General features: G+C 36.0%; 1 protein-coding gene across 1 annotated transcript; it reads right to left on the reverse strand.

The window, feature by feature from the left end:
* Positions 1 to 42066: 42066 nt before the first annotated feature.
* GABRA1 (gamma-aminobutyric acid type A receptor subunit alpha1) lies at positions 42067 to 97990 on the reverse strand. Its single transcript, XM_028106635.2, has 10 exons — positions 97772 to 97990; positions 95373 to 95461; positions 91904 to 92016; positions 78047 to 78114; positions 70778 to 70998; positions 68444 to 68526; positions 61323 to 61466; positions 52893 to 53045; positions 48893 to 49095; positions 42067 to 42378 (listed from the first exon to the last, which is right to left on the reverse strand). The coding sequence occupies exons 2-10, from the start codon at positions 95444 to 95446 to the stop codon at positions 42067 to 42069; spliced, it is 1371 nt and encodes a 456-aa protein (XP_027962436.1). The 5' UTR covers positions 95447 to 95461; positions 97772 to 97990.
* Positions 97991 to 144179: the final 46189 nt, after the last annotated feature.

The raw sequence follows: 144179 nt of genomic DNA on the forward strand, positions 1-144179 counted from the left end.
TATTTGCATGATTAGCTTTTCCCCTCCAATTAAATCAAGAGATTTCACTGCTTATTTGCTTTGTTCACCTGGCCCAGGTTTTCTGATATTCTGAGCCTCAAAGTACCGTTTGTTTTTTTTTTTTTTTTTACAAACCCATTCCTGACTTTGCACAGGTACAATTGATGGTTATTTCCCATATGTTCAATAAATGCTTTCACTCTATTATACTGCATTTCCCTGGATACAAAATCCCAGACTCTGTTACAGATGCTGTAGTTGTATTCCATTTAAACCTCCCTACAACCCACACGTTAGTATTGTGGTTTTAGCACTCTCATTTTCCCAAGGAGGAAATGAAGCGCATCTCCTCATTTCCAATGGGCAATAAGTACTATAGATAGGATTTTACACCAGATGGACTGAGTCCGGAACTGACGCTCTTGTCCACACCGCATGCACTATCTACTCAACAGTATGTTATAAAAATACATATGTACAGATATAACATAGAAGATAAATCAAAACATATTGTAAGAATGATTCTTCCCCCTACCACATCCATCCATCCAAAGTATCTCCAAATCCTCTAGATATTTACCATCAGAGTCTCTAAATCTGTAATCCTTTGTGACCAAAATATCCTTTCTCACCTTGACCATCTCTTGCAATATGCCTCTGGTATTATTTCAGTCTTGGTCTCAGATGATCTATTATCCACACAGCAACAAGAAGGGGTCTTTTAAAATGTAAATTATTACCCTAACTTCAAAATTGCTGATGGCTTTCCACTGCTCCTTGTGTAAGATCTGACTCTGTTTCCTTTTCCAGCACCACCCTATGCCACATTAACACTCACGCATTATTGCCTGGAGTACTGGCCTCCTCTCTTTTCCTCAAAAATTCCAAGATTCCTGCCTTGTCCCCATCCTCTAATTTACTGCTGTTCTGTTAGCCTAAAACATGATCATGTTCAAATTGACCTACTCCTCCAACTCAGTCATATTCAAATCCACAAATGATCTCTTTTTCATCTTTCGGATCTCAACTTAGATACTAGCTCTTCAAAGATTCCTTCATTGTTTTTCCATATCAAACTGTGCACAGTTCCTCAAAAAAACCTATTAAACCAGCCGGCATTTGGGAGGCATCCCTGTACTCAACAGGCGGCAGGTACACACGGACCTAACATAGGGGTCACTTCCTCGCCCCTACCTCCCTTACCCACAACCCCCCCACTCCCCTCCCCCACCCCCCACCCCTCCCACCACCTAGAGCTCAGCGCCAACTCGAGACTTCTTTCTAGGATAGCGTTTTCCCAAACCCCATTTCTGTCTTCTCCTAGCTGGCTCTGCAATTGTGTTGGTAACCTTGGGAATTTCCTGGATGAAATCTAAAATCGACTTCTGAACAGAGGGCAGAGAGAGACCAGAGAAAGAGGGAGACCACTCTGAATTAGTAGATAGCAAGTTTAACAAGCAAGGAAACTTACATATGAGGTTTGCCTCGGGCGGCCACAACGCAGGTAAATCTCCACACTGGCTGGCCAGGATCTTAGTTTATATAGAGGCCTTAATGAGCTTTAATTATGTATCCATTCCAGATGATCTCAACAACGCATTACTCTTTCAAAGTTACATCCTTGAAATAGCTTCAGCTGTGGGAATGGTGGGCAGAAGTACCCTCCCAGGACTGGGTGTGGGGAGGCTCCAGTGGCCTGGGTCCAGCTCCAAGGTCAAATGAAAGTCACATCCTCTTCATCACCTCCTCCAACACAATAGCACTCCTGGGCATTTATCCCAGAAAAATGAAAACTGATGTCTACTCAAAATCTTGTACAAGATTGTCTTAGCAGTTTTATGTAATAGTAAAAACCTGGAAATAACACAAATGCCTTCAATAGGTCAATATTTAAACAGACTGTGGTACATCCATTACTTGGAATACAACTCAGCAAGAAAAAAAAAAACAAATTATTTCACTTGTGCTGAGTGAAAAAAAGACAATCTCAAGAGGTCAAATACTCTGATTTCATTTATATAATATTCTCAAAATTCCAAAATTCTATAGAAGAAAACAGAGCTATGACCATAGTTTAGGAATAGTGGAGTGGAGGGGTTGTGTGTAACAGTGAAAGGATAATAGCAGGGAGATCTTTGTGGAACTGAATACTTCTATATCTTGATTGTGTGTGGTGGTGATTACACAAATTACACGTGTGATAATACAACAGGGAACTATATACACACATTGTAGTTATCTCAAATTCCTGGTTCTAATATTGTACTATTTATTAGGGAAAACAGGGGATAGTCACACAGGACCTCCCTGTGCTGTTTGTCAACTTTCCATGTATCTGTACTTATTTCAAAATAAAAAGTTAAAAAAAGAATTAAAGGGAGCATCTGGGTGTCTCAGTGAGTTGAGTGTCTGACTCTTGATTTCATCTCAGGTCATGATCTCAGGGTTATGAGATCAAGCCCCGTGCCTGGCTCTGTGCTGGACGTCTAGCTTCACACTCAGCAGGGAGTCTGCTTGAGATTCTCTCTCTCCCTCTCCCACCTCTGCCCCTCCCCCACCCCACTTGCACGCACACTCTCTTATCTCTAAAATAAATAAATGAGCCTTAAAAAAAGAATTAAGGTACAGGTATTAGATGAAAAATGCTTAAATATTTACAATGTAAATTGACAACATTTGGGCCTATAGGGCATGCTACTATGACTTATGTAATCCTTACGACTAAGACATCCAATGAGGGTTTAACAGCCTTGTTAAATTCAAAGTTAGTATCACAAGACACATTGTAAGTTATTGAGGACTGTGTAATGGTTACTAGGTAGCAAAAAATATTGGGGTGATAAAAAGATGAAAAGGACAAATTATCAGACAAGAAAAAAGTGTAATTAAAATCTAGTGTAACAGAAAGTAGTTTAATTAACACTAACTTATCTACTGTGTTTTTTAGCTTCAAGTAAATTTCCAGTGATATGGAGGAAATCTTTTAATACACCATTTTTTCAGTTCAGTAACTCTTCCATCTGCACTTAAATTTATTATAAACTTTTAACCAAACATCCCCCGGACATTTGAAACTTGGGTTTCTCAGTACATGATATTCAATAATCACCCAATCTTTAAATGTGTAGTCATTTACTCATTCAAGACATCATTAGTTACTCCAAACAAAATTTAATGTTCCTACAAAGCATCAGGAACAAAACTGTAAATAAGAAAGACTGGCCTCTGCCATCAAGGGGCTCATGGTCTAGTAGGGGAAGACAGAGAGATAAAAAGGCTATTCCAATGATGGGGAAATACAGGGTATCCCTGAAGCACATAGAAAGTCATTTGACAAAGGTTGGCAGTAGGAGGGGAAAGGAAGAGATAAGTGGGCTGATATAGAAAGATTAAGCTCTCCATATGGAGAAAGTGTTTCAGGCATAATGGCGGGGAACATCTCCATCAATGGGGACTTATTGGAGTCTTACAAAGCGGGAGTGATATCTGGTTGGTTTGGAGTTTAGAACAGATAGTATCCATGGAGCTTTACCTGGAGAAGATAAGGTCAGCATTATGGAGTGGAGTCAGAAGGCTGTGGTCGTAATCCAGCCTAGAAAGGACTATAGCAGTGAGAATGGAATGAATTACTTGATTTTGTGAGAAGTTAGACAAGAATCAAAGACATTATGAATGTTTAGATATGATTGAAGAGGCTTAAAATGTTTCAAAGATGAGGTCCAGGATGTTCAATGATGATGTGTTATGGCATCTGTTATGCTCACTGGTTCAATAGTCAAACAAGATTATTCACGGAAAAAGAAGAAGGTAACATTAATCATATTTGAAACAAACAAGTTAATAATTGTGTGTGTGAGTGTCCATGTACACACTCATATACATGGAGAAAGAAAGAGAGAATTTTGTTGTTAACTCGATAGCATATAGTTGGAAAATATGAAGCACAAATATGAGGGCTGTTGGAAGGTCTACAGAAGCCTGAGTTTTCTGTCTGAGAAAGTTCACTGACTATAGGCATGTGCACTCTGGACACAGAACAGGCTGGAATCGCTAGAAAGTTACTGTCCCAGGAGTTACCCTAAACCAGTGAGGGACAGAGTTGGTGGAAAAATCAATCAGCTCCTACATTCTTCAGTGGGATAATTCTAATATATGCTCTGCACAGGTTTACAGAGCCTCATTTCCCCCTGTTTTCATCGTCTGTCTTTGGATCATATCTCAAATAAATTGCTTGCAACTAAATCCTTGCACTAGGTTCTGTTTCCTTCCTACTGTAACTTTGTGTATACATTGCCTGATATTTTCTGTCAATTTTAAAACAACAGATTTTCTTGGACAAGAAAAATAAACAGATACATGTAGATAGGAAGCCAAAGTTAGGATAACTTACTAGGTTTCTTATTTTAGAAGTGTCCTGATCTGCTGTGTAGTGAAAGTGCAGCATCTTTAAAAAGCAATATTTCTTTTGGTAGAGAATATTTGGTAGGTTCTATTTTGTGATTCAATTTGTTCTATAGGAGCTTTTATAATTCTAAATTTTTAACACAACATATATTTTTGAGTGTCTTCATGGGTTTGTTCATAAACTGAGGGAACAGTGATGAAGTAAAGGGTAGAGTTGTGGTACTCATGGTAAAGAGCATAAGGTACAAAGCCAGGTAGACTTAAGACTCATCTATAAGTTAGACACTTAAAAATGTATAATTTAATTAGAGTAAATGTCTAATAGAAAAACATTTCTATCCTCTAAGAAGAGACGGAGGCATTTGTTTCTTAGTTTTTCCTTCCATTTTAAAGATTATAACAACAGGTATGCCCATAATGGGATTAATAGAACTGTGTGAGTTCTATGTTCCAGGGGCCTGTAACGAACTTCATACTCACAAGAGCTGACCTCCTTGCTGAGGCTTATAATTCACCTTGTTCTGTAGGAACGTTAATTTCCACTACCCATTTTATTTATTCCCTTTATCCCAAGCTTCTAAGATATGTCAGAAGCAATACTCTTTCAAAACAGTCCTTTATTTTTCTGGCCAATTTCAAGGTCCTTTCTGTTGATTTCCCTGTAGACCATCTTCTGATCCCAGTTCATCTTGGGTCTGTTATTATTTCCTCACTCAGGTGTGCCCACACCTGTTTTCCATCCTCACTGGGCCTCACTCAACGTGGGCTCCAGAGCAGGCTGTGCCAAGCTTAGGAATTTGTCTTGCCATTTACATGGAAATTGAGAGTAGTACTACCCTATATGCTTTGATAATACAGTATGAATGGGTTTCTGTTTTCTGTTTTTGTTTGAAATCTCTTCTTATGGATCTGTCTATACCTGAAAAACAGATTTTAATTTAATTAGCTGCCATTATCCTATGAACCTGAAAACCCACTCTTAGGAATTTTGAAACTTAGCTTAACGAACCTAAAGATTTGTTCATGATCAACCCGGGATATTAAAGAACGAGACAATTTCACTGGGGAAAAAAAAACAAAACAAAATCAGATACCTCTTAGCATCAAAAATGAAAGCAATAGCAACAAGCTAATATTTCCAATTTCTTTTTATGTTTCCTCATTTGATTATTAGAATGGGAAAAAATGACGTGGTAGGAGAGGTCTGGGCAAAAAAAAAAATCTTTGTGAACATTTTTGAATAATAAATAATGCCATTTAATGAAAGCCAGATTTCTCCCTTTCCTAGCTGTGTAATCTGGGCAAATTACTGAACTTTCTGTTTTAGTTACATCAAAAGTTATTTAGAAATAAATTAGATAAGCTATAGCAAATTCTTCGAACAGTCCCAGTTATTGTTGTATAATATGAACATCAGAAATCAATTATTAAATTATACTTGAGTAAGAATTTGAGTAAGTTGTTCCCTGCTTACTCACTTGGCTTCTCAGGTCCCTACCATTTCTTTTGTCTGTGATTCTTCCAGCACCATCTTTAAGTGCTTCAGAAAAATAGACTCAGTTATTGAGCCAATATTCTTGAAGAGGCCTTTTGCATGGATCAACAGAACCAAAGTAGTGTGTAGACTCTAAGATGTATATATTAAAAAAAAAAACAACAAAACCAAAACAATAACAACAAAAACCCACAAAGCACTTTGCTGTTACATGGAGAGGGAAAGCACAGAAAATGCATGTGTTCTGGTTTTTAAAGTTCACTATGTTTTATAGCACTGTGAAAATGACTAGTTTCTGAGGCTTGCCAAGTTAAACCCAGCTGGGCCAAATATTGCTGGAGCTCCTCCTAATGGAGGTAACTGGATGAAGGTCAAAGTGAGTAATTAGTAAAAACTCATCATTCTTCCTATTTGCATTTAGTGGAATGGTTCAGAACAAGACCAACATTTCTTTTGTAATATTAGAGAAAACAATGCCAGTTCGAATGATGAGAAAACTGTCTAGTTATTCCTCTGGATATAGAAACACAATTGCTTTTAATAGGGAGCTGATTGAATGTCATCTTAAGATAATCACAGTAAAAAAAATAAAAAGGAAAATCATGGTATTTTTCTCAACTAAGTCATCCCATAGCAATTCATGCATAAAATATTCCTTTTCAAAGTTAAAAAAATCAGTATTCAGAAAGCACATACATTCAATTTAAACCTAAAAGACTGTCCTGCTAAATTTGATGTGGAACTCATAATAAAATTTCAGAAACTCTTGTCTTACTGCAGGTCAAATGCAGCGTGCATGTTTCCACTCACTAACTCTGTAGAGGGACATGCACAGTCTTAATTTAATAAGATGATGAACTATTTCTCTTCTAGATTAGTATCAGGGATGTTATTTACAATTAATAAAATGGCATATCTAGACTTCCAAATTTATGGATGATGATTATTTATCCCCCTAATTTATTCAGATGCTTTTGTGTTTCTCCTTTTGAAAAAGAAAGTCATCTTTCTTTTTAGAAATACTTTCTAAACAAATTGCTTTGGGGAAATAAAAAGAAGGGTTACCTACAATACTATGAAATATTCTTTAATGGCAGTTCCTGTCAGATGAGAGCAAAAAGACATTAAAAAAAATAGTGACAAACATTTAGTTTATACCTGATGGAAAAATAAGCATTTTATTCAAAATATGCTAATAACTATTTTCTTTTTTATGTACAGGAAAAAAATGTTAGTATCAGTGCAGAAATCAAAAGGACCACTATCATTTAGGAACCAGGACTTTATCTGGGAAGTTCTATTGAACATTGTACAATGCTAATGCTTACATTTAGCTATACTTTACCTTGGAAAGGACTTATCTGATTGTTCTAATTGAGAATAAGGTTTGTTTCTTAAGTACAAAACATTCACCCATACAAAAGTGGAGGTAATCAATTTTCTCTTTCACTAAGAACTATATCAATAATTCTTGATTCTGGATCTAAGATAGGCCAAATTATTGATACCAAATTTTTAAATATCTACTTGTTAATTTGAAAGAGAGATCTCCGTGAACAAAATGTCAGTGAATGTATCTTTGTATGTTCCCTTTTCAAGTGGAAGATAAATATTAATTAGATACTAACAGTATAGCAACCAATAAATATTTTGACTATTGTTGATTGAATAAATATCAATGCTAAATATCAGGTTTAGGGGTCATTTAAATTATATTTTTTAAACTTTTTTTAAGATTTCATTTATTTATTTGACACAGAGAGAGAGAGAGCACAAGCAGGGAGAGAGGCAGGCAGAGAGGGAGAAGCAGACTCCCCACTGAGCGGAGAGCCCAACGTGGGGATCCTGGGACCCAAAGATCATGACCTGAGCTGAAGGCAGACACTTAACCGACTGAGCCACCCAGGAGCCCCATAAATTTTAGAATTATAAGGTAACTGTTCCTTTAGAGCAGGGACCATTTCTTGCTATTCTGTGTATGGTTGGTGTCTGACACACATGTACCTGACACACAGTGTGATACATGATGTGACACAATATGATAGTCCTGATTCAGCAGATTTTTGAAAAGGCCCAACATACAATAGACACTCAAGAATTTTTTTTATTGAATTCAAAATGTGCAAAAGACAAGTTTATGAGGTTATAGATTGGCTTAGAGAATAATTATACCTGAAAATTTCATTTTCATTGTAAGTAATTCATCTTATTTTCCCCCACTAAATTTCAGCCAAATTTCTATTGTATTTAATTTTTTGAAGAGCCTTAAAAGATAGAAGAAATCAACTGTAGGCATCTCATTGCTGAAATCAACAAATGGTACATTCAGCTGACTGATCATACCATTCTAAATGGGCTTACTGGCTTCTTGAACAGAAATCCAGTTCTCGAAAAGGCTCAGCAACAAAGCCAAGGAATGTCTTTAATTTTCCCATTAGCTAAAACCAATGCCTGCAAGTCCTAAATCTAAACTTTTAATAATAAGAAAAACAAAACATTTAAAATGAATGACTAATTTAATATTAAAACTATTAATGGTCCAATTGTGCCTTAGAAAATTACATGATTAGTTTGCTCATTTGATCTGGTTAGGTGTGGTTTAACAAACAGAAAGTATTTTCTTTGGACATATATCTGTGAAATTCTGTTTGATCATGACATACTTTCAGAGCCTGCTGTTACCAGGAAGCCATGTAAAACAATATAGTAACAGATGATTCTTATTGGGCATTATCAATTATGCTCTCTTCTAAAGTATTTTAGAAGTAGTAGTCCTTTAATTTTTACCTACGACCTTATATGGCATATATTTTACAATTGAATTCTTTATAGATGGAGAAACTGATGCATAGGGAAGCAAGAAAAGTTTTCCAGAGTAATACAGTTAATAAGCGGTAGTTAATAAATAGTAGAGTTGAGAATATGAACACTGGCAGTCTGGCTTCAGAATATTCATAGTTAAGCTCTTTCAGTTGTAGAACAGGAAGTTGAGGTAGGATAGACATGAATTCTTGTCCTTGTAATCTCGGACCAGTCTTTTAAATGAGTTCATCAGCTTCAAAATGGAGATACTGTGCATTTCTTATGCATAATGTAGTATTTGAGAGCATAGATTCTGGAGCTAGATTGGTGTTGATGCCAAATTCTGCTACTTACCAGCTCTATCATTTGAGCAAGTTATGCAGCATCTGTATGCATTGGTTTTCCCATAAATATTATGGGGAAAATAATATACATACATAGATATTTTGAGGGTTAAATTAGTCTCTCCTTTCTCTCGCTTAGAAGAAAGTCTGGCAATATAAGTGCTTTAAAAGTGCTTGTTAAATATAAGAAAATGTAGGAATGAAATTAATTTAAATAAATGGCTATAAAGCATCAAGTAGAAACTAATTAGAAAGTAGGAACTGTTATCTTCGATAATCTAATAATATCTCTCATGCCCGATCAATCTTATACTTGGATTCTTGTGCTTTATGCTAAACTACTTTTAGTGACTATAAAATTTCCATTTTGTTCTCAACGCCTGACCTCATTTCTTGCTTCCATATCTGAACAACCTTCCCCTCTCTTTCCCTCATTCCTTACTGCTCTTTAATATCATCATAATTGTAGTCATTATCATTGTCAATTACTTAGCTTTTAACCCTCACTTTCTCTGGGAAGACTTCTTTAGCTCATTTTAGCTAACACAGTAGCCCTCACTCCATGTTTTCTCAGCTCTCTATACTGACCCTGTTAGAACACTTACCTACAGTCTGTACCATAATTATCTGTTTGCTGGCCTGTCGCTTCTCCTCAATAAAGCGTATCTTACAAAAATGTCCCATCCCTGGCACACCTATCACAATTTCTGACACGTAGCACTTTTTTCTGTATGTATATTGAATAAATGGCGTATTTCTTTTTTGGGTCTACTGAGAACAAGCTCTAGATCAGTGGCCTTTAAAAAGATGGTCTGTGGAAATATTTTCTCAGCCAGTGAAAAAAGTAAATAAGAAAATGTGGTCAGTTTTCATAAAGATAAATGTAATTATTATTTTTTTAATTTCTGAGATATGCTTTTCTTATTCTAATGATAAAAATTATTTCTTTTGGGCACCTAGGTGCACCACCTGGGTGGGGTGCCTTCGGTTAAGCAACTGACTCTTGGTTCTGGCTCAGGTCATGATCTCAGGGTCATGACATCGAGCCCTGCGTCAGACTCTGCACTCAGCACGGAGTCTTCTTGAGACTGTCTCCCTCTCCCTCTGCCCCTCTCTCTCTCTTTCTAAATGCACTCTCTCTCTTTCTAAAAAATAAATATTTTAGAAAAATATTTCTTTAATTAAATGAAAGCAATAATAAATGAATTAGTTTATATTTTCTTAGAAAACTAAAAAGCTGGCAACTTCTATTACTGAGATCTCTCTTTTTTTAAATTTAACTATACATGAGATCCAAAATTCTGGTGGAAAGGAAATGAGGCATAGAAATAAGGACATAAGTAGATGATGTAGAAAAGTAAGAGTAAAGAGGCTTTTAAAAAGGATAATGATATATGGTATCATTTTTTAATAATATTGCTTAGAATTAGTGATTTTTTTTGTGACAGCCATGCATGTTAAGCTATTTATTGTAACCAAAGTGAATATTCTATTTGTTGTACCTGTCCCCAAACCAAGGTTCATAGACTGGAAGTCATAGTGCATTTCAGTGACGTATTTGACAGGGTTCTAAGAAATGTTATTGGACCAGGTATAGAAATATATCATAGCTAATAATGGAGAGGGGTGGAATCAGTCTAAAAGTGATGATATATGTCAATGTCAAGTCAGAATGTTATGGCATTTTCTTTGGCTTTCGCACATTCAAAATTTTATTAATGACTTGGATGAGGACACTGATAGCTTGCCTATCTAATTTCGAGGCGACAGATACTGTAAAGAAACAAAGATGATTAATTAATTACAGTATCAGATATAAAGAAGTCCTTGAGAGGTTGAAATAATTTTAAGAAGAAAAATATTAAGTGACAATACAAATGTATGTTTGCTTGCCATAAGGAAATTCACAAGAACAAGTTAGTTACCCACTGAAATAAAGGTAGAAAAGGTGTAGGAATTTTAATTCAATACTAGCCATAATAGAAAGTACCTAAAAAATAATTGTGATCTCCTCTGTAATAATAAATGAAAGGATAGAGTCAACATAAGGAAGAAAACAATTCTTTGCTTTGGGTACTGGATCTTACATTCCAAGATGGTTTCATAAAGGCAATGTATCCATAGATGGGCTAGCAAATATTGAAGAGAATTAACCTGAAAAAAGAGACAATTTAGAAGAATTTTGTCTATATCTTCAAATATTTATTTGATACAACTTTTTCATTCTGGGGAGTGTGTGTGTGTGTGTGTGTGTGTGTGTGTGTGTGTGTGTGTAGAAAGGTATCTTTGAAGGAAAATATTTTTCATTTATTTGTAAAAATATTGTAGATTATATAACATCAAAGTAAATGATTATAGAGACAGTCTATTACAAACAGAGGAAAGTAATAATGAAGTCATTTTCCTACAGTTGAAGGTCAGGAAAAAAATCATGTTTTATTTCCTCCCAGGAGACTGTTGAAAAAATGCAATTACTGTTCAAACTTATTTGAATATTGTGAGCTGCAAAATATACATCCATTTAATAAAATTGCATTTGATTTTTGCAGATAAGTAACGTCATAAGTGAAGGTGTGAGCCATATTTAGAGGACAATAAGTCAGATTTGAATACCTTTGATACATTTCTGTTTCTGAAAATGCATTTTAATCATAATAACTAAGGAGAGCAAACAATAGGGAGCTGAGAAAGTGACTTTATAAAGTATGTTTGCATTTGGTTAGTGTTGACCACAAATTCAGTCAGAGGACTAAAGGGGAAGGGATGGCATCTAAAACTTGTATGTCACTCCAGATGCTTTTTTTTTTTTAACCCCAAATACTGCTTTTCCATCTTGTTCCTACTTATTATAATAGGCCCATGGGACAAAATGAGTATACTGGTTAATCTGGAACTACTGTAGAAGGGGAATACTCTTTAACTTGAATAAATGGACTTTCTTTCTCTATTTTTTTTACTACTTTTCTTTCATTATGGATGTCTCACTTCACTGGTACAGCCTACAGGTAATGTGTCACCATGATGAATGCCACCCGCTTCTATCAGATAGTGCTAGTGAAATGAAGGCTCTATTACGAGCTGTAGTTCACTTCTGATTTTAACACAGATTGGTTGAGTGACCTTGAATAAATTGGGTCATGTCAGCATATTGGAGCTTTTTGGCTGCATCCTTGTCCATCTCATATATAATGAATATATTACATATGGTAGCCTTTCAGTATGAATAATCCAAGTTATCACTAAAATAATAACAATATTTCACTATTTTATAACTAGCATTGCTAATTTCCTAACTTCATCTCAATAGCTAGCTTCTTTATCAAGATTATAGGAATGCTTCTCTTTCTATCTATAATGTTATATATCTTCATTTAAACATTTTTTAAAATGTATTTTTCTTTATTAAGGTATAACAGACAAATAATATTGTAGGATTGTAGAATACAGTGTGATGATGTGACATATAGATACATATGTACACATGCACTGGGAGGGGTTTCCCTATTGAGTTAATTAACTCACCCATTGTCTCACATATTTACATTTTTCATTTTTTTAATGAAAACATTGAGTTCTACTCTCTTAGCATATTTCAATCATACAATATAGTGTTATGCTATATATCTTTTATTGTCTTTGGTAGAGTTGTTTGGGATGCTCAGCTTGGAATTTAGTTCTGAACATGATTGCACCAGTAACTTGTTGTTCAGATATTACAGTTGCTCAAAATACTTAAGCAAAAATATTTTAGCTAGATATTCTTTTCCTAAAAAGAATAGGTTATTTACTTTTTCTGTAGATAAAAAATTTTAAATGTAAACAAGTATATAGAGTAAACTAAGTTTCCCACCTCACTGCCATTAATTCTTCCTTCTAGAGAAATTTTTGCCATTAATTAATCTACAGTATCTCTATAAGTGTGTGTGTACATTTCTTTATTAATCTCAATGTTATTCAACTCGACTTGTTTTTACACAACTTACTATCACTTAAAAATAAATCTTTGAGATTGTCGCACATCAAGATCATGTAGATATACTTTATTTTCTTAATGATGATATATTCTTTAATTGTAATAATGTATCATAATTTATTTACTCAATTCCGTATTGGTGGACTTCAGAGTTTTACAATATTTTGTGATTAGAAACTATGCTGCAAAGAATATTCTTGTATATATGTGTGTATATGTATGTATATAAATCACTTAATGTTTTAAAGTATATATATACACATTAATTATATGAAATTTTAAACTGAAATTCTTAGAATCAATAAACCTGCAAAATGAAGAGGTTGAGAATGCTATACTGTAAACATTTATTTTGGCCAATATATGTGTTGTCATTCCATGAAATTCATGTTAAGAATAAAAATATTGCAATATTAAATATATTTAGGCCTAATTGTACTATGTCCATTAGCTATTTATAAGACAGCTGAAAAAAAAAGTATTCCACTTCTTGCCTATTTTCCCATGTCTTTGATCTTTCACTAAGTAAGAGATAAGCATTGATCAGTAGCACTGATTATATCTATACCTTTATATTAAAAATGTATTTGATGAGATATGTGCATATCATCGATATCCTTTACAGGTACCCAATTTTAGTGGTTGTATTAGAAGATAACCCTGAAGATTAATGATATTTAAATTATACTCTGCTACTTTTTCCTTTGAACAATTCAAAAGACAAGCCAATTGGAAGTTAAACAGCAATTTCTACTTCATTAAATTTTTATAAAAAGTACATGTGATTTAACATAAATTGCTGATAGGATACGTTTTAACATTACGTCTTTGCATTGGAAGTGCAATTACTGCAGAAAATATTTTTCTTGTCATATTGATTTAACACTGTATTCTCCCATGCCCCCTTTTTTTCACTTGACACTAAACATGGTTTATTTTAGATTATGTGATAACAATTCCTAGAATGGTTTACATATGTGATAACAATTCCTGAATGGTTTACTTATTCTGCATTTGGAAATCTTTAAAATGGTTATTTTTCAATGTTTCTATTCGAGGCTCAAAAATGTGAATGATCCTTTTTTGGTTAAGATTATTCCTTAGTGTGGGTGGATCTGAGTAAACGTGGGCATGGTTAAGTGTAATTAGATTTAGTTACCAAGGAGAATGTGTAAAAACAAACAAATAAATGACCAGAAATACATTTAGGACTTCAAATATGAAATGGATATCATGCAAATGTTGGTAGTATGTCACCTATTCTTCATGCACACAGGTTATGGTATCAATGTGCATAAAGAATTTCCATCAGCTGTCTTAAAGTGGTACAGAGACCATGCCAATATTGAAGGTTGTAATTTATTTTATTTTCACCATTGTCTTTTGGAAGACATTTTTCTGTACTGCCTTAATGCAGTTAATTAGTTACTTATACATTTTGAAAAAAATATGAAATACATTACAAATATTATTGTACTATTACACAAATAATTCAATATTTGCATGGCAATTTTATGTGTCTTTTGTAAAGTGTGACTTTAAGTTTTATTTATTCCTAACCCTTCACCCACTTTATTCTTAAGCCTCTAGTTGAAAGCCACCACACAGGGAGGACATCATATGGATTTAGGAATTAATCTTAATTTTATTAAAGATAATAACCATAATAATAGCTCAATATTTATTACATAAACATTATGCACCAAGAACAGTGCTAAGTGGTTTTATGAATTACAACAACACAAAAGATATGGTAAGCTTATTCTTACAATTTTTCACTGAGGGAACTTTGAGCTATCAGGATTAAGTAAATTAAAAAAGATCTTGCCATTAATAAATGGCAGAGCCAGGCTTAAGCTCCAGTCTGTCTAGAGACTTGAATGGTTATAAATAGAAGAAACGTATCAGGAGTATGATGGAGCTTTTGTTTACAACAAATTATGAGAATGTGAGTATAGAAGGACCCAGAGAGCCTCAACAGCATTAGTCACAGTTTCATTCTTAAGCTACAAGGGGTTTTTGTCTTTTAAGATGCCAAATATGACATGACAGTATTTTGAATAGAAATTTCTCAGTCTAGAATAAGTAAGATTGGACACAAAATAAATTAGATGTGTAATTATATTTAATGATTTTTAATTATTTTGAATTCTTTATTAAAGAAAATTAGAGATCAAGTAAAATGTATAGCATGATGCTTTCCATCTAGCATGAGTGCGGAATAAGAGATGTATGAAATGTGATCCCACCATTTTGTTCCTGCTCTGTTGACCCAGACCTTTTCAGTCTCAGTTCATTAGGGAATAATTAAGCCAAACTATACCAATACTAATGGATTTTTACCAAAAGGTGTTTTCTGATATTAATGCAATTAAGCAAATGTAATTCTATGATCAATAGTATGAATAGGACAGTTTAAGCATAATTGACAAGAGGAACAGTTATTTTCTGACACATTTTACAATAAAGATTCACTTAATTTAGTGAATTTTTGTTTGATTCTTGCTAACTGTAGTTCCTGTGGTTTTGTTTCTTTTCAGTTCTTTGTATCATATATTCCAAAAACGAAGTTGATAGGGCAATAGTATGATAAGAAAACAAACCACAGAGAAGTCAAGTTGAAGTCACGTTTTGTCAGTAAGAATCAATTCTTGTACCAATTTTAGGCAATAAAACTTTTACCAAATAATTTTAGAAACTCTAAGTTTTAGTCCCTGTTGATTGTTTATACAAAGTTAATTTTTACTGTGTCAGTTAGTGTAACTTCTAAATGGTATTGAAATTTTCTCATCTACGTCAAATTTTAACTTCCAGCTACTCTTTATTTTATTCTAGGTTGATGTTCTTATGTAGTTATATGGCTTATGAACTGAATAAAAGATTTATGATTTGTATTTTATTTCTTAGCTAATTTACAAAATTTTGAGCAAATTGTCTCTATTTCAGTATTGAACTATGATTCAAGATGGATAGATATTATCACAGTGATAGTTTTGTGATATGTTTCTGACGACTTTGAATTCTGTACTTGACATTTCCATGCTATTTTCTTTTCTTTTTTTTTAAGATTTTATTTGTTTATTTATTTGACAGAGAGAAAAAGAGAGAGCGTGCACAAGCAGGCAGAGGGAGAGGGAGAAGTCCCTGCTAAGCAGAGAGCCTGCTGTTGGACTTGATCCCAGGGCCAGGTGTCCTCCATGCTATTTTCAAAATGAAAAGCAAATGAATGATGAGATCAAAATGCCTTCATAGTAAACAATGTCCTTATGACCAAATTAGTGTAGGTAGAAAGATCAACACCTGGCTTTACTGGAAAAATGCATGCCAAAATGTTCAAAGTGACTCACCTCGTCTGAATGGTGCGAGTATAGGTAATTTTACTTTCTTCCTTTTCATAATCTGCTTGCTATATTTCTGTAATAAACATGTATTACTTTTTCAAATGAGGAAAAGAAATGAAGCAAAAAGCAAGTAATCAAGCAGAGACAAATGATACATGGGCTTAGAAAATCTTTCTGGGTGTTGTAGAAATGGCAGTCAATACATCACAATTGCAGAGGCAGACTCACGTTTTGAAGGAATCAGTAGCTACAGTACACAAAGTCCCCCAAAATAGACCATTCCGGAGGCTGTGAGCCCATTTAAGGAAGCTATCAGGGTATTGCAGGTGAGGAATGATGACTCCTGGAACTGAACAGGCATGGGGATGTTGAAAAGTTAGCAGACCAACGAACTGCTAGAACAGTTGAAAGACAACCCAGCAGAAATAAGAAATAGGAAATGTCCAAATGGCATGGGTTTCAACCTGAAGCTCTCAGTTGTCTTTCAATGTCAAAAATAAACAAATAAAAACAAACAAAAAATACAAAGAAATAAATGCTCATGTGTCAAAAATTCTGTAGCAAAATTCTTAGTGTCTCCAGATTTCTGATTTTGTATTGGAACAATCAAATTTCTCTAGAGAAAAGTTTTCCAATATGCTACTTTGGGTGGGCGGGATGTGGGAGTTGAATTATAATTTCATATTTATCACTCTAAACTACATTCTTAGAAGGGTGTTATGACCTATTATTTATTTGAAAAGGTACTTAAGGATCAGGAAGAGAAGTGCTGCGGAAAAAGTGCTGACTCTGGAACAAGAAATCCTGGGTTCCATCCTGGTCCTATTCACTATTTGTGTGGTTGTGAAATGTTGGACCATGATTGTGCTGTAAATCGCAAAAGTGAAGGAGGGCAAATGGTTCCAGATTGACTTTAGTTTTAAATTTCTGTGTTTCCTTCCTTCTTCACATTTTAGTAAATGTGCCAAAATCAAAAACTTGAGCGCCAATTACATACTCAGCAACAAACAAAAGATGAAATGATATAAAATAACATTTATTTAGTAACTGCTGTTATATACTAGTTTTCTACATGTCTCAGTCTGTGTGGGGTGCTGTAACAAAATACCATAGATAGGATGGTTTAACCCACAGGTATTTATTTCTCACGGTTCTGGAGGCTGGGAAGTCTAGGATCAGGGTGCCAGCATGGTGGGGGTCTGGACGAAGACCTTATTCCTGTCTTTTAGCTGGTAGCCCTTTCTCTGTGTCCTCCTGTGGTGGAGAGAGAGAGAGAGAGAGAAACAATGGCCCTGCTTGCATGATGTCATCTAAACCTAATTATCTCCCAAAGGCCTCACCTCCAAATACTATCACATTGGGGGTTAAGGCTTTAACATATAAATTTTGGGAGGATGCAAACATTCGGTTCATTACACTCTGTGCTGTACATGTATTATGCTGTACAGTGTGATTGATTACATGTTGTAGCTACTCAGAAAAATAAGTTAAATCTGTATCTTTTACATTAGGGTTATCTATAATATGCTGTTTTATTTTCTTTAACAACTGGCTAATTTCAGGGACTGGAATGTTCCTAGATGTTGAGTATGCCATCAAATCTAATTCTTACCTTAAGCTTTGTGCTTTTCTGAGATTCCCAGATAAATTTTTAACAGTAAAATTTTCCAAAAGTAATATATGTTTTATTAGAACATAAAGCTCAAAAATAATAAATATCACCTTCAATGCCACCACCCAGGGGATAAAAACCAACACTGTAATTAATTTTGTGTTAAAAAATAAGGAAAATGAAATCCTAGTAGCTAAAAAGCATTTACTCTCTTTATATTTTAGGAAATATCCACAAACATTTTTTCTTTAATTTTTTTTATTGTCATGTTAATCACCATACATTACATCATTAGTTTTTGATGTAGTGTTCCATGATTCATTGTTTGTGCATAACACCCAGTACTCCACGCAGAACGTGCCCTCTTTAATACCCATCACCAGGCTAATCCATCCCCCCACCCTCCTCTCCTCTAGAACCCTCAGTTTCTTTTTCAGAGTCCATCGTCTCTCATGGTTCGTCTCCCCCTCTGATTTACCCCCCCTCATTCTTCCCCTCCTGCTATCTTCTTCTTTTTTTTTTCTTAACATATATTGCATTATCTGTTTCAGAGGTACAGATCTGTGATTCAACAGTCTTGCACAATTCACAGAGCTCGCCATAGCACATACCCTCCCCAATGTCTATCACCCAGCCACCTCATCTCTCTCACACCCCCACCACTCCAGCGACCCTCAGTTTGTCTCCTGAGATTAAGAATTCCTCATATCAGTGAGGTCATATGATACATGTCTTTCTCTGATTGACTTATTTCACTCAGCATAACACCCTCCAGTTCCATCCACGTTGTTGCAAATGGCAAGATCTCATTCCTTTTGATGGCTGCATGATATTCCATTGTGTATCTTCTTTATCCATTCATCTGTCGATGGACATCTTGTCTCTTTCCACAGTTTGGCTATTGTGGACATTGCTGCTATAAACATTGGGGTGCATGTACCCCTTCCGATCCCTACATTTGTATCTTTGTGGTAAATATCCAGTAGTGCAATTGCTGGATCATATGGTAGCTCTATTTTCAACTTTTTGAGGAGCCTCCATACTGTTTTCCAGAGTGGTTGCACCAGCCTGCATTCCCACTAGCAGTGTAGGAGTGTTCCCCTTTCTCTGCATCCCTGCCAACATCTGTCGTTTCCTGACTTGTTAATTTTAGCCATTCTGACTGGTGTGAAGTGGTATCTCATTGAGGTTTTGATTTGGATTTCCCTGATGCCGAGTGATGTTGAGCACTTTTTCATGTGTCTGTTGGCCATTTGGATGTCTTCTTTGGAAAGATGTCTGTTCATGTCTTCTGCCCATCCATTTACAATTGCACCCAAAAGCATAAGATACCTAGGAATAAATCTAACCAAAGAGGCAAAGGATCTGTACTCAGAAAACTATAAAATACTCATGAAAGAAATTGAAGAAGACACAAAGAAATAGAAAAACGTTCCATGCTCATGGATTGGAAGAACAAATATTGTGAAGATGTCCATGCTACCTAGAGCAATCTACACATTCAATTCAATCCCCATCAGAATACCATCCACTTTTTTCAAAGAAATGTAACAAATAATCCTAAAATTTGTATGGAACCAGAAGAGACCCCGAAGAGCCAGAGGGATGTTAAAAAAGAAAAGCAAAGCTGGCGGCATCCCAATTCCGGACTTTCAGCTCTATTACAAAGCTGTCATCATCAAGACAGTATGGTACTGGCACAAAAACAGACACCTAGATCAATGGAACAGAATAGAGCCCAGAAATGGACCCTCAACTCTATGGTCAACTCATCTTTGACAAAGCAGGAAAGAATGTCCAATGGAAAAAAGACAGTCTCTTCAACAAATGGTGTTGACAAAATTGGACAGCCACATGCAGAAGAATGAAACTGGACCATTTCCTTACACCACACACAAAAATAGACTCCAAATGGTTGAAAGACCTAAACGTGAGACAGGAGTCCATCAAAATCCTAAAGGAGAACACAGGCAACAACCTCTTTGACCTCAGCCGCAGCAACTTCTTCCTAGAAACATCGCCAAAGGCAAGGGAAGCCAGGGCAAAAATGAACTCTTGGGATTTCATCAAGATAAAAAGCTTTTGCACAGCAAAAGAAACAGTCCACAAAACCAAAAGACCACCGACAGAATGGGAGAAAATATTTGCAAATGACATATCAGATAAAGGGCTAGTATCCAAAATCTATAAAGAACTTATCAGACTCAACACCCAAAGAACAAATAATCCACAAACATGTTTTTTTTTATTTTAAATCTATTTAGCAAATATTTGTTCTTGTTTCTCACTGCATCTATTGTTTATTTTAGTGATGGATTTAATGCTCTAAATATCAGCTTCATGAGAGTCTGTACGAGGAAGACCTTTTGTTACAAACTAATATTTTATTAGTTTCATTGCATTCTTTCTCTTTCCTTCCTTCTCTCTCCCTCTGTCTCTCTGTCTCTCTGTCTCTCTCTCTCTCTCTCTCCCTTTCTCTCTCTTTCACAAAAAGCAATTTTTAATTTAATTTTATTAATTCTCAGATCATTCAGTCCACCAACTCAATTTTCCTCTAAGGGAAATGTTGAAATTACATACTTTTATCCACTGATTTCTGGAAAATGTTCAGAAATAACTTTTGATATAATTAAAAATGCTCTTTCAAAAAATATTATAACCAATAATGGAATCTGGAGCACTAGGATAAAAAGTTAATGATTCTCTGAGCAATGCATAAAATCAACAGTTAAACTCATAAAAAAAAGCAACTTACTTCCAGATGCTTGAGTCTAGGCTCCCCATCTTTAAACCTGACTAGAGTATAAAGGAATTAAGCAAAATAAAAAAGTTTTCAAAAAATAATGAAGGCAAAATCTTAGTAAAAGAAATTATATTAGATACAATGAAAAAATGAAACATTTTATATTAATATTTAGTAATGTAAATTCAATTTTAGTATCCATATCTGGTAAAACTACAAGGGTATGTATACATGGATGAAAATGTGTATGAAAATGTAAATGTGAAATATGTTTGAAAGCTATGCTGATAATAAGTCTCATTAGTTTAGAGGAGGGACTATAAATATAATTGCTGCTGGGGCTTGCTGATACAATGAGCAAATCAACTAGCTCCAGTGTAAGAAAACTGTAAAGTTTATATGCCTATCCTTTATTTTCTTACTTTTTATAAAGACATGAAGAATTATGATTTTAAGATAAAACTCCAGTATCTTGAACCATTCAAATAGAGTAATATAAACATCTGTGACTCAACACATGGTTTACAAAATGTGACATTATCCAATTTGCTTCAAATATTTTTCAAAGAAAAAAGCAAAAATAAATGTTGAAAGAATTAAAATTCCCTGTGTAAACTTCTAAGATCAAACCAGGCATTGTTCTAAGATTTTACATATATTACATATATTAACTGATCTGCTGCTAACATTTTTATGAAGTGGCTCTACTCATTATCCTCACTTTACAAATAAGGAATCAAAAGTTTATGATAATTAGATAAGATGATTTGAACCAAGGCCATCTGACTACAAGTGTCATTGTACAGGTAGCTCCCTAGAGTCAGCATACTCCAAATCTACCTGAGATTGTCCACAGCTGTTGTATCAATTGACACTCCCACATCCCAAGTATGAGATTTCATGATTCACCACATCCTTGTCCACAGCTGGTATTTTCAGACATTTTAATTTTTGCAAATTTGATTATAGCGTATTATTGCATTTCCCTAAATCCTGATAAAGTTGAACATCTTTTCATGTGTGTATTAGCTGTATAATGTTTCCCTAGATTTTTCATTATCACATTTTAATAAGCTATATTAAGGTATAGCTTAAAAACAACGAAAGTGTGTAGTTTCAACAAATTAGGAAATAATTTGCCTGTTTAATCTCAATGAAGCTCATTTTCTATCAGTCTCTCACTTTCTTGGACCCAGGCAAATACTAACCTGTTTTCTGTCACTCTCAATTAGATTTTTCTTTTCTAGAATTTCACATAAATGAAATCATGCAGTGCCCAGTCTCTTCTGTCCGTCTTCCTTCACTCAGCATATTTTTGGCTTTTATTCATGATGCTATGTATGTTAGTACTTTGTTCCATTTATTTGTAAATAATGCTCTATGGAATAAACATATTACAAACTATTTATCCACTCATTTGTTGATGGACATTTGGGTTGTTTCCCTCTCTGTTTTTATTATTATGAATAAAGTTTCTATAAATGTCATGTACAAATCTTCACATGGACCTGTTTCATTTCTCTTGGGCAAATACCTGGGTGGGCAATTGCTAGATCACATGACGAGTCCACATCCTTCAATATTTTTAATTTTAGCCGCTTTGGTGGGTGTGTAGGGGTTAGTATTTGTTGTGGTTTGATTATTTTTAAGATTTTATTTATTTATTTATTTAGAGCATGCACGAGCAGGGGGAGGGGCAGAGGGAGAGAATCTCAAGCAGACTCCCTGCTGAGAGCCTAAGCCAATGCGGGGCTGGATCTTTCAACCCTGAGATCATGACCTGTGCGGAAATCAAGAGCCGCACACTTAACTGACTGAGCCACCCAGCTGCCCCTGTTGTGTGTGTGGGTTTTTTTTTTTTTAAGATTTTATTTATTTATTTGACACAGAGAGAGACACAGTGAGAGGGAAAACAAGCAGAGGGGAGTGGGAGAGGGAGAAGCAGGCTTCTCGCTCAGCAGAAAGCCCGATGTGGGGCTCGATCCCAGGACACTGGGATCATGACCTGAGCCGAAGGCAGATGCTTAATGACTGAGCCACTCAGGCAACCCGCCTGTTGTGGTTTTAATATGAATTTCCCTGATGATTAATGATGTTGAGCATCATTTCGTGTCCATGAGACCACCATGCTCCCCCACTTAACACCACCCTTGCTGAAACATTAGGATATTGTACCTAGACAGAAAGCTGGGATGATCACAGCTCTCACCTCAGTTGTTTCCCTTTTCTCTGTGATCATGGTCTTTCTTGTCTATCTTTTAATGTCTGAATACTGTGGATTTTTGTGTTATTCCAGTTTTCTAATTGTTTGCAATGAGAAGTTACATTTGATCTTAGTTATTCCATTATAGCCAGAAGCTGACAAAATAAATTTAAAAAATTATTTTTAAACAATTAGGAGTTAATTGAACTTAGTTTTGCTAATGAAAGTATATTTAATTAAACTATATAGAGTTTAGGAGTTTGTTATTTCATTATTTATATTGTTTACTTTCCTTCTGGATTCTGGATTACATTGATTAATAACTACTTTAGTAAAGTTAATTTGTAAACTCACACATTCTTTATAAGTCTGAACATGTCTTTATTTTTTCTCTCACTTTAAAATGATAATTTAGGTGCACACTAAATTCTAGTTTGTCAGTATTTTTTTTCCAGCACTTTGAAGATAATAGTAGTTGTCTGTCTTATGTTTATTTCTTCTGGTATCTTATGTGTCCTATCTTTTTCTTACATTTTAACCATTTTGTTATTCTCAATATTCAGTAGACTGAAAGTAGAGAGTAGAATGGTAGCTTTTAATAATATATATTATAACATATAGCTCAACAATAAAAAAAGATAGAGAGACTAATAGGGGAAGAAAAGGAAAGGTTTACTGCCAGGTTGATCAATGAGATTCTTTTAAATTTGAAGAGTTCATTTGAATTGCAATGGTGTGCTGAAACTGCCCTTACAATCACATTCCCTTAATCAAGAGTAAGCTTCAGTTGTGAGAATAGATCATTTTTTTCCCCCTTTGAGGTCAACCTGTTACAGATGGAACAGCATGGCCCTGTGTTTATACCGAAATGGGTTTTCGAGCTGTGCGGGAGCAGAGGTGGTAATACATGGCATGATTACATTTAATTTATATTTCAATTCTGACTCTCTTGAGCCCTGGCTCTGCTTTCTCATTTTCTTCTTTTTGTGACAGTGGTGCATAGGGTGATGACTACAGATTTTCATCAGTAACTCCCAAATCTCTACTGGAGTCAGTATGCTATAGCAACTTTCTCTCCAGAATGTTTTCCTTTTGTTTTGCTTTGGAACTTTGGTGATTTTCTTTTTCCCTTGCTCATCTCTCTCTTTTCGAGAAACGTAAAATTATTTGCAATTTGGGCCATTCTACTAACTTAACAAGTAAAGTTATTTAATTAATTAATATCAGATTATATCAAAACATTAACATCTGTATCTTCTGATTAATTGCTGTCAAATTCCATGTGCAGAGTCAATTATTTCTGTTTTCTCAGAAATGGGTAGGGGTGCCTGGGTGTCTCAGTTAAGTGCTCTCGCACTCTCTCAAAAAGAAAAAAAAAGGAAAGGAAAAAGAAAAAGAAATGGGTTAAGAACATTCCTGTGTGTGTTAGAGTTATGAAAGAGAGAGAAGCTGAAATTTGAGCTTTTTAAAAGCCACTACTATTAACAAACCTAAAGTTTTAGAATATTTATCACAATTATTCCCACGTGTTCTCTTACTAAGGTTTTCTACTGTCTTGCATTTTAAGCAACACTGTTTTTTCCTACATGATCCTTTTTCTTCTCAGATGAAGATTCTCATTCAAATAGAATGATTATATTCTCCCTATGAACAAGTGTGCACTTACAATTAGGCAACAAACTATAAAATTGTGGAATTAAAAATAATTATTGTAAATGATGTGAAAAATGAAGAACAAGTTAGGAAAAATGTAGATATTGTAATGCATAGAATGTATACAAATGCCAAAATTTAAAGCTCCTCCTAAGCCAGAGGATTCTGCATTTAAGTCATATCAACAGATATTTGCTGAGCTCCTGCTTTGTTCCTGGAAATATGCTAGCTGCTATGATACATATAGTATCTCTTGCCCTTTTCATTCTACAGGATTAATGTCTCTTGAACCAATTTTCTTCTCTCTGCACCTCCTACTTTTCCTTTGTACAAATCTCCATCCATCCTTATATACCTCTACGCCTGCAGCCCCCAGGATGATCCACCCCTAATCCACTCTTCCTTATGTGTTTCCTTGAATACAGGCCTGCTCATATTATTCTCCTGTATTAACTCTCCAGTGTCACTCCATTGCTCTCAGTTTAGCATCCACATTTCCCATAATGATATAGTAGGCGTCTCTTGGGTCTGTTGCCTTTTATTCCTTTTATTCTAGCTCCTTTTGTTAGCACAGCACGTTCCATGCATATTTGTTTTGAAAGAAACTACTCTCCCATTTCATGGTATTCTGTTAGAACTGCCAACTACAGGATCTCTTTAAGGAGTGAGTACATGACACAAGCTAGACCAATCACAGTCTTCCAAGAACTGAATCCACATTGTGCCCAATATGACCCAAAGTGGTTGGAGTTAAGTTAATGCAGTGAATGTGCCTTAAAGAAAATGTCATGAATTCCTGCAACTGAGTTCCCTGGGAATTTTCTAATTCCTGTATTTCTTGGGATCTGGCTACATAGCTCCTCTAATAACTATGTGATTTAACCAGTTCAGTAAGTTCCTTTATTTTCTAAAAAGTTATCCACAGTTGGTTTTGATTACTTTCAAGAACAGTTATTAACAGACCCCTTCATTGACCTTCAACCCCATCTCTTGCAATGCTCCACCTTACATCTGAGACTTAACTGAATTCTCTGTCCTTCATTAATTCACTAGCCTGTTTTTCCCATCCTTCTCACAAAGTGCCCTAGTTGTTTTTCATCTGGCTCTAGATATTTACTCCCCATGCCCCCCTTTTTCGTGGAAACTCTATTCCTCTTATCTGTACTTCTCTAATTCCTACATATCCTCTAGAATTCAGCCTGCATTTTCTCCAGGAAGACTTCTTTTATATCCCAGATGCTTTTACTTTATGCTCCTATAACCCATTTATTACACCTTTCAGTTGTTGCTTATCTGCTGTGAGAGATGGAGTTCCATAAGTGGAGAATCTGTGTCTATCTTCTTCGTATTTTATTCATGGTGCCTAGGTCAGTGCCTAGTACATAAAAGCAAATTAGCAAATATTTGTTGAATAATGAGTGAATGAATGAACATAAGAAAATCTTATTTAACTCTATAAGACATTGTATAATCATGCTTCCCATTGAATATAATCAAGGTCCAGGCAAAGAGTTTTCTGGCTATTAAAAAAAAAGAGAAAGAGTTGAGATCAAAAGAGAGAGAGATCTGTGCTAGGTCAGGTTACCCGGGAAGGATGCAGGAAAGACATGGGGAAAACATTTTGGCCCTAGCATTGCAACCTGTGTGTTCGAATGATGCATGTGAAATCAGCTTTTTGTAAGGTAGCATTTCAGCGTCACGTAGATCTGTTGACAAGTAAGTTTTATCTCACATGTCAGTCTGGTTTTTAGTGGGATAATGAGGATTCATCCAGTCTTGCTTGGCATGAATGAGTATGGTGATTGACTAGCAATATCTGCCTTGGAAGAGGAATGAGAAAGTTTGAACAGGAGTGATAGGTATTTTCCATTCATATGCTGGTATAATCCATTATCCTCTAGTTGCCTTTTGATTTAAATGGTTCCAGGAATTTCCCAGGGAGATGTAGGAAATGTCAGTTTGAGAAATCTACTGAGGGTTCATATAAAATTATAGAAACATAAAATTGTTAAGATGTCTCAAACATATCTACTGACATCACAAATTTGGAAGTCCATGGCTAGAGAGAAGAAGGCTTGCCCATAAATACCCACCAACTGATTAGCCAGAAACTTATTTTTTCTATTTTTGGTTTGGAGTTTTCGGGTTACATAATCGAATTTAAGAGTTTGTTTGTTATCAAAGACTCTGAATTAACAAAAGTCCATTAGTTGTGATGACTTCCCCAATTTACTTTAGTCCTCTGTTTTTAAATAAGAAAGATATAGTTAACAATTGGATCACACTATACTATATATGCAGTTATTAGCCAATACTTGTCACATGGTAAGAAATTAAGTGCTATCAGATAATTCTATTGTCACATTTTAGTTCAAACATAACATTCAAATGACTCAACTTCCAAATTCCTTGAAGAAACTTTCTGTCCATTTTCAAGCCTTGATAAAATTAGCTGTTTAAGGGAGTAGGGTCCCATGTGATAAAGGGCTACCCATTCCATTGCAACTTCTTTATGTGACCTTTTCCTCTATTTCATACAGTACAGGGATGAAGACAGTCTGAAAATTGTGGGCAGGATGTGGATCATGGAAGAAAGTGGGGAGGAGAACTGGGGAACAGAGAGAAGTCTAGAGAAGGAGGAAACATGGAAGAGAAACCAAAGTATCACGCATGATATTTTAAGCAAGGTTTTCTCTAATTCCATCTCTTTTGTAATCTGGTGTCTATTTTCAAGGTTAAGTTTTCCTTTTCTCTGTACAAATTTTATGAATTATTATATTTTATTTACACAAGCAGAGGTGGTGACAGCAGCAGGCATGGCTTTGGAACTCTGCCCAACACTCTTAACTGGCAGTTATTACCATTAATAAAATAATGACTGATAAGCAGAGCTAGCAAACACAGTCTTCTTTATAGGCTAGGCACTGAGCTAACCTCTTCTTCACATTATCTCAGTTAATCACACAACTCTATGAGAAGAATTGTCCTATCTTATGGATAAGGAAATTGGGGTTTGCCCAAAGTCACAAAAGTTACAACAAAGTACAAAAACACAAAAGGAGTGTTGGATGATTGAATAACTAATATGTATTAGTTATTAATATATTATAATTCCTGAAAAATTCTATGTGCTAGGCATTGTACTTAGTTTTTCCTTGCATTACCTCTTTCGATTTTTCTAGTCAATCTGGTAGCTAAATCATATTATTCTCACTCTATATCAGGAAAACAAGACCTAGAGGAGATATGGAATTTATCCTTGTTCACATAGATAGTGCCAGAGGAAATCTGAATTTGATCTTTCTAGAGTGGAATCTATACTCATAAGTACTGCACTTTATTAGACCCCTTCTAATAAGGGAATGGAAATAAGTCAAACATCAAGACAAGTGATTTTAGAACATGGTCTTACAATGCAACCTTCCATTATTGGTCCCCTATTTAAAAATAAAATAGCTTAAACAGCCTGCTTTCTCATCATTCTCACAACACACTTCAGATATTCCTGAATTGGCACCTTTGTCTTGTGTTCTCCCTCTTGTGATGCTGCCTACTTTTGGTCTATTTATGCAGACACTATCCATTTGGGGTGGCTGAAGTCACATTCTTCCCTAATTTTCTGAACTCCAGCTGATACACTCATCTCTAAACTCACAGTGCATTTTGTCCCTTCATTCTTTTTCTTGTGGTTTTAGTGAAATTCTGCTGAGGTTAGGAGCACAGTCCTTGGAGTCAATCAGGGCTGAGGTTGTGGGCAATTCAGCAGCACAGTAGCTTTGCTTCGGGATATGCTGACCCTCCACTGTGGCTCACTTGGGCAGTAAGTCTCAGGATCCAGGGACAGACAGATACAGCCAGAGGCTGTGAGCACTGGGCAAGTCATGTGGAGCCTGGGTTGCAAGGGAAGAGAATAAGGAGAATAAGGAAGGGAAAACCTGCTCTTCAATGGGAGGAATAAAACTTAGAAATCGATCTAAAACAAAAGTTCCACCATAGAGGTTGGAGAAGACTTTGGAGTGGTTGAGATATACCCTGTAAGACAAATATTCCCAGGAAGGTTATGTTTTTGTCCAGGGAATTGACCAAATACATGCAAGAGATAATTCTCTCCAGGGCAGGGAAAGGTTAAGATCACACATCCTGGGATGCCTGGGTGGCTCAGTCAGTTAAGCGTCTGCCTTTGGTTCAGGTCATAATCCCAGTGTCCTGGGATCAAGTCCCACATGGGGCTCCTTGCTCAGCGGAGAGCTTGCTTCTCCCTCTGTCTGCCACTCCCCCTGCTGTGCTTTCTCTCTCTTTCCCTCTCTAACAAATAAATAAATAAATAAAATCTTTAAAAAAAATCACACATACTATCTGTCATAGTTATAGAAATCTTTGACCTTGTGGTTATCTCTGCCCCTTTCTGCTTCTGATAAACAAGCTTTATTTGCTGTTATAGTTTTGTTTTGTTTTTCTTAGGTTTGCATTTATTTTTTATTCTTATGGATATAAAAAAGAGGATATTTGACCTCTCCTTAAAAGCAAGTCCTCTTTGTTCCTGAGGATATTTGTATCAAATGAAGAAGAGCCAAATGGAACAGGTGGGAAGGAAATACTCAGTATTTCTCCTGTGTTATACAAGGGTGTCCTGATCTTCAGGCCACCTGCATCCGTTAGCAGTCCTGATGAAAGAGCACAGGGCCTGGCAGTCTGTGGAAGGTTTGCTCCCTGGTGCTGTCTGGACTGCCGTGGGCTGCTACCAGCCTTATGGTCTCCAGACAATCTGTCATTTCTGCTTTGTCCCAATAACCTTTGGCGACAACAAAAGCAAACAGGTACCCGAAAGCCAACGATGCCAATATAGTGAATTTGCCCCTTCTTTACTTTAAAAAATGCAGGTGTCATTGGTACCACAAGAAGCCATTAACTGTTGAGAAGGTTCATTTAGAATCAAGATCACCTGTGGGCTTGTTATAATTCTAGACCAAAAAACCATGTGGCCACCATCTTTGTTATGCCTTTTGCCCTCTTTTTACCAGGCTCTGCAAATAGGAGGAAATATGTGGGGAGATGGTAACTATGTATGTATATTCGGATGTGTGTGTGTGTCTGTATCTTTTTCTTTTTCTATTTATATATGTATATATAGAGAGATGCAAAGAGATACACACATTACATAACATACACATACATACATAGTTATTATTTTCCCAAATATAGGAAAGAGAGAAAGAGTTAAATACCCAGATTTATGAAGAAGGTACTGCATTAGAGAGTCTGACGGTTCAGTTTCCACTGAGATGTGCACAATGTTATAGACTAGGGGCCTCCAAATGCCTACAAAGTTGAGAATGATAATATTAATGAATGAAACCAGACAGGTGTGCTGGGTGGTGGCGAGAGCATACAAGAGGGCGGGGGGATTATGAAGAACTGGGAGTTCCATGCCTGATCTGGAAGGGGAAGCAGACACTCGCCTTTAGTTGCCTTGCAGGATGCAGCTTTATTGTTGGCAGATTTTCATATCTCAATAAAACTGGAAAAATATATATGCAAAATTTTTTAGATTCTTAAAAATAATTGTGGATGTCTAATTCTCCTATCCCAACCTCACCCTCATCTATTACTCATTATTCAAATGGCCCTTTCTCATTTACTATTGACAATCTTTCTTTACATGTCTAAGTTTACAACACATTCCAACTTGTGCCTACTATTTTTCATATTTCCATTCTTTCCATACATTACCTGATCAATAAAAAATTAATAAAACTCAAATATCACTACATATCCAAGCAGAAGACATACTGTTTAAATCTGTAAATAATTTAAAGACCTACTAATCTCTTGGCTGGGTTTTCTAACTTCTCTTTCCTTTGGGAGAAATATGCTTTATTTTCTTTATTTCCTTTTTGTCTTTTTTTCTTTCCCTAAAATTTAAGTGGTATGTGATAATGACTTTTTTTTCCCAAAGCAATTCTTATCTATTTTCAAATCAACTCTACATGTTTCCCCATGCCCGCCTCCCCAGCTCTCTTATGAAAACAGGTATGGGTATAATATTGGTAGCGTTGAAAGGACCTGAATTTTTAATTCAGACAAGACTAATCACTAGCATTTGATTAACTGCCATAGAGTCTCAAAAACTTAAAATTAATTCCAGCCTCTTATTTATAGTCTACAATACCTGCTAAGATCTGGTCCCCACATACCTGGCCACCATCTCCTACAGCTCCTATCCATAACACTTCAGCATGTGTACTTTGTTTATCCTTTAGAATTTTTATTAGCTTATCTCAGCCATATAGCCTTCTGTCTGGCTGGGGTAGATTATCAATTTCTGGCTTTTCCTTGTCATTCATGTCTCAGAACATGTTGACTTCCCACAAAGATCAACCATAGGCGTTATCTATAGTGGTTTATGTTCTTCATTGTACTTACTATCTTAATGATTTCACTTTAAAAAAATTTTTTTTTAATTTTATTTGAGAGAGAAAGAGAGAGCACGCAAGACTGAGAGAGAGAGCATGATTTGGGGGGAGAGGCAGAGAGAGGGAGAAGCAGAATCCTGCTGGGCAGGGAGCCTGATGTGGGGCTCAATCCCAGGACACTGGGATCATGACCTGAGCCGAAGGCAGACACAACCAACAGAGCCACCCAGTTGCCCCAATGATTTAACTTTTAAGAGCTACTTTATTGAGGTATGATTGATATACAAAAAGCTGTACATATTTAATATATACAACTTGATGAGTGTGGGGATAAGTATATCCCTGTTAAATCATCCTCACACTCAATGCCATAAGCAATTTCATTATTCTGTGTGTAAATATTGTTAGGGTTTTTATGGTAAAGGAGAAAGGAAGGTTAGTGTTAGTTACATAAAACTTAACTATTTGCAAGGCTGTTTCAAATGCTTACCAAGATTATCCCCATTTTCTAAAAGAAAAAAAAAACATTATTTTTTTCGTGGCTATTCTGCCCTCTGCTCTGGTAAACTGACTTTTCATGAGGAAAATTGTACAGTAGTTTGTACTGATTAGTGTAATATTTATATTCATATAAGTACAGTTTGAGGAATTATTTTCTTGCTAAAGGTATTGCTAACATTGTAACTCTTACTTTTGACAGAATGTATAAAAGAATCATAAACTTCTATATGACTTGACAAGGAAGTGAAGTTCAAATAAATAATCCCATAGCAGCCTGGCAAGCTTTAGGAGATAAGACCCGTGTTTTGCCTGGAAACCCTTCTATGTGCTTTCAGTGGGTCAGTAAGAGAATTTAGTAATAGCCTAATGCCATCTATTAGAAAATAACGCCTACTGAGACATCATATTATTTTTTAAGCCATCAAAATAATTTCCAGATATCCATGATTGCTAAATATAATTTGGGCCACTATTTGCCTATGAAGTTTGTTGTGAATATATGAAATTTGTTGACACTTACAATAGAAGGATCTTCTCTAGCTTCTTCTCCCTAAACCAATGCCTATAATAGTTATCTTAAGTAACATTGATACTACAATTGTTTAGATAGGAACAGGCAAATAGGGCATCTTAGAAATAGCATTGACTGGGAAGTTGAAATCACATTTTAGACACCATCTCTACCACAAACTGTGCAGACTGGGTAATTCATGTCTTTGTGCTTTTTTAGTAACCTCACCTATGAAATGAGGCTATTGGCCAAATGTAGCTTTCAAGTTTCACGTCCTGCATTTTCATTTTTTTTTAATGATTTTTATTTATTTGTCAGAGAGAGCACAAGCAGGGGGAGCAGCAGAGGGAGAGGGAGAAGCAGGCTCCCTACTGAGCAAGGAGCCCGATACGGGACTCGATTCCAGGACTTTGGGGTCATGACCTGAGCCAAAGGCAGACGCTTAACGACTAAGCCACCCAGGCGTCCCCTGCATTTTCATTCTTAAACTAAGAGGATCTGATTCCTAGTATTTAAAAATAACCCATTCAGGTTTATATATAATACTTCGTTTTTTTTTTCTTACAAGTTAATGTTACTTCTGTATGTTGGCATTTTTATTCAGTACCATCCATGATGGAGGACTTTAGTAAATGAAGGCTTTTTGGATGATGACTAAAATGATAAAAATGAGGAGGAGAATGAGAATGTTAGTTTGGTCAAAAGATACTATCTTCCTCCCAGTGAGACACAGGTTTACAGAGAAAACAATGCTTTTATTTCTGTTGCACCTTTGTTAGGTTTTTAAATTTATTGTAAATAACACTTGCGTGCTTTTGGATTTATGAGTATTAATTATTTGGTTTCAAATGTTGGCTATGGAAGAGCTACTATATATCATTAAATAGATTATTATACCATTATATATTACTGTGATAAAATCTTAGAAATAGACCATGGATTATAGTCAACAGTTGTCAATACTTCAAGACGCAGATCCTTGGGTAATTGATAATAGGTAAATTTCTTAAATTAGAAGCTTTAACTCTTCCTTGCTTTGATATAAGGAAGGTCTATATCTGTTTGCTATCTAGATTACTGACACATGAGGAGGAGCTCAATGACAAATGAAAATACTGTTGCTTAGAGAAAACACCTCTTCTTCTAGGTCTAGGAAAATCCACCAATGTTCCTATATTAGTTTCCTAGGGCAACTCTAACTAATTTCCACAAACTTGATGGCTTAAAACAACAGAAATTTATTTTCTCAAAGTTTTGGAGACCAAAAGTAAGAGATTAAGGTGTCAGCAGAGCCACACTCCCTCGGAGGGCTTTAGGGAAAGAATCCTTTGTCTCCTCAAACTTCTGGTGGCTTCGAGAGTTCCCAGTGGCTGCATCATCCTGCTGTCTGCCTCTGTCCTCACATGGCCTTCTTTTCTGTATATGCTTTATCTTCTGTCTGTGGCAAAGCCCTCTCCCCATGCTTTTCTTATAATGATTTAAAAAGACTTGTCACTGAATCTAGGACCAGATAATCTAGAATGACCTCATCTTGAGATCTTTTAACTTAATTATGTCTGCAAAGACTCTTTTTCCAAATAAGGTCATATTCACAGTTTCCAGAGTTTAGGACATCGACATATCTTTTTGGAGGTCATCGTTCAACCCGTTACACTTCCCCTTATATATGTTCATATAAAATCCTCCTTATTCGTCCTGGAATCAAGCCCCGCATCAGGCTTCCTGCTCAGTGAGGATTCTGGCTCTCCCTCTCTTTCTTCCCCCTCCCCCGACTCATGCTTGCTCTCTCTCAAATAAGTAAATAAAATTAAAAAAAAAAAGCCTCTTTATTCTATTACTCTGTGTGCCATGTATGTGTTCTTAAAGCAGATCTGTTCCTAGGGGAACACCAGTGTCTAGCACAGTTCCTGTCACATATCGACTTACATATCTGCTTAATGAATACCCATAGCCTTCAACATCTTGATTGGATTAAACATTCTTTTGGTATCATTTCAGTTAAATATCTCTCTTCTCTGTAAAGGATAAGAACTAAAGATTAAGATAGTGCAATGGAAAGTCCAATATAGAAGAATAAGTTTATATTTTTATTTCTTATGAAAATTTAAAAAAAATGTGTACTATAATCTTGAATCTACCATTAGCAGGGAGCTTATCCATTATGGCTTGCATAATTTTTTTATTTATAGAATAAAGGAATTAATTTAGATTACCTTATAAATCCATTTAAACTCATAAAAAGTGACCTAGTTCTGATCCTGTTCCTATTTCTGGTTTGGCATTTTATAGCTCCAAACCAATTGGTGAGTTCTATAATCTTTCCAAGGCTTCGTTTTCTCATCTGTAAAATGAGAATTGTCATCAGTGCATCACAGAGATATGAGAATTAAATGAAATAGTATATGAAAATAATATAGTGTAATCCCTGACACTAAGAAAGCAATACGTTATTGGGAACAATTCATCAGTGATTATTATTTCTGTTATATCATACAATGGCTTATTTTCCTATGGGAGTTTTGTCTAGGATCCACGGAATACACAGATGTGATTGAACATCAAGATTTAACTTTATCCTGGGCATGGGTCATAACTGGTTGAAGAGAAAAAGTCTCTTTTCTTTGGACCACATAGCATTTTAATCTTACCTTTGAATAATCCCTCACTCAAGAAATTGTTTTTGAATAAAAAATGTTCCCGAGAGAACTTCTTTACTGGTACTACCTAAGGCTTGGATTTAAAAAGCAGTTTTGGTATATTATTTCTGTCTTCTATTTTTGCCGTGGCCATGAAGGGAAGAAGCAGAACTTAATGTGGACAACTGACCTCCAAATATGTGGATTCAATCTCCCCACGTCAACTCATCAACTCCTAATGGTAATCAGTGCAGAAATAGGACTGCTGAAGAACAGAGAATCACATTATTGTAAAACCAAATTTACATGTTTAACCTTTCAGTATCTGAATAACTTTGTTAAAGAGAAGTGCTCAACAGTATTTTGAAGAGACCCTTTATGGCACCCCTCACCCTGAGCTAATTGTGATGCTGGAAATTCTAATTCTATTCAACAATGTCATTTCATAACCTTCAATGTGGGGAATACCTAGGCAGTGTTTCATTGTGTGCACATTTGCCACACTCTAAAACTAGATCATTCTAAGCATAGATTGTACTTCATCTTTCAAGATCATACACATTTATAATAATTATAATGTCCACAGACATTTTTCTGCTCTTAAATCATTTGAAAACTGCAGCTCATGGGCCAGTGGAGAGAGGTGCCAACAGCAGGAGCAAATGTTACTGAATGACCTACAAACAGCTGTACTAGAATGTAGAGAGCAGAATAGACTCTCATTTGTAATGTCTGAAATTGAGTTTTCTCTTTAAAGGACAAAGCAATTTAATTTTCAGAAATATTCAAATTTTATTATGTCAGAAAAAAAAACCTCTGTTTTAACAGGTTCATTAAATTTTATTTCTTCATTTTATTTGTACTCACTTTTCCATTTGTGGGTGGGATTTATAATAGTTACCAGTTTTACACTGAATGAGACAAACTCTCTAAGATTTAATTCAATAAAATTTTGAATTCCTTGTCATTTACAGTAAAATGTATATACCTTCCCTATTAAAGCCATGCTTTGTTGTTTAAATCCTCAGTCTTACCTCCTTCCTCAACCCTTGCATTGTTACTTTAGTTTCTGAAATAAAAGCAATGAACCCATAAAAACATAGGCCGTGGGTAATGTGGATACCACATGCAAATAATAAAATAATAGTTCAAATTTGCTTTTGAGCTCCCCTAGTGACTGTATCGCCTCTGCTATTTTTTTGTAAAGACTTTATTCATTTGAGAGAGAGAGCACAGGATCAGGTAGAGGGTCAGAGGGAGGAGAAGCAGGCTCCCCACCGAGCAGGGAGAGCCTGACACAGGGCTTGACACAAGGACCCCAGGATCGTGACCTGAGCTGAAGGTAGACGCTTAACGGACTGAGCCCCTCAGGCACCCCTCACTTTAGCTATTCTTATTTCTGAATCTAGATTTTCCCTTTAGATTTACTTTTTTAATGATTTCTATGTTTTTATTGAGATCCTCTATTTAATGTATCATTGTCACAATACTTTTATTACTTGAACATAGCTTTTTGATTCTTCAGACACTGATTATACCGCTTTGAAGTCAGCCTGCTCTGCATGCCTTATTTTCCTCATCTTTCTGTTAAATTTCCATTTCTGGTTCTTTTGGTCTTTTCTTTGCTCTACCTGGGATTGTAACTTCTAGTTACCGTCAGTATTATTAGTCTTCCTATTCATTTGCTTATAAGATTACTACTGTTTCTAACAATATCCATGGGTATGGAACTTCTGTATGCTTTGCCCTAAATTAAGGACCACTTCAGATGGGAAGGTGTTTGTTAACACAGCCTGTCTTTCTCTGGTAGCATTATTGCAAAAATGTAGATAAAGAGATCATGAGTGTAAATCCAGGTTCAAACATGGCATGTAAATATTCTTACAAAAGTTTCAGCCCTGTTTAATTTTTGTTTTAAATAAATACTCCTTTGTTGTGGGGCTTTGGTTGATTTCTAGAGTCCTGAATTATTGTTTTAGAAAACCTGTCAAGTTTCATTTTGTCTTGGGAAAGTAGATTTGCTCAGGTCTTTACTTTCCCATTCTAGGAATATTCACATTAATTATTATTATTATTCCTGTTTCCTGCATAAATAAGGCTCAGCAGGAACTGCCCAGTGGGCCATGTCAGTATTTAAAGTGAGATCTCTAACTTCAGTGGCTTTTTATGCTATGATGGAGATGGATACCAAAGTGTCCATTATGAGCCACCCTATTCACCTCTAGCATACTTCACATGATCTTTCCTTTTGATATGAAATGACTACTTGTGTTGTTCATAATATTTTATAAGATTATTAGTTTTTCAAACAAGAAAATAGGGTGCTAAGAGACTGGACTAATACACCATTAGTCAAGGAAATCCAGTGTAAATTGTTTTTAAAAAAATGAATTTTGAAAGTATCAGCTTTATAATGAAGGCAATATTACTTACACAGTGTTTTAGGCAAATCAACAGACCTATATAAATTTCTCTTTTATAACTATACTGCTTATGGTAAGAATCAAAGAAAGTAATATCCATAATTATACTTTGATGGACTATTAATGAAGAAATCATACTTTCCATAATAAAACGTGCTACATGTTACAGTTAGAGAAATACAGGTAAGTTACCAACCCAAACCAAAGAACCTTAATATTTTACAGTCCCATGCAGATATCAACTTCTCTTTAGACCACAAATGTTTTGTTGAAAAATAATGTGACTTTAGAAAATGTGGGTAATCAGCATTGTTTCAAATACAGTTTTGAAGTTCGCTCACTATTAATAAGAAAGAACACCTTCCCTTTCTCTGTGAAGTAATTCTTGTACCATAGTATAGTTGCTCAATTAATATTATCAAATTAATGTATGAATCTGTATTGATTTTCTGAAAAACAGAGGTCATTAATCAGTTGAATTAGCCAAATTCAACTGGCTCATATATTATGTTTGACAAATACAGTGGTTTCAAAATTGTGGAGTTAAAAAGAATTTCAGTATTTTTTTTTGTTACATTGGGATATTTGCAGCAATACACAGTCCCCTTCTCTACCTGGTACAAAATGGCTGTGGCTGAGGCTAAGGAGACTGGGCATGTGGCCTGTTTCTCACAGGCCCAAGCGCTTGCTCTGGTGTCATATTAGGTCTACTCCACACACATGTTAGTTCCCTGACAAAAGAGTTTGTGACTCTCTGAGTTAAGTGTTAATATGTTACTATCACCTTTCAATGAAAGGCCTGTCCCTCATCATCATCAGCCATCCCCAACAACAGAATGCCTAATATTGAGTCATCTTTTAAAAACTCATAAAATTGCCCAAGCATTAAATGCCCTATACCTTGTACATTTATGGGTAGATGTGCATTTTGTTTAAAATGTTATAACTTTAGGTTCACTTGGATTCTCTATGAATTACGAACTCTCCAAGGTCATCCTGTCATCTCCACTTCTCTCATCTTAGTACCTACCACAGTAGCTGAAGGGTTTGAAGAGAGGTCTCATGTGTTAGATGGTGGTTAAATGGCTCACAACGCATAGGGCTGGCCTTATATCCCCCAGCCATTGACAAATGGTCCAGGACCACTTCAATTCTTCTTACAGTTCAAGTTTTAGCTTGGGCATGATTAGTTCCTACAGATACAACTATGTAACTTATGAAGAGTGCCAAGTTAGCCCTGCTATTTGTCTCTTAGCACCCTCTACTTTTCTCACAGTATTTATATTATCTTTGCTTGATTCTCTGTCTTCCTTTCCTAATTGCAATTTCCTTAAGGAAAAAAGCCATGAAATATTTATGTCTACACCCCTATCATGGAGCACAATACTTAATACAGGATAGAGACTCAGCAAATGTTAGCAGAATTTAGCATAATTAAATTAACATTTGGAGTTTGACTGAAATGTGACTATAATGTAATCAAGTCAGATGTTTGTTCTTGTTGGTCACCAGAGTTGGAGAGATTTTAGAAAACTCCAACAGAAGGACTTAACAAACAGGTATAATGAAATTCAAACAGATGGTCAGCAATTATGCCAGGTCCATTCTGATTTTGATTTCTTAGCTAATTATTATGGTGGGCCCTGACATGGATGTATTTTGATAGCCAAAATTACCATCGTTCATTACATTCATTTTTGTGAGAGCCAAGGAATCAGTGAATGTGGATTCAGCTAGTTTACGTGAGCAGTTTTATTTGGATTGAATAAGCAATTTGGTTGGAGGATTTTAAAATTATTAATTTTGCTAAATCATGAATCATTTTTTTGATAGATTATTTGTAGAGACAGAATTTATTTTGATTTTGCCTGGCCACCATCTAACACAGAAAGATTTTGCCTCACATAGTCTTGTCTGTGGAAACCCGGTACAGTTTTATCCCTGTCATTGAAATCATTTTTCTATTGTCTTTCAAGTGATTATAAGTATTTTGTACTTTAATCTGACTTTGTGGTCATAGAAACACTGAGGAAAAGAACAGTCCCAGGGGAGATTTTCAAATGACAATGCTCAGACTCCTCCCTCAAAACAATTAAACCAGAGTCTCTGTGCAGTAGTTCAGAAAACAGATTGGCTGTATTGACAATAGATACTCTACTATCATTTCAGCATTTTGATTCCGTTCTATTTATGTTTTATGAATTTTGAGTTGAAGTGCTACTGGTTGCACCAGAGATCGGGCATTTAATAATTCCTCTTTTCAAATGATTCATTTAAAAATCATAGTTTAGGGTCATATTATTGACACGTCTTCAAAACTCTTCTCTGTACCCTAGATTCTTGCTAGCACTTGGCACTTTAAGGTGCTCGCACGCGAAAATGTTTAAAACAGGTCAGTAGTAAGTCCTATGGATAATAGGAAAAGAGAGTCAAACATTCCATTTGGTTATTGAATAATATTAGCTTTATTATTATAATAGAATACAGTATGACATAAAATTAAGAACTTTTGCTAAACTGTGTAAAGCAATACATGCATCTACCATAAACAACCTCGATTCATGTTAGGTTTTATTGCCACTTCATTGCACTAAGGTGCAAAAAACATTCAGTGTCATCTTTTAAAAAATGTTCCTGGGGGTAAACAGGAACTGTCCTCTATAAGAGTGTATCTTTATTTTCAAGGAAGACTTAACTAGTATTACATGGTTTAGCAAAGCACTGTAGAAAAGCTACATAGAATAATTTGTCTTTGATAAATTGTGCAATCAATTTATACAATAGAATACTATTCACACATACTAACAAACTAAGAAATGATAGAAATGCAATCATTGCATAGCAGAAAGCAGACTAGTAAGAAATATTCACATCTAATGAGCAAAATACAGACCAAATGTTAGCCATGAGGAGTCTGGAAGATAAAATGCTCTTAATAAACACATTGGGTTAACGCCGAAAAATAACAGATATAAACAGCAACACGGAGATTAGAGCCATATTTCATTTTATTTTTTATACATGATATCTACACATGATACCAGAGGATGAAATGTCCTTGGTTCAGTCTTTATTGGCATAGCTCGTTGAATTTAGGCAGGACCAAATCAAACAATAAAGCACATTTAAAAAGAAAACCAGAGTTTGTTTAGGAAAACACAAACTGTGTTTTTTCCTACATCATTGGATAGCAGCTTTTTGAAAGAAACATTGCTCAAAACTTGGGTACGGATCCCAATGGACTTATTTGGCAATTATGCTGATAGGTCTATGTTGTAGTATTCTAAATGTGGTTAGACTATGACCTGTGGATTCTGGATGCTAAATTTAAACATCTCTGAAATTCTATCAGACAAAAGGAGACTTCAAAAATACCTTCTGCATAAATATTCATCTCTAAAACATCTGGGAAGTAATGAAACAGACCAGAATTTTTATAGGGAGTATTAATGGACCTCTTGTAGTTAAAGCCCTTACATAGTATACCTACAAATATATTGCTACAGTATAAATGAAATGTAATAATGTTACTCAATAAAAGCTATTTCCTGTACATTCTTTCATGTGTTTTTATATTTAATGCTACATATGGTATAACACTTATTGAGATAGTTGGTATCAGCAATTATAGCAATAATATACAGTTGATTTTCTAGCTCCAACTAATGATTTTCCATTTTCTTTGTATTTTACAAGAGCCTCAAATAGGGAAATCTGGCATGACTTGAGCAGAGAGCAAGTGATTTACTACTGTACACCGGACGATAGTTTGAAATTATAAGCTTTCTCTATATAAGCAGAATTTATACCCGTCTATTTTAAATTCCATCTGATTCCCACAGGCTGTTCTGTTTTTAATGCAGGCTCTAAGGTATTTCCATAGCACTTTACAACATTCTAACAGCTAAGAGCGGTGAGTCCTACACAATATTTTAAGAACACAACTTTAAAAAAGTAAAAAATGTACAATCTCATGCCGTATATTTACATACATAATTTCTATATTCTATATTTGCTTACTAGTCATAAATTTCAATCTAAAGCTTTTAATGTACTGTTATATAAAATAATACATTCAACAATTCTAGAGCTTGCAAAATATGTTTGCCCCTCTAAAAACATCTTTTCATAATGAGAATCAAATGATTATTGGACCCATGTGCTATCTGGATATAGACAGGGTGGCAAAGGGAATATTTTTTAATTGTTTTTTTTTTTTTTTTTAGTATTTAGTTTTTATTGAGTGTATGTCTCTGTTAAAATGATTCCTCATTGAATCTAGTGATAAAAGCTCAGATGATGGTGAAGTAACCTATTTAAAGCATTTCTCTCTTTTGGATTAAATGTGCTTAACGGTAAGGAACTGCACGTTTGCCTATGCAATTTCCATGAATTTTAAAATATCCTTTAACAACAGAATAATGCATTAGCCATTTTTAAACGGAGAAAAAATTGGGGATCTTTAGCTTTGGAAACAAAGCGTTAAAGCTATACATCAGTTTAAAAAACAAAACAAAATGTAAAGTACACTGCAGTCTGTGCAATAAAGACATAGATTTTTAAAATTTCTTTCAATAAACATTTATAATTTATTCCTTGAAACACCTCCACATAAAAATATTTTTGACATATACAGTATCTTTTTTTTAGAATATTTGGAAATATATATCTACAAATGACCTGGGAGTTATAGAGTTAAAAGTTTTATTTTCCTTCTACTTTTCTTCATAGCCTGGACCTACTCCCCCAACCTTTCCTCTCTTTCATTCTGTCTCCTTCTGTCGTGACTTTTCTCTCTTGCTTCCTCTCTCAGAATCCTGTCTCTCAGCTGTATGCTCTGCTTTGCTCTGGACTGCTGGACAGGGGTCTGTTGTTCTTGTATGAATTATGGAATAAGGAAACCTTCAAATTCTTTAAGACAGAGGCAATAAAGCAGGTAGAAATCACTGCGTTGAGAACAGAAAGCAATTCCCAGTGCGGAGGACTGAACAACAGAATGTGAATGAAAGGACCTATTGATGTGGGGTGGGGGCTTTTAGCTGAGGCTCTCTGTTTAAATATGTAGCCCAATAGACCAAGTTAAAGATTCCAAATAGCAGCGGGAAAGCTATTCTTGACAGTCGGTCAATTTTGCTGACACTGTTAAAGGTTTTCTTGGGTTCTGGTGGTTTTGTTTCCGGCTTGACTTCTTTTGGTTCTATGGTTGCACTTTTAGCAATCGTGGCTAAGCCGGGGTCACCCCTGGCCAAATTGGGGGTGTAGCTGGTTGCTGTTGGTGCATAAGTATTGTTTTTCTTAATGAGAGGATCCTTCACTTTCTTTGGCTATAGAAGGAAAGAGTAAAAGCATTTTGTTCAGTAAACTGTGGGAAGGAAGTTTATAAGTTGTTGAGCAAAGTGAACTTTACTTTGGAACCCAAACCTATGCTTTGTTTAAAACGTGAGAAATGTAATGTATGACTATATTATTGAGACAAAAGAAAAATGCAGACACAAATGCCCAGTTATAAAATTGACAAATTTGGGCATCTACTGTACAGCACAGTGTTTACAGCTAATAATACATATCCTAGACGTGAGTGTTGCCAAGACTAGGTCTTAAACATTCTCACCACAAAAAAAGAAATGGTAACTTTGTGACAGGATGCAGATGACAACTGATGCTATGGCAGTAATCGCTTCACAACATATAAATGTATCATATGAACCACACTGTATGCCTCAAACTTACACAATGTCATGTGTCACGTATCTCAATAAAGCTGGAAAAAAAATGCACAGTATTTTCCAGGCTTTCCAATCAGGAGGTGGAGTGATGTGATGCCAGTTTAGGAGCCTATCCTCAAGAAGCTTTATAGCCTCAGCCTTTACCCTCTAGAAACATATTACTGCCTCATGAAGAAGCCTGGACTAGAAAACTGGGTGACCAGAGATCATGTGCAGTAGAGAGGGCCCGCCAGTTATCAGGCCCCAGACGAATGAGAGGCCATCGTGGATTCTCTCCCCCCTGGTGGAGTCTTTCATGTACTGCAACCATGTTACTGAGCCCACGGTCTACTAACCTTAAGTACCACCAGGTTGTTCCCAGCCCCAAGTGCCTGGTGGTTACTTTAAGGCACTAAGTTTTGGAGTGGTTTGTTTTGCAGCAGTAAGATGCTGAGCCAATTATTATTTGCTCCTTCTCCCTATGTTGCAAGTGGGCAAATGATAAAGCAGAGTTATTCAGGGTATCCTGAAGTCAATTCTTATTCAGTGTCAGCTGCTTGTCCATGCTATCTGTGCAATGAGTCTCAACCCGCAGCATTTCTTGGGGTTTCTGTCATATAGAAATTTCTAAAAACTGAAGTGGATCATTGTTTACAGCTATGTGGTCTGATTCAGTTGCCACTAGCCACTTACGACTACTGAGTACTTGAAATGTGGCTAGTGTGTAAGTATAAAATATGTATAGGATTCTGAAGGTCTACTATAAAAAAAAGAAAAAAGAATGCAATATCTCTTTAATAGTGTTTTTTATTGTTTACACATTGTAAATATAATATTTTTGATATATTGGTTAAATCATATTATTAAGTCACTAATTCAACATCTGAAACTAACACCATACTGTATGTTAACTAACTAGAAATTAAATAAAAAGTCAAAAAAGAAAAAAAAATTAGTTTCACTGGTTTGTACTTTTTAAATAAGGCTATTAGAAAATTTTAAATTATATATATGGCTCACATTTGTGTCTCATGTATTTCTGCTGGACAGCATTAATGTAGAAGAGTAGTTCTCATTCTTTTGTGCTCATTAAATCACTAGTTAAAAAATTTTAAAGGGCAAATATCTTGGGCACAATCCATATTTTGAATCAAAATTCCTCAGGAGCAGAGTCTGGTTACTGATACTGCAAAAGGGTATGCAGAGAATACTGATGAGCAGCTAAACCTGACCAACCAGACTCAATGCTCTCTGAATAATTTGTATTTTTATTATTGAATCAGAATAAAATCTTACTACCAGAAGACCTGCTGCTTTTCACAAGGCACGCTAGTCAGGTATTTTAACAGGTTAATTTCTTTATCCAGCCCTGTAACCTATCTGCTACTTTTTCCTCCCCTCTCCGAATCCTTAAGAATTACATTAAGACAATGACAAAGAGCTCAGAATTTTTTCTTTCTAGTATTACATCATTAAAAATAAGGCCACTTACTCCAAGTGTACTCCTATTTTATAGTGAATACAGATTTGGTTAAGCTTTATGAAGAGTGACAGAAATTTCCATAATTATTTGTACAAAAATAAAACAAGTAACAGTGATTCTTTCAATGTCAAAATGACTACAGGTCAAAAATAGATATGGTTTAGTAAGTTATGCAGGGAAAGACTAACACCATATATATGATTTCACTTATATATGGAATCTAAAAAACAAAACAAATGAATAAACAAACACAAAGCAGAAACAGACCATAAATACAGAGAACAAATTGTTGGTTGCCAGAGCGGAGGACAAGGGGGTGGATGGGCAAAATGGGTAAAGGGCAGTGGGAAATACTGGCTTCTAGTTATGGAGTGAGTACATCATGGGAATAAAAGGCACAGCATCGGGAATATAGTCAATGGTATCATAACAGCATTGGATTGTGACCCTTGGTAGCTACATTTGTGGTGAGCATAGCATTAATGCATAGAGTTGTGGAATCACTAGGTTGTACATCTGAAACTAATGTAACATTTTGTATCATCTATACTAGAATAAAAAAGGAGATATGGTTGATTATTTCAACACCGTTAAATAGCCAGCCCAAATTTGTATTAGTTCATTTCTTAAAAAATAAGAGTTCTAACATTGCAGAATACATGAAAAAGCATGCATGTCCTTTAGATAAAATGTATATGTACTCGGGCGCCTGTTTGTTAAGAGTTCAGGAACTGCTGGGGTGCCTGGGTGACAGTCGTTAAGCGTCTGCCTTCGGCTCAGGTCATGATCCCAGGGTCCTGGGATCAAGCCCTGCATCGGGCTCCCTGCTCCGCGGGAAGCCTGCTTCTCCCTCTCCCTCTCCTGCTCCCCCTGCTTGTGTTCCCTCTCTCGCTGTGTCTCTCTCTATCAAATAAATAAAATCTTTAAAAAAAAAAAAAGTATATGTACTCTATTGTGGAAGAGAGGCAATGGGTTCCAATCTAATCAAAAGTTGTTGAGTGAAAGACACCCTGTTAGATAAACTGAAACGAGTAACCTGCAGCAGGAATAATTCTTGGAGAAGAGTTTATATTTTTGATAGATTTCATTTCTCCCAGTGCCAAATTATAATACTCCAGTACTAAGTTTCTCAAGTTAAGTGATTTTATTTGCAACATCATGTTGAATAAAATATTGAGACATATCTGGTTGGCTTATCAGGAAAGAATACTTAATAATCTTTTTTTTTTAATTTTCAAGAATGTTGAGCTCCCTACATTCTTTAAGAAATTGGTATTTCTTTTTTTATTAACATATAATGTATTATTTGTTCCAGGGGTACAGGTCTGTGATTCATCAGTCTTACTCAATTCATAGAGCTCACCATAGCACATACCCTCCCCAATGTCCATCACCCAGCCTCCCCATCCCTCCCACCCCCACCACTCCAGCAACCCTCGGTTTGTTTCCTGAGATTAAGAGTCTCTTATGGTTTGTCTCCCTCTCTGGTTTTGTCTTGTTTCATTTTTCCCTCCCTTCCCTTATGATCCTCTGTTCTGTTTCTCAAATTCCTCAAATCAGTAAGATCATATGATAGTTGTCTTTGTCTGATTGACTTATTTTGCTTAGTATAATACCTTCAAGTTCCATCCACATCATTGCAAATGGCAAGATTTTGTGTTTTTTGATGGGGCTGCATAATATTCCATTGTGTATATATATATGTGTGTGTGTGTGTGTGTGTGTGTGTGTGTGTGTGTGTGTGTGTGTGTATATATATATATATATATATATATATATATATATATATACCACATTTTCTTTATCCATTCATCTGTTGATAGACATCTAGGCTCTTTCCATAGTTGATTATTGTGGACTTTGCTGCTATAAACATTGGGGTGCACGTGCCCCTTCAGATCACTACATTTGTATCTTTGGGGTAAATACCCAGGAGTGCAATTGCTGGGTCATACAGCAGCTCTATTTTCAAATTTTTGAGGAACCTCCATACTGTTTTCCAGAGTGGCTGCACCAGCTTGCATTCCCACCAACAGTGTAGGAGGGTTCCCCTTTCTCCACATCCCCGCCAACATCTGTCGTTTCCTGACTTGTTAATTTTAGCCATTCTGACTGGTGTGAGGTGGTATCTCATTGAGGTTTTGATTTGTAAGAAACTGATATTTCTTTTAGCAATTTACCATATGAAAATGGATCTTAAGCAGGCTCCTGAATGCTCAGTTGATAATGCGATGACTTAGAGAACTTTTCTTTTTATTTTCAAGTTATACCATGTTAGAGATTGAAAATTTAATTCTCCTGAAAACACTCACCTGGTCATAGAAAATATATTTTATTAATTCTCTCTAAATGTCAAAATGAGACCTGGAGTGCTCACACTCCCTGTAAAAAGCCAATCAAACTGGCAAAGCCCTAGGGAAGATTTTTACAGAGGCATAGATAATTTACAGAAAATATTATCTTTCTCATTTGGATGATGGCTATAGATGAATTACTGATATATGTATATATTTATATAGATAAGATACGACTCTATATCTATATTTGTATACTGAATAACATGGACTGTAGATTGATAGAGATCAGAGTATTTCCAAATACAGGGTCAGACAGAGATAAATAACTGAACTTTGAGCTCAACCAATGCCTCAACACAAATTCTATGTTTTCTGGACCAAGTTCAACTAACAAGTCATTAACAACTGATACTGATGAGACAGAATCAGAAAGACACTGGCCTCTTGCAACAAAGAGAGTATTCAGATAGAAAAGCAATTGTTCCCAATGTTGGCATATCACTTTTCAGTTGTATATCACCCACGTTTACAGATCATTAATTCTGAAGCCCTTTAGCAGACTATTTTAGTGATTCTAAGATACAAATTTAAAAATGTTCACATCTATGACTCTGGGTTATGTCTTATACTTGGTAGTGTCTTATGATTAACTATTCCCCATGTTTGGCTCTCTCTTCTTTGGGATGCTCTTCTGTTCTAGGACAAATGGAGACCATCAATGTCTAAAGTAAGTATCTGACAATCACTCTGTCCTCACTCTTTTACTCCTCCTTACTCCTCTCTCCAACCGGTAAATGCAATCCCTTTGTCTTGTCCCTTCTCTCTCCTGAACCTGAGCCAAGGTCCTTGGTTTGCAAATTCAGATTTTTTTTTTTTTTATACTTGGCAAGCACGTTTCAAGGCAAGTGAATTTTGAGGGCCTGGTTAGGGTTCTGTTGGCTGCCATAGTGCATTCTATACAGACCTTCTTTTGCTTTCACTTGTGTAGGAGATCACTGGGGTGTTCAGCTGACTCATCTGTGCCTGAGAGGTAAATCTAAAAGAGCTTTTACTTGGCAAAATCTTTTCTTTCCTACTTATGCATATATTAATAGCTCATCTTATAATCAGTAACACTTTAAATTAGTTTATTTTTTTTTTAAAGATTTTTATTTATTTATTTTGACAGAAAGAGAGAGACACAGAGAGAGAAGAAACACAAGCAGGGGGAGTGGGAGAGGGAGAAGCAGACTTCCCGCGGAGCAGGGAGCCCGATGCGGGGCTCGATTCCAGGACCCCGAGACCATGACCTGAGCCAAAGGCAGACGCTTAACAACCGAGCCACCCAGGCGCCCCTTAAATTAGTCTAAATAAGGTAGATGTTTCCACCACAAAGCATTTTCCTTTCTAGTACATCCATGGAGCTATGAGGGAAACACCATTAAGTAAATTTCTTTACAATAGACTCTTTCATATTCTTGAGTATCCCGTGACTCTGTGATATAATATGCAGCATTATTCAAGTGTATTCAACCACAGAACTTTATTCTTAGAGACTATCTCATGATACTAGTACTCGGAGGAATAGACTTTTGGGAAAAAGCTGCTATAGAGTGATTCCTCCTAGATTATTTCTAGACACCCTACAATCTCTGTGTCTCTGACTTCGACTTCTTTCCACCATTCCAAGGCTCGCTTGCATTTTGACATATTTTTCCTTCAAGCCATACAAGTAGAAATATCCTCGCCTCATGTGCTTTAAAATACGCTCTAAAATAGGTTCTAATTTAGGAAAACGGTAATGAGCTTGACTTGATAATTTTCTACAATGAAGGATTTTTCTGTGATTTGTGTATGATCCTTAAAGCAAACCTAATTTGGAAAGGAAATATATTTCCTGTCCTTTACTTCACTGAAAATTGGAGATAATACATTTTGTAAACTAAATTCAGTCGAGGCATTAGAGTTAATGGTATTTATGACCAAAGTGATTAGGCTCAGAAAACAACCAAAAGACTGTGATTTTTAAGTCCAAATTATAAATGGCATAAATTTATTTGCTCCTAATGTCAAGTTGATTAAAACTGTTCTCAAATCAATAGAGACCACAGGAAAGCATATTTGAGTAGAAATGTTTACCTTTGTCCCTCTTTTATCTCCTTCACTCTACTTTGCACATCGGCTCACTTAAACAACCTCTCTCTTTAGCACTACCAAAATTACCACAGCAGACAGTCACTTATGATACAAGAAACAGAGAATCCTCATTACTGTGTCTGCATTCTTCATCCATTCCCCAAAGTCCAAAAATGCCATCTCACAGGTTTAATAAGACATACCAGTGACAGATCATGGGGGATACTGAAGTACTTACCTTTTCTGGAACCACACTTTTGCCATCCCATGCATAACCTCTCTTGGTGAAATAATTGACCGTGGCAAACTCGATCAGAGCTGAGAACACAAAGGCGTAGCACACTGCAATGAACCAATCCATAGCAGTGGCGTAAGCCACCTTAGGAAGAGAATTTCTGGCACTGATGCTCAAAGTTGTCATAGTGAGCACAGTTGTTACTCCTGTAAAGGAAGAAATTAAGTGAATCTGTAGGTTCACACTACAAAATTTGATCACTGGAGGTCAGCCTACTAGGGCAAAGGGAAACCAGTAGGACCACAGATACATTGTGTTTTTTAGTTCATCCCGCTTTGGTTTGGGATGGATGAGTTTTAATTTAACCCCTATTGTAGTTGGCAGTTCACAGTGCGGCAGTATTGAGGGGGATCTCTTGGAGGGATAAACTGCTCTGCTATTGGGAAGCTGTTAATAACAGCATGAATTGCTTTAATTGGGTGCCTTGAACAAGGTGTCCTGGGCAGGAAAGGAAGTAATACTGTCTCACTGTCCCCAACTTTTTGAAACAGAAAGCAATGATCTTCGTTGTCTCTGATCCACAAGAAACTGCTGGATCCTCAGCCCTGTTTAATATTCTATCTGCATATCCTAAATGTATAAACCAAGAAGTCAACAGCTTCTTGTTAATCACTGATAGATAATTGAATTATTTTAGGATAATATTTTGTTACATTACTTTTAATTAATTAATTTATTTTAGGGTAATATTTTGTTACAAACTTATTTTAATTATTATTTTAGGGTAATATTAATTATTTATTTTAGGGTAATATTTTGTTACAAACTCTTCTACTTTTAAACTATCTTTCCCTCCTAATTCTGATACAGCTCCTTTTTTGAAGAAACTCCTGAAATGTGTTGCATGTCACTTGCTTGAGGGCACACGGCACAGAAGTGACAAAACAAACATTTGAGCACAAGCTTGCCTGATTTAGATGTCCACAATCTTTCCCTTTCTCTGTTAATGCTGCCTCATCTGCCCTTGGTTTGCACATCCATCCTTAGTGATTAAAGTTACCAATATTCAAAGCGGTTTTCAAGTCAGTTGTTTTTAGCTTATTTAGATAATTAGTATACGTAATGCAGTATGATCTAATATTATAAGATACATTTTAAGCCATTTGAAAGGGCATTAAAAAATTCACAGTAACCCAGCAGGCTGCACGGTATGGAAAAACTTCAAACCTTTTTCCGTGACTGGTCCCAGACTCACCACTTACTAGCTCAATGGCCGCATAGGCAAATTCACTTCTAGGGACCTCAGTCTCCATATCTGTAAGAGGGGTGATTTAGATTTCATTCTCTCAATTATATATCATTGCTGAAATTCTAAGAGAAATTTCTGCAGTAATTCACAAGATTATTTGAGGATTAAATGTAACAATATGTAAAACGTTTTAAAGATGATAAATTATTGCTATGGAAGATATTGTCATCCGATGTGTTTAAAACTCATATCCATGATTACCCCTTTTGATTAACTTTTAGAGAATCAGCAGTATCACACAGCTGGTAGGTGGTTAATTTTTCATAGCTGCTTTAAAACATCCAATATTCCCTAGTTTTCCATGAATTTTAAGGTAGATGATCTTTGTAACTATGTTAGGAAGTGATAAGAGTAAGAAGAAACACAGAGACTTTTATTGAATCATATTTTTGATACACGGTCACAGATAAAAAAAGGGAATAGACTTACTTTAAACTTTGGAGATGTTACAGAAAGTTCTGGGGCATTATCTGTATTATGTAACCAACAAACGCTTTAAGAAATAGTGGCTGGTAAACAGCTCTTAAATTTACATATCAATATTAACTTGAGCAAAGAGCAAGGTAATTAAGTGTCGGTATTTGAGGAACAGAACAACCCAGTTTCAAGTCCCAGCTCTTTAATTGCTGAATGACCTTGGGAAAATTGTCTCACAATTCTGAACTTCTGTTGGTTTTCTTAAAAAAAAATATTTCTTTGCAAATTAATAAGTCTAACTCAGAGGGCTATTATGAGTATTAAATAAACTACTGTAATAAAGTGTTCAGCATTGAACAAAGTTAATGGCTATTATTACTGACAACTTCAGTCCTTGTTAATAAACCTCTGCTATAGTGAATTCCATTTTTTTCTCAAATTTTGGTTCATGTAGGCAACTGTCAGAAGTAATTTGGGAATGTGTGTTCTTAAACCAAATGCATCCATAAATTAAGAAGGGCATAAGGAGAGGTGTGTGTGTGTGTGTGTGTGTGTGTGTGTGTGTGTGTGTGTGTGTGTGGTCTTACAATTCCTGCTAGAGGGACAGGGAAAAGAACAAAAATGGATTGAGCATATATCGAGTTCCAAGAATTCAACCTGACAATTGACATATTTTTATTCTTCTCAATCTTTTAAACAGCACTATTTTACTTTAATTGCATTCTCATTTTATAGGCAACTAAATCTTAAAAAAAAAATGAAGATTGAACCTAAAACTTTGATCTATCTGGCAACAAAATTACATGATCACATTGCCTCTAAATGACAGAGAACAGGCACCAGCAAGAAGATGACCTTTGATGACATAAAAGAGGCTTCAGCTATGTTGCATTCTTGATGCCTTATAATAAACTGTTACAAAGTACTTTTTTTTTTCTTTTTCCTTTGTGTATTTTTTCTTTAAATAGCTGTGACCCTCTCAGGCATCTCACCCAGCAGGGAGGAATGTTCGAGTTGAGACTAAAAACAATAGAAACATGTGTTCTAAATAAATGTTAAAAGGCTAAAGGTCTTGGGAAATTGTATTTGTGATTGTACTGAACTTAAAACATTGAAATATATAACTTGATACACGGAAATACTTGCCACAATTGAGTTTACAGATATGTAGTTATGTTCACCAAAAGGGCATAAGTTGGCTGAGATATCAGATTGTTGAAAATGTTAAGACTAAGGTTTTTGACTTATAAAACATTCCAAAATGCTTTAGAGAATTTTCAAACGGGAAGGGTAGGATTTATTAGGGTAAGAAGGGGGAAGAGTGAGCATTTAAAAAAATCTTTTTCACCTAGTACTATTATTCATTCTACAAAAATAAACATAAAACATAAAATATGTTCTCTATTCTATTTTTCTGAAATTCCAGTGAATATACATCTATAAATAAGCATCTTGACAAGAGTTCAATCTTCAGTTCTAGTAAGTGGCTTCAACACTAGTTAATATTAACAAATGGTAATAAAAGAAGTTTGAAATGAACTACTCTTGTGCTCTGCGGCTGGAATCATTCTGGATCTTTTTTTTTTTAAAGATTTTATTTATTTATTCATGAGAGACGAGAGAGAGAGAGAGAGAGAGAGAGAGAGAGGCAGAGGGAGAAGCAGGCTCCCAAGGAGCAGGGAGCCCAATGCAGGACTTGATCCCAGGGTCCTGGGATCATGACCTGAGCTGAAGGCAGATGCTTAACCATTTGAGCCACCCAGGCACCCTCATTCTGGATCTTAATATACCTGTGTTTCTAGGCTACTGTCAGAGCAAAGATTTGGTGGTTTCCAACCTGGAAGCACTTTGCTAAGTTCAGAAGAAAAAACTCTTTTCTGGGCACTTGTAGCAAAGTCTTGCTTTTTTCCTGAGATAACTGATTTTCCATACCTTGCCTATTCTTGAAGAATGATACCATAGGGATCTCTGCACATGAATAATCTTTAGTTTAGATTATAAGCCTCTTAAGGCTTTTTATTCCATAGTAAAGAGTATTAAACATAGCATGTGCCTAGTTGATATTCACATGCATCTATTTACATACATTAAAACAGCTTGCAATTTAAAGAGTTTTTTAAAATCACACCATAATGAGAATGGTAATTCTTTGAACCTTTCTATTGTGCTAACTTCAGATTTTAATGTACAGTTATTTTTTCATTCCATTCGCAACATCATCAGGATGATATAACTTGCTCCCCAGACCCTTGCCTGCATGTCCTGATTGGCACTTACCAAAGACAGTCCTCGCTGGTACAGACTCTCTGTTGAGCCAGAACGAGACTTGGGAGAGAATGACTGTCATTATGCATGGCAGGTATGTTTGAATAACAAAATAGCCAATCTTTCTCTTCAGGTGGAAATGAGTGGTCATAACAACATATTCTCCTAGAGGGTGAAACAGACAGTAAGGTGAGCAATTTGACCTTGAAAAGAAGTTATCTCTGGATTTTTCCATCAGTAGCAAAAACCTAGACTTAAGACATATCCTGTCTCCATGTGACATCTGGTTCCTGAAGAGAAAATGTTTATCCAGGAAAGAAAAAAGACGTTGTAAAAACACCAGAATGGGTTTGAGTATGAAATTGAGGTGCCAGAGATCTCATGGATATTGCTACCTCCTTATCCTGGTATATCACACATTTAAGAGACATAGATGAGCAACTATTTACAGATTGGCTTTAATGACCCTGAAGGCAATATGCGAGATCCTGACAACACATACCAATGGATTAGAACAGACCAAATCCCCAGTTTACCATTGCGGAGGACATTTAGGCTGTCTAATGAAGGAGCTTTGGTGTCCAAGTTAGGGGAATTCCAGCTCTAACACCAGCGCTTCCTTTCAGCAGCTCTGTGATCCTGGGTAAGTCATTTAGCTTAGCCTGATCTTTGGAATGAGGAGAGTGGGATGGAATCCAGGGATTTTCAAAATTTATTTTGAGGAATACCTTCACCAGAATCACCTGGGAAGGTTTTGAAACATTCAATTCTTCAGGTCCCACCTAGATACACAAACTATTCTTTAAGGGAGGCCAAGGAAAATCCACTTCAATATAGATTTTTCCTAGCCTGGGCTAGGAAACAGTGGACTAGCTGGGCACACTTCATGGTCTTTGTATACATCAAAGTCTGATTTCATCTAGAGATCCAAAGTGATTGACATGCAACCCAAATTATAGGAGGTTTTTTTTTAAATTGATGTTATATTTTCTCAATTATAAATCTTAAAATTTTAGCTTTATCCATTCTGAATATATACTGAGCTATCTGTGGGTGGGTAGGAGAGAAATAGGTGTGTTCTTACTAAGAAAACATCACTTTCTTTGGTATTCATGTTGCTCCAGCTTTGTCCTTCCCTTCAACTCCAAATTTTGCCCTATGCAATCTGTGGATTTATATCTCAGCCAATGGCCATCTTCCTTCAGCCCTATAATGTGGCTAAAACTGTTCATGATCTCTTAATATCCCAATCTTCATCTTTCTGCAAAGTAATCATAGAGGTTCCTGGTATAGTTCTGCTTTCAGCTTCCCCCCCTCCCTTTTTTTTTGTCTCTATCCAGGAATTGCCTTTCTCACCTCTGCCCCCGCATCATTTGTACCTAGAGGGCTGCCAAATCTACAGCTCTAAGGGATATATATTACTTTAAAATCAACCTGTATGCCCAAATACCTACTGGACATCTCAGAGATACTGATTTTTCATTGACATCATCAACTAAATGTGTTCAAAAACTGACATTAGTTAACCTTTCCCATAAAAAAATATAATGACCAATGTATAGTTGTGCTGCTTTTTCCCTTAGAGTCCATCTCTAAATTCATGGTACTCTCTCATCTGTCTGCTCACTCAGACTAAAATCCTAGAATCCAACCTTGGATGTTAAGTAGGGCTTCTGAGAGAGAGAGAAAGGAATCAGTTGATCACAATTTTAATTTCTCCTGTGCAGTATCTCTTAGTCTATCTCTTATCTCATGGTCACTGCTCTTAACTCTTTTGTAGATCTGTTAACTGCCTTGTTTATCTCCAGTCACTTCCTCACTCCAGTTTTCCCTAAATTTTGATGTCAGAGTAATCTTTTTAAAGTGTACATAAAATCTTAAGATACCTTAATGGATTCCCATTATCTACATTAAGGTTTCTCAACCTCAGCACTATTGACATTTCAGACCAGATAGTTGTTTGTTGTGGGGGCTGTCCTATATGTTTTTTGGATTTTTCACTTGACCTATACCCACTAGATGCCACTAGTAAACACTTCGCCCTCCCCCAGTGTGACAATCAACAATGTCTCCAGTATCATCTACTGACAAGCAAACTTCTCCATTACCTGGATTTAAGACTCTCCGTGTCACAGCTCTAATATGCTTTTCAGTATCGTGTCTCATGTCTTACCACACATTTTCACATCTCAGTATCTTGATACAAAATTCTCTACTTGACACCTATTATTGCTGAATATTTTGTTCATCTATAGGTTGGGCTCAGTCCATAGCAGAATAGGAAGAAATGCACTACAGAGGAAAGTTTATTAGGTTTGGATTTGGGTTCAAAACTTAGATATGCTATTTTCTTCCTGGATAGACTTGGGTAACTCGCTTACAGTCTCTGATTCTCAGTTTCCTGATCTATAAAAAAGTGAGAAGTATGTTGTGGGGAGAATAAAGAATAAGGGCTCTGATTAAGATCATGCTATGTAAGAGTTTTAAAATAAATTTTAGTTCCTTTCTCCACTTTCTCCTCTTTTCCCTCCAATCAGAATTCATAAAAATATTGGTAAAATAAATGCATTTACTCTTTATAGGAGAAAATCATACACACACACACAAGTATGCTTTCACTGCTAATTGTTAATAATGATAACAATTGCCATTGACTGATCACTAGGAAGTAACTTCAAATTTATTTATAGCTTCTGTTTACATTTATAATAAAATCTCATACTTTTTATTTTAGCTAACTTATATGCTTATATCCCTCTCATTAAACTGAAAGTTAATTGGAAAGAGGGACAGTTCTTTGAATATAGAAGGTTTTACATATTTTAAGTATTCAACATCTGTGTATGGTGAAAAGGAGGCACTAAGGTTTAAGGGCACTCACTCAAATTAACATCCATGAGACTCTTTCTTTGGGAGGGGAAATACAACATTTACTAATTTCTTTTCAGTTTCTGTGATACTTTGGGTGATGACTCCAAGGTCATCTGAAAGAAAGGAGTGATTCAAACTTGAGAAAAAGGCAGAAAACCAATTTTCCCAGGACTCCTAAAATGTAGTCTTGTGTGGACATGGCCATGTTACATTTCACCCTCTCAGGAGTATGCTATTATGATTCCTAACCATTCATTCAACTGTGGTTTACAAAATGTCATCAGCTCAAAGAAAAAATTCCATCTTTCATATAATGTCAGAAAGATGAGTGTCTATACATATTCCATTATCATCTTTTGTTGTCCACAATGTGACATTTTAGGAAGATTCTGCAAAGAATACTAATTTGGAGGAGCTATTATTCCACATTATATTTGTTATATAAATCACTTCCTAACAAATTAGAGAAAGAATAGGAGGATTTCAAATCTATTGAAATCATTTTCTTAAATTAAAAAAAAAAATCTAAGAAGTTTTGGCACAAAACACATAAGGAGAAAAAAAAGGCAGCAAAATCATAATCATTTTGTAATAGTTTAAAAATAAAAGAAAAACACAACAAAAAAAATCAATCTCCTAAATTGAATTGAAAGAGTATCTCTAGACATCAAGTGCTTATGCACTAAACGTGTTAAATTATTTTCCTCTAATTCAACAGTCTAGAAGAACTGTAATTCAAATATCCTTGCATATCATGTAACCCTCAGGGAAGCTTGTAAATTAGATGTGACAATATTTCTGATACATTACCATACAAAATTAAGGAGAAAGAAAGACAAAAAACAAGGATATAATTCTATAAAGCAGCTTCGAGGGTTTGTTTAGTAAATGGTTTCGGTTTACTTGAAGAGTAAATACTTTGCTTAACTTTATTTGGCTTCAGTTTCCTCATTTGTTTGATTAAAATGATAGTGCTTTACTTAACTATTTCCTAGGATGCCGGGAGGACAAAATGAAATGACAGATACGAAAGTCATTTAAAAAAGCTGAGTCACATGCAGACTGACAGTGTGAAGACAGAAACAATAGAAATGTATTCTCTCCAGCTCTAGAAAGCAACCATTCACGTCAACAAAGTTGTAGTGAACATTAGGTCCCTATAAACCCGTCACTTTCCTTCCAAGTATTTTAAACTTTGTGTTTTCCAAGTTATGTTGGAAGATGTCTGTGTTGGAAGAGACGTGTCTCTTCATCTGAAATATGAATAGGTTGACCAGATAACTATAGAAATCTCTTTGCCCTACACTCAATCCCTAGTTTTTACATTTTATGGCTACAATTATTTCTCTGGAGATCATGTACTAGGCTTCATAAATGCGGGCCCTGAAGCTCCTTGGGTGAATGTCGATCACCGCTGTTGCTCCCTGGTCAGGGAAAATGGTTGCTTTCCTCATTCATTTTGACCCTGCAGGGTCATCCTTAAATCAACTTATCCAGAGAAGACTATCTTTAAGAAAGAAGATCTCACAATTTCTCTTGGTCATCTGTTCTAAGGATAAAAGACAGTCATTCATAAAGAAGAAACATTCTTATTCAGCAAAGCTAACCTAAATTTCCTTTGATCAAATCTGTCATTGACTTAGGTAAATATGAAGGTTTTATAGCCATCACCATATACTTCATAAAGGCATTGTCTATTATTATATTCTTACTGTTTTCTGGCCATGATATTATCATTATGCCTGGTTACTAATTTAATTATTATATTTCTCTGTATAAGTCATATTTTCTTGCTCTTTAGTCACTGTTGTAATTTTTGCACGGGCTCTCCTTAAAGAATTACTTAGGAAACATAATGGGGTATAATAGAATGAGATAAGGTGCCACGTCTGGGGTCCAGCTCCAAACTGCCTTCTCTGATACTTCAAGCAGAAATGAGTTCCTTATGTTGTGTAGCTCCTTTGCACTAACTCTATCATTATTATTAATAGTAATATCTAATATTTATTACATAATTTTATATGTCAGATAGTCTGCTAAGCAGGTTACATGCATTTTTATTTCAATCTCACAGTAGCTCATGAAGTAGATCCTTTTATCATCTCCAAATTGTACAAGAGAAAGAGAAACTGAGAAATGTCTTGCCAAAGGTCAGACAGTTAATAAGTAGTATAACCAGCAATTTAAACCTTCATGGTATAATTCCAGAGTCCATACTCTTAAATCCATGCTGCACTACATTACTGCATTTCACACATGTCTATGTTGCCTGTCATGTGGTTGAGAGCACTCTACAGCTAGACTACCTGCAGGTTCAAATCTCAGCTCTGCCATGCCTAGCTGTGTGACCTAAGAAAAACAGTTAAATCTCTCTGGCTTCAATTATGTCCCATCTATAAAATGGATATAATAACATTAATACCTCTATCCTGGGATTGTTGTATTAGAACAATGGCAAATGCATGTTAGCTACTTATATCAATCAAATATGAGCTTCTTGAGTGCAGGAATTACGTGTCCTTCATCTATCTTTCCCAAGCCCAATTACGACGTCAAACACAGTAAGTAAGCAAATGGTTGAAGGAATTAGTGAATAAATGAGGGAATAACATAGAATTGTACTGGATTTGAGAGCTGACTGGACTCATCCTTTTATGTGACCATAAAGGTTTTTCTCTGCCAGGTGCGTAGGTGTATTTCAAACTAAATCTCCAACTTACTGTCTTCTCCCAAATCTTATGGCAGACCCCAGGAAAGATATTAGGCCTCTAATGGTTTTGCACTGAATTAAAAAAATCCAAGCATTGGATTGAGCCTTATATTCCTCCCCCCACCCCCCATGTCACTGGAGTGATCTAGAAGTGTTTGGCTTGAAAGAGATCACTGGTAGTATGTATGAATGAGTGTTCACATGTGAGTTGGCTCAGGCAAGTAAGGCAACCCCTTCTAAGAGGTGACCTGAATTGTTTCTCTCCCTGCAGAGGATTTTAAGGTAGAGGAAGATGGTTTTTATCTAATCATTCTCCATGTGGTGCTCTTTCTTGCTGCCATTCCTAGTCTTCTGGCAGAAACAGGGAGGTAAAGCACTCAATGCCATTTATCTTAATGTTTTTAGGGCTCCACAAATATATGTGAAATATGGGATTGAAGACCTTAAAAAGATCTTTGTTTCTTCCCACAGAAATCTATCAGGGTGGATTTTTGATGAGCTAAAGTAGACCCAGAGGAAGTATAGTTCAGTGTTTTATTGTGAGGTTGAAAAGTACACCAAACTGAGTTCCTACATCTGAGAATTTGCTCACTATTTTCCTCACCTCCCTCCCCCCCATATCCATTACGGGAATGACAAGAAAAAACTCTTATTTATATAGGTAAATTTGCTGCTTTAGTGCAGAATGAGTACTTTTAACAGACCCAACATATGAGGTCCAACCAGTTTGGTGATGGTGGGTTGGGCCACTGCCTCTCATCCCCTAGTTCCATTGATGCCTGTATTTCATTTCTGAGTAACTAAAATATATGTAGGCTAAATCCTGATGAAGCCAGAGATGTCTCCAAGTTCATCAGAATGAGCCACTCACTTTGCAGACATGGAAATAGGTCATCAAGAGGGATGCAGTGGCATGTCAAGGTCACTACCACTAGAACTAGAGTGGAGGCACTCCTTTCTCTGAGTAACCCTCCTGGCTTGTATACACTTCTATTGAATGCATGTCACTGGTCCCTGGGGTTGAATTATTGTTGCTTTCACATCCTTCAGCCCTCGTTCTAATGATAATGGAGAATTTCTTGAGGGAAAGTTCTATGTTTATTATTGTCAATGTTCTGGGCCTAAAACAGTGATTATTTGGTTCCCAACAAATACAGATTAACAACATGAAAGTCAACCCCTGCAGCAATTCCTCCTTGATTATCCTAGGCTGGATACATTTATTGTTTTATTCATTAACTCACAATATTTATTTAGTGCCTCTTCTGTTTCAGCTACTATAGTAGGGATACAGAAGACAGATATGGTCCCTGCCCTCACAAAAATGTTAATCACAGCATTTACCACCCATTTTGATAATTATAGTTTATGTGTTTGTCTTCCCTTAGACTTCGGTTTCCAAGGCAGCAAGCTCTCCGCCTTGTCTATCACTGACTCTCCAGTGCCTACCACAATATCCAGCTTATAATAGCATTTGATTCTTAAAAGTGAACACTGCTCATTTTAGTATGATTTCCCACATAACTTATGAGGGAGAGAAATGTTCAGTATTTTCCAAGTTCTGGAATCTCGGACTACATAACATTTTGAGCACTTACCAAATGTAATGTTCTGCTTAGTATTTTATATTATCTCATCTTTAATGCAAAAGTATAAAATCCCCACTTTTTAGAAGAGACCGGAGTTTCTAGTTGGATAAACGACCTTCCCAAAGTCACAAGACTTCTATGTGGCAGGACCAGGACTTGAGTGCATATCTTTCTCACTGCAAAGCCTAAAACCTTTCCACTATGCCACATAAATTTTTAATGTGGGCAAAACTGAGCAACAGTCTTCTCCATTTTTCAAAACAAGGAACATAAATGTTTGGGCTTCCAGAGTAGCCATGGTTGTGACAAAATAAGCAAAAGGCAGATCCCATTAAGCAGGGATTTTCCAATAACCAGAATAAGATATATTGATCTATTACATGAACTTGTTAGAATTATCAGAGTCCTAATATAAAGCCTGAAAACTAAGGAAGAAATTTTTCTGACAAGAATAGCACTTCTGCCCTTATTTGTTACCTAATTGTATTTTTTTAGAAATTACCAAAGTGAATGAACTAATTTAAAATTTTGAAGACAGCTATAAAAACTGCTGGCTCTTTTTACGCCTTCACTGATTGAACATAATTAAAATTATTGGGATTGAGGGAGGGTTAAAATCCAAACTTTTATAATTTTCCAGCCCAGTGATCACATTACATTTAGTCACAAAATGGATATTTGCATAACTAAACTCTTATTTCTTGAAATAACTTCAAAAGTTTAAAATTTTGGGTCCAGCTGCTTAATAGTATCTGCTCTAGTTCTTTTGGTATCTTACGTATAATGATCACTGCTACAAATTCACCAAGATTCATTGAATTGTTATAATAATTAGGCCTAGATGATATTAATAGCTAACATTTATTGAGAGTTTTTTTATGTGCCAGAGCTATCATAAGTACTCTTCATGGATTGAATTTATGCCTTCCAATAACTCTGTGAGGTGACCACAGTCAACAGGCAAGGTAGAAGAGTAAGAATTTAATCCATACATTCTTCCCAAAAGTTCACATTTCTAAATACTCTGCTTCCCTGGTCACATAGAACTAGCGTCTTATTTTGCAAACAAAGAAACAGAGGCCAAAAGACATCAAATGAGGAATCCAAGGGCACAAATCTATAGAGTTTACACTAGTTCCTAGCTTAACTGGTCTCAGGTTAGTCAAATTGTCTCTCTATTTGTGTTATTGTAGAACTTACTGAATTCTCACATTCTCACAAAAACTGTTTATATTTCTTCTGACATCTCTGGAATAATCAACTGGCACTTACCTGTACTAGATTGAACAATTCCAGAATCTACTGTTTGCCCAAGAAGATCATACTGGTTTAGGCGTGATCCATCTTCCGCTACAACCACTGAGCGTGCTGGCTCTCTTGTCCACTCATAAACAACTTCTGCTCTGGTGTAGGCATCTGGAAGGACAGGAAAGAAAATGGCCCATGTGTCACGCTACTTTGGTACTCCTCATTAGCTGGTGAGTCCTATTAGTTTCATATTTTCAATTTCATGGTTCCAGAGGCCAAGAAAGAAGAGTCCATATCCCTTAGTTTAGGAAAATTAAAACACATTTTCCTGATTTGTTCAGTCATCTGTTCACTCTTACAACAAATGGTTATTAAGCACCTACAAAAGACAAAGTACCTTGCTAAAAAAATCCATAACAAACAAGTTTCCCTGATGCTGTGGAACATGCACGGCAGTAATGGGGACAAAAACAGACAAGCTAATAAACATAATTTCAAGTAGCGTTAAATGCAGTAAAGCCATACACAATAGGCTAAGAGGGTAGAGAATGAAGGACATGGGCCTATTTTAGGTAAAGGACTCAGAGAGGGTTCTTAAGGAAATGACAGTTATATGCATGACAGAAATGAGAGTAGGGTATGTCTTGGGGAAGAGTTTGCTGGATAGGTGAGCAAAGAACTTTCTTCCTCTGGTTGAGGTAAAAGCTTGATAAGTTTGAGGAAGAACAGGAATACCAATGTGGCTAAAGCTGAGTACATGAGAGATGAAATACGGAAGGAGCCTGGGTCCAGATTATGTCAGGCCAGGGGAAGGTCATGATAAATGTGAAATATAACACTGGAAATTTTACCAAGCATCCATTTTTAAGGGAAGTCTGACTTTACTTCCTTTTAAATTAATTCTCCTTTTTATGGACGTTTACTATCACGACAATGATATTGATGAGTTTCACCACTTAGCTCATTACACTTCTCAATCATTTTCATTCGCCATGTCACTTTTAACCTAGCCATCCTTCTACATGACCTGTAACTCAGGAAGGTTGGGGGAAGAGGTGTATAGAATGAGTGAGAAGGAAAAGAAGAAGGGATTCCATACCTTTTCTGGTTTCTAGTCACAGAACATCCACTACACAGGGGATGGAATGATAGTATATACTTCCCTTGGTTTAGATGTAGGGTGATATTAAAAATTACAAGAAGAGCACATTAGCAAAAGCAAAGAGTTTCCAAGGTGTTTGAGAGGCAGATATGATACCAAAAGTTGGCTTTACTGTGAAAGCTTTACCCCTTGGCCAACTTCTGCATTAGGCACAGTAGACAAAGTGTCCAGGGTCCACAATACTTCTAGGTGGCCAAGCAATGTGCTATTTTTTTTTAAGTCAGAAAAAAGTGAATACAACCCTGCTTGGAGTATATTAACCTAAAATATAAAAGTTAAAAATATAAAATTATAAATTAAAATACAGTTTTAATCTATTTTTTGAGGAATTGTTCACAAACACAAGTGCCTTGAGCCTGTTAAAGTCATAATACATTCTTGCTTCACCCAATGCCCACCCCAAGCTAATAAACTTGAGTGTTTTGTTCAAATATGTATTTCTCCAAGCTAAAACATTATGAGATGTGAAGTGATGGTGGCATTTTTACACACATGTGAAGCTGCCATAAGAAAGATGAAAGCCATCCCCCTCCTTCTCTGAACCAAAACTTCTTGTCTCTGGGATGAGTTTTGCAGAAAAGTGTAGTCAGTATTCTCCTGATTTTATGTGGGTGTCTGGTGTGCTCCAGCATCATTTCTGGACCAATTTACAATCAGGTATCTTTTTAATCAATTTTTTTCAGAAGTTTGAGAGAATATGCTAGGAATTAAGTTAGTGGTTACTGCTTCTTTCATAAATGTGTAAGACTGATAAATGAGTGGCTTTGGAATTTGTTCTCATTGATTTTTATTTCTTAATTGTGGCTGTCCTCATTGACTTTTGTGTATATATGTATTTATCTGCAGCTTTACTAAGGTAAAATTGACAAATAAAATTATAAGATATTTAAAGTGTACAACATGAAGATTTGATATACATATACATTGTGAAATAATTCCTACCATTGAGTTAACACATCTCATTAACTTAAATTTTGAATCGTTTCAGCATTGCATTTGTTAAGGAGGAGGACTGCATTTGTTAGCATCTAAAACATGATTTATTTTTAAAAATCCCTCAAAGTAGTGCAGAGCACACTAGTTTGAGAAGAACCATATTGCTTACAATTTGTAGGTACCCATATTCAGTAAAATATTTTTCCGATCATGATAATTTTTTTTCTTTTTTTAATGGGAGTGTCTTACCTAGGAAAACATCTCAAGTTTATGGTAACACAGAATCACTGATTGTTAACATGGAAGGACTTTAGAGGTCATATAGTTTGTCTCATTTTACAGATGATAAACTGAAGCAGAGAAACCCTGAATAGCCTATTTAAGGTCTTACATATTTAAATAGCTATTTAATGGGAAAACTGAGGTAAGAGCATAGAATGACATTCATTCTCCCTTAATGCTATTAATAAGAATTTCCTAGGCAAAAACTGTATATTATATGCTCAAAATCCAAGCAAGGATTCTTGGTGGTCAAGTAATTAGGGATGAAACCAATTCTAGAGATTGTGTCATTTTGTAACAAATAAAAAAAAAACTCTTGCTACAGTATTGCACTATCATTAGGGACAGTGCCTGGACTCTACCTTTTTGTACCTAATCATGTGTTGCCAACGGGCTGCTAATATGGTTTTAGAGGAAAAAAACTGTTACCATCCACTTTTCACTTCATATAATTCAATGTCTCACACTTGCAATCTCTTAGAAACTCCATTGTGTACGAAATCTACAACAAACACAGCATTTCTGTGAAAGTGGAGATTACATATTGCTCATGTCTCTCAATGGAAATCTCCCAAAATGCAGAGTGGATCCACATGGTTTAGGAGATGGGGATTAAGGAGTGCACTTGTGAGGAGCACCAGATGTTTTAAAGATCGACTACATTGTACACCTGCAAATAATAAATATTACACTGTATGCTAACTAGAATTTATTTTTTAAAAGATTTTATTTATTTATTTATTTATTTATTTATTTATTTATTTATTTATTGAAAGAGAGAGAGAGCACGAGCATGAGCAGGGGGAGAGGCAGCGGGAGAGAGAGAAGCAGACTCCCTGCTGAGCAGGGAACCTGATATGGGGCTTGATCCCAGGACCCTGGGGCCATGATTTCAGCTGAAGGCAGATGTTCAACAGATTGAGCCACCCAGGTACCCCAACTAACTAAATGGAATTTAAATAAAAACTTAAAAAATAAAGTTGGTGTTTTAAGATGTAGAAGACAACTATACCTAAGGCATCACAACAGGTAGTATGCCTTACTTCTTCATATCTAGAAAGTAGGTCCTATGACTACTTCCTTCATTTGAGACAATTCAGTATAAAAAAAATAAGGTTAAAAAGTCTTCAGCTACTTAGTCAAAATGCTAAGCTCAGATTTCAAATAAATCAGCAGATTACTTCAGAAAAAAAATTTAAAAAGAATACTTGGCTGGGTTTATGAAAGAACTTTGTGGTGCTACAACACGAGAGTTGGTATCAGAAGAGCATCTGCTAATAGACACTATCACTTCACTTTACGGGCTTTTCTCTTTCCATTTGTATGAAGCAGGTGCACTAAATAATTTCCAAAGTTATTTATTATTCAGAATTCATTTAAATATCTATGTATCCCTCCCTCCTTATTTACAAGGCATTGTGCTTGATTATCAGTCAGGAAACCATCATTTATCAAGTCCGCACTAGATCTAGCACTTGCCTAGATCTTATTGTCAGAATATCATCTGAATCTCTTCTTTTAGAATCAAAGCCTTATTTGTATTTTCCTTAAAAAGGAGTTAAAAGATGTCAGCTAAATCATGTACATTGTCTTCTGGTTATCTGGCCTTATGAAGAGGGCTCTATCCCCAATAAGCAAAAAGTGTGATATAACATTGACAATCGTGGTCTAATGGAAAGTGGTAAGGAAAAATCTGCTTTTCTGAGTTTAGTTCTTATCAACATTTGGATGACTTCTCTTCATAAACATTTATTACAGGGTGTTCTACTAAATTATTACAAAATCCTCTAGCTTATCTTTTGCTTATTTTCTTCTGTGAGATTTTGGCAAGATGTTTGCTTCAAAAACCGGGTCAATGCATTTTTAGTCCACTTTTGCCTCAGTTTCTTCATTTCAGAAGTGTGCTAATTAGGCCAGGTCAGAGAACTAACTATACAATAAATCAACCACTACTGCTTCTTCTCAAGCCAATGGCAGGCGATGGTAATTAGTCATGGTGCTCTCCCACTGAGCTCAGATGCTTACTTTTCAATGTCAAATCTTCTCTGTTTAATTCCCCACAGGTCTTAAATCCTTTTCTGAAGCTATCTTTTCTAAGACTTAAACATTGAAGGGGCATTTAAAACCTGATTATTATAATTTTTATCTATTCAATAAATATTTATTAAGTGTCTACATTATATTAGGCTCTGTGCTAGGAAATGCTAAACAAAATAGGTTGTGCTCTCATGGGAGTTTACAGTCTCCAGACAATAAAAATGTCAACCAATAAATAAAACTAATAATTATTGCTGTAATACATCTAAATTAAATATGTATTATAATGAAGAAGATGGGTAGGACTGTATGTAAATTTAGACAAGGTCATTAGGGAAGGCTCCCGAAGATGACATTTATGCTGAGAAGTGAAAAATAAAAGAAGCCAGTTACATGGAGAACCAAGGGAAGAGTAACCCAAGTAGAGAAAAGAGCATATATAAAGGCTCTGAGGTAGAAAGCAGATTTTTATTTAGTTTCAGTTTTCTTACATGAGACACTATTTGTTTTCTACTCGCTATCCATTTCCCCCTTCCTAAAAATACTTCCTATTTTCTTCAGGCTGACAATGTGCCTAGTTAAGAGTATTTCTTCCCAGCCTCATTGACAGTTAGCATTGGCAATGAGACACATCTTTGATCAATGAGATGTGAGTAAATGTCTGCTAGGATTTTAGGGAAAGCTTTTATCTTTTTGATACAGGTGCTGTTCTTTCTTCTTTGTCAGTGCACTGTTCTTTATTTTGAAAGCAGATGCAATGGCTGGAGTTGCAGCAGCCATTTTGTGATCAGGAAGAACATATAAGGGCATCTTAAAACATCATCCTCGTTAAGATGCTGACTAACCAACAATCAACCAACAATCACCATCATTCATCTCATGTAAAAATATAAACCCTTCTTCTTTTCAGCTAGCTATACTCACTGCTTGGAAGCATTCCTGACTAGTATACTAAACAAGTAATTTTTTGTCCAAAACAAGGTATTTCTGAAGGAAAAGGGGGCACTATTAGTAGTTATACAAGGATATTAGGCATAAATAATTACTGCCCCAGGCAAACTATAATGCATGATTTTCCTAAGTAAAAGATTATTTTGTAGATTAGATGAACTGATACACATACAAATGTTGAATATCCTGCCTAGCATACAAGTAACACATAATACATAATACTGTTAGGAATGGAAATGGTAATCAGGAGAAAACATAGTAGTCCGTAACATAGAATATAAATTAAATTGGGAAAAGAGTGGGGATGAGGGAGTTATCACCACAGCCCATTTGGCTGACAATTTTTGAAGTGGTTTGTCCTTGGGTTTCAGTATAGAATTAGATTTATAAATAAACTTGTCTCTCCATGACTAGTGCTGCTAGGAGCCTGAAGGCCTTTGCTATTTTCTTTTCTTGCTGTCTTCCTACACCACCACTATTTTTTTTTCTATGAATCATATCTTCACCAAAATAGTTGCTTAGACTGTCTGTCTAGTGGGAACAGAAAGCTGGCTAGGTAGTCCCGGAGTTGACGCAGTCCTTGTAAGTCTTCTGCAGGAAACCAGGAATACATTGTTCTCACTCCCTTTATATATGCATACTAGTCCAAAGCAGAAGGGGAGAGGAAGACCAGAGAACCTGACTCTGCTGTCCACTGTTCTCTTGGCTCCTCTAATGTGTGTCTACCTAGTTTCAAATAGCAGAAGCCCCAACAGTTATCATAAAGTTATCTAGGATACCTTCAAAAGCATTACCACACATGAATTTCATGGGATATCCAAACAGATCTAGAACTTTTCAAAAGACTCTGATTAGGGTAAATTCTCATCAGGCAATATTTTTTTAGGAGTAGACTTCATTATTAAGAAACAACTATCATCCACTGCTGGCACCTACCAATATTTCCATCTGATAAACAACTTGCAATATTCTTAAGGTCAAACAAATGTCAGCAATGATACAAAATAAGTACAGTGATCTCCCATTTATTGGCAGGGAGATATTATCTATGGGGTAAAAACATCCGTACTCCACTTGCTTTTTCTATGAATACAGCTTTAACAAAAGTAGAATTTTTCCACTAATTAATTAAATCCATTCTTTGTCATAATAATCTCTTCCTGAAATAACATTAAAAATGAAATAAAAGATTATTACTTATAGAAAGTAACTTTTTAAAGATTTTATATATTTTAGGGAGAGGAGAGAGAGAGAGAACAAGGAGGTGGAAGTGGGGGAATAGAAGGGGGTAGTGGGAGAGGGAAAAATAGACTGAGCAGGAATCCTGATGCAGGCTTGATCCTAGGACTTGGAGGTCATGACCTGAGCTGAAGGCAACTTCAGCTTAACCTTAACCAACTGAACCATCCAGGCACCCCTAGAAAGTATTTGCAGCAAATCACTAAACTTTCTTCATGGTTTTTATCTGTCTCCTAACAAACTTTACTGATTGGAAATTTCTTGCTTAAAGACTTAGGTGTCTCAGGGGTGCCTGGGTGGCTCAGTCAGTTAAGTATCTGACTCTTGATTTTGGCTCGGGTCATTATCTCAGAGTCCTGAGATTGAGCCCCGCATCAGGCTCTGCACTCAGCCTGGAATCTGCTTGTCCCTCTCCCTCTGTTCCTCTTCCTGCTCCCTCGCTCTCTCTCAAATAAATAAATGAATAAAATATTTAAAAAAAACAAAGGCTTAGGTCTCTCATAAGAATAAAGAAAATCAAAATTAAAAATTTACTCACAGCTTCCAAATTTTAGTGGGCAGGCATGTGCATCCATAGGGAAGTCCTCCAAATGCATTGGACACTCAGCTCTCACCGTCAGCCTTATCAATTAAGGAAAACAGAAGACATAAACAAGAGCCCTATAGATTAGACACTTACTGATAAATACGACCAGGATGTTATTATCTATAGCAAATATATTAAGAAAAGCAAGAGAGGCAGGCACAAACTGCAGCATGATACTGAGCTGTTAACCAAAAGATCTAAAAGGAATTATTTACAACAATGATTGGATTCTATCCATTTGTTTGTTTTGAGAAAATAGGTATGATTTTGTATGATGGGCAAGCATTTGTGATATTTCCCAAGACAAGCATCATTACCTAATCTACCTAGGCCACCTAGACCCAGAAAATCTTTGGAGACTAAAACTAGATGTAAGCAAATAAATACTTGGATAAAGACTTGGTGGAGTAGAAGACATGGAGAGAAGAGGATGTCTCCTCTCCTCAGGGCAGCTCTCCCCATCGCCTTCCTTAAAACAGCACCGGTCCCCATAAAACAACAAAGGAACAGGCAAAGGAGAGTCTGTGGGTGATTTCACTATATTCCAACCATTTCATTTTATACAAATTTACTGCCTAATGGAAGGCGGACTCTGCTAGTCTTCTCTTTAGTCCCTATCTTCAGTTCTATTTACATTTTGAAAAAGGGTAAAGAAAATAATTCACTGAAATATATTTGATTTTGTTTGGTGGAATTATGAGGGAATTTATACCAAATTCCTCACATGGTTTTTATAAAATATATTTACCCATATTATTAAGTAGCTCAAGAAATGTGGTAGGGATGGCTTTATAGCCAGTAAACTCATTAAGTGATTAAAGCAAATATGAAATGTGCAAATTAATGATCAACTTGCATTTTGAAATCAAAATATTAAGGACAGTGATGATGTATTAGCAAAGGTGGTGATAAGTTTAGGAGATGGGCAGTAACAGGCTAGTTACTGATGAAGAACATTACATGCATCAGAAAGTAAGAACTGATCAACTTTTCAATAGGTGCAAATCCTGCCCCAGAATATTGCCAGCTGGGAGGAACAAATACTGAACTTAGGCTCAAAAACAAGTGTAGGGTGTTTTATAAGGGGAGGATGTTTCAAGTTTCACTTATAAATGGGTCCTACTTGGATGATCTGGAAAGGTCTCAACAGGTCTCCTCCACTGATCCTCCATTTTCTCTCTCTCTCTCTCTTTTTTTTTTTGAGATTTGTCATTCTTTAATTCTATTAAATATCTATTAGTTGAGTCCAACATCTGAAGCGGCTCTTGAGGCATTATTTCCTTTCTTTTTCATTTGGATATTTTGTATAAAAAGGTAGAAATTCCGGCAGCTTTCTTCAAAAGCAAAGGATCACTATATTCCCACACTAAACAAAACCCACCAAGTCTAGGGTTTTGCCTCCATTACCTTTTTGTGCCAAAGGAATACTTGGACAGTCTGAACTACCAAGTACTGTCCAGATCTACAAAAACAACATTCTAACAAGTCTCTTGAGGATGAAATAACTTTTCCCTTAAGAATGAGTTGTGGACAATTTTTAATTGCTTACAAATTAGGAATATTTTAAACATTTTTTCTTTAAAAATATTAACAACGTTTTTTGATTCATGTTTGCTTCATTGAACCATAAATGAAGATACCTAGCTGCCAGGTTTTCCAATAATCTCAAAATGGGAGAAATATTTGTAAAGCAGAAATATCTCTCTCTATCTATCTATAACTCATACATATAAATATTCTTCAACTTAAACAAAATTAAGAATACTTATATTCTCATTCTAACAATGTTATTATAAATTCATATACTTCTCCTAAATGTATACTTCCACATGATTCTACGGTTTTTATGACACTTGAACTGTTCTAATTTTTTTGGATTTTTCTCCTTCTTTTTAAGTAGAAACATTTTTGGATACATACCTTGAGATAGCTTCTAGAAATCTGATCTAGACCTTATTGGGATGCAGGAATATATGAGGTTAGTAGTAGGGGGAAGAAGTTCCTCATATTGAATTAGAGCATGTTGGAGAGATACTTGAGATATATCACTTAATATACATTATAAACTCCCCCCCCACTTTATCTAATCATTTTACTTAATGCTTTAATACTTGCATTAAGACTTCAGTTGGTTTATTTTTCATAGCGGAGTAATTATTAAGGTTGAAAAAGAGGGCAAACAGGAAACCAGATGCTCCACTGTGGCCCACCAGCTTCATGGCCACATATATATGGAAGAGAAAGAAGTACAGAAAGAATCACAGATAGAAATGAAGTCATCTTTACCTCATGGTGTACAACAAGGTGCCATCCTCTGTGATCCTCAGGAGTTTGTTTGGCATGGTCATGTTGTGTGCCACTGACTTCTTTCCATTGTGAAAAAAGGTATCTGGAGTCCAGATCTTACTTGCCATTAGGTTATTCAACCGGAGAACTGTCATGGGTCCTTTAAATTTTAATCTTTCATCCTTCCAGCTTTGACGGAAAAATACATCTATTGTATATTCCTAGGTAATTTTGGAAAATGGCAGAGTTCACTAAGCTGTATTTTGCAATGCAAATAGCTTACACAGACAATGCTTATTTTTTGCAACTTTAAAAGCAAAATATGAGCTAGGTGATGTTTTCAGAAGTAAACTTGTGGTCGCCTGTACATACTGGTTTCAGGTGAATCAGTGGTCAGCATAATCATTTTTGAAAATATCTAAAGTGTCTGAAATATTTCTTGGTCAGAAAAATTCCACAACTATCTCCTCAGATATGTGAAAAGAAAATCATGCCCTACTCCCTACACCCCTACCACACTAGCACTCAAAAAAATAGAATACAGTACACATTAAAACAAAGCTCACCCTGGAGCTTACTACATATATATGTTTAAATGTTTAAATTAGATAATGACAGCTACAAAGATAGAGCATAGTCTTTTGGGGGGCCCTTCCACAGTCTGAAAACCTCACAGTCAATTTCAAATCATCCATGGTTCTAATACTAGCGTGATAACCCCATCTCCTTTTTGGCTAAGTAAAAAAAAAAATTTTTTTTGTTTACAGATAATGTATATAGACTTTAAATTTTTCACAACAAAGAAGATTATGAAAATAATCTGTTTCACTGTTAATTGGGATCTTCGCCAAAAAAAAAAAATGTAGAATATGAGGGTGTGTGTGTGTGTGTGAGTGTGTATCTGAGTATATGTGTGTATAAGACACATGAGAAATGTGTGAAGCTCATCATCATTCACAGCCAGGGAATCTATTTATTTGAATAAACACAGCATTCCTTATGGCAATACCCAGAGACAAACATCTGCTAATCTGAAAACAAGCAATGTGACTTACCAGCTCCTAAAACAGAAAAGGGTAATATCCATCTTCCTTGCAGCACTTGCTACACTGACACTAAATTTGGAACTTAATGGTTTGAAATAAAGATTACCACATTCTCCATTAATCTTAGCATGCTCCAAACTGGAAGGAAGACTAACTTGAAAACATCATGCTACATTTTCTTAATCCCCTAAACTCTGATGCATTAGAAAGCTGTTGTTTGGTTTTTTTTTTTTAATCTTATACATATCATCTTTAGAACATGCATAAAAAATAATATCTGTGTCTAGGCATTTTGTGCATGAGCTTAACTACCTGTCTTTTTCTCAGGCTTTATGTAAGATTAGGTAAAGATTGGATAAAGGTTTATCCTTCTGCCACACGTTTGATATAGCTGAGCCCTTCTGATCCAGTAACTAGTATTATCATTGGATAGTTTACAGTGTACCAGGCATAGTGCTAAATGTCGATTGAGATAGCAGCAACAAGGAAGTGTAACATGATGCCAGTTTATATTTATGGGCAAGAGAAACTACCTTGTTTGTTGTTTAGGTAATTTTCTGTGTCTGGAAGTGTGAGGTGAAAACGCACTGAGATACAAGAGATAGGAATTTACATACCAGGAACCATTTGTTAAGCATCTCTAAATTTAGCAGAGGGAGAAACTGTTTAAACTTGGATGCTGTAAGGAAAACTCATGGAGTAAGATGGGCATACAATGATATTTTCCATGAGGAGAGAGATGGGGAGGGAGCCTATAGACTACATTGGGAAGTGATTCAGAGTAGCAGTGCTTGCCAGGGAAGCAAATGGATGGATTTACCCTGAGCTGTGTGTGTTCTCTTCTCTCGACGACAGGATTACGAGATAGGGATATGATAATCAGGATATTTCTATTACTCAGGAATCAGCCACATAAGCTCTATTTTCTGTACAACTGAACTACTTTAGCCTGTCAAACAGTAGAGGGAATAGTCACTTGTAAATCAAGATGCCCAACTGACCATATTCCTATGAACCCCAAAATTTTATTTTGTTCATTTGTTTACTTGCTCCAAGGAGATTTTTGAAAATGAAATAAATGTCAAATATTTTAAAAACCTTAAAATATACTTATTATCAAGTCATAATAGATACACCCCAAAGTCAATGATTCCAAAAATTATGTCAAAACTTGCCAAATTCCTCATGTTTATGTATTTGTCATGTTTACAACCAGCTTTACTTACTGGTGCTAAATGGCAGACATTGAAATCCCCAAATTCATTTATGATATTCTCCCTTCAAATACTGTACTGGCCACACAAGCAGGCACACACACACCCTGCAAAAGTAACTGGATAAGCTTTCATTTCCATGTTCCCTTCAGCTAGAAGTGGAAATGAAAACTGAAATAAAAACACTTGATAATGATCAGATACTGTCTAACCAAGAGTGTAAGTATTTGGTCTCCCATTTTCTGAGAACTGCCCCTGCAACATTGCCATGGTAGTACCCGGAGGTTCTCTGCATGACCTCACCCTGGGGGTCATAGCGCACTAGGCTGACATGGGCCAGAGCTCCCTCTTCAAGAAACTGGAATAAGAGGAGGAGAGCAGAGCCATAACGTGACGGTTATGGATATAAGTTCTACCCCTGCTAACTGGAGCTAAATTGTTTGTCTGCCAGATGTGTAACTTCAGGTCATTTTCTGACCTTTCTAAACTCCAGTTTCCACTCTATAAAGTGGGGATCATGCAGTAGTGATTTCACTTGCCTATTGTGAGAAGTGAGTTAATAATGCAAGTGAACAGCTTGCCAGAATGTCTGAAACATGGGAAGTTCTCGGTAAACATTAGAAGTTATTTGTCTCCCCATTTCTTTGCTTTAGCAACACAAATTTCTATCAGATTCCGATGTAGCTGGGAATGAGAAAAGTTGCTCTTTGTTTGGACTGGTAGCAGGATAGGAAACCTCAGGAAAGTGAGGTGCTCATAACCAAGCAAAGTAAAATCAGAAGGCAAAGGAAAAGACCCTACAGAACACTGTCTGAACAAGTAGGAAGCTCTGGCGAAGATGTTGTTCAAGGTTCAGCGTGCCAGCCCCCACCATTCAAGTGAGATGTCTCTCCACGGTCCCCTGTTCAATAGAGTAGGTTGCTGGAGAATGTGAGTCTTACTCTGAAGACTGGGACAAAACATCCGTTATGTTCCTAAATAAATACTGTATTGAAGTGTTCCCACTTGCACCATCTATTACCATCTGTGTCTGCTTTGACTTCATACATTTTAAGCACCATGGAAAACAGAGCTCTATGATTGTGCTGCCTGGATATTTCTGTCAGAACCTAGTGCCCTGGGAATGTGCCGTTTGATTGCCAATTAATGGTTTTTAAAATAAAGTTAAGGAGTTGTCCTAATTTTGTTTTCTATTCCAGATGAAGTCAGATGCCTTGGGAGCTGTGGAACCTCTAGGGACACACAGCCTGAGTTCAAGTTGCTACCTAGCTAGGTCACTTTCCCCCTCTGGAAAATACGGATAATGATAATGCCTAGGTAAAATCATGGTACGGGTACTAGATGAAATATGATCTATAAACCTATTAGCATGGTGCTTCACATATTGTAAGCATTCAATACTATTGAATTCTGTTATTATGGTTATCCTTATTAGATATTTTACTAGTTCTCACTTTTAAAAACTACAAAGTTTTCCTTGCCTTGAAAAATAGCTTTGTCATTGGCCTGATTTTGATAGACTCTAAATCATACTGCTCTTTATGTGTAATTCACCCATAATGTGGTTTAAATGAGTAACCTCAAATGAATTGGCCAGGTATAATTTCCACTAGCCACTCAGCATATCAGTTGTAGGCAGGGCTAATTTGGTCCTCTGACAGAACAATTCAAACATTATCTCATTCAGGAATTTTAGGCAACAGGGAGTATAACTGGCTTAGACACTCTGTTCCTTCTTCCTATCTGATATTTGACCAAAGGCCATTTATGAAAAGTAATTCACAATAATCATAGGCTTAATGATGTATCAAAAATCCCAACGTACACCTTTAGTCCAAGACAAAAAAAAAATCAGTTTTTTTAAATGACAATCTAAACCAATAACTCAAAGGTATACCAAATATTTTCAGGAGAAAATGTGCCTTTATTTGAGCACTGTCCCGTAACAACTCCTATTGAGCATCTAGCCTTTGTGAGGCAATATGAAAGATGCCAGTGATAGAGAATATTCATTTTTAATTACGATGATGATAATGATAATGAGGAGGAGGAATAATATCATTATCAGTGTGTGATGTTTGTAATGCTTCATCCCTCTCGATGTTTCCCTTTATGAGAAGAAAGTTTCACCAGTGCAAAACTTCTGAATGCTCTCTAGTCCCTCATACTTCTCTATTTAGGGAGGGGAAGAGAGAAGAATAATTTCATTTGATGGGTAAATATGGAAGGAGAAATCAATCTTGCCTATCTCAGCCTCTTCCTGCTGCACTGTCCACAAGACTCACAATTTCTGATGCTTTCCATGCTAGAAGTTTTATATGGACAGTCTCTGCCCTAACAGAGGGAGGCCAAAGTCTTGCCAGGTGACTGGGTGGGTTAATCTGACTGATTCTGATATTTATTCTCTGAAAACTCACGTATCTACAGATATATACCACCTTCTGCAGGACCATAATTATTAGTAATAAAGATGATATTCTCACTTTCCAAATCCCTTATTCTATTATCTTATTTCTCGGAAGGTTTGGAACTCAGGAAAGAGGGTATTATTTATTGAGTCCCATAAGACTTTATGTTTTTAAAGTCAATATAGACTCCTAAACCTATCACTAAATAAGTAGTAATTCAACACTTACTGTAAGCCAGCAATGTGCTGATACTGTGAGGGATGTGAAACAAATGTCTTTACATTTTTTTGGCGTTACTTTAGGAAAATAAGACATTTATATAAGAGAAATAACTTCACAAAGCAGTGTTATAATGAGGCCAAAAGCTAAGTTGTTATTTTACAGTCAATAAATGTGACTAGAATACAGAAAGGGAAACTTAATCCATTATCGGATTAATAAAAAAAGGTTTCCATTAAGCTTTTGGGTCTTGATTTGGGCCTTTATGGAAATGTAGGATTCAGATGGTTGGGAAATAGAGGGAATTTTCCATGAAGGGAACAGCATGATAAGGAGTTCAGAGACAAAAATAATAATAATTATTATTTATTGAGTGCTATCTATAAACACTTTATTTACATAGCTCATTTAAAATTCCTAACTATCTTACAAGGAGAGGCAATTATAATAATATACCAATTTTAGAGACTTTGAGGCTTACACACGTAAGTGATTTGCCCAAGGTGATGCTATTGGTAGTGGTGAGGTGTGAATTCAGCCAGCCTGGATCCTAGACAAGTTCAGCTCACCTCCAAGTGGTATGGCTTCACAGAAAGTAGTACTTAAGCAAACGACTAAAGTAAATAGTCAATATTAGGAACAAATGAGGACGAATGGTAACATCATCTGTGGACTATATGAAATACAGGCAGAGGAGTTTAAATTTGACCTTAAACCTGACTGGGCTCTATTAAATGTTCTTAATTAGAAAAGTAGCATGAGAGAATAGTGTTGTAAGACAGAGTTCCAACATGGGAGAATCACAAGAGGTCCTCAGAGTGATCAGTTTAGCAAAAAATAGTGTATAACAATATTTCAAGAAAGTGAACTACAGATCAACCACTGTAATAAGTTGCCAAAGGAATAAATCCACAATTATGGCTAATTCTTATATCTCTATTTCTTGCATAGTAATAATGGCTGACATACATTGAGTGCTTCCTATATGCTAAGAACTTTTAAATGCTTTTCATGTATGAATTTATTTAATACTTGTGATAACCCCATGAGGTATTATCATCACTCCCATCTCACACATGAAGAAAACCCCATGAGGTATTATCATCACTCCCATCTTACACATGAAGAAACTGAGGCAAAGAGATATTAAGGAACTTCCCCAACAATACAGCTTTATAAGCGCAGAACGTGGGATTATAAACCAAGGCAGCATTCTGGTTCGGAAATCTGTATTCTTACCTACCACTCTCTTATGCTCTGCTGATTTTAATTGGCATAGTCACTACATTTCATAACCTGTGTTAAGATCTAAACTATCTAATTATCCTGATACAGCATTTCCCAGTGTTTGACTCACAGAGTACTAGCTCTACAGAATGTCAACAGGTATCGCATAAAAGGTTTTGGACAAATATGATTGGAAAACACTAGATTAAATGTAAACAGGTTTCCTTACTTCAGGACTTGTCAGAGATTTTACTCTGCCAAAGTGGGTACACTTGAGAATTTCCACACTTTGAGAAATGCTGGTCCAAACTGGTATTTTCTGTAACTTTTATTCTCAAACTATTATGAAGTCAGAGGACTTTTATGTACAGATGGTGTCAACAAAAAAGCATTTTAAGAATAATATTCAATAAATATATCTTTGAAATATTTCAGAACGGTGTGTCTTCATGGCCTCTTTATGATTTTTTGATTATATAGGAGCTTGGCTATTATGAGTACACAAATATTACAACAGAGCTCTACTCTTTTACCAATTCCCATCAAATAGAAGAGAAATTCATGTAACTTATTGGGTTGGGAAAAGAAAGAACAGGTATGTATTAATTTTATTTTCATTCTTGGTACTAATTTAATGAATTTCTTTTGCAGTGAAGCTGAACATTTCCCATCGGTGTGTTTAACTATTTCTCTGTCTAATTCTGGTCAAGTATTCACTCAGCTTTTACACTCACATCCCCTTTTTAGCCAAGAATAATTCAGAAATCATGATGTTCATGGCTATTCTATATGAGTGCTGGTTATCTTGAGACCTAGCATCTTTGAATCAACATGCCCTCCTAAATAAAATGTAAGGCAGATCATACTATTTGGCTTACAGAACATAAACCAAGGCGAAGCAATCATTTCAGGGATGGAAAAAAAGAAGTCTGCAGTGGTTGATATCATAAATAGGTTTGGTCTGGAAAGTAAGTGGGTATTGTCTATTATATAAATTTTATGTATTAGTATATATTACATATTATGCATACAGAAAGACAAAAAGGTATAGCCAAGCTATTTCGAGTTGCTCTCTAAATACCTGGTCTGTAATTTCCTTTCAAAAGTTAAATTTAGAAAATATACCAAGAAAACCAAAAACGCAGTGTCACTTACCATATCATGGTCTGAAACAGGTCCAAAACTGGTGACGAAGATGTCGGTCTTCACTTCAGTTACACGCTCTGATGAAGCAGGAAATTGGGACAGTGAATGTCTACCAACAGTCCTTATTAGATCTCACTACCACATACTCACACCCAAATGGGAAATTTATTGGCTTTGATTAGCTATTTCTAAAATTGGTCCACTGTGTAGTCCTGATAATTTACTGCTTACACATGAAATTTCACAGTTAATATTTTTCAATGGAGAACAGAGCCTAAATATGCCACTTTGGGAGGCAGACTTTATGAAGTCAGCTGCTGCTTAATGAATTCCTCAAGAATGGGCACAATTTCCTAAATGATACCAAGCCACTTCACATTGTAATAAAAAAATATGTTAGCATATGGGTGTCATTTAAGCTTAAATATTCTTACAGAGCTCACCAGATCCTCCAGGTACTTAGGATACTCTTGGGAAGTATATAGTATACTGTGGCAAGCTTTATTAACTCTTTAAGGACTAAAGGGTATGTTTTGTAAATGATGCTTTCTGGCACTAAATCATAACTGAATTATCCAAATTACTCCCTGGGAAAAAGCTGACAACCTATATAAATATTTTCAATTTTGAGGATAAGAAGAATATATTATGGCACAGCAAAAGTTCATTTAATAAACTCCATTTCAAGTTCAATGTGATTTTATTTTATTAGTCTCTGAGGCATATATATCAACCAATAAAACATATTCATTGTAGTCTGGTGACAACACAGGCATTTTCAAGGAAATTCAGTCACTCTCCCCCCCCCAAAAAAAATGATAGAAAAATGTTGCTTTCACAAAAGGACACAATTTGTTTAGAGGTGAGAATGAAAAGGATGGCTTTGTAATTTTAAACTGTAGCTCTGAGAAATAATGGTCCAGTATCTTAAGCAATTCATTTTATTTATCAGGACATTTATATCTCTGATGTAGGGCATTAAAAAGATGATCCAATATATGCAGTAATGAATTCTTTTGAAAATCAAGAATTTTATCTCTCAGCAATTCACCTGTAAACAGTTAATACTTTCAGTATAAATTTCTCTCAAGAAGGTCTTGTTATATACTGTCCATAATGTGTACTACAAATGAGAATATAATTTGGAGGTAGAGATAATCCCTTCGATAACCAATACAATATTTTTTGGCTCATTTCCCTCCCCCCCCCTTTCTTTCTTTTCTTCCTTTTTTTTCTAACAATTTCATTGGCTCCAAAAATGCTTAAATAAGCCCCTTGACGTAAGAATCGTCTGAGATTTACTCTTTAAAAACTTGAAAATGGAGGACATAGTTTGAAAGAAAGAAAATAGAGCTGTGTTTTTAGATCTCACTTCCTTCCAACGTCAGTGTTAATATTCTACGGCAACTATACAGCTTGAAAGGAACAGCCGTTAGCAATGTCTTAGCTGGAGTAACCATTGGTTTCTTCTGGCTGTCTCCATTCTCTCCCCTTCTGCAGTCAGTTTCCTAGTGCTTACATCTCTCTTTCTCTTCTGCACCCTCTCTCCATATGTATTCTTTACTCGACTAACTCTTTTTCTTAAACATCTGCTATTTCTTAAGAATCCATCTAGAGCTCACACTTTATTAGAATGCCAGGACTGACTTTCAATTAAAACAATAATAAAAAGAAACTGCATGCTATCTATTCCCAAAAGCTAGGATTTATCTTATTAATTGAGCTCATTTTTGTCCTTTCTCTTTCAGCATTTTCCTTTCTAGTTCAAGCACAGCAGACTTTGATATGAAAAAAACATGCACTTATTGCCATGAAAAAGGCACAAAAAGAGCAGATAATAGAGAATTGGGCCTGTTTTCATCCTAAGTCCTCGTGTCCCAAGGTATGCTCCTTATTGGAAATAATTTTGATTCTTATTATTTACATAGATTATTTTTTTGCAATTAAAAGCACCCTATATTATGTGATCAAATTAATATCTGTATTTTCTTTCTACATAAATCTTGAAATAGTTGGGTCCTCCTGTTATTTTATTTACTTTTCTAAGTGGTTGACTCAACCTAATTTTGTTTCTAAGGTTGAGTTTTCATTCTCTGCAGATTATAAACTGTGGGACTTACGGTGACTATCTTATAGATCTGGGTAACATCTACAGAATTAAAGTTATGTACATTCTTTCATTTTTATTTTTGTGGCAGGGATCTACTATTAAGTGCATGTTCATTTGGGAAATAGGTATGAATATTTGCATAGAAATAGGTCTGCATATTTGCAAGTGCTTGGCAGTGTAGGGCAGCTTTCCTGAACTCCTTTATCACCATTATCTATTTCTTGATTGTGGGGAGGGCATAATTTCTGCACTTCAAGGTAACTCCGCAAGGTAGCTAGCTTTACAAAAACTGGCTTAGCAGATGTTTTAGGAGCAACCAATCTGTTTTATCTATCATGATAAAGTGCTCTAAAGAAGTGAGATATCCACTTGCCAAATATATGGGCTATTTCCCTCTGCCATTTTTAAATTGTTAGTAAATGATGATGCTACCTAACTAACAAACTATAAAGACCAAAAAACCTATTTATAAAGATTACTGTACCAATAAAATAGAATGTAGAGCATGGTTAAGTTTATACACATTTATTGCCACACATAATTTTTAGTGTGCCATATAGAAAGATTAGGCATAAAGGCAAAGCAGTTCACACAAATGGCTATAATCACATTTTAAAAGTCTGTTTCTTTAATCCTTTATCTATCCTTGCCCCTAAGTATATTTACCATAGCAGTTCATCATCTTCAAGTGCTTGACCTTATTTTCTACTAGTTATCTCCCTCTGATATTTCCCAAAAGTCACCATTTTAATATTCCAAGGCATGTACCCTGACTGAAAGCCCTCACCTGAGTCCTTCAGATGACCTTTTCACCACATACTCTAATCATACAGATATTCTTAAAGAGTTTCTGATTTTTGCTCTCTGTTCATTCTGTTTCTCCTCCAAACATATTCACAAACCTTACGGTTAAGGTAGAAAAATGTCTAAGTCACCAAACTGAAGGTTGCCTGGTGGGGGTGGGGAAGGTGCGGGGACACTCAACTACTAAGTGGAAGAGGTGGGTCATGGCACCAGAAGAGGAAGGAGGAGGGCGAAATAAGATCCAGGAAACCATCTGGACCTTGGGATAAGATAATTAGAGAAAGGGAACAACACTTTCTGTATTTTTCCCTCTAATATATTTTCCTTGCCACATACCCAAACAGTTTTCTTTGATTTGTCATCAGCTGTTTGTGAGTGGCCAGTTTCCATTGCTGAAAAATTCTGCTTATTATGTCTGTCTCTGGAAGACTCATCACGAAAATTAGCATGCCAGTGTCTCGAAGAAATCATGTTTTAAATAAATGTGATCAACCTTGTTTACCCCCATATTTCCCAAACTTATCTGAGAATGCTATTATAAAATGTTATAAAAGCTTTATGGTAAACATAAGGCTAATGTAATTTATCATGTTGTTTATTTAATTTTTTTAAACTTGATAATATGTTTGGAAATTTAAAAAGAAATTGAAAAAAATTAACCCCCCCAGAATACCTTCATTCACATAAATCTGCTAATATCTTGATGTATTCTTTTCCTTCTTTTTTTCTATTTAAGTGATTATCCTCAAACCACATTCTCATTCAGTTGAGTACAATTTCAGTGACAAGAAATAAGTTCTTTTGACCAAAAGTATGTCGTTCACTATAGCTCACTAGCAATTTAGTGATACGTGAAGTCTTTCTTTCTTTCTTTCTTTCTTTCTTTCTTTCTTTCTTTCTTTCTTTCTTTCTTTCTTTCTTTCTTTTTAAATTAATTTATTTTTATTAACAGATAACGTATTATTTGTTTCAGGGGTACAGGTCTGTGATTCAACAGTCTTACACAATTCATAGCATTCACCATAGCACATACCCTCCCCATTCTTTAGACAGAAGATTTATAATTCAGAGTACAAAGGTTCAAGATTGAGGACTGTTATGAATGTACTTTAGTCAAATTGTAAAAAATGACATGGTTAACTTGCCTTTTCAGCAAAGAAATGATGATCTGAAATCAAGACCTCTTTAGGTCTAGGACCAGGGTTAAATGGAAGATATGCTCATACATAGGGGCTTTGACTGATATCTAAGAGAACTGTTGAGGAAACTTCTTTTTCCCAATTCTGGGAAAATTTAGTCTTTTCCCCTCCTTTCCAACTTGAAATCCCCATAAATCCCCATGAAGGGGAGAAATAAATAAATAATTAATTAATTTTAGGGAGTTATTTATTACTTAAGGAATTATCTATTATTTAAGGAATATTAGATCATTAAAATCCAAATTGCATGCTCTAATACCAGACTTTATTGACTCAGCACTGGACTCCAAAGTGTTATTAGAAATATCTAGAAAGTGGGGCGTCTGGGTGGCTCAGTTGGTTAAGCGACTGCCTTTGGCTCAGGTCATGATCCTGGAGGGCCGGGATCGAGTCCCGCATCGGGCTCCCTGCTCAGCAGGGAGTCTGCTTCTCCCTCTGACCCTCTTTCCTCTCGTGCTCTCTATCTCTCATTCTCTCTCTCTCTCTCAAATAAATAAATAAAATCTTTTTTTAAAAAAAGAAATATCTAGAAAGTACTCAAGGCCTTTCTAGGGATCACATGAGGAAAAGTGAAAATACTTTATATTTCAAAATATTCTATTTAAGACCATACAGTGTGAGTCAGGAACTTCTAATGAAGTTCTGTTAGAGTGATTTTATAGTTAGCCAAAGTTAAACAAGAATGAACCCCTTATGTAACTAGGAAATTTTCTGAAAATGGAAATCAATTAAAATAACTCAGTTGGAGGAAATATTCAAAGAGATTAATTAGCAAATAATTTTTAAAGTATTTTCTTCACAATAATCCTTCCCTGTCCATTATAAAAAAAAAAAATCAACTGTCTTTAAACCTTGTATAAATTTATATACATGGTCAAGTGTCACAGGGATAATCATGGAATAGTTGTGTAAAATGAGATTATAATGATGGTGATGATGATTATTATAGTGATTTGGGACATCTTAAAATAGTACATCAATGTAAATAAAATTTCTGGTGATAAATAAACTAATTAAAATCAGTCTTTAAAGAAGCATATCCTTCAAAGATATACTTTATATACATATATAAATGCTTTATGTGCTTTATATATATGATTTATATATATGTATGTTTTATATATACACAAATATATATCTATATATACACACACACTATATATACACACACATTTATGTACATATACTGTATTATGTACTCTATAGCTGTTAGACAGTAGTAAATCTGTTTTTACCAGAGATTTCTTACAATGTTGATATCCTGCTGATAAGTATTGAAATAACAGATGTTTTGAAGTGATAATTCAAAAAGATGATTAGTGCTTGAGGCAGAAATGAGAAAAGCAGTATAGTGTAGTAAATAATAAGCACATTGGATTAAAAGTCAAAACACTCAGATTTTAACTTGATTCTCCTGGAGAACAAGCTGTGTGATTTTAGGTACAATCCTTTAATCTCTTTGAGCCTGTTTTTTCGCCTTTTCAGTGAAGAAAGAACACCTGCACAGTTGACTACATCACACTAGAGTAAGGGTGGAATAAGATTTGATGCCAAAAACACTTTGAGATGTATTTGTTGGGTATATTAATTTAACCAACAAATGTTTACTGAGCATTTTCTATATGATAGACAGGCACTGTTCTAAGTAATAGTAATGCATTGGTGAACAAAAATGCAAATGTTCCTATTCTTTAACACATCTTACAGTCTTGGGGAAAACTTATTTTAGATAGATTAGAAACATTAAGATAGATAAATAGATGATAGATTAGACACACAGATTGGTAGATGATAGGAAGGTGACAGATATAATTCCACATATAGTTATATACAAACATACACAAATTATACTAATTCATTTCAGATCACTATAAATGCTCTGAAAGAATGTCTTTTGAATGGAGACCTCAATGATGAGAAAAATTCAGGGATGAGCAGAAAGGGAAAGACAATTAACTGAGGAGAGGGAAGAACAAGATCTGAGGTGAGAGTAAATGTGTGATGTTTAAGAAACAGAAAGTCCAGGGGTGGCTCAGTTGGTTAAGCATCTGACTTTGGCTCAGGTCATGATCCCAGGGTCCTGGGATTGAGCCTTGCATTGGGCTCCCTGCTCAGTGGAGAGTCTGTTTTCTCCTCTCCTTCTGCCCTTCGCTCACTTGTGCTCTCTCTCTCTCTCAAATAAATAAAATCTTTAAAAAAAGAAACAGAAAGTCCAATAATATATCTGGAGTCTGGTGATGCCGATGATAATGGTACAAGGTGACAATCCAGATGCAAGTGGGGCAACACCTAAAGAGCTTTGTGCATTTCACTAAGCAGTTGACCTTTATTCTAATGCAGTAAGAAGCCTTTGGGTAATGAAGTGAAATGGTGTTACTTGCAGTTTAAGAAGATAGCTGATGCTGTGTGAATAATGCATTGTAAGAGTGTAATTAAAAAATGGAATAGGGAATCAACAATGAAGAATTATAGGTGTTGTTTTATTAGGAATGCCTATCACAACAATTTATTTAATATGGTATTGACCATATTTTCACTGGAAATGCTGTCTACTGAGGAACTCGGAGTAACATTCACTAGGCCCTGTTGTATGGACTTATAACTTATGAAGGAGGTTTATTGCCTCCTTTAAGTTACTTTCTATCTATTAATTTACAGAGGCAGTCACTGTATGGAGACTAAATGGACTAACATTAGTCATCATAATAAAGTATATCTTAAAACCCCACTTGGAAATGGTCCTGTTTGGAAATTGAAAATATTCTGGGCTCCCTACATCTCCTGGATTGGACAATGTTTCAACTCCTTGCCAGTCTGCCTGGGGCAACATTTTTGCTCCCTGTCCTTCATTTCCATTCCCTAAATTCTTTAAAATAATTGGCAACTTTCCCTAACTGATATGTAGAGCTACTTAATTGTGGCTATGTTCAGCTACTAAATCTGGATATGGGGTAGAAACCCACATTTCGAGGTGTCTAACCAATCCCTGATCCTTTTGTGTCTTCAGATTCCAAGTACTCAAATGATACAAGCATCTTCTAGGGGAATTAAAAAAAAAAGTAAATTTTACTGTAGCAGAGATTAATCTCATTTCCATTTGAAATTTCCCTCCCTCCCTCCTTAGGTTATAAGCAATTTCTATTGGGAGGGGGTAACCTATAGAAAAGAATATGATGGCTGTGTTGGAGGAATGGGTTTCTTTTGGTCTATATAAATCTTGATCAAAATTGTATAACCTGTAATAGCTTTGAGGCGTCATACTTCCTGTTCCCATTACAGCATTTTAGTTACATAAGACTAACACTATAGCAATCTTTGGAGGAATATGGCAACCACTTAGGACTTTGTTTTCTCTTAAGTTTTCCAAAATGGCAGTTTCTCATCTCAGAAACACTACAACATTATTTTTCAAGTAAGGAATTCAGATTCTACCTGAAAAAAAAAATCATCTACAGAAAACATTTAAAAAATATCCTACATTTGTTCTAGAATCAAGACAGGAAATGAAAACTATAAAAAGTTAAAAAGTAACTGCACAGAAAATAAACTGCAGCTGTTTACTAATAATTTGGTCTTTATAACTTGAGCATAGTCTCAGTGGCTACATTTTACCCCAGGAAATTCTTGGCACTGATCAGTCGATGATTTATATATAACAGGAAAAGATGAGAGTAGAAAGTTTCTAAACATGCTACAACATTCCTTTGGGTATCCAACTTGGATTCATTAGACAAGCTGGCTTCAGGAGCTGACTAGAGATCTCAGCCAGTAAAGGTTAAAAGGTGTTCTCTGTTCATTTTAACAATTCCTCTTGGGTTTTTGGTAACTGCTTTTTCTCAAAACTTCAACTGAATTATGGAATGTCTAGATATAGTATTTCTGTGGAAATGGATTACATTATGCCAGAGTCTGAGTATCTGCTCCACACTTTGCATTAAAAGCTCCAGATAAAGCTACAGCAAATTCAGAATGAAGGATTCCAGAGTCAAATTTCAAAAGATAATATTAAAGCCATGATCTGGTAAAGTAAATATAACACCACTTCCACCAACAAAAAATATTAGATGAATCTAACCTTTTAAATTTTTTTGGATATTGTTAGTAATTTAGAATCTTTTTATTCTGCCAAAAGCCATCACATTGTCCTCTTAATATCTCATTCTCTTAATTTTTGAAATTCTGGCTGTTTAATAGAAATATAAAATATGTGTGTTAACTTCAGTTGAACATGAATAAAATGGTTGCCTCTGATCTCAGCATCACACAGGATACAAATAAAAATAATAATTATAATAAAATAATAAATATATAAATTATAAATTAATAATTTTTAAAATTACATGAATATTGGATGCCTTATAATCCTGAGATAGAACAAAGCTGAATTTTGTAAAAGAATTAAATGATGCTTTCTCTATCCCCTAGTCACCTAAATTTTACAAAGTTACACAAAATTTCCAAAAAGTTAATCTGCTTTTTTTCCAGAGCACTTAGTTTTCCACCTTTACTTATTTTGATGTAAAAAAACAAAACCCCATAATGGAAGATCCCAAGCTAAGTCCCCAGGGAGTCAACACCACTTTGCCAGTTACATGCATATCCAACCGGGTCACTGTGCTTAGCTGGAGACGTTTACAACTTGAAGCTGAGATCTCGTGCAATGATTGGGCTAAAGTAAGTCTCAAAGGTCTTATATAGAATTACAAATCCAAAGCTGGGAAAATTAGGAAGATAAGCAGAAAGTCTGCTTTGCAGTATGATTGTCTGTTAAGCATTATGTTAGTGCTAAAATAATGAGAGAGAAAACCACAGTTATACTCCACTTATAAATATTCATCTAATACATTCAAGTAAAATATGACACAAATAAATAAAAACCCTAACTCTATAGACTTACAGGAAAAAGAAGAAAATCTTAACTAAATATCTGTTAAGGGTGTGGTAGGGATAAATAAAGTCCATTTCTACCTACATTCCTATGTACTCATTTCCTTATTTACCTCCATCCACCTGGGTTTGTTGCATGATGAGTATGCATTCACTCTCTTTCCTTTACCATCTTCATCTTTATGGTTGATGATAAAATCTTTGAGAGGCATCCATCATCCTATATATTATTTATCGAGATTAAACTAAAGGCAATATTTAGAAATTTAGAATAATATTTCCAGAAAGCAGGGAGGGAGAGAGTGAAAAGTTCTGTAGTCCCTTGAAAATGTGGCTCAACCAAGATCTCATTCCTTTGGCACTATCCTGTTTGAGTTCTATTTAAAAATGGTTTACCCTAATCAGTTTTCCAAGTAGTAAAATAAAATTGTTTATAGAAGAAAAGGTCTTTTGTGAGCAAGACGCTTAAGAAGAAGCCTGTGAACAGGAGGAAGGGCAACCCCTCAGCCTGGCAGTATGTTCCAGACAATAAACTGTACACATCAACCCAGCTCACCCTGGCATTTTGTCATATCATCCATAAAGTGTAGCCCGTACATAAGGCTGGGCCAAAGGGAAGGGTAAGATGTCACTGGAAGGGCATTACTTATCCTTAAAAACCTGAAACCTCCCTTCAGAGTTAAGTTTGGGACCTGCGTTTCTAGGTCGTTTTTACCCAACCTAGAGTGCAGGGGGAACCAATGTGATGGTGGCCGAAATTTAACTTAGATGGTTGCAGTTCAGGGGTTGTATCATTTAGCTGTTTAGGAAGTTGGAGAAAATTCAAGCTTCTTTAGTATATTTTATTTAGTATATTTCAATCACAGTCAATAAGGAGAAACCTTCGGAAAATGAATTGTCTCAGAATGTGCTTGGTTTGGTTCTCATTTAAAATAGAAAAGGAATCTTGATTCAAGGAACATCTGAGGCTACGCATCCTTAGAACACAGATCCCTCTCTTTTACCATTTTCTATATTGCTCTCCTTCACCTTCTCACTTCCCTCTCCTTATTTTCAATGCCCCCTTTTGCTCACTTTTCTTCTCTAACCTTTCCTTTCCTATCTTGCCATTCTTTCTGGCTTTTACCTTTTCCCCTCCCCCAACCATTTTATTCTTCTGTACTGATCAGGCTTTAGGCAAAAACCTTTCAGAAACATTGTTTAGTGCCTGGTTGCAAGGAAGAAGTGGCCCTCTACACCTTGCCCCCAAAAAAGAGATTTTTAAACGAGAATGAATTCCACAATTTCTGACAATTTTGATTTGTATTTTCTAGCTACTGATTATTTCAATTCAAGTCTATTTAAAGTTTCCTTCATTAACTTTGTATTTAAAATATGAACATGGCCAAATTATTGTTCTCTCTCATTCCTGAATAGAGTACATTACATCATTAGAATTCCACACACAGTATTTCTTTTCATGTGTTCTATCAAAAAAAAAAAAAAAAAAAAAAAGAAAGAAAGAAAAAGAAAAAAGTCCCTTCTCGGATATCTCTATGTTATCCTTTCATTTCCATCTTCTCAGGATTGCTCTCTGGGCTCTGAAAAGGTAAAGTTTTTAAATAGTGTAACAATATCTGCAAACTGATTTCTATCATCTAGGTGAACCAAGTTACATATTTTGTAATATTTTGTTTCTTAGTTTTTGGACCCAGGGTGTGTATCTCCAAAGAGTATTGCTATGCCTTTGGGTGGCAGTGTGTTTTTCTGAAAAACAGGTCATGATGAATTTGCACATAAAGAATTTCTTCCATTAGTCTCGAGTCTCAACTTATCACATTTCTATACCTTCTGAGGACATTCAGAATAAAATATCCTTGCCTTCTGCATAACGTTATTCTTTTTATAAAACCAGACTTTTGTCATAACAGAGAAGAGAGTGGGCCCATTTCTCTTGCAAGAGATTATCTCAGTGGTGATCAGGAAGCTGTTAAGAGGAAACTTTTACCCTCTTATACTAATGATAATCTTTCAAGTATTTGCTTTACATGGGCTTTTCATCTATGAAAATGCGTAGATAAAAAAGTAAATGGATCATGTAACAACAACAACAAGAAGAAGAAAGGTCCATTTCTGCAATGGAGATCTACTGGAATGTATGTCATACTTAGCAGAAATCTATGGAAAGAAATGAAATTAAATAACTACAGAGACAGATTTATTCAACAATTTCAGTTTATAATATCCAGAAAGCATGGTGGTAATATTTTTTTTTAATTCTGTAGCTGATTATGCTTTTGAAAACACCTAAAAACTGTATTTAATATTTTAAGGTGTAGTTTTCTAAAGACGGAGAGACATTCTCAAAATGTACATAAAAATATTGATGACTCTGGAGATACATGTAATAAACACATGTTAGTATATCCCTCAAGGTTTAAAGACGCACTCCAAAAAATTTAACAAAAATTAAGTTAGTATTAAAGCTTCTTCAGAACAGTCAAATTTATCAGATTTAATTGTATGTAGTACATTCCAGGATGATACATAAAATAGAAACAGAGGTAAATATTTGAGCTACTTTTTAATTTGTTTTGTCTACCATATCCTCAAAATCACTGTTTCCAGGAATCATAGATATCAGAAAAGTCATCTTTAGCAAAGATTAAAGTATATCTATTCTCTTACATTTTCTTGAGTCAAATTCTCTATTCTCATGGCACATTATATCCATTTCAATTAAAAAGAATATACTTAGACTACATTTGGCCAACTACTATCTCTGTTCTTTAACTACATGTCTATTTTTCTTATTTTGGGGGAGTAAATAGAAATTAAAAGTAGATTCTACCAAAATAGTAATGTTGCAGGTTGAATCAATGCAGTTGTTTCTGTTAACAGATCTCGCATTATCTCAATTCTTGAAAATTAGCTTTTCAACTCATTCTTAGTCTATATTACACATCCTCAAGTTTTGTGGCTCTCCAAAGTCCAGGTGTGCAGATGAGAAGTAGGTAAAATGCTTCCTGCTTACACTACATTTGATTAAAGAGTTAACATACACATTTATTTAAGAATTATTATATATAATTAAATGTAAAGGAGCAGTCCTGGGTTTGTTACTTATACTCCAAACAACAATACAACTGATCATTAAAGTGTGTGCCTGTGTGTGTGTGTGTTTAAAATTTTTAACAAACTGAAAATTATGCATAGAGCTTATAGAGGATACTCCTATTTACATGTTAAAGTATTAAAAGGGATTTCCTAAACTAGAATGAAAACAATGTTTCCTAGATGCATTATAAAATTCTGTTGATTTAGTAAGGATTGATATCATGGAGTGGGAAGTAGGGGAATCAGTTGCATGCCCATTAGTACTCTAGAAAGCCTTACTTTTTAAAAGTTATATTGCTATCTTGTTTCTTCTTTTTGTGCATTCCTTCCCTACCTACAGTCTTTGTAATTTATTTCAAATTTTATGAATTAAGAACAATTTTCTTGAAGCCACTTTAGAAGTTTAGATATGCACAAATATTATTGTAATACATCACATACCCAAGTCATGCATTCCATTTTATGACCGATACATTTTGTTCCTTAAGATTTTTTTTCTCAGAAGGTACTAAAGGAACACTAGGTGGAATTCAAACCTGAAGGAATTTGTATAGCATGTCCAAGAATGGATGTTTGAAATTGACAAGAAAGGACACCTGGTAAGGCCTCTGACGTATATTTGAGTTGTGTCTTTGACAAAGCAGTTCCCCTTAAACCTCTGAGACACTAATGGTGTTTGGCAGTCTCAAAACAGACCTATGATCCACATCCATGTGATTACGCTACCCAAAATATTGAGGAAAAGAAAAAGACTTTAAATCCATGTTATCATTCAGTTCTAAAATCAAAATTTGGAGTCTTAACCTTCTTATTTTTTGTATATATTTTCTAAGTGAAGAAGAGATGATTTTCTTAATATCACCATTTAATTGCAATTTAAATATTGCTATTAAGTAGTTTTTAACAAATGCTTCAGAGAAGATGCATTAGCTATAGTTAGGAATCACAGATTCTCACCTTGGTTTCCTGTGTGACTTTAAACAATAATTTATTTCCTTGCTTCCCTTGTTTTAGTCTTAGATCAATATTTTGTTTTGGCTTTATTAGTCTCTGTTTAACTAAATAAAATTGATTGATTATCTTATTCAAATGTTATTTAAATAAGTGAGTAATGTCTAGCACTATTTACTCTTATTGTTATAAATATTGTATTATTAAGTGCTTTTTTCTTTCTAAGTAGAAACCCATTAGTGTAACTAATTAATTGGTATACAAAGAAAAACAAATTTTTACATAGAAAATTAGGGTTTAAGTTTAAATGCATGGTTAAAAAAAATTACCATCTATCTCATTCACCTTTTATCCCAGAGTTGGTGCTAATCTAATGCAAAACAGTGGATCAATATGTAATATTCCAAAATAAATGTTTACAGCATTAGGCTCAGAGATAATCTACTTGAATTCAATGTAAACATAGCAATGCCAAATGAAGTAGATGCAGTCTTTGGGCTGGAAGGGAGAATATTATCTTCATTTTTTCTCTGGATAATCAAATCATTGCACAGAAAACAGTATGACTGCCAAGTAAATAACATTTTTTATGTAATTATGAGATGTTTGTATTTGCCTTTTACTACATATAGGTATGTGCACAAAATTACCATAGTAAATTGAATTAACATTAAGCAATCTATTAAAAATAGGATTAGTCCTTAAACTACATGCTGCCATTCTTATTACTTTACCATTTAAAAGGAAAGCAAGGCTTCATTAGTAAAGATTTGATACTGTTCTCTATAAGAATAATAATAACACAATAATGCAACCCACCTCCCAATCCTGGTCTCAGACGATTGTCATAACCATCTAGGAGTCGGTCCAAAATCCTGGTGAAGACAGTGGTGTTGTCTTTAAGTTCATCTTGTAATGAGGGTTGTCCATAGCTGAAAAAAATATAAAGGCAGGTAACAATATAAATTATTCAATTTTTTTTTAATTAAAACCCTTTCCCAAATAAAGCCTTCCCTAGATTTTCCTATCTCCTTTTCTATTGAATTTTAATTTGAAAATTCCTTCTGGCAAAGAAAAAAAAAGTCATATTTTAATTTTTACCATTTTCTCATATTTGTTATCATGCATGATAAGCTCTTTATTCTAATATTTCTAACTATGGAAGGAAAATTACAGGAAATGAGTTCTGTCTCTGCATGTGTAAATCTCAGCATGTATACAATTCTAAAATGCATGTTTTCTCTGGGCAAGAATGTTAATACACGCTAGGGAGAAAAAAAATCTGGCAAACTTCTTCCCAAATAAAAAAAATATGTATTTATGAGTTATCAAATTAGTAGTTTTGCTTTCATTTAATTTAACGTGTAGCATTAGCCTAAGATTTCACCTACCAACATACACTTCCTTCATCCACTTTATATATATATATATATATATATTTGTTTTTTTTATGTTCTTTTAGGATATTTAGATGAGAAAAATAGTTAAAACTTGTTTCTTAGGATAATTATAGTTTCAAATCAGTGTGCAATTTCCATTCTCAAGTTTTATGAACCAATTTTTACAGTGTGTCTATTCAACCTCTAATTAATTGAATTCTCGTCATTTCAGTATTAGAAGTAAAAGATACCTTGAAAAAAATATGGTCCAATATTCTTAATTTATAGTTTACTGACCTGTAGTGTGGGATTAGCGTTTTGTTTAAGAAAACACAGCAATCTGTGAGCAGAGCTTGAACTAGAACCCTGTTTTCTTCAACTTTTAGTCTAAAAACTTTAATCCTATTCTTCTATAATTCTTCTTTCTATTTGCAGGTATAGTTTTTACCCCTTACCATTATGAGTCTTAGAGTTTCAACCACATAGTGACCACAGTTCAAATATTGTATATTTCTTCTTATCAATCACATTATCATTTATGGTCATTGAATCATATTTTACGTAATGATTAGGAAGACACCTCCAAAATCCTTTGAGAGAAAAGTTTATTTTTTATCTCAGTGGATCACACTCACTGATATATTTCAATGATAGCTCTGACCTTGAGTAAAAAAAAAAAATGAATACAGAGTGTAAACTAAGAAATGCCACAAAAATATCACTTTCATACTCTCTGTTTAATATGCTTTTGTTTCACTCTTGTGTGTTTATATTACTGATCAATGTAAAAAAATAGTAACATCTGAAACCAGGATTCACTTATTTGACAGGAACAAGAAATATAATGAAAGTATCATTTCAAAAACAAACAGTATTTTTAAAAAGGTAATTACTTTTATATTGGCAAAGCTCAATGGCCATTTTTCTGATAAAATTTTAGTTTAAAAATTAAAGCTATTATAACTAAAAGCTATTCAGGATGTTAAATATATGAAATGCAACTCTATGGAATAATTTTCCATTCTCCTAAATTCAACATTAATACCACACAGATTGACGGTTTACTCTCCTTTGGCAAAATTAAACATCTTACTAGTTTTTGAAATCAAATTTTCACTGAGCTCTGTGTCTTCCAGGATGTCTCATTAGCAGATGATACCAGTAAAGCAAAGATAGTTGTCTAAATGCAATTATTTATAAAAACTCGTCACAAAACGAACTGCCATGCATGCATCTTTCAAGGATATAGGAAGGTCATCTTGATAAAGGTGGAAAAGAAATGCCAGTACACTTTAAGTTGTGAGGAGGGCCTGATCAAGTAGTCTAAGGAAGAAAGCAGCAAAATAAGAAGGGGTAAAGATGAGATGGGGTGAGTGACAGAGCACAATTCGATTCTGGATACAATTCCTAGAATATGCAGTTGTCTGTTACCTTTTCCTGCATTTTCTCTGTGTTGAAGCTTATACCAAATTCAGGAAAAGCTTTCATCCCCAGTTTTATCTTCTAAATGTCATTTCCACCAATTGTATGCATCAGAATTCAAATGCCAAAAGAGACTTTTCTGTCCCTCCCAGAAAACTAGTTCTGCTATCCCAACTGGAATAGTGATCTTTATTTCCTGTGATTTTCTAATCAGATTATTCTTCATCTCTTCTTCTAATTTACTATGTCCAGTTATAACTGTCAGAGAATAACCCCAGGATAAAGATCAAGATTGTTTATTGCTCTTAAACACTTATGCCAATGTAAGGTTTCCTAAACTGAATATATAATTTGAAGAGAAATGTCAGTTACAGTACCTGATTTTGATTCCATATGAACCACTATATAATAAAACACTGTGCACTAACTCCATCTACAGGTCATTACAATAGTAACACTTCATATAATTTTTCAAAAGCAATGGAGAACATTTAACTCCTCAGATTAAGAGTATCTGGCAATAGTGAATCTCCTCTTCATCTGGTAGTCATTATTTACCACACACAACAGCAAAAAATAAAAACAGACAACTTCTCAATTAAAAAAATCCTCCTAAATTCATATCTTTCCAGATTATTCTTTCTCTCCACCTTAACTTGTTAAGAGTTCACTTTCCATTACATCTTGAAGAACCTTAGGTTTTTTTAATATGTCTAAGACTTTCTTAAGGGCCACAGGAGTAGACCATGCAAGAAGTATTAAAGCAGATAAAGAAGAATCTAAAATATTTGGTCACTTATATCACTGCTACTATAATATGTTTATATGCTTGATTTGATCATTAGCAGATTTTTGAGTATGGTTAAGCCTATTATTACATTTTTCTCATAACTTGTCCCCACAATAGTTACGCTTAAATAGAGAAGTTCGATTTTATGTAATGTTCTTAAATATTTGTTAGGTGTATTATACCTCTATTGATTATACAAAGAATGGTTTCAAAACATAATATGCACACACATTTATAGAGACTTAGGACTTTCGAATTACAAATATTATTTTAAACTTTCCATTTTGATACAGTCACAAGTTACTCTATGATCTTTACATTTGGCTAGAAATTTTCTTGTTGGAAAATCAACTCATAGAGTATGCCGACATTAATTGGGGTAACTTTCTCTCTGAATTAGGAAACCACATATTTCATTCAGTTACAACTGAACAGTGAAAAGTTCAATTTAAGACTTAAATGTTGAATTAATACATTCCTTAAACAAAAACGTGTTAAGTGTATTCTAACCATCATGCAAATAAGATGGCTATTTTTTTATACTGCTCTTCTTTATTCTTAGTTGGGATTTTATTGCCATTAAGTTTTTTGAATTCCCTTAGTCATGAATTCATCCAAGGACAATTTTCTTCCCCATGAAAGAATAAATGAAAAGTTACAGAAATTCTCATGCAGATTTAAAATAAAGTGTCCCCACCTTCTTCCAGTCAATGTGCTCAGAAGGAGGGTCCAGGCCCAAAGATAGTCAGAGAGACCCGGACTTTTCTTCATCGCGGGCTTGTGCAGCTGAAAAGTAGAACAAGTAGAGATCAATGTCTCTTGCAAGAAACATCAGGTTTATAACCACTAGGGCTGACTGAGGCAGTTCAGATGAATGCTTTGAAGTCAGGAAATGACCTCACTAGGATATGACACCTCATTGGAAGCAATGGAAACCTGGACCATCCATTCTCCACTTTCCCTTCCATTTCTCCATTCAGAAATATATCAGTGTCTTAATTTCTCCTGTAAAAGAATACAAGTTGAAATGCTTTCAGGTGACAATATTGCTCAACATAAAAACTGTGAGTTTTTTTTCCCTGTAGGTTTTATATTTCCAATATAGTGTGAATTACTCTCTTCTTATTGTTTATCATTTGAAAATTTTGACCTTTCTGATTGGAGTTTCCCCACCTGAACTGTGCATTGAAATTTTTAAGCTGGTGTCTATAACGGGGAAAGCATGTTTTGGAGCTGAGATGGGGTAGGTTAATATGCTTCAATGACTGAATTCATCTTTGAATTCTGGATGTACCTTGATTTCAGAAGCAACTGCATTTATCTTAAAAAAAATAGGAAACACACTGTTGAATGCTGAAGTCGTGCTTATATTCTCTGCCTGTGATTGCCTTGTTAAATATGCTCACTAATGTTTCTGTGAGGCTAAAGGACACACTTTACAGTCAAGCCATGTGCTGATCTCTCTCATACACACAAACCACCCTCACGTAAGTGCATACAAACATGCCCACACATATCTTTTAAGCCCTCTTATATTCTGCCAGGTTGCTGCTAGAAAATGTTTCATCTCAAGCAGATGGAAGCTGGAGTGCTTTGCTTTGCATGAATACGGGAATCTTTTTTCCCTCTTAGGTAAAGTGCAATCAATCACCATCTGATTGTTGAATTTTAGACTTGATAGTGGGATGCTGAAGGAAAGGAAGAGTATGGAAAGCTTAGAGAATTTCAAAAAAATTATGATTTATTTGTGGTGTCAATTTTTAAAAATCGGTGTACTACCTGGTTAAGGAGCAGATATGGTAACACTTTATTTAATGTGCTACAATTAATGGCAGTTATAACATGAGAAATGTTAAGGGTATTTATTAGCACTTCCCTGAATCTATACTCCTTAGTACAGTCAGTGATTAATGGATTGCATGTCTTTTAAAGCATGTTTTTCATTGACCACTCTATGGTTTAATGTGGTATGCCTTTAAGTACATCTACACAAATGCTTTCCACACTCTTGGGGATCATTTATATCAGTAAAAACCATTACAAACAGGCATGTAAGCAATGAAACATAATTAATGTGTTTAGAGTGAAATGGTCTAGATCTACAGATAAGAGCTGTGAGCTTTATAGTTTTTACTTAATTTAGTCACTGGTTTTGGCATGGATGACAAGAAATACTGGATAAATATCATTATGTTAAAATATTGCATCTAAATTGCACAGTTATAATTCATCCTTGCATTAATCTTCAACATCTGTTATGAAGGAAAAGCAACTTTCTCTTACCCTCTTAATAATTATTGGTCTTTATATATATATTTAAAAAAAGGTGATTCCTGAAGGGGTAAATGAAACAAAACAAAATCCCAAAATAAGGTACCATAGCTTTTTGTCCTCCTCTGGCATTTTAAAGAGAAAAACAAACCTATCATGGCACTTGAGTTGTTGAGTAAGAAAGTTTCTTGCAAATACAAGCATAATAGTTTAAAAGAAATGCTATGCTGCCTCCTTACCCTTTTCCACCTTCCACCTTCCCCCACCAGACACACACCCTCCAAACACCCATATCCCATGCTATCCATATTAAATGATAAGTTGAGTTTTTCATGTTCAGAACCAGAAAGACCCCTACACCAGAGGGCATTTTAGCAGCGTCCACTGGAAAGGAGAAAAGAGTCATTTTTGCAGCCAGAATGTGAGAGTGCCTTCCCTAGGTTGGAACCTTAAGACAGGCTTTCTGTCCCAGCATCTGAACTTTAGAGGATGCCCCCCAAAGCCCCTCCCCAGCTCATCCCAGCTCCCTCTTGAAAAAAAAAAAAAGGAATCAAAACAACATGTCACCACCCACCCCGCGGAATAAATTCATATCTGCCTAAGAAAGGGGGAAAGAAAAGAAGAGATACAGAGGGGGGAAAAATAATGCTTCTATATTGCTGCGGTTTTCACCCTGAAAGAAAAACCTTCGTTGTTTCTACCTGCTATGGGATCAGGCTCTTGTCCTGTTCCCTTTTTCTCTTTTTTTCTCTAGCATTCCAGTCTCTCCAGCTAGGAAAAGCCACGTTCAAAGCTCAGTGTGTAGCGGTCCGAAGCCGCACTTACCTCGGGCCCCCTCTGGGCACAGGATCGCTCAAGACCCGGGAAAAGTGTGCGAGAGAAAATCGCGGAGAGCCTGGAGCCAGCGCGAGTCCGCGAGTCCGGGCGCGCCGGGAGCAGAGGGGCGTCCTCGCTCTGCCTCTCACTCACTCGGTCTGAGCCATCATGGACTCTGCGTGCTCCTTTGCTGAAGATTTCACACCCAAATTTGCTTCCCAGTATCCGATCTGCAGCTATACAACAAAAGATTTCTCTTTACCAAGACAGTAGTAATACGTCCCAGGGCAAACCGGATGTGAAATAGGCGGTGACTTCATGCCAGAGAGATTTTATTTTAGAAAGGAAGGTGGTACCAGCCTCTGGATCTGGAGACCAATCCGCCCATTTTTTATATGCAGCACAATTTAACTTGCACCGCTCTGGCCCTAATCCCCTTCTCTCTGGCTGCGGAGTCAAATCCTTCTACAATCTGCTGCAAGCTTTCCTTTTTTTTTTTTTTTTTTTTTGTGGGGGAGTAGGAATGGGGGAGAAAAGGGTAGAAAGGGTTAGAGACCTAGGGACGCCCCTCAGAATCACACTTTCAATTCATGAACACTATTTTAAGGTGTGCCCATTAAAAAAATAACTGATCAGTGTAACTAGTCCAGCTTTGATCAAAGATTCAACCACTGCATGCATCTGAATGAATGCAGGGATCTGCAGGGTTGCACATGTGGAGAGCCACTGTCCTCTCGCCTGCCTCCCTCGCACGGACTCCCACACACATGTCTGAGTCCCTGTGTCTTGCGGAGTCACGAATGATGAGGGATGGCGGAGAAGAGTTCTGGCCAGTAGGGAATTGGCCCCCAGGCTTCGAGGCTTTCGCACTTTCACAGGTTGTGAGTGCTTTCCACCTCCCGCCCCCCTTCGTCAGTAGCTTAGAGGGCAGCAAGAAACGCGCTCCGGAACCGGGTTTTTAATCTCTGGAGGCAACTGTTTATGTTTTGAAGGAGAAAACACAGGCTCCTTTAAATAAGAATTGTGCTGGGTTCCCAGGACGAGGAGTATTTAACTTTAAATAAATCACTCAGATCATTTCTAGGTTTGAGAGTCATATCTCCATTTCCGGAATCATTCCCTTGCCTCGAACTCCATCATTCTCTGGATTAGGAAAATGGAGAGAGGGGGGGAGAGAAGATTAACAAAAAGATTTTAGAAGTCAGGACAAAACTGTCTTCTACTTTTTTTTTTTCCCCCTGCCCTCTTCTATTACCCTCTCTGGTGACTCTCCACCCACGAATAATTATACACTTAGGGAAGGAGGGTGTGTTTCAACATCAATCTAACTAAATTTCCAAGGAACCAGGGGCAACAGTAGTTCTCTCTTCGGATTTTGTGAATGGGTGTTTGTAGCACAGAGGAGATGGGTGCTTTCTTTCTTTTCTTTTTTTTTTTTAGATGGGTGCTTTCTGAAATGGCCTGAAGCTCTGGAAACTCCCTTCAGTACTTGGGCCAGACTAGGTAGGAGGCGCTGAAAAGATAAAGTGCCTCCAGGTAATTCTTTTGTTGACTAAATTCTGAAATTTGAGCTCCCTAGTCATTTTGCCCAAGAAGACTTCTAGCAGAGGAGACTTTTTTTTTTATAGGGGCGGAGCTTGGCAAAGTAAAGAAAAACCTAAATGGCCAGTCTAATACCACGCACTGTTTTTTGAGGCTATAAGCCTTCCCTGACCTTGTGCTGCAATGCAACCAGCTTAGGTGGTTAAAACTTAGGACAAGTGATCGAAAATAAACCTATCCTATTGAAAAAAACAAGGAAAATAAAATTGATGACCACATTCAGAATCGGGCTTGGTAATCATGAAATCATTTTGAAAGGGAAATGTTATTGGGAAAAGATTTTAGAAATAAATCTTCAAGGAAGAGAGATTTGAAGATCATCTTACGTTGCCTACTCTGTTTAGATAGGACAAAGGTCAATGTATTCTTAAAGATATCCATTGAGGATCATCACAGCTTCCCTATATGACATTACTCAATTTTTATTTACTTATGTACTTACACATTAATTCACTTACTTATTGAGCAGTTCTGAGAATAAAACTCACTTCAGTAAAGTTCTGAAACCCTGGGTTAACAATTAGAAAATACTGTTTTCTTACCTGACAATATAAAATGCAATTCCATAGTTTTGTTTTGATTCAACAAAGACTGATAGTCCTAGAAATGTAATCTTTTCATCTTTTTTTTCCTCCCGGTAAAACTGTCACAGCTCCTATTCTCCTCTGCAAATGGGAATAACTTTATATCCTATATCTAATACCATACAACAAATCACTTTACTCATTGTTTTTTTTTTTCAATCACAGTTACTGAAACGTTATCATTTGCACAATACTCTCTGAGAACAATGTCAATCACATCTTTCTTCAGATTAAATGTTATGTGACTATCCAACAGGATACAACTGCACAGCATTTCCATACATTTTAAAACAATAAATATTTATAAATAATTATTGGGTTTATCTTAAAACTATAGTGCACATATGGAAATGGCAATGTCCATACTATGATCCTCTAAGTAAAACAAAGCAGTTTTTACTAGATGATATATGTATGATTTGTTTTGGGACATATTTTTTTCTAAGATTTTATTTATCCATTTGACAGAGAGAGAGAGAGAACACAAGCAGGTGGAGCAACAGACTGAGGGAGAGGGAGAAGCAGGCTCCCCACCAAGCAGGGAGCCCGATGTGGGGCTTGATCCCAGGACCCTGGGATCATGACCTGAGCCGAAGGCAGACACTTAACTGACTGAGCCACCCAGGTGCCCCAGGACACATGTTTTTAATAAATGAATTTAATAAATAAATTGTGGCCGTTTAAAACACTGATAATTTTACTACTCCAAAAATAGCAATTGCAATTCTAAATTATCAGTGTGTTTATTATTTCCCATCAAGGTATCATTAACATATGCATATAATACCAAGGAATAAATATAAGAAATAATATAAGAAATTAATGGCAAGGAAATAATTACTTTATGTTGTCTTGTTATATTGAATCTTTTAGATAATTGGTGACACTCTTGTTTTTTCTCCTACCTAGGGGAATAAATCCCTTCAAAGTGTGTGTGCATCTGATTGAAGTAAGTTTTTGAAATAGTAATAACCATGATATTTAATATTCTTAAAGTGTTTACTTGGTGCCAAGTAATGTACTAAGAAATTTCCATAAACCATTTATTTTAATTCACAAAACATGTCTGTGAGAGATAGTCTTAATATACCTGCTTTACAAATCATTCAATAAATTAGGGATTAGAGAGAGTGAGAGATTTTCCAAAGGTCACGTAGGTAGGGAATGTTCATGCTAGAATGCAAACCCAGATCTTCTGACTTCAAAGCTTATTTCCTTAACCACCCTTCTACATTACTTTATTTCCTTAATTACTATACAGTTGTAAGGTTATGTTAAAATCTGTTTTATTCATCTTATATCTATGTTTACCATCTTCATATCAGTTACATAAAACCTACCTCTGAACATTTTTTAAAAATATTTGTTCGGGGGGTGCCTGGGTGGCTCAGTTGGTTAAGCGACTGCCTTTGGCTCAGGTCATAATCCTGGAGTCCGGGGATCGAGTCCCGCATCGGGCTCCCTGCTTGGGGGGAGTCTACTTCTCCCTCTGACCCTCCTCCCTCTCATGCTCTCTATCATTCTCTCTCTCTCTCTCAATAAATAAATAAAAATCTTTAAAAAGAATATTTGTTCGGGACAAGATTCTTTCTTTTGCTGGTTTGGTGCATCAAACGGCAACACAGTGTCAGGCTTACTTACTTTAGTGTTTCAGAGGTTTCTGCTATTTTCCTTCTTATGAGGCCACTCCCTCAAAGGACCTCCAAACCATCACTGGTTGTAGGCAGAAGGGATTTGAGGTCAAACCTAGGACCACAGATCCTGGGGAGGCCTAATAGCTCTATTTCCAGTGTTGTAGTCTGGTACATTTTGCTTTTTCTGTCAATTTTAAATGGCAGGAAGCCCTGACCTAATTGAAGAAGTGGTACTGATTCTTTTCAACAAAAATGTTTTTACTTTCTCCAACTAAATGTGAACCACATGAGAAAAAAAGTAGCAAGAGTGTTCTCATTAATTCAGTGTGGCTTTTTATCATTTACAAAATAATTTGGGGTGAGGGAGAAGAAGAAGTAAAAATAATGAGATATCAAATAAGTGTCAACTGAAATCTAGAATAAAGTGGTCTTTTTAATGTCTTTGCATGGCTTAGATATGTATGCTGAAAGTACATTTTAACATGTAGGAAACATGGTTATCAATCTGCAACAATAAATGTACAGGTTGCAGTTAAACATGATGCCACCTACATTTATTTATATATACACTTGGGTATTAAAATGGAATTTTTTTTAAGTTTTTTTTTTTTTTTTGACAGAGAGCGAGAGAGGGAACACAAGCGGGGGGAGTGGGAGAGGGAGAAGCAGACTCCCGGCTGAGCAGGGAGCCCCATGTGGGGCTCCATCCCAGGACCCTAGGATCATGACCTGAGCTGAAGGCAGACGCTTAAGGACTGAGCCACCCAGACGTCCCTAAAATGGAATTTTTATACTCACTAAACTAGGCCCCCTTTTCTAATTTCCCTATTTATCATACAGACCATCTTGCTAATGAACTATATGAGCACATCCAGAGGGCTATACCTTCTATTCTAATTGGTATTGAAATAATAGCTCAGTGGGAAAAAGAACTTTGATTTAAGTAATAGAGTACTTTTTGTACCTTCACCTAGACACCTTTGTCATCTGGGTTACTTAGACAAATTCTTTTTTCCCATGCTAGAAGGCTAGTTTGACATCTTAGCATAGTGAGAGACAGGGTATGTATAATAGAAACAAAATCAAGATTTTCTCATATTTGACTCATAAATGTTTGTCACTCTAAAGGGATTTAGAGATTGTCTGCCCCAACCAATTTAACAGATCAAAGTTATGTAAGGAAAAACCTGTGATCTTTGTAGTAGAACCTGGGTTAGCATGGCACACATGGATATATATCTGAAGTCATTGGTATCAAATAGCTTCATGACCCCTGGTATATTGCTGAACTTTTCTGAACCGCATTTTCTGAAGATTTAAAATGAGGTAATGTTATGGGCACCTGGGTGGCACAGTAGGTTAAGTGACGGACTCCTGGTTTCCGCTCAGGTCATGATCTCAGGGTTGTGAAATCAAGCTCCATATGGGGCTCCATGCTCAGCGCAGAGTCTGCTTCAGATTCTCTCCTTCTGCTCCTCCCACTCATGCACGCTCTAAAATAAATAAATACGTCTTTTAAAAAAAATAAATGAAATGAGGTAATTTTACCTCATTTGCTGATTGTGGCATTATATGGGAAAACAAATGTGAGACACATAGTCCTCTTGCATACACCTAGGAGGTATCCAATGAATGCCACTTTCCTTCACTCTCTTTTATCTCAGTGTGAATTCATTATTTTTCAAGCATTGTAACACATTCTGCACAGCATCTTCATATAACTCACAATAGTGATTCTATTGTCCCTATTACATATTAAGATTTAACTGAAACACAGAACTCCCATTATTGGCCAAGATGCCACAACAAACTGGCTTACATGCCAGGCTTAATCCTAGGCCCATATTCTTATCTCTAAGGTGTTCTGAGAAGAAGAATGCTTCTCACTACACCTGCCTTGGACATTGAATATTTAACATACACTCTAAACCAGGAAATTTGGAGTAAGCTCCAAGACAGAACCAACCACAGCGCATGCTTCAACCACAGCTTCTACAGTCAGCCACAGACCCCCCCCTCCAAGGGACATTTTACAATGTTTTCCCATAAGATTTAAGAAAAATGCAACTAATACCTTTTAGGAATAAAACATATATGTGAGAGCCAGACTCTTTTTAATAGTCACGTAAGTAGGACAGTACCCAGTTTTCTTGTGGCAGTTTTCAGTTTATCAGCAACTCACGTGTAACCCAGATTCACCCATTTTCTTTCAACATCTTTTCTTTTCACAGATGTCAAACACATCAACCCAGCCAAGAAAATGCAGATTTACTCAGAGTTCAGAGGAATGATAATAAGCTGATAGTTTTAAGAATTATTATTTTCAAATATCATGTATCAATAATTTTCAAAACTTTGAGAAGATTTTAGACTCTAGATTCCATTAGCAATGTGAAGACTGCAATGCAAGTCAGGAGAGAGGTAAGAAAATGAGCATAGTCTATTAAAATGTTGTCACAACTCTAGGGATGCCTGGGTGGCTCAGTCATTAAGCGTCTGCCTTCGGGTCAGGTCATGATCCCAGGGTCCTGGGATCAAGCCCTGCATCAGGCTCCCTGCTCGGCGGGAAGCCTGCTTCTCCCTCTCCCACTCCCCCTGCTTGTGTTCCCTCTCTTGCTGTGTCTCTCTCTGTCAAATAAATAAATAAAATCTTTAAAAAAATAAATAAATAAATAAAATGTCACAACTCTAGATTGGGTTTTTTAAATGGTATATCCTATATAACTTGAATTGAGGAAACATGCAGTCTCTATTTTTATGGTAACATTAAGCCATTCAGGATGTGTTTTCTTTGGTAAACTTCAAGTGTGTATGTGTACACATAGTCTGGGTAAACTCCTCTAACCCATTAGAATGCATATTTGCCCTTATTTTTCTCTGTTAAGGTGAACATAATGAATAGCTCTTCAATCAATATCAGTTATTAAGTGTCTAGCATACAGAAAAGAAAAAGATCTGAGTTGGGGAATCAATTTAGAAAGATTACTTATCAGAAACAGTAAAAAAAAAAAAAAAAGGCATGTTGGTACCAAGAAATTGCATTTAGTTTATGCAGAATCTTCTGACATGATAAGGATACAACTAGTTTAGAATATTTGAGGATTTCAACATGGCCTCATTATCCTGTTGGGCAGCTTCATTTACATATTTGTTTGAAATCATAAAACACAAAAAGTGACACAAACGTTAAAGCAGCATTTGAAAAAATCATTCATCATGCCCTGAATGGCCATAGGATTTGTGGAAAGGATATGAAATGGAAGGATTTACTAGAACAAAGATCAAGAATTAAGACACTAATGCCCCATCTGTTCAGTAGCTCCCAATTTTTGATGTTTACAATAATTGTGTTCTGTGGCGTCAAATGAAAATGAGTTTGTAGATATGGATGCATTTTTATTATGGTTGGTCTTGAATATATCCCAAATTATCTAATGTCCTTGTGTTAAATGTAGAACATAGAACCAATTAATTTTTTTAACTATAATTTACAACTAAACAATCTCAAACTAACTCACTTCCATTTTTGCTTATAATAACATTCACCATACTTTCCCTTGGAGAAAATTCCACAACTTCCATTTTAATTATATATATGGTCTTGGGCAGGGACAGGAGGGAACAAAAGAGTTTTAAAGATGAGTAATAATTACTCTTGAGTAATTTCATTTCTGAAACAATCAGCCCATGCATATCTCAGGAATGTGGACTGTCCCCCATAGAACTGGAGATTTAGCCCAGAAAGCATTGCTCTGGATGGGTAAAGACATACAACATCAGAAACCATATAGACCAATATCAACTTAACATAAAGGATCAAGATGACAAGTGAAGCTAGATTTACTTGTTCCACGCTTCATCTGCTTATAAAGATGACAGCACATAATTGCCTTTGAAAGATGTAAAGTGTGGTTCTGAAAGCAATAGAGCGGGCTTACTGTTCGTCACTACTCACATTTAGTATTAGAATTTCCACATAAAGTGGACCATTCTTACATTTCATTTAAGGAGGTGAGAGAATGAATTCTAAAATGCCTCCCCCTCCCCCCATAAAAGAGATTATCTCCTATTTTAGTAGCTAAAGTATACCAGAAACTGTGTTGTTTTTTTCCCCCCACATAATCTTTTCCATTGCAGTCTTGCAATAATGTTGTTCACAGAGAACCTAGGTTCAAAAGAATAGTGGACTTTCCTAGACACACCTGGTTCATAATTCAGGGCCCAGATTTGAACCCAATGAAGACATTGATTTTGTGGCTTCCAAAAACTCATGATTATAAGGTAAGTGAAGGTAAGTCCCTTCCTCATAGGCTGGGAGTAGAACTGTCATGAGAGACTCGTGAATATATTTCTGATCACAGTTTGCGGTTTGTGAAGAAATGAATTAAATTTTTAAAAATGTTTAGAACAGGGAAGCAGAATAACATATTTAAGAAAGTGCAATTTGGAGTCAGACGTTTTCTTTCTCTATCAATTACTTACTGTTCAGTCACTTAATTTTTCTGAATTTGTTTCTTTTTTTGTAATAGAGGATTAATAACTTCATTTTACATGGAATATTCATGAGATAATAGCCATAAAGTAGGTAATACATTAAAATATTTTCAACAATTGGTAACTATGGTTATTATTAACACAATCTTTACACCTTAACAATTTGTGATAACATGTAACTTTCCCTAAAACATTTCTTAGCTTTTCAAATATTAAGTTTTTATACATGGCAACCAATTAAGTTATGGCTTTGCAGGTGGACCAATTCATTCAGCCCAAATTTATTAAATATCAGATTGGCCATTTGATTTTTTTTAATCATATAGTTATTGCCTGAAGCAAGAAAGCATTGGCTTTTTCAAGGAAAGTGAATTCATTATTTCAGAGAAATTCGACTCAGCAGGTGGTAGAACATAAGACATAAAATGCTTAAGGCGGAAGCAACTGCAAGACTCAACCATAACTCCACAACAGGAGGTGAAAATTTCTCTCTATCCAACTTCTGCTCAACTATTTTGCCAATAAGACAATGTAGGTTTAGTCAAAATATAGGATGGTTTAGTATTAAAATCAGATAAAATGGAAAACAAAATAAATGGGATGAAAATTAATGAACAAATTAGAAGTTGAGAAAAATGATCTACTCTTACTACATCTTACTTTTTTTCTGACAACTGGAATAGATAGATACCCCTGAAAGAGGAAGCAGTTCAGAAATTCTAGAAGGGAACACAGAAAGGCAATTATTTCTTATGGATTCAGCAAATTCTGAATTTGAAAAGTAACTTTTACTAGACAAAGAAAGGATCAGGGACCAGTCGTGCAGAGATTCATTTTTTTATACCATGCTTTTGATTTTATTTATTTGTGTGGGAATATATGATTTTATCAAGGAGGTTCATTCCATAACAGACCATTTGAATCATATCAATATTTTAGAATTCAAATTAAACACAAATATCAACTACTCCTAGACTGAAAATCATAAAGAGCATTTTGTTTGTTTTATAATTCTTTCTATAAGCTAATTTCAGTTAAATGTATGCTTTTCTAAACTGCCAAAGTGTAATAAAGGCAGACGTCAGAAAAAATGTTTGAAAACCAGCTTCACTAGACTGCTGTTCTGTTCCTTTCCTTCATTATTAGTTCTGTGAACCATGTTAAAATATTATAGTTACTCTTTGGGTGACCTTGAGAGACTTGATACCTCTAGGAAAACTAGCTATTTCAGGGATTGAACTGTCCTAAGTTAGTCTGACAGCCATATGTTTAAATCATGATTTCAGTGCCTGGAGAAATTTTTGTCAGGCTCCCAAGCAAGTCAGCGAATTCAGGAGAATTGCCTTGTGGTTTTGGAAGAACATGGTTGGGGAAGGTCAGTCAAGGTTCAGAAGCCTTTGTCAAAGGCTTAAGGAGGACAAAAATACAAGCCCTGTTCCCAGACAAAACAGCATCAATCTCCCATTTACACTCTCATGGAAGGCCCCATAAACTAAAAAAAAAAAAAAAAAAAAAAAAAAATCCATTAGAAAATTTGCCTACCTCACCTCCCACTTTTTAAAATAAGTGTGTGATTTTGTTGTGAGCAATATATAAAAACAAAAGAAAAAAAAACAAATAGAAGAAGGGTTAATATTTTCCTTGAGAAGAGCTTGTGAGTCACCAAAAAAAGGTAAGAGAAAACCCAAATATTTTAGGACTAAATTTGTTTAGACTGTAGAGCAGTTCTTCTACTCTAATATATGGGAACAGGTAGAGAAAGTGTTTGCAATATTTGAAATTGTAATCCCCAATTTTATCATTCTTTCCCTTTGAAAAATCGTGCTAACTCTAAAGTTGCTAAACTCCTTCTCTTTTGAAGCACATTTTTTTTTTTTAAGATTTTATTTATTTATTTGATAGAGAGAGACACAGCAAGAGAGGAAACACAAGCAGGGGGAGTGAGAGAGGGAGAAGCAGGCTTCCCGCTGAGCAGGGAGCCCAATGTGGGGCTTAATCCCAGGACCCTGGGATCATGACCTGAGCCGAAGGCAGACGCTTAACAACTGAGCTACCCAGGCACCCCTCTTTTGAAGCACATTAAGACATAAAGAAAAATATAGTCTTCAGAGCTCAGCACACCAAATACCTTGCAAAACTAAAATTTTATATAAAAGTCTTAACAAAAATGACTCCTGGACAATATTAAGTAGTTTTTTGTTCATTACATTTTTATTGAAAGAAGGTTCAGTAACTATCCTTTGTATAGATCCTGATTTTTATGTAGTTTCCAAATCTAAAACCAAATCTGAGATTTCCTCATTTAACAGCACACTGTATTAAAGGACTCACTTGCTCAGGTCTACTACTTTCACTTTCTCATACCCATTTGCAAAATTCATGTCTATAATTATTACTGCCTTTGAGTTTCTAGAACTTATTTCATATAAAATCTTTACAAATATACTGAATAATCTAATCAGATTATTTTTAGAACTATTTAAGTCAATTCAAAAGTTCTTCTGAGGAGTAAATAGGAACAAAATCATCAAAATATTTTTGGGAGAAAATTCTAGGCATAGGGATTGTTCTATCAGATATAAAAATGTACATGAAGAAAATATAGTAAATAAACTAAATAGTTCTGGCCCAGATGCAGATGAAAGCTTAATGTAGGATTATCTGTAAATGCCCCTAAAATTAGAGGCATCTTAAATGTCCAAAAATAGGGAAGAAATTGAATAAATTTTAGTATATTCATATCATGAAATTATATGTAGTACTTTAAAAAATGAAGTAAATTTTGACCCATTCACATAAAATGATACTTACAGTGTATTGCTACATCAAAAAAGCAAACATATAAATAGTATGATTACTGTTTTATAAAATACATATAATAACATGACAAAATATAGGTTTGAAATGGTACACATTTCAGATACATAGAGCTGTCAGTAATGATCACACCTTTTAATTTTATCCTTTCCATATAGTATTTTTTGTGTATGTATACCTTTTGTAAAATTTTTTATAAAACAACAAAAAGAAAAAGAGAAAAGCGATATGATTTAGCTTCCTGGATACAGAAGAAATGAAACATTGACACTAACCCCAGAATTGTGACTCTAGGTTTTTTTATTGTAATTGTTATCACCCAGGAAGAGTTGGATTTTCAAAATTGCTGAGATTTCATTCACTTGTCTTAGACGTTGAAGAGGAAATGGTAGCACAGTGCTAGAAATTCATACTCACTTTCTTCATCTTCCTAATTATATAGTAATCCAGGAGTAAAACTTCCCTTCAGAAATAAGACACTTAGTTCATAATCATAGGCACTACTCCAAATGAAATGTTTATAGGTTTACTATAAACTCAACAATAAATGATTGAAAAATAAAGGCTGTCAATCAACTAAACAGACATGGTTGAGTATAAAAGACTCTGGTGCATGTTATAAATCTCAGATCATTTTATAATATTACCAGTCTGGAGACTTACAGCCACTCTTTTTCTTTCTTTCTTTCTTTTTTTTTTTTTTTTTTTTTGGTTTCAGGCAGAATTCATTTTGTCCCTGCTGGATACCCTAGGGAGCATATGTTTAAATATGTTAGCATCACATTGATGGGAACCAAAGCTCTTCACCTAGCTCTCTGCCTATAGACCTTGGAACTCTTCACTAGTCACATAATTCTCACAGTCCTATTGTTAAATGAATCACCTCCTCTTCCTTATGTTGAAGCGTGTGTAAGTTTGGCTGTGTGGTTTTCCACAACAGTTATGTAAGTAAACATCTCCAAATCCCTATTAAGCATGTTCTTTTCTCTCATTTGAAAGGTTGTCTCCCCACCCCCTGCCCCTGCCCCCTGACACACACAGCCTTAGCAAGAAGAGCAAGTTTTAAATAGAGAGTAAATTTAAATGAAACAAATTTCTTTGTTTCACTGCTAAAAAATGTACTATCATAAGTTAATGTTTATGGAAACATTAAAGAAACAGCCTCATGGTCAGGAGAGAATTATAATTCTGCTTTGCATCTTTGTGAGAAGAAGGAAAAACAATTCTTCCATATATGAATAACACTCGACTTTGGGCATCTGTTTTCTATGGGTTGAAAACCTTTCTCTCTCTCTCTCTTTTTTTTTTTTAAGATTCATTTATTTATTTGAAAGAGAGAGAGAGAGGATGGACAGGCAGAGGGAGAGGGAGAGAATCCTCAAGCAGACTCCATGCTGAGCAAGGAGATCAATGTGGGACCGAATCCCAAGACCCTGAGATCATGACCCGAGCTAAAACCAACAGTTGGATGTTTAACTAACTAAGCCACCTAGGCACCCCGAAAACCTAGCTTTCTATCTAAAGGATGAAAAGATCAGTTACTAAAACACTTCTAAGTTTAAAACTCTGATCATTACATTTATTATTAAGCTGTGGTAGATGAGATTAGCATTTCTTATTTTTCACTTAGCTAAAATAGGTTTGCCTTTCAGAAGAGTAGGTAAGTAAAGATAAAGTTGACAGTTGTGTAGTGTGGGCATGCATCTGTCTCCAGATTGGTTGTAGAAAGGATTTCCTTTTTTCTCTTGAAATCAAATGAGAGTAGATGTTGGCAGTAGGGGCTAAGTGTCCAGTCTTGGATGGGCATAAAAATGGCAGAGATGTTCTGTTCAAAACTCAATAAAAGTCCAACAGAACAGTAAAGCAGTTTCAGGGAAACATGGGTCATGTCTGAACTCAGCTAATTACTGAGCTGAGACAAGTTACTTAACTTTTTTGTATTTCCAATTTTTCATCTGAAAATTAGGAATAAGAGCCATTTTTTCTTAAGAAGCCTAAATTAGGAGGGGCGGAGCAAGATGGCGGAGGAGTAGGAGACCTGGATTTCGTCTGGTATCAGGAATTCAGCTGAGTAGGGATCAAACCATTCTGAACACCTACGAACTCAACAGGAGATCGAAGAAGAGAGTAACAACAACTCTCTGAACAGAAAAGTGACCACTTTCTGGAAGGTAGGACGTGCGGAGAAGTGAATCCAAGGCGATATTCGGGAGGATAGACGGCGGGGGAGGGGGCCTCCGTTGGCTGCTTCTGGCAAGTGATAGAGCCGCGGAGCACAAAATCGGAACTGTTAGAAGTCGGCTCTGCTGAGGGACATCGCTCCAGTGGTTAAGCGGAGGGTGGAACCCTCGCGGGACAGTGTGGTCTCAGGACCCTCGGGGTCACAGAAAGACCGGGGGTGCCTGAGTGTGACAGAGCTCCCAGGTATCGGAGCAGGGAAGCCGGCTGCAGAGACAGAAACGAGGCGCGGGATCTCAGCTAGGGGCTGCCATAAACTGTGATCCGCGGCACAGTGGGGACACTGCTCCTCCAGCAGGGACCCAACAAGCGGCAGATCCAGGGAGACTCCCCTTCCTTCCCGGGGAGGAGCGGCGCGGGAGCACACTGCAGGGATCTGCTGGGTTTGGAGACTCCACACGGGGTCGGGTGTCAGAGATAGAAACGCTCGGTCACAGGCCGGGTGAGCACGGAGTGCGGCCGGAGACCGGGGAGACGGGAGTGACTGCTTTTCTCTGGGGGCGCACTGAGGAGCGGGGCCCCGAGTTCTCGGCTCCTCCAGGTGGAGATTGAGAGGTCACCATTTTCACCCTGGTCCTCCAAAGCTGTACCGAGAGCTTGCAGGGAACAAAAGCTCCTGAGAGCAAACCGGAGCAGCTTGCTTAGCCCAGACCAACAAGGGTGGGGCAATTCCACCTCCGGCAAAGACATCTGGGAACCACGGCAACAGGCCCCTCCCCCAGAAGATCAGCACGGACAGCCAGCAAGCCAAGACCAAGTTTACCGATTAAGGAGAACGGGAGAACTCCAGTGCTAGGGGAATACTGCACATAGAATTCATGGCTTTTTTTACTATGATGCATTAGTTTTTCAAAGTTAATTTTTTTAACTGTTTTTTTTTTATTTTTCTTTTCCCCTTTTTCAACCAACATCTTATCAATCCCTTTTTTAAAAAAACATTTTTTAGGGGCGCCTGGGTGGCTCAGTCGTTAAGCGTCTGCCTTCGGCTCAGGTCATGATCCCGGGGTCCTGGGATCGAGTCCCACATCGGGCTCCCTGCTCCGCGGGAAGCCTGCTTCTCCCTCTCCCACTCCACCTGCTTGTGTTCCCTCTCTCGCTATGTCTCTCAAATAAATAAATAAAATCTTAAAAAAAGAAAAAAAAACATTTTTTATTTTTCATTTTTTTAGAGTCATATTTTATCCCTTCATAGTAGTTACCCTTATTTTTGGCATATGTATATCAGTTGTTCTCTCTTTAAAATTTTAAGATACAGTTTCTTCTAACAGATCAAAATATACCCTAAATCACTAGTGTATGGCTTGGTTCTAGTCTCCTACCTGATCACATTCTCTCCCTTTTTTTTCTTTTTTTTTTAATCTTTTTCTTTCTTTTTTCAAACAACTTATCAATTCCTTTTATAAAATCTTTTATAGTTTTTATCTTTACAGTTATCTTCCATCCTTCCATTGTATCAACCCTTATTTTGTACATATATGTCTTTCTTCCTTTAAAATTTTAGGAGACACTTTTTTCTAATAGACCAAAATACGCCCAAAATCTACTGTGTGGCACTGATCTATGCACTAGCCTGATCATATTTGATCATATTCTGTTTTTTTTGTATTGTTCTGTTTTTGTTTTTATCTTTTTCTTTTTGTGTTTTTTTTTATCTTTCTTTTCTCTTTCTTTCCCTTTCTTTTCCCCTGGTTTCAGGTCTTTTCTGATTTGTATAGAGTATATTTGCTGGGGACGTTGTTAGCCTGTTAGCATTTTGTTCTCTTATTCATCTATTCTCCTCTGGACAAAATGACAAGACAAAAAAATCACCTCAGCAAAAAGAACAAGAGGTAGTACCGTCAGCCAGGGACCTACTCAATACGGACATTAGTACGATGTCTGACCTAGAGTTCAGAATCATGACTTTAAAGATACTAGCTGGGCTTGAAAAATGTGTGGAAGTTATTATAGAAACCTTTCCTGGAGAAATAAAAGAACTAAATTCCAACCAAGTCGAAATCAAAAAGACTATTAATGAGGTACAATCAAAAATGGGGGCACTAACTGCTAGGATAAATGAGGCAGAAGAGAGAATCAGCAATATAGAAGACCAAATGATGGAAAATAAAGAGGCTGAGAAAAAGAGAGAAACAATTACAGGATCACGAGGGCAGAATTCGAGAGATAAGCAATACGATAAGACGAAACAACATTAGAATAAATGGGATCCCAGAAGAAGAAAAAGAGAGAGGGGCAGAAGGTATATCAGAGTAAATAATAGCAGAGAACTTCCCTAATGTGAGGAAGGAAAGAGGCATCAAAATCCAGGAGGCACAGAGAACCCCTCTCAAAATCAATAAAAATAGGTCAACACCCCGACATCTAATAGTAAAACTTATGAGTCTCAGAGAAAAAGAGAAAATCCTGAAAGCAGCTCGGGAGAAGAGATATGTAACCTACAATGGTAAAAATATAAGACTGGCAACAGACCTATCCAGAGAGACCTGGCAGGCCAGAAAGGACTGGCATGAGATCTTCAGAACACTAAACGAGAAAAATATGCAGCCAAGAATACTATATCGAGCTAGGCTCTCATTGAAAATTGAAGGAGAGATAAAAAGCTTCCAGGACAAACAAAAACTAAAGGAATTTGCAAACATGAAACCAGCCCTACAAGAAATATTGAAAGGGGTCCTCTAAGCAAAGAGAGAGCCTAAAAGCAGCATAGATCAGAAAAGAACACAGAAAATAGACAGTAACAGTCACCTTACAGGCAAGACAATGGCACTAAATTCATACCTTTCAATAGTTACCTTGAATGTAAATGGGCTAAATGTCCCAATCAAAAGACACAGGCTATCAGATTGGATTAAAAAACAAGACCCATCGATATGCTGTCTGCAAGAGACTCACTTTAGACCCAAAGACACCCCTACATTGAAAGTGAGGGGGTGGAAAACCATTTACCATGTTAATGGACACCAAAAGAAAGCTGGGGTGGCAATCCTTATATCAGACAAATTAGATTTTAAAAGAAAGACTGTAATAAGAGATGAAGAAGGACACAATATCCTACTTAAAGGGTCTATCCAACAAGAAGATCGAACAATTGTAAATATCTATGCCCCTAACATGGGAGCAGCCAATTATATAAGCCAATTAATAACCAAAGCGAAGGAACACATTGACAACAATACAATAATAGTGGGGGACTTTAACACCCCTCTGACTGAAATGGACAGATCATCTAAGCAAAAGATCAACAAGGAAATACAGATTTTAAATGAAACACTGGACCAAATGGACTTCACAGACATATTCAGAACATCTATCCCAAGGCAACGGAAGACACATTCTTCTCTAGTGCCCATGGAACATTCTCCAGGATTGATCACATCCTAGGTCACAAGTCAGGTCTCAACCGGTACCAAAATATTGGGATCATTCCCTGCATATTTTCAGATCACAATGCTTTGAAACTAGAACTCAATCACAAGAGGAAAGTCGGAAAGAACTCAAAGACATGGAGGCTAAAGAGCATCCTACTAAAGAATGAATGGGTCAACCAGGAAATTAAAGAAGAATTAAAAAAATTCTTGGGAACCAATGAAAATGAAAACACAACTGTTCAAAATCTTTGGGATACAGCAAAGGCAGTCCTAAGAGGAAAGTATATAGCAATACAAGCCTTTCTCAAGAAACAAAAAAGGTCTCAAATACACAACCTAACCCTACGCCTAAAGGAGCTGGAGAAAGAACAGGGAATAAAGCCTAAAGCCAGCAGGAGAAGAGAAATAATAAAGATCAGAGCAGAAATCAATGAGCCAGAAACCAAAAGAACAGTAGAACAGATCAACGAAACTAGGAGCCGGTTCTTTGAAAGAATTAACAAGATTGATAAACCCCTGGCCAGACTTATCCAAAAGAAAAGAGAAATGACCCAAATCAACAAAATCATGAATGAAAGAGGAGAGATCACAACCAACACCAAAGAAATACAAACAATTATAAGAACACACTATGAGCAACTCTATGCCAGCAAATTAGATAACCTGGAAGAAATGGGTGCATTCCTAGAGATGGATCAACTACCAAAATTGAACCAGGAAGAAATAGAAAACCTGAACAGACCTGTAACCACTAAGGAAATTGAAGCAGTCATCAAAAATCTCCCAACAAACAAAAGCCCAGGGCCAGATGGCTTCCCAGGGGAATTCTATCAAACATTTAAAGAAGAATTAATACCTATTCTCCTGAAACTGTTCCAAAAAATAGAAATGGAAGGAAAACTTCCAAACTCATTTTATGAGGCCACCATTACCTTGATCCCCAAACCAGACAAAGACCCCATCAAAAAGGAGAATTACAGACCAATATCCTTGATGAACATGGATGCAAAAATTCTCACCAAAATACTAGCCAATAGGATCCAACAGTACATTAAAAGGATTATTCACCATGGGATTTATCCCTGGGCTGCAAGGTTGGTACAACATCCGCAAATCAATCAACGTGATACAATACATTAACGAAAGAAAGAACAAGAATCATATGATCCTCTCAATAGATGCAGAAAAAGCATTTGACAAAGTACAGCATCCTTTCTTGATCAAAACTCTTCAGAGTCTAGGGATAGAGGGTACATGCCTCAATATCATAAAAGCCATCTATGAAAAACCTACAGCGAATATCATTCTCAATGGGGAAAAGCTGAGAGCTTTTCCCCTAAGGTCAGGAACGCGGCAGGGATGTCCAATATCACCACTGCTATTCAACATAGTATTAGAAGTCCTAGCCACAGCAATCAGACAACAAAAAGAAATCAGAGGCATCCAAATTGGCAAAGAGGAAGTCAAACTCTCACTCTTTGCAGATGATATGACACTGTATGTGGAAAATCCAAAAGACTCCACCCCAAAACTGCTAGAACTCATACAGGAATTCAGTAAAGTAGCAGGATATAAAATCAATGCACAGAAATCAGTGGCATTCCTATACACCAACAACAAGACAGAAGAGAGACAAATCAAGGAGTCGATCCCATTTACAATTGCACCCAAAATCATAAGATACCTAGGAATAAATTTAACCAAAGAGGCAAAGGATCTGTACTCAGAAAACTATAAAATACTCATGAAAGAAATTGAGGAAGACACAGAGAAATGGAAAAACGTTCCATGCTCATGGATTGGAAGAACAAACATTGTGAAGATGTCAATGCTACCTAGAGCAATCTACACATTCAGTGCAATCCCCATCAAAATACCATCCACTTTTTTCAGAGAAATGGAAGAAATAATCCTAAAATTTGTATGGAACCAGAAGAGACCCCGAAGAGCCAGAGGAATATTGAAAACGAAAAGCAAAGCTGGCGGCATCCCAATTCCGGACTTCCAGCTCTATTACAAAGCTGTCATCATCAAGACAGTATGGTCCTGGCACAAAAACAGACACATCGATCAATGGAACAGAATAGAGAGTCCAGAAATGGACCCTCAACTCTATGGTCAACTGATCTTCGACAAAGCAGGAAAGAATGTCCAATGGAAAAAAGACAGTCTCTTCAACAAATGGTGTTGGGAAAATTGGACAGCCACATGCAGAAGAATGAAACTGGACCATTTCCTTACACCACACACAAAAATAGACTCCAAATGGTTGAAAGACCTAAACATGAGACAGGAGTCCATCAAAATCCTAAAGGAGAACACAGGCAGCAACCTCTTCGACCTCAGCTGCAGCAACTTCTTCCTAAAAACATTGCCAATGGCAAGGGAAGCAAGGGCAAAAATGAATGGGACTTCATCAAGATAAAAAGCTTTTGCACAGCAAAAGCAACAGTCCACAAAACCAAAAGACAACTGACAGAATGGGAGAAAATATTTGCCAATAACATAGCAGATAAAGGGCTAGTATCCAAAATCTATAAAGAACTTATCAAACTCAACACCCAAAGAACAAATAATCTAATCAAGAAATGGGCAGAAAACCTGAACAGACATTTTTCCAAAGAAGACATCCAAATGGCCAACAGACACACGAAAAAGTGCTCAACATCACTCGGCATCAGGGAAATCCAAATCAAAACCTCAATGAGATACCACCTCACACCAGTCAGAATAGCTAAAATTAACAAGTCAGGAAATGACAGATGTTGGCGGGGATGTGGAGAAAGGGGAACCCTCCTACAACTGTTGGTGGGAATGCAGGCTGGTGCAACCACTCTGGAAAACAGTATGGAGGGTCCTCAAACAGTTGAAAATAGAGCTACCATACGATCCAGCAATTGCACTACTGTGTATTTACCACAAGATACAAATATAGGGATCTGAAGGGGTACGTGCACCCCAATGTTTATAGCAGCAATGTCCACAATAGCCAAACTGTGGAAAGAGCCAAGATGTCCATCGACAGATGAATGGATAAAGAAGATGTGGTATATATACACAATGGAATATTATGCAGCCATCTTAAGGAATGAGATCTTGCCATTTGCAATGATGTGGATGGAACTGGAGGGTGTTATGCTGAGTGAAATAAGTCAATCAGAGAAAGACATGTATCATATGACCTCACTAATATGAGGAGTTTTAATCTCAGGAAACAAACTGAGGGTTGCTGGAGTGGTGGGGGGTGGGAGGGATGGGGTGGGTGGGTGATAGACATTGGGGAGGGTATGTGCTATGGTGAGCGCTGTGAATTGTGCAAGACTGTTGAATCATAGATCTGTACTTCTGAAACAAATAATGCAACATATGTTAAGAAAAAAGAAAAAGAAGAACATAGCAGGAGGGGAAGAATAAAGGGGAGTAAGTCAGAGGGGGAGATGAACCATGAGAGACGATGGACCCTCAAAAACAAACTGAGGGTTCTAGAGGGGAGGGGGGTGGGGGAACTGGTTAGCCTGGTGATGGGTATTAAAGAGCACACGTTCCGCATGGAGCACTGGGTGTTATGCACAAACAATGAATCATGGAACACTACATCAAAAACTAATGATGTAATGTATGGTGATTAACATAACAATAAAAAATTGAAAAAAAAAAGCCTAAATTAGATAACTTAAAGTGCTTAGCACAGTGCATGGCACATGATAAATGCTCAATGAACACTTTTTAATATTACTGATATTATTTCTACTCATTAATATTATATCATCACTATAATAAAACCTTTCTGATATTCAGCTTCTAAATTTTTATGGATTGAGATTAATATTTCTTCCTCACAGTGAGGTTAGAAATCAATAATCCAAAGGAAATTGTACTATAGATACTATTACTGGGGATACTCACATTATAATGTTTTTATTTAGGGAATACCACTATGTCACCATCACTTGAGAATTTACAAAATAGCCATGTAAATGGCATCCATCAGGGAACATATGTTCTCTGAAAGCACTGTACAATTTAGGATTTAATGGATGAATTCAAGATTCTTAGAAGAAGTGATGCCAATGTATATTAGCATGAACAGTCATTATAGTCTTTAGATAACCTTATCTTAAATACTGCATTCTATAGTCATAGAGGTTTAAAAAGATTCAGGTTATAGGAATACTGATGTTAAATCAGTCAGAATGCACAATTACTTCTCCTTGGCTCCATGACTCTATGCATAGGTGAAAATATGTTGATGTTGCAGTTTTCAAATTGTGTATGCTCCCATTCTCTTCCCTGTTTCTTTTTGAATATGAAATTCCGTGTGCTTTATTGTAATAATTAAGCAAGAAAATTGTTTCCCAGTATATCAGTCCCTATATCCCTTATGCATAAAGCAAAGACCTAACCGAACATTTGCAAAAACTTGACAGCTCAGGTATTGATGCCTAGAATTCTACTGGACTAAAAACTTCCCTCCCCTAATCCTGACCCTACAAATATCGACTGACTGTATTCCAAGCTATGACAGGCCGATTTCCAACTCCAAAGTATTAGAACCATGATGATTAGGGATATTCTGGTTATTAAAAATTCCAATATTCGTGATTCACATGAAGGATTTCTTCTCAGTGCAATCATGCTTGAACTTCTCCTGCTGGGTTTAATGTTTCTAAGTGCTTCAGAAGACACCCAACCCTCCAGTCTCATCAGAAAGTATGAGTTGACTTCCTCCTGTCTACTACACTTAGGGAGATAGCTCCAAGAAGGAGTGGCAACCACTTCAACTATTTAGGAGGCTGTGCTCACAGGAGTGAGATGGGGTAGGGAATGCTGGTTTGGGAGCTGGAAACTCTGGATTTCCTTATTCACTAACAGTAGATTGTAGGTTCCCTGAAAGCCAGAAATGTTCAGAGTAAACAAGTAAATTGGATATGTCATATAAAAGGTAAAATCTAGAAGAGCAAAATAGACATTGGGGTGAATTGTGAGTAAGAGTTAGAGGGACTTATTGGGAGGCAATTCTCTATTGTTTTCCAGCATTTCTGCACATGTTATAAGCAGAGAAAATGATTGCTTTGTTCCAGATTATTCTTTCAAGGATGTTTCTGTAGTAAACAGTCTGGAAGGTAAAGATAGCATTGTCCTGGAACAAAGGGCAGGGCATGCTTCTCATAATAAGAGATGTGGGCTTCTGGGGTGCCTGACTTGCTCAGTCGGTAGAGCATGCAACTCTTGATCTCATGAGTTCAAGCCCCATGTAGGGCATGGACTCGACTCACAATAAATAATAAAATAAAATAACATAACATAAATAACATAAAATAATAAGATAAAATAAAATAAAATAAAATAAAATAAAAATAAAATCTTAACAAAAGAGATGTGGGTTCCCTAAGTTCCAGGTTCCTATCCTGTGATGCATCGTGCTCCATACGCAGGTGCCATCTGGCCCTCTTCATGTTGCCCTGTGGAAATTGGGGTGTGGAGCACTGATGCAAACGTTACGCTGCTGGTTGTGCTTTGAATAATAAAGCCCTTTGTCTTTGACCCAGGTGTCTTATGCCTTCTGTGTGCACCTAAAAAACTGCAGAAGAATAAAGCGTTAGCTTGCAAGTAAAGTATTAGACACCTCGTAGTTCTTGACGGAATATAGAGAAATAAAGGGATTCAGCATATAAAAGAACTCTAGAAAGGTAAAAGAGCAAACACTAGCCTGCAATTCCCTTCCTTCATGTTTAATAAAGGTTCACTTAGCATTAATTCATTTATTCATATATTGAGCACCTTCTAATGGGCAGGTATTATTCTAAGACCAGGAATATAATACTGACTATGACTGATAATGCCTCTTCTCTATTGCTACATGCCTATGAATAACCAGAGACAAATATAAATAAGTGAACAAATATATTTTAAAATTTCAGATGGTCTGGGGTGCCTGGGTGGCTCAGTCGGTTAAGCGACTGTCTTCAGCTCAGGTCATGATCCTGGAGTCCTGGGATCGAGTTCCGCATCAGGCTCCCTGCTTGGCAGGGAGTCTGCCTCTCCCTCTGACTCTCCCCCCTCTCATGTGCTCTCTCTCTCTCTCATTCTCAGTCTCTCAAAATAAATAAATAAATCTTTAAAAAAAAATTTCAGATGGTCATAAATTTTATAAAGCCAAATAAAAAGGATAATGTAATTAGGGACAGCTTCTTTAATTAGAGTGGTCAGGGAAAGACTTTCTTTAATTTTTTTATTTAAATTCAATTTAATTAACATATAGTGTATTATTAGTTTCAGAGGTAGGATTTAGTGATTCATCAGTTGCATATAACACCCAATGCTCATTACATTAAATGCCCTCCTTAGTGCCCATCACCGAACTACCCCATTCCCCCAACCCAAGGGAAGGCCTTTGTGAAGTGGTAACCTTTGGTATAAGGTCTGTCATGTAGAATATGGGGGGAAGAACATTCCAGGAGGATAGGGAAAAGGAAGGGAACAGAAGAAAACGAGGAGAGAAAAAGGAGAAAGAGAGAGAAACAGAGACAGCATGAGTAGAGACAAGGAAGCTTGAATAAGAGAAATAAAAGCAGTGTTGCTGGAACATGAGTGATGAATGAGAGGAAAAGTGACACTGGATGATTTTAGCAATTTGCTCAGGAGCCAGATCATATTGTAAATTATAGACTACAGTAGGCAATCAGATGAGATAGATGCTGTCTCTTTTCCTTTGTGAAATTAAATTGGTTCACTTTCTTCATTATTTTTAAAAAGATACAAAGTTTACTGATGCTATTAAAATAAGGAATACATTTGTGCTGTGTAAGGCAAGTGTTTGGATTTACAGAAAAAAATGAAAAAAAAAGTTTTTGCCTAGAAACTTCTGGAGAACAGAGCTAAATATTTTTGCAACAAAGTACTATTAATATTAAAACACTAATATTTCTATTACTACTAAAAATAATGATATAAAGATAAGGAAAAGAATGAGGAGGGAGACGAGAAGAAAAATAGCAAATTGTAGAGAGAATCACTGCCAAGAATGATGCTCAATGCTTTACATAGTTTTTTTTAAACTTCACAATTATGCTGCAAAATGCTTTGATGCTCCTTTCAGAATTGGGAATTCAGGCTCAGAGAGAAGAGGTCTTTGCCTGAGATTTTCCAGCTAGCCTATATCTGAGCCAGGATTTGAACCTTGGAACTGTGTGGCTCCAGAACCAGAAACTTTGCAGAATATTCAGCCTGTATTCTAATGCAGCATCTCTATGTGGAAGATGTTCTTTCCTTATAAAGCAGGCAGCTTTGTCATCAGCTGATAGAGAATTGTAGTATCCCAGAGATTGTTAGATTTAGTCATGGAACAAAATGATTGGTTGTTTTTATCTGCATTGTTTGAAAAGTCTGGCTCTACACAGAGGCTGAAATACAGCACATAATATTTTTTCCAGTGGATGCCATAGCAGACAACAGATGTACAATGTCTATGCAATAAGATGGGCAAAAATGCCTGAATCGGTCATCTCACATGAGAAGATAGCTGACCCATGCTTTATTCCAGGTGCTTCTAGACTTTGGTCCTCTGGAAGAAAAATGATGAGTTTCTGGAAAATATCTCTAAAGAGAAAGGATTACTGTCATCCTAAAGAAAATGCTTCATAAATGCACCAAGTCAAAGGTAAGGGAACAGAAAAAAATATCTGAAAACTAAAAAGGCAGGTTTTGATCTAATAGAATAATAGAATATCAAATCGAAGGGGATCTGGAATTTACTTCTTAGGTAATTAGTAACTAATAACATGTTATACTAGGGAAAAATGTCTGAAACAGATTGTCTAGATGAATGTTTTCAAAACTGTTGCAACGAACGCATGTTTCTAGAAATGCCAACATTTTATGAAATTAAGATTCCATTGCTTGGAAAACCTCTAGCAAAATTTATCCAAATTTCTCCTTTCTTGTAACAGAAAGAACTCTTATTTAGTTTTATTTGGAGTTGAAGGTGGAGGCCAGTGGTTTGGTGGGCTCACTATTGGTGAATTTAAAACATAAGAGTGGGAATTTAAGGCAAAGAAAGAGAAAAACAAGCAGCCAGATGGTCAGTTATTGAAATCAACCAAGCTCTTTAAAACAAAGGAATGTGGGGAGAGGTGTCCTGGCTCTTTCTCTAGTCATGTGGTTGGCAATGTGTTTATTGGAGATAGCCGTCTTTGAGGTGGATGCCCCTTTGAAAAGGATGTCTCAGCAATCAAAGCTTAAGTCAGGCAGTTGGACCACAAAAAGAAAAGCCAGCTGTCAAGGCTTACACTACAAAAACCTACAGATGAAACTTACTCTGTGGCATTGCCTCATCAGCCCTGGTGTACCATCTTAACTCTTTTTTTTGGTGGGGGGGGGTGAAAATATAAATCTTAACATGTTTAAACAATTGTGACTAGATCTCTGTTACTTACCAGCAATTGGGTGCAATTCTTGATACACCCTGTGTGTTGTGCATTTCACTTAAAGGTTTACAGGCACATTTACTCATTAAAGACTGAAAATTAATGTCATAAATAATACATTCATAAATAAAACAACTATTAAGAAATTACCATGTGACAGACACTGTGCAAAATGCTGAGGATGTGGGAAACTAAAAGATGGGGTGATTGACTCTGAATATGTCATGGAAGTCTTCTCAAAAGAAGCTCAGTTAAGTCTTGAGGGGTGAAAAGGAGTTTTCTAAATAGAGAAGAAATGGAAATACAAGACAGGTGGGAAATGTGATAAATGAAAAGAGATAGCAGAATGTCCCGAGAACTTCAGCATCTTTGATAACAACTGAGGAACAGAAGTAAGTTGGGTCTTCTGGGTGTATACGTGGTCCTGTGACAGAATTACACATTTGGAGAGGTAGACAAAGGCCAAACTATGCAAGGCTTTTTATGTCAATCTACTGCACTTAGGCATTATACTCTAGGCAATGTGGCACTATTAAGCAATTTTAGACAAGGAGAAACAAAATCAGTTTTGTGTTCTCAAGTGACCTCTCTGGCACTAATGTGGAGAATGGATAAGGGAGGTTGACTGTGAAAAGTGGGCATGGTGGGGCATGAAACCAGATATGAGAACATCAAATTGGGGTACTCAAGAGGCCATCAACCACTGCAGTTGTAACTTCTCTGACTTACTAGCAAAAGGCTACTAGTATTTATTTGTGGAACAATACGACTTCCACAAAACTACCAATGGTCATAGGAGATAAAGAAATCCTGACTTCTACACCAATAGAAAGCCCACGTTTGAGGAAACTGATTCCATGTATTAAAATTTTAAAAAACTTCCCATTTTCCAATTTGTTAAAGAACAACTTTTTAGGGGGCACCTGGGTGGCTCAGTCGTTAAGGGTCTGCCTTCGGCTCAGGTCATGATCCCAGGGTCCTGGGATTGAGTCCCACATCGGGCTCCCTGCTCAGCGGGAAGCCTGCTTCTCCCTCTCCCACTCCCCCTGCTTGTGTTCCCTCTCTCGTTGTATCTCTCTCTGTCAAATAAATAAATAAAATCTTTAAAAAAAAAAACTTTTTTTTGAGAGCACACGTGTGTGTGTGCGCATGCGTAGAGGGGAGGGGGCGAGGGAGAGAATATTAAGCAGGCTCTACACCCAGTGCAGAGTCCAACACAGGGCTGGATCTCACCACCCTGAGATCATGACCTGAGCCAAAATCAAGAGTGGGACACTGAACCGACTGAGCCACCCAGGTGCCCCAAGAACTATTTAAAGAGCACAAAAATGCAGATACATCTTTCATCTACTCTGATTCTCCCACTAACAGCTCCACGCTGAAGATGGTTTTGATTTGCCACTTTGCAGATATCTCACTACCCCAGGATAAGAGAACAGAGTCTGTTCATCTCTTCATATCTGTAGTCAAGGAGGTTTCCATTTTCCCAGGGGCCAACATTCCTGGCATTGAGACAATGCTGAGAAATTGTCCACTGTGGTGTTTAGCATTACACTTGCTTGCAGCATTGTGACTGAAGCCAGGTCATTTTCACTGAGGTAGTACCATTGATACTAAGAGCCAATGACAGCAGCGTCAATAAAAACCTGCATAGTCCTGATTTCAGAGTGATTTCTGTGGGAGACAATAACACCTTTACACTACACTTAGCATCCCTAAAATTAAAAAAACTATAACAGTGCATATCCAACTTCATGAGTTCTTGTAACAACCTTCTACCACACCAAATTATGAGGAGATCCTGAGCTTTTGAACAATCCTACCTCTGAAGTATAGAGTGTTTACTTTGTAACCTTTGTGGAAGAGCTGTAAAATATTTCTGAATGAGATTCCTAGATTCCCATTTTTTAAAATTTTATTTATTTATTTGACAGAAAGAGCACAAGCAGGGGGGAGCAGCAGAAGGACAGGGAGAAGAAGGGCTCCCCGCTAAGCAAGGATCCTAGGACCCTAGGATTATGACCTGAGCCAAAGGCAGACGCTTAACTGATTGAACCACCCAGGCACCCCAGATTTCCATTTTTATCAGTATCTTCCTCTTGAGGTGGTTGGAGGTTGGTTATCTTTTTTATTGTTGTTTTGCTGTCATTTCTATCCCTTCCACAACTCTCATCACCTCCACCCTGCCAACTAAATTTCAGGGAAGAATCAGTCAGGGTGTAAAGAATTAGAACTCAAGTTCTTTGCATGCTGCTTTTTTGCCCACCATCTATATTCTTTTACAAAGACTCCTGCCTCTGATTTCATTCCTTTAGGAAAATTTTCCTTTCAAACACATGAAATGCATCACCTTATGAAGAGAATGTATCCAAGAAACTCTACTCAGGATTTTTGGCAGAAAGCATCACTACCCCATCAGATAATGGCAGAGGCTGAATATACAAACTGGGGGGGAATGTCTGTGTTACATACCCAGTAAGCTTAATAAATATTTTACTTAGAAAGTAATGATTAAAGCAGCCTCTTATAGAAAAGCATAAAAGTATATTTTTGTTTATTTTTATTTGGACTTTACCTAGTTCCCAAAGAGAACTAGGAGTAGCTAGTGGTATACACTCCCTCTGTTTTATTAACTGTTCTAGTGAAAGTTTTGCTGATGTCCCAGAGTATAAATTTTAAGGAAAGGACATCATTACACATAGTAATTTCTCCTTTCCTGAAATTAAATTCAACTTTTTTATTTCTGTAAGAACAATATATTCAATGAGATGAAAAGGCAGCAACAGTTTGAGAATTAGGAGGAGAAAGAGCCATGTGGCTCAGTCTTTGTTTTTCACAAATGGAGAAGAAAACATTGAGATAAAAATCATAGTAGTGAACCTTTAAAATATTTACAAAACAAATCTTTTCGAGAATTAGAGGCATGTCCTCAGGTCTAGAAAATATCCTGACTACAGCCCTATAAAATTAGTAAGAATCATGAAATCTCACAGATCCTGAGATCAATCAGTTCATGGAATGATCATTTTTAGAGAGCATTTAATCCAATGCTTAAACATCACAGTAAGAAAACAAACATTCCAGAGCATTAAAGAGACTTTTCCAATGTCACATGGTAATAGGGGCTATCTGGAGGGGGCTATATTTCAAAATTATTATTATGTGGTGTGCTCCCAGGCAATTTATTCTAGGGGAAAAGCCCTGGGCAGGGATGCAGGTTTTCTCCCTTCCACAAAGTAGATAGGTGTGTGTGTAATTTAGGACACATTGATTTCCTGAGTTTTTGTTAGAAGGTACAATCTTGATTTTTGAAAATCTAACAAAAAAACACCTAAAGTAACAGCATCTGAACCCATGGCAGAGATCAAAGACTGAAAGTTCCCCTGTTTAGAAACTAAATGTGACATAATTCAAATCAGATTTTCCAAAACTAGGCAGAACACTTTATGTCATTATTTCCCTTAAGGAAGGGAGACATGAGAACACCTTATTTCAAATAAAAAGGCCTTTATTATATTCATTTGAGGCTCCACCAGTTAAAAGATTAAAGAAACTTCTTTAGTTTTCTGGAAATACTTAGTAACCCAGTTTCATAAGATCCCTTCGCATCACAGCAGGATGCATGTTTGAGAGCTCCTCGATATAAAAGTTTAGACCTGGGAAAAAGAAAAGCCAATCTAGTGGAGGGAAAGTATTCTCTTTTTTGGAGTTTTACCTTTAGCAATTAAATTAATCAAATAGGTATTTTTCACTTTCCTTCCATAAAATACACATTTAAAGACCATTCAAATATAAAATGCTCTCAAAATCATGCTAATTGGCTCTCTGGTAATTCAAGAGATGACTTCTTGATGAAGAAAATAATGATGAGCTCTCAAGGGAATGTAAGGAATTTTGATTTTTAAGAGTAGTCCCACTTATATTTTTTTCAAATTATAAATAAGAAACACTTTAGAATGGAAGATTGAGAAGTGTTCCTGAAAGGGAGAGTAATGGCGATAATTCATCATCTCTAAACCTCAGGGCAAAAAGGAGGGAAACCTCCGAATTACAACCTTATAAGTTGAGTAAGAAGACCAGATAATAGGATGAAGCTATGTGTCCCACTTATCTTCACAGTTATGGCTTTCCCAAAATGTAAAGACTTTGTAAATGCTTATATTCCATTATTGTATGTGAAAGAGAAAGACCATTTTCTACCTCTGTGCTGCAAAAGAAATGCTTACAATTTATAGAGCAGAAAGGCAGAAATGTTCCTGGAATCTAGAAGCCTAGTAATCTCAGTTGGTTGCCCCATCTGCCTACTTCTTTGCTGCAGAACCTCCATTTGTTTGGATATTCACTCTCACATAGTTCAGAAAAAAAAAAATAGAGGAGGATAATTATGATAGGTCTCAAACCTCTTGGTTGTGATTGATTAGGTATGAATGTGTGACCCAGTCCTGACCAAAGGGATAGACAGGTAAATCTATCAATGTGGCTTCACAAACAAACAAACTAACTAACTAAATGATGCAAGAGTAGAAATATCTCTTTTTCACTAGATATGGCCATATGTCAAGATGATAACACAGAACTGTGACAAACATCTCGCAACCATAAGTAAAAACATTTCCAAGTCGCTAAAGATAACAGAAGACTAATGTACTGAGCATCTGGGGCCATGATGATATTGTTGCCTTGCAAAACCAATTCTGTAATCAACCGTCAGCTGAGCACTGAGAGACAATTTTCCATGGGTCTCTTCCTTTCTGCATATCTTACAAGCAGCAGTACTAACTGCCTTTGTTGCTGACTACATTTTCAAGGATGCTTGTATAATGAAGAGGCTTGGAAAATAGAGATAGTGTCTCCTTCAGTAACAGAGCCAGTTTATTTACTTTTCAGTTTGATAAAGATAATGTTTACCTCCAAGACAAGATGTAGGCAAGCCCATTAAAAAAGATTCAGGTTTCCTAAGCTTAGAGTTCTTCTCTTGTAATGCAACCAACTTTATGGGCATGTATCAGCTGGACCTTTTAATTTCCACGTAGAAACATGACTCATGGAACCAGCAAAAACTGATACTCTGGCTGTTGTTACTGTTGTAATAAAGCCTTTATTTCTGACCCAGAGTCTTGTAGTTCACATGCAACTCATGAAACCGTTACAGGCTAATTATGTTACCTCACATGTAAAGTAAAATCTCAGATCATTCACAGTTATTCACATTAAACTTCCTATTGTGTGGGGTAATATATATCCCCAATAATTAATCTCTTTTTAATGGGACATTCTACTGTTTATGGCTAAAATCATCCACTGAGGTACTGTCACAAAACTGTATATTTTTGGAAGAGGAGAGTAAAATATTTTCTAGGTGTATGTTTCATGTTATCATAAAGTCAGAGGCATGATATAGTGAAATTGGAAGAATTGGATACTTCTGAGATCTTAGGAAACTATTTGATCTTTTGGCCTTAGTGTTCTTTTTCATTAAATGGTGACAGTAAATATGCTCTACCTACATATGCTCTTATATAAGGGCCATGTTTTGCAGAAAATATAGTTATTTTTATTGAATTAAAAAAATCATACAATTTACATGATTATTCTCTAGAAATAGACCTAAAGCTGTTTATATAATTAGTATCTCAATACAACATTTTTTTATTATAACACCAGGGTTTACAAATGGAAGATGTCTTAAATTCTACAATAAACACCTTTAATTTAACCAAATTTTGGGAGGGATAGAACTGCAAAGAAATATCTTAGGCACAAGTATAGAATCCTTTCTTTCATTAAAGAAGATTTATTTATTCATTTTAGAGAGAGAGAGAGCGTGTGCACGTGAGTTGGGGGAGAGGCTGAGGAAGAGGATCTCAAGCAGACTTTGTGCTGAGCATGGAGCCCAATGTGGGGCTCAATCCAACGACCCCAAGATCATGACCTGAGTTGAAACCAAGAGTAAGACATGCAACTGACTGAGCCACCCAGGTGCCCCTAGAATCATTTCTTTAGATAACTTCACTTTAAATATGTAACCCAAAGAGCAACCAAAAAGAACTATTTTTTCCCTCTTCTTTTCTTTTCTTTTTTTCATGTTGGTATGGCATAGACTTTCTTTAATGAATATTTTGTGAAGTACCCATCAGTGGACAGAAATGCTGTTAAAAATTCTTTACCAGTCTTTCTTTCCTTTCTCTTTCCTTTGTAGAGGAGAACATATGGCACATGGAATGTGAGGTGGAGAGGGAAGAGGGAGTTGAAGAACTACATGGAGGTATGGAATGGCAGGATTGATGGTCAGGGATGCTGGGCAGACCAGAAGAGTCTGGTCCCCACAAACAGTGGGAGTAATGAGAAGGTCAGAGATGACAGAAAAGTTGGCTGGTGTGGCTAGAGTTCGGTTACATTGAGCAAATAAGTAAATGTATGGAGAATAATATGAAGCCTCTGGAAGCAAGAGAAGATATTAACAAAGAAAGGTAAAATGATGGAAAGAAACATGAGGTGTTGGACTAAAATTAAAGATTTTAATATAGATGCATGATTTTGTAATATATATACACGACTATATGTATAATAGTTGTAGGTGTATATGCGTTCATATACATATCCTTCCAAGCTCTGCCCACTGATAGGGCAATGATACTCTTTAACAATAAGTACAGTGAGTACCAAGACACTGGTGTTCTAAGTGCTGACCTCTCTAAAAAGAACCAGGGCTTCTTGAAGTACTAACTTTTCCTAGGACGAGGACAGGGAAAGTAGGAGATGAGCTTTGAATATTGTATTGTGCCTGAAATTAAGGTAATGCTCAATGAGTGTTAAGGACATCTCTAAAGCACATAGGAGCCAGTTTGAATGGGATGATTTTGGTATCAAAGTAAGTAACAGTAACAGTGGATTGCAACCCATTGAATAAGAATCCATGATATTATATTGATAATAAATGGATGAATAAATGAATAGAATTATGGGTTCTATTATATATTCTATTATAGATAGATTTTATTTATACATCTATGTATTCTATTATAGTTATATACAAAAATATATGTATAGATAAAATTTTTCCTTACAATAGAATGCCAACAAATTTTGAAGGAATAATAAAAATAGAGAATTGCCATTTGGCAACTTCAGAGAGCATGGTTAATTAAGTAGAGGCTATCAATAGATACCAAAGTCATTTGGTGGTGGCTTGATGAGGAATGGGTTTATATAATTATTATGAAATACTTCCCTACATTACTCTTGTCAGTTAAACTGGTAAAATGGTGCTGTAAGTGGAAAAACTTGGCAAAGGCCAGTATTACCCAGTGTTTTCAGTTGAAGTCACCAGAGAAAGGATTGTTTCACAAGTGTCTCGAGAGGTGATGCACCAAGAAGTGTGCAACAACATTTCTGCGGAATTCCTACCAAAAGTGATGAGCTGAGTCAGGACAGGAAGAATTACCACATGGACTCAGGTTGAGGGTCATACTATATAGAATGGAAGGCCTGCTACCTTTAAACTTGTCAAAGACACAAAAGACAGAAAAACACTAAGGGACTGAATCAGGATGGAAGAATCAGAAAAGACCTAACAATTAAATGCCTCATGGTGTCTTGGCTAGGAACCAGAATCAGAATGGGAAAGTTGTCACTGTTGGGGCAACTGATAAAATTTGAACGGGAACTTGGGCTTGAATGGTAATATTGTACTAATTTTAAATTCCTGATTTGGAGGGTTATGTGATTGTTATTCAAGAAAGCATGCTTGTTTGGGGAACAGAAATATTGTATTGTTTGGAGTAAGGGGACACTATGTCCACATCTTACTCGTGAAACTTCAGAAAGAGATAAAAGATAATGGCTATATATTTATGTACAGAGAGAGATAGATTGGGAGACAGAACAAATGTGACAAAATTTAACAACCAGAAGAGCTGGTAGATATAAAGCAATATTGAAATGCACATAACTATTTGAAAAAATGGAATTATTTCCATTTAAATTTAAGGTGGGTATTCAATATATCATTTATTAGTCCAACAAATATTAGGATTCTGCATTGTTTGTCCCATATTTTAGGTGCAAGATTTACAGAGGGAACAAGAAAAACACTCTAGACACTAGTGGAATTCATATAACCATGGAGGTCTGTGATTCCTTTTTTGAAGTAATTAATTCATTACAACATTATTTTCACTTATGCTATTTTTAGACATTCCAATGACCTTGTGGAAGGCAGCAAGGAAATATGAGCAGAAAATTATAATATTCAACAAAATAATAAATATATCCACTGAAGCCTGCACTTTATAACAAACGTACTCTATTTCTTAATTTGTGGGATCTTGAGTCTAGAAGGTATGTCATTTCCATCATTGTTACCAGAATTACGAATAGAGATTGCTTTTTTTTTTTTTTTTAACTTTTTCAAGGACTTCACAAGTATGATCTCGTTTGTCAGGGCTGAAAGCAGTCTAGTAGTGCACTGCCTCCTCAAATAATAAATACTGTATTTCTTTCCTTCCAGCTCCCAGTTCCTTAAATTTCAAAGGTCAGCAGAATTCTGAATAAAAGAGTAAAGACCAAAAACCCTTATAAATTGTGGTAGAAGCCCTCAGTGGAAACATTAGTTTTAAAGTGCTTAAATCAAAACAATAAAGAAAGTGGTTTCTACAATATATTGACACATTTCTTCCAAGTTCAATTTTTTTAAACAATAAAACTTTCGTTGACTTTATTCTTTATTCTGTTCTATATCTATCAGAAGTATGGACTTCCAATACCACAAAATATATTAAAATTCGTAAGAATGTTTGCAATCTCACGAAGGGTCTATGGTTTATTTCCCTTTGATTTGTTGTTACAATACTTTTTGCCACTGAAGTTTGACAGATGACTAATAAGAATTATCCTGGAATCCCTCTTACTGCATATTGTGAATTTACTTTATTTCTATGTGAACAGTAGTTATTCAGAATATCTGCATACATGAAAAGTCGATTTCAACCTAGAACATATTTGTCCAATGGCTGAACTATCTCAAGCCCAATGCTACTATACATATGAAACATAAAACAAATGAAAAGTAATCCCTCAACCAGAAACTCATTTTGGTAATAAATGATTAAGAATCCAGTAAAGAAATCCATTACTATATTCAAAAATAAGGGGTAGAAAAAATTTAGAGAAAAGTGTGACTCGCCAATTAAGGAAGTACCAGGGATGGTTTTCTGTGGACGAGAACAATAACCAAGGTTTTAAAAATGAATAGAAGTTTATCAAACCAAAACCTAAAAGTACCCAAAGATACAGAAACATAGGAAAAATAATAGCATGTGATGAATATATTCACTACTGCCTCAACACAGAATATGGGTGTGTGTGAGCAAGATGAGCAGGACTGCTTGTAAATGTGAGAATGGACAGGGATCTAGGGGCCAGATCATGAAGAACTTTAAATGCCTGCATTTTATCCTGCAAAGTAAAAGAAAATGGGGAGCTAATAAAGAACATTAGATGGAAGAATCACATGGTCCTAGAAAAAAAAATTAAAGAAAACCATACTTAACAACTGGATAGTATGCAGGAATAAAATGCATCCTAACAATGGAAAATATATAAGTCATCATTACACACTGAATATTTTGCATATGAAATTATATCTAGTTCAGTGTTCCATTCATATTAGAGTTGCCATCTGTACGGTAGGGTCCCATTCCATGTGAGGCTGCTCATGCTGCTGCAGAGGGCAGGCAGCTGGACAGAGAAAGAGGGAGACATAACATTTGGTATTCAGAGACATGGGATGCAATCATTAACTTCAGTGTCACCATGTGCCTAGTACTATGCAAAATCCTCTTTTTCCCCATCCTATAAATCCAAAGGCAGCATGTGGGGTGTGAAGGTGTATGTGCATGCATGTATATTTTGCTCATTCCTAGTTCCTTCTCCACACAACAGCTAGAGTGACTATTCAAAAACTCAAACCAGATCATCTTACTCTTCTGGCATAAAACTTTCAGCAGCTTCCTACTGCACTTGTAATAAAATGTGAATTTCTTTACATAACTTATAGCACCATGCACTATCTAGACTTTGCCCAATTCTCAAACACTCTCTTTGTCACTAATTTCTGACCATGCTGGCCTTTTGTCATCCTGTAGAATAACCCAGGGTCTCCCCTAAAATATGGACCTTTGAACTTACTGATTCTCTTGCACAAGATGTCCTTCTGACTAGCAGAGTGGCTGCTTTATATACTTCATGTTAGAGATGAAATGCCACTCAACTCTGGAAGGCAAATCCACATGGTTCAAACTAGTATTACATAATGTTGCTCTTCATGGCCATGGTGACATTAAATGTTGGAAACAAGATGGAAACAGTTGGCACAATGGGATGTCCATGGGGTTTGGGCCCAAATTTGTAGTTAAGATTCCAATTGTACAACTTACTAACTGTGACCGTTTAGATAAATTCCTTAACAATCTCTTAGCTTCATTCATTCAATTTTGCATTCATAAATTCATTCATTTGTTCACGCAAGCACTATTCTAGACAGTGGGGATTAAGCAGGGACCAAGAAAGATAATACCTCTGCATTTTTTTGAAGCTTCCCCTGATGATAGGGGATATAGATAGAGAGATAGATTAGATAGATAGATAGATATTACAATTTCAGAGCGTGATGAGTCATATGACTTGGGTAGAGCCTCTTTTCCACAGTTTGACCAAGAAAGTCTTTCTTAGGAAGCATTTTGGCTAAGTGGAAAATGTTATATAGTGAAATTAGTGACAGAATGGCAGCAAGCACCAACCAGAAACACTACCGGAGTGCTTCAGGATTAAAATTTATAGATACTGAGACCATTTTACAAGGTTCCTATTCTAGGAATTAAGTTAAGTGTAAGATATGTAGCATAGCGCATGAAACCTGATCAGTATTCAATAAATGTTAGTTTCCTTCCTTGTTGTATGGGACTAATGAGGACTGAGAAAAAGATAAAATCACATTGATGTTGGCCAGCACTGTTATTTCTTGCAAACTCATATACTCTCTCTCATACTCTGTCTGTGTGCACCTAAATGTGGCAAGTTATATGTATCACTGAAATATAATACACTAGGAAAAATTATTTCTTTCCAAATTCTTGAACATATTTCTAATAGCATATTGATAGGTATTTCTAACAATAAGAATTTCCCAGTAATATAATGTTAGAAAAGGAGGGATTGAATTCAAACCAATTTTAGTGTGAGTCTGTGATCCATCATTTGCTAGTTATCTGAACTTTGTTTAAAACACCTCATCTTTTTGAGGCTTAATTTTCTTATCTATAAGATAATAGAATTTCAATCATAAAGTTAACATTTAGTGTGCCTATAATGTCTCATTCTGCATAAGTGTGTTACATGTGCTAACATATATTCTTCATAACCACCTCCTGATATATTCGTATGATTACTTCCACTGTACAGATGAGGAATCTGATGTACAGATTTGCCCAACATCATATCATGTGAGTGTAAGAACATTTGAAAAAAAAGAACAAATATTTGAAACTAGCCTATATATATAAGTGAAAAATTAATTTTGTCATTATAAACTATTGAGATCTTGTGGTTGTTCCTTATCACAACACAGCTGTTGTGTTGTTGGAGTTTTAATACACTCATGCATTATGATTCTAAAGAGAGAGCTACTGTATAAGCATTTCTCAAACATTTTATTTAACATATTCAATTTAGCAATTACTACGCATAGGCAATGTTTTAAGAACTTTATAATTATTAACTTAATTCTTATATCAACAGAGATGATTACACTAGCATTTGTAAATTTATGTGGCATTATGGTGCAGAAGTGAATGTATTTTCTTTAACTTTCTTATTTTGAAAGTTCAGAATTATTGGATTGCTTTAAAAACTATCTATTGGCAAATGATGTGTATTAGCATGGTACAACATGAGTGGGAAAACTTCAAATTTTGCATGATGCTGACCAAATAATGTAAAACTCTATGCAATTTATGAAAGCTAAAGCAAACATATATATATCACTGTGCCATAACAAGACAAAGTACATATTTTAGAAATAGTCTGAATTCTGATTTTCTCCCTTAGGGTCTTCCTATAGCTTCCATCTACTTGGTGAGACATTGAGTTAGTATCATAGGATTGATGGCTTGAAAAGAAGTATTATTGGTATTCCATCACATGTCACTATCTACACAAAAACTTTTAAAAAGAAAAAAAAATGTTTGCCATCCATGTTGCACCTTCCAATAGCTTTTCACATGACCCTTCTTTAATGGGTACTTGCAGACTATCTCAGGAGAAAGAAGATGGTCACTCTGGATATGTCACCATCTTTTTAAAAGTTTTAAATCACAGTGAACCTAAGTTTCTCCAATAATGATAACTGCTGTATTTGCAGAAAGATCAGTGGAGGGCTGTTCTTGAGAGTGGTAAGGAACATTCGTACACTCAAGGTTATTTATAGTTCAACCTACCATTTACTTATTAAGGATCACATGAGCTTGTTCACCCAATTCCATCCCACTCTCCCTAAATATACTTGGTGTCCATGCTGGTATTATGATAGTTTTTTAAAAAGAACTTCATTTTTTTTTTTTTTTGTTCCCTCACAGCAGATTTGGGAGGAAGGTACAGAGACTTTCCATATATCCCCTACTCCCACATATGCACAATCTCCCCTTATCTTCAACATCCCCCACCAAAGTTGTACCTTTGTTACAATTGTTGAACCTACATTGACACACTGTTATCAATCAAAGTTCATATGTAGCATTTTCAGATTGTTTTCTTTCACTTAGTAATATGACTTTAAATTTCCTCCAAATCTTTTCATGGCTTGATAGCTCATTTCTCTTTAGCACTGAATAATGTTCCACTGTCTGGATGCACCAAGTTTATTCATCCATTCACTTGCTACAAGACATCTTGGTTGCTTCCAAGTTTTGGTAATTATGAATGCGGCTATAAACATTCGTGTGCAGAATTTTACATGAAAGTAAGTTTTCACCTCTTTTGGGTGAGTACCAAGAGAACATGATTGCTGGATCATATGATAAGAGAAGCTTTAGTTTTGTAACATACCATCAAACTGTCTTCCAAAGTGGCTGTGCCATTTTATATTCCCACTCTTGACAGTGTCTTTTGCAGAGCTGAAAATTTTAATTTTAATAGAGTACAACTTACTATTTTTTTCATGGATCATGCCTTTGGTGTGATACCTAAAAAGTCACAGCCATACCCAAGGCCATCTAGGTTTTCTCCTATGTTATCTTCTAGGAGTTTTATAGTTTTGTGCTTTAAATTTAGGTCTGTGATCCATTTTGAGGAAATTTTCATGAAGAGTGTAAGTTTCGTGTCTACGTTCATTTTTTTGCATATAGATTCCAAGTTCTTTCAGCACGATTTTTTGAAAAGACTAACTTTCTCTACTATATTGTTTGCTCATTTGTCAAAGGTCAGTTAACTATATTTATATGGATCTGTTTCTGGGCTCTCTATTCTGTTTTATTGATCTGGGTATTCTTTTGCCAATACCATGCTGTCCTGATTACTGTAGATTTATAGTTAAGTCTTGACGTCAGGGAGTGTCAGTTCTCCAACTTTGTTCTTCAATATTGTGTTGCCTAGTCTAGGTCTTTTGCCTCTTCCCATAAACTTTAGAATCAGTTTGTCAATATCTATAAAATAACTTACTGAGATTTTCACTGGGATTGCATTGATCCATGCTAGGATTATGATATATAGATTTTATAGGTTTCTAAGCACTATCTCTACACTGAAGTGTGAAACAAACATCTTTAGATTTTGTTTTAGTCTAGACCTAGGGACAGGAGTGCCATCTGCTGAATTATTGCTCATCTTTCGTATCTTGCCCAGATTAAGATGTGAAGACATCAAACCCTGGAATAAGATCATGTGATACTTAAGGGTTCCCATAAGCCTTAAAGGGATGATGGATAGCTGGCACTTTTTATTTTTATTATTTTTTAAAGATTTTATTTATTTATTCATGAGAGACAGAGAGAGAGGGAGAGGCAGAGGGAGAAGCAGGCTCCCTGCTCCGCGGGACTCGATCCCAGGATGCTGAGATCCCGACCTGAGCCGAAGGAAGTTGTTTAACTGACTGAGCCACCCAGGCGCCCCACACTGGCACTTTTTAGTGTATTAAGCCACTAAAATTTCATCTTTAGTAAATGTTTCATTAAAGTATAAGTTTTTAATTATTTTCTGGTATCTTTCTTTTACAGGGCATCCTCAGATACTTTCTATCTGGCTCTAAATTATATACAAGGGAAAAAAAATCTACCAAGTGATTCAGAAATCACTTGTTTAAGTTGCATTGTTGTTTTGCCTATTTTTAAGTAATGGATCTTTTTCCAAATAGATGCAACACATACTAAACCTAACATAGTGAAAAGTTTAGTCATTGAAACATGGAAACAATATAATGATAATCTCACTGTTCAAGTATGTCGGTCATGAATATTTTATTTCTCATTCTCTTTAACTCTTGTTATTAATAGAAAAATACCTACACATAGAAATTAATCTTTTTTCCTCTTCATAAATATCATAAAATAATGGACACTTTTGGAAATGCATATTCAAGGTAGTAAACAGTATGTCAATCTGGCACTACAGTTAATTCAATATCCCCAAAACTGGATGGATTTACATTTGAGGCTGGCAGCAATTTAACAAAAATTTTATTTAACTAATATTTTCATAATTCTTCTGGATTTTAAGCATACTTTAGCAGAACTAGAGTCTTTCAAAAATTCAGTTACTATCATTTGTATTCCACATTCATAACTTTTTTCAAGTATGTAAATTGATTTGATTAGTAAGCCCTTCCATTTAATATCTTTCAAATGGCATTTTCAATTCAGCTTAATAGATAAATCTTCACTACTTGCTAAGGAAGATGTACATTATTAAGTATAGAACACATTTTGTATGCTTATTATTTTATGAGTAGGGTAAGATACACACAGACACACACACACAAAGCAGTGAAATAATACGACATTGCTTAGATTTGGTGAAAATAAATAAGTAAAACAGAAACTTCATTGTTCCCTTCATCTACAGCAGTATACACTATGTGTCTCTGAGATCAGAAATGGGAATTTTCTTGTCTGGAGTCAGGGATAATCTCTAAAGAAGAGCCATTATTCACCCGGTTTCCAGTCTTGTGGCACTGTACTTCATATTGTAACCCTGTGGGGAATAATGGGGGACAGAAGAAGTAATTTTGCAGTGTGGAGAATGGTTACCTAAGGAGCAAGTTGAAGCTGGATTTAGAGACAAATGGATGAAATGAAGGAAGGATATCAGGTGCATATGGTAAAGAACCCCCTATATGTACTGCATCACACACTCTGCACCTACTCTTCCGTGTAGGTGGTCAACAATATTTGTTGAATGAGCTATAATGAGTCAGGTTTAAAATTTTCTTGATGACTAGGAAGAAAAGCTGACATTATCAATGGGTATTATTTAGATTGAGTTGATGAAGTTTAATACCAAAACTCATATATCAGGTTGGATTGCTAATGTCTCTTTGAAAACAGATCTTATGAAGCTAGATCCTCTGCCAGTAACACAGGCAGGAGAGAAGGGGCCAAAAAAAAAAAAAAAAAAAGGCCATGGAATCTGAAACTACAATGCTTATTTATTTTTTTCAGGATATAATTTTTTTGTTTATCTTTCTCTTTTCTGTTTCAGGTGTTTTGAGCCAATGACTGAAACTAGGTAAAACTCTTATAATTTCTTTTGGGTCTTTTTAAAATGTAAGGAAAAAATCCTCTTTGGTCTTCTTTTGTTATTGGAAAAATATTTTGAAAGCAATAATATTCTCTAAGCTAAAATATATCTTGCAAAACTGAAATTTTAAAAGATTTCAGGAACTGATGCCCAAATCAATGATAAATTATTCAGTTTAAAAGTGATGCTGACTGGGCGCCTGGGTGGCTCAGTTGGTTAAGCGACTGCCTTCGGCTCAGGTCATGATCCTGGAGTCCCAGGATAGAGTCCCGTGTCAGGCTCCCTGCTCAGCAGGGAGTCTGCTTCTCCCTCTGACCCTCCCCCCTCTCATGTGCTCTTTCTCCGTCTCTCATTCTTGCTCTCTCAATTAAATAAATAAAATCTTTAAAAATATGTTAACTTTAATAAAAAAATAAAAAAATAAAAGTGATGCTGACTGCTTAATTTTTAAATAATTGTCTAAATATGGAATTATAATATTGTAAGTATTTAGACAAATATCCTTGGTTGTTGCTTTCATTAGAGCCTCTGTTTATGTGTAGTTTACTAAAATAAATCTAAGTATGTAGTTATATTTATCCATTAAAAATGTCTTGTATTAATAACATTCACTCAACATATTTGTATATATTCCTATTATGTGTAAGACAGTGTTCTAGGTGCTGGTTAGTATCAGTACAACAGCAGCCCAAATTTTCTCCCCACAGAGCACTTTTATACTAGTGGGAAGAGATCACATAAACAATATAAAAATTCTATACTTGGTTAAAAGGTAGTAAGTATTAAAGAGAAAAAGAAAGCAAAAAAGGGGTATAGGAAGGAGAGAGAGGAAGGTGACATCTTTTTTTTTTTTTAGTAGTGAGCTCTTTCCAGTAGCTTTTTTTTCTTTTTAAATTTTTTTATTGTTATGTTAATCACCATACATTACATCATTAGTTTTTGACGTAGTGTTCCATGATTCATTGTTTGTGCATAACACCCAGTGCTCCACGCAGAATGTGCCCTCTTTAATACCCATCACCAGGCTAACCCATCCCCCCACCCCCTCCCCTCTAGAACCCTCAGTTTCTTTTTCAGAGTCCATCGTCTCTCATGGTTCGTCTCCCCCTCCGACTTACTCCCCCTCATTCTTCCCCTCCTGCTAACGTTTTTTTTTCTTAACATATATTGCACTATTTGTTTCAGAAGTACTGATCTGTGATTCAACAGTCTTGCACAATTCACAGCGCTCACCATAGCACATACCCTCCCCAATGTCTATCACCCAGCCATGCCATCCCTCCCACTCCCCCACCACGCCAGCAACCCTCAGTTTGTTTCCTGAGATTAAGACTCCTCATATCAATGAGGTCATATGATACATGTCTTTCTCTGATTGACTTATTTCACTCAGCATAACACCCTCCAGTTCCACCCACGCCATTGCAAATGGCAAGATCTCATTCCTTTTGATGGCTGCATAATATTCCATTGTGTATATATACCACATCTTCTTTATCCATTCATCTGTCGATGGACTTCTTGGCTCTTTCCACAGTTTGGCTATTGTGGACATTGCTGCTATAAACATTGGGGTGCACGTACCCCTTCAGATCCCTATATTTGTATCTTGTGGTAAATACACAGTAGTGCAATTGCTGGATCGTATGGTAGCTCTATTTTCAACTGTTTGAGGACCCTCCATACTGTTTTCCAGAGTGGTTGCACCAGCCTGCATTCCCACCAACAGTTGTAGGAGGGCTCCCCTTTCTCCGCATCCCCGCCAACATCTGTCGTTTCGTGACTTGTTAATTTTAGCCATTCTGACTGGTGTGAGGTAGTATCTCATTGAGGTTTTGATTTGGATTTCCCTGATGTCGAGTGATGTTGAGCACTTTTTCGTGTGTCTGTTGGCCATTTGGATGTCTTCTTTGGAAAAATGTCTGTTCATGTCTTCTGCCCATTTCTTGATTGGATTATTTGTTCTTTGGGTGTTGAGTTTGATAAGTTCTTTATAGATTTTGGATACTAGCCCTTTATCTGCTATGTTATTGGCAAATATTTTCTCCCATTCTGTCAGTTGTCTTTTGGTTTTGTGGACTGTTGCTTTTGCTGTGCAAAAGCTTTTTATCTTGATGAAGTCCCATTAGTTCATTTTTGCCCTTGCTTCCCTTGCCATTGGCAATGTTTTTAGGAAGAAGTTGCTGCAGCTGAGGTCGAAGAGGTTGCTGCCTGTGTTCTCCTTTAGGATTTTGATGGACTCCTGTCTCATGTTTAGGTCTTTCAACCATTTGGAGTCTATTTTTGTGTGTGGTGTAAGGAAATGGTCCAGTTTCATTCTTCTGCATGTGGCTGTCCAATTTTCCCAACACCATTTGTTGAAGAGACTGTCTTTTTTCCATTGGACATTCTTTCCTGCTTTGTCGAAGATCAGTTGACCATAGAGTTGAGGGTCCATTTCTGGACTCTCTATTCTGTTCCATTGATCGATGTGTCTGTTTTTGTGCCAGGACCATACTGTCTTGATGATGACAGCTTTGTAATAGAGCTGGAAGTCCGGAATTGGGATGCCGCCAGCTTTGCTTTTCGTTTTCAATATTCCTCTGGCTCTTCGGGGTCTCTTCTGGTTCCATACAAATTTTAGGATTATTTCTTCCATTTCTCTGAAAAAAGTGGATGGTATTTTGATGGGGATTGCACTGAATGTGTAGATTGCTCTAGGTAGCATTGACATCTTCACAATGTTTGTTCTTCCAATCCATGAGCATGGAACGTTTTTCCATTTCTCTGTGTCTTCCTCAATTTCTTTCATGAGTATTTTATAGTTTTCTGAGTACAGATCCTTTGCCTCTTTGGTTAAATTTATTCCTAGGTATCTTATGATTTTGGGTGCAATTGTAAATGGGATCGACTCCTTGATTTGTCTCTCTTCTGTCTTGTTGTTGGTGTATAGGAATGCCACTGATTTCTGTGCATTGATTTTATATCCTGCTACTTTACTGAATTCCTGTATGAGTTCTAGCAGTTTTGGGGTGGAGTCTTTTGGATTTTCCACATACAGTGTCATATCATCTGCAAAGAGTGAGAGTTTGACTTCCTCTTTGCCAATTTGGATGCCTCTGATTTCTTTTTGTTGTCTGATTGCTGTGGCTAGGACTTCTAATACTATGTTGAATAGCAGTGGTGATATTGGACATCCCTGCCGCGTTCCTGACCTTAGGGGAAAAGCTCTCAGCTTTTCCCCATTGAGAATGATATTCGCTGTAGGTTTTTCATAGATGGCTTTTATGATATTGAGGCATGTACCCTCTATCCCTAGACTCTGAAGAGTTTTGATCAAGAAAGGATGCTGTACTTTGTCAAATGCTTTTTCTGCATCTATTGAGAGGATCATATGATTCTTGTTCTTTCTTTCGTTAATGTATTGTATCACGTTGATTGATTTGCGGATGTTGTACCAACCTTGCAGCCCAGGGATAAATCCCATGGTGAATAATCCTTTTAATGTACTGTTGGATCCTATTGGCTAGTATTTTGGTGAGAATTTTTGCATCCATGTTCATCAAGGATATTGGTCTGTAATTCTCCTTTTTGATGGGGTCTTTGTCTGGTTTGGGGATCAAGGTAATGGTGGCCTCATAAAATGAGTTTGGAAGTTTTCCTTCCATTTCTATTTTTTGGAACAGTTTCAGGAGAATAGGTATTAATTCTTCTTTAAATGTTTGATAGAATTCCCCTGGGAAGCCATCTGGCCCTGGGCTTTTGTTTGTTGGGAGATTTTTGATGACTGCTTCAATTTCCTTAGTGGTTATAGGTCTGTTCAGGTTTTCTATTTCTTCCTGGTTCAATTTTGGTATTTGATCCATCTCTAGGAATGCACCCATTTCTTCCAGGTTATCTAATTTGCTGGCATAGAGTTGCTCATAGTGTGTTCTTATAATTGTTTGTATTTCTTTGGTGTTGGTTGTGATCTCTCCTCTTTCATTCATGATTTTGTTGATTTGGGTCATTTCTCTTTTCTTTTGGATAAGTCTGGCCAGGGGTTTATCAATCTTGTTAATTCTTTCAAAGAACCAGCTCCTAGTTTCGTTGATCTGTTCTACTGTTCTTTTGGTTTCTAGTTCATTGATTTCTGCTCTGATCTTTATTATTTCTCTTCTCCTGCTGGCTTTAGGCTTTATTCCCTGTTCTTTCTCCAGCTCCTTTAGGCGTAGGGTTAGGTTGTGTATTTGAGATCTTTTTTGTTTCTTGAGAAAGGCTTGTATTGCTATATACTTTCCTCTTAGGACTGCCTTTGCTGTATCCCAAAGATTTTGAACAGTTGTGTTTTCATTTTCATTGGTTTCCAAGAATTTTTTTAATTCTTCTTTAATTTCCTGGTTGACCCATTCATTCTTTAGTAGGATGCTCTTTAGCCTCCACGTATTTGAGTTCTTTCTGACTTTCCTCTTGTGATTGAGTTCTAGTTTCAAAGCATTGTGGTCTGAAAATATGCAGGGAATGATCCCAATCTTTTGGTACCGGTTGAGACCTGACTTGTGACCTAGGATGTGATCAATCCTGGAGAATGTTCCATGGGCACTAGAGAAGAATGTGTCTTCCGTTGCCTTGGGATGGAATGTTCTGAATATGTCTGTGAAGTCTATTTGGTCCAGTGTTTCATTTAAAGTCTTTATTTTCTTATTGATATTTTGTTTAGATGATCTGTCCATTTCAGTCAGAGGGGTGTTAAAGTCCCCCACTATTATTGTATTGTTGTCAATGTGTTCCTTCGCTTTGGTTATTAATTGGCTTATATAATTGGCTGCTCCCATGTTAGGGGCATAGATATTTACAATTGTTAGATCTTCTTGTTGGATAGACCCTTTAAGTAGGATATCGTGTCCTTCTTCATCTCTTATTACAGTCTTTGTTTTAAAATCTAATTTGTCTGATAGAAGGATTGCCACCCCAGCTTTCTTTTGGTGTCCATTAGCATGGTAAATGGTTTTCCACCCCCTCACTTTCAATGTGGGGGTGTCTTTGGGTCTGAAATGAGTCTCTTGCAGACAGCATATCGATGGGTCTTGTTTTTTAATCCAATCTGATAGCCTGTGTCTTTTGATTGGGGCATTTAGCCCATTTACATCAGGGTAACTATTGAAAGGTATGAATTTAGTGCCATTGTATTGCCTGTAAGGTGACTGTTACTGTCTATTGTCTGTGTTCTTTTCTGATCTATGCTGCTTTTAGGCTCTCTCTTTGCTTAGAGGACCCCTTTCAATATTTCTTGTAGGGCTGGTTTCATGTTTGCAAATTCCTTTAGTTTTTGTTTGTCCTGGAAGCTTTTTATCTCTCCTTCAATTTTCAATGAGAGCCTAGCTGGATATAGTATTCTTCGCTGCATATTTTTCTCGTTTAGTGTTCTGAAGATATCTTGCCAGTCCCTTCAGGCCTGCCAGGTCTCTGTGGATAGGTCTGTTGCCAATCTAATGTTTCTACCATTGTAG

Source organism: Eumetopias jubatus, unplaced genomic scaffold (genome assembly GCF_037043125.1).
Source record: "Eumetopias jubatus isolate StellerSeaLion01/CBP00866 unplaced genomic scaffold, mEumJub1_p1.0 scaffold_5, whole genome shotgun sequence".
In the NCBI taxonomy this organism is placed as follows: Eukaryota; Metazoa; Chordata; class Mammalia; order Carnivora; family Otariidae; genus Eumetopias; species Eumetopias jubatus.

What these genes read in the sequence shown, in the direction of transcription:
- GABRA1 (XM_028106635.2), bottom strand. Translation starts at nt 95,446, where the DNA reads ATGAAGAAAAGTCCGGGTCTCTCTGACTATCTTTGGGCCTGGACCCTC. An exon ending in TCTGAGACCAGGATTGGGAG is followed by an intron (nt 78,115 to 91,903) that starts GTGGGTTGCATT and finishes CTGCTTCATCAG; the next exon opens with AGCGTGTAACTGAAGTGAAG. An exon ending in AATTGTTCAATCTAGTACAG is followed by an intron (nt 53,046 to 61,322) that starts GTAAGTGCCAGT and finishes TTCACCCTCTAG; the next exon opens with GAGAATATGTTGTTATGACC.